Source organism: Motacilla alba, chromosome 13 (genome assembly GCF_015832195.1).
Source record: "Motacilla alba alba isolate MOTALB_02 chromosome 13, Motacilla_alba_V1.0_pri, whole genome shotgun sequence".
Classification (NCBI taxonomy): domain Eukaryota; kingdom Metazoa; phylum Chordata; class Aves; order Passeriformes; family Motacillidae; genus Motacilla; species Motacilla alba.
In genome coordinates this window covers 11,273,821-11,395,716 of record NC_052028.1, presented here as the reverse complement: position 1 = coordinate 11,395,716, position 121,896 = coordinate 11,273,821, and the positions used below count along the sequence as shown (strand labels likewise).

At 45.6% G+C, this 121,896-nt stretch overlaps 5 protein-coding genes across 10 annotated transcripts in view; 2 read left to right on the top strand and 3 right to left on the bottom strand.

Moving 5' to 3' along the window:
• Window positions 1–3,307: 3,307 nt before the first annotated feature.
• MGAT4B (alpha-1,3-mannosyl-glycoprotein 4-beta-N-acetylglucosaminyltransferase B) lies at window positions 3,308–54,320 on the top strand. The gene is made up of 15 exons (XM_038149853.1): window positions 3,308–3,545; window positions 38,685–38,864; window positions 39,542–39,682; window positions 40,516–40,649; window positions 43,103–43,149; window positions 45,260–45,373; window positions 45,812–45,887; window positions 46,270–46,384; window positions 47,147–47,277; window positions 50,070–50,177; window positions 51,109–51,302; window positions 51,687–51,765; window positions 52,218–52,305; window positions 53,178–53,290; window positions 53,365–54,320. Exons 1-15 carry the CDS (start codon window positions 3,449–3,451, stop codon window positions 53,386–53,388), a joined length of 1,641 nt encoding a protein of 546 aa, XP_038005781.1. The 5' UTR covers window positions 3,308–3,448; the 3' UTR covers window positions 53,389–54,320.
• On the bottom strand, window positions 54,094–64,842 carry LOC119706335 (leukotriene C4 synthase-like). 2 transcript variants are annotated; one of them, XM_038149855.1, is made up of 6 exons: window positions 62,130–64,842; window positions 57,998–58,097; window positions 56,174–56,244; window positions 55,890–56,025; window positions 55,427–55,508; window positions 54,094–55,172 (listed from the first exon to the last, which is right to left on the bottom strand). In XM_038149855.1, the coding sequence occupies exons 1-6, from the start codon at window positions 62,185–62,187 to the stop codon at window positions 54,804–54,806; spliced, it is 816 nt and encodes a 271-aa protein (XP_038005783.1). In that variant the 5' UTR covers window positions 62,188–64,842; the 3' UTR covers window positions 54,094–54,803. The 2 variants fall into 2 exon arrangements, with proteins under 2 accessions (XP_038005783.1, XP_038005784.1); XM_038149856.1 differs by lacking the exon at window positions 55,890–56,025 and having other exon boundaries at window positions 54,885–55,172.
• Window positions 64,843–66,790: 1,948 nt separating this feature from the next.
• Window positions 66,791–87,316, bottom strand: MAML1 (mastermind like transcriptional coactivator 1). Of its 2 annotated transcripts, none has more exons than XM_038149851.1 (5): window positions 86,555–86,923; window positions 76,453–77,853; window positions 74,237–74,497; window positions 71,190–71,304; window positions 66,791–69,178 (listed from the first exon to the last, which is right to left on the bottom strand). In XM_038149851.1, exons 1-5 carry the CDS (start codon window positions 86,921–86,923, stop codon window positions 68,187–68,189), a joined length of 3,138 nt encoding a protein of 1,045 aa, XP_038005779.1. In that variant the 3' UTR covers window positions 66,791–68,186. The 2 variants fall into 2 exon arrangements, with proteins under 2 accessions (XP_038005779.1, XP_038005780.1); XM_038149852.1 differs by having other exon boundaries at window positions 68,187–69,178; window positions 76,453–77,850; window positions 86,555–87,316.
• Window positions 87,317–88,573: 1,257 nt separating this feature from the next.
• Window positions 88,574–107,440, bottom strand: CANX (calnexin). 4 transcript variants are annotated; one of them, XM_038150275.1, is made up of 15 exons: window positions 107,375–107,440; window positions 99,460–99,648; window positions 98,930–99,003; window positions 98,331–98,389; window positions 97,961–98,102; window positions 96,572–96,653; window positions 95,250–95,442; window positions 94,170–94,359; window positions 93,775–93,888; window positions 93,144–93,300; window positions 92,616–92,831; window positions 92,078–92,197; window positions 91,836–91,974; window positions 91,588–91,676; window positions 88,574–90,993 (listed from the first exon to the last, which is right to left on the bottom strand). In XM_038150275.1, exons 2-15 carry the CDS (start codon window positions 99,643–99,645, stop codon window positions 90,940–90,942), a joined length of 1,815 nt encoding a protein of 604 aa, XP_038006203.1. In that variant the 5' UTR covers window positions 99,646–99,648; window positions 107,375–107,440; the 3' UTR covers window positions 88,574–90,939. The 4 variants fall into 4 exon arrangements, with proteins under 4 accessions (XP_038006203.1, XP_038006205.1, XP_038006201.1 ...); XM_038150277.1 differs by lacking the exon at window positions 107,375–107,440 and adding an exon at window positions 107,011–107,123; XM_038150273.1 differs by lacking the exon at window positions 107,375–107,440 and adding an exon at window positions 102,485–102,553.
• Window positions 107,441–119,418: 11,978 nt separating this feature from the next.
• LOC119706418 (leukotriene C4 synthase-like) overlaps window positions 119,419–121,896 on the top strand; it is a 6,392-nt gene continuing 3,914 nt past the window's right edge. The window contains exon 1 of the mRNA XM_038150103.1: window positions 119,419–119,706. The gene's annotated coding sequence lies outside the window, so the exon portion shown is untranslated. The remainder of the gene's footprint in view (window positions 119,707–121,896) is intronic.

The following is a 121,896-nucleotide window of genomic DNA, read 5'->3' as shown; positions in this document are numbered from 1 at the left end:
TACCTGGACCTAATAAACGTTTTCTCTTTCTAATTTTTGTAATAGCCTCAGGACCTGTGGATTGCTATGGGAGTGTTTCCCATGAAGGGCCCTCATTTCTGCAGCACGCTCAGCATTGCCAACATCAACTGTACAAGATCATGAGACCACCTTAAAAAAAAAAAAACCTTTTCTCTGTATTTGCCATTTGCTGGGGTGTCTGCATTTCACATTTTAATCTTTGCTCTGCAAAAGGACCAAAGCTCAAAACTTGCTCAAAATTTTCTCAAAATTTGCTCAAAATTTTAAAAACAGAATAAAAGACAAAACTGGGAAAAGAGGAATGGACATCAAGAATAAAAGACACCTTTGCAGGTCTGAGAGAAAAATGGCAGGTGCTACAATTTGGTTTAGTCCCTAATTTTTTCCAAGAGAACCCAAGGTTTTTATCATGAGAGGGTGGTATAAAGCTCATTAATTTCTTCAGACTTTTATGAAGACAAAGCATAACAGCAAAAATTGGATTAAACTTTATCCTTGGGAAAGAGTCTAATTAATTGTCTTGGAGAAATTATTAATGTTCCTCTCTTCCGCTGCAGACACACCAGCTATCCTGAGTGGTGGGAGCATTTTGCACCTCTGAAAATAAACAGCCAAGATTTAACGGGGTACAGTGTTTCCCCACCAGCAGTTCTTGTCTGACACCTTTGGGGTGGGCTGCCATTCATTCCCGTGGACCTGCTGCTGGTTCTGATGGGGGTTGCTCGGGCACTGCTTTGTAAAATCCAGTTAGGATGCACCAGGCACCTCCCGTGGGGTTTTTTCAGCGTTCCCGAGAGTTCTGCTCGGGCCATTCCCTGCTCAGGCCATTTCCCTGCTCAGGCCACTTCCCTGCTCAGGATATTTCCCTGCTCAGGCCATTTCCCTGCTCAGGATATATCCCTGCTCAGGCCATTTCCCTGCTCAGGATATTTCCCTGCTCAGGCCATTTCCTTGCTCAGGATATTCCCCTGCTCAGGATATTTCCCTGCTCAGGCCATTTCCCTGCTCAGGATATTTCCCTGCTCAGGCCATTTCCTTGCTCAGGATATTCCCCTGCTCAGGATATTTCCCTGCTCAGGCCATTTCCCTGCTCAGGATATTTCCCTGCTCAGGATATTTCCCTGCTCAGGCCATTTCCCTGCTCAGGGATGTGGTCTGTGCTCGGCCCTGTAGCTCCTCCCGGGCTCCTGGCGGAGGAGGGAGGCTGAAACTTTTGACGCCGTCCAAAGGGCTCCCTCTGCCGATTTCCCGCCCGGATTTTCCAACCACCGCGAGAGGCCATTTCAAGATTTGAAAAACGTGCTTTATTTCATGAACTGAAGGATATTCTAAGGGTGCAGTTAGGCAAGACTGCAGAAATGGGTGACCCGTGCTTTTCCCCGTAAACGAGGCGCCCAGAGCCCCTCCAGGCAGCCCCTGCACCTTCCTGAGCGCCGGGCTCCCTTCACCGCTCACCTTCCCAACAGGAAACAGGATGCCTGAGGCAGATCCCTCTTGGCGGATTTTCCTTTTCAGGAGAACCCCGTGTCTGTGGAGTGTTGCTGGGAGCAGCTGGCTCGCAGCTCCTCCCGCCTGCGCCCGGGAAGGCTCCGGGGCGGCATCCGAGCATCGCCGAGCGCCTGCACCGCCTCCCCCGCCTCTGGCACGGGCACACGCCTCGCTGTGCATGGCTCCCTAACCGATCCTAACGTTTCGAGCAGCAGACTTTGATCACTGGAAGCCAGTCCTGCAATATTGACATGTCAGAGAAATATTTACTCGCTAAAAGAGCTCTGGGGAATGGGAGATGACAGCTTTGGCTGGTTCAGGAATTATGTACCCATGTACGGGGCACCTGAGCTGCCTGACCTCAGGCCCGCTCACCAAAACAAGTGCAGATGATGAAGGCAAATAAATGCCCGTGGAGCCTGACCTCACAGTACAGTCTACAATTAAATAAGCTGAACCCATTAACAGAAGAAAACAGAAGCAAAATAATTTTGTAATCTGATTTGTTCTGTCCTTCACCCAGGCAAGCAGCTTGAGGTCATAACCCCCGAATGCCAGGTCCTTTGGAAGAGGGATAATGTCCTTCCAGGCAGCACCTTCCGTTTGTGATATTCTTCTGGCATTGATTTTCTCTCAATAAACATTGGATGCTGTTTCCTTAACCAAGATGAAACACTTCTGTGGGAATGGCAGCGAGGATGACTCCTCATCCTGTCCCCGCAGCTGTGCACAGCCCGTGGGGACATCCCTGTGCCCAGGGGCTGAGCACACACCTCCATCCAGGGACACCCACCCGTGACACCGCAGGGACCGGGCAATTCCTGGGGTCCACGTGCAAGGGTGTGCATCAGCCTGGCACAGCCACAGGTACGAGCACAGCCCCACACTCTGCAGACAGATGGACCTGGGTGCATGTTCACACACACAGGACAGACATATGGACACAGAGGGACACACATATGGACACAGCCATGCGCACACACACACACACACACACACACACACGTGTACAGCCCCACGCAGGCACCCACAGATACATCTGTGGCTTTGTAGGGACATATGGATGGGTATGAGGAGGCAGGCGTGCATCGATAGAAGTAAACCAAGGATACAGGTATGTACATTTATATGGGTAACTCATCAACGTGCACTCTTGCACACACATGTACATGTGCACACACATACACACACGTACATGGATGGACTTGGACAGATACACACTGAAACATGGGGCACACACGCTCATACACACACATAGAATCTCAGACACAATCTCACTCTCACAGAGTCACACGCTCAGACACACAGATACACACACACACACATACACAGACATGTGCAGACAAACAGATGTGCAGACACACACAGACACATGAACTTACACTCAAACACACACACGCATACACTCTCACTCACACACACACATACTCACACACCCACACACACTCTCACACTCACACTCACTCACTCACACTCTCACACTCACACACACTCACTCTCACACACACACTCACTCTCACTCTCACACTCACACACTCTCACACACACACTCACACACTCACACACTCTCACACTCACACACTCACACACTCTCACACTCTCACACACTCACACACTCACACACTCACTCTCACTCACACTCACACTCACACTCACCCCGCCCCTCTGCAGTCCCGCATTCCCCCGCACGAGGGCGCCCTTCCCTCGGTGCCGCCCCGCCCCTCGGCCCCGCCCCCGGCCCCGCCCGCCCCCGCCCGGCCCCGCCCCGCCCGCCCGGCGGGCCCGGCGCGGGCGCTGCGTGCGGGCGGTGCGGGCGGCGCGCCCCGCTCCGCTCCCGCTCCGCTCCCGCTCCCGGCTGCGCTCCCCGCTCCGCTCCGCCGGGGCCGCCGAGGCCGCGCCGCGCCCGGGACATGCGGCCGCCCCCGCCGGCGAGGAGGCGATGAGGCTCCGCAGCGGCACGGCGCTCACGCTGCTGCTCGGCTGCCTGTGCGCGCTGCTCTCGCTCTCCTGGTACGGCGCCTTCGGCGGGCACAAAGGTAAGGGGGGCTCGGCCGCCTCCGCGGGGACCCGGCACCGCCCCGCCGCCTGGGAGGGCGTGCGGGGACTCCGCGAGTCGGGCCCGGCTGGAGCCCGGGGGTGCGTTGGGATCCAGACCCGGTGAGCATCCTGCGGGACCTGGGGGATCCCTCGGGGCAGGATCCTGCTGGAGCCCCACGGGTGCGGGCTCGGCGGGATTCTGTGCGCCCCACGGGACCGTGACCTGTGGAGCCCCTGGAGCGACTGCCTGTGCCCAGCTGGGCGGGAGGTACCCCAGCCGGGGGTCTCTGCTCGCCCAGGGCTGCCCACGGAGGGTCGGGGGGCTGTGGGGTGATGGGCGGGCTCTTGTCCAAGCCTAGCACTTGGCTTGGGTTTGGTGATGTGCTTCTTTGCACCCCCGTGTTTATGGCGAAAACCTTCATGGGCGATGGGAGCCGGGTGAGTTAAATCTGCGAGGTAGTGCCAGCAACTGAGGGGAGCTCTCAAATGCTGGGGGTTCTTTGGGCAAACTGGTGGGGGGAGATCTGAGCATCTCTGCCTTCTCTGCGTGTGTCTCTTGCGGCTCGATGCTGAGTGCAGTAACTTCAGTGGATGTGGGACAGGTGTGACAGCTGTGGCTTCAGCACACGAGTATTGGTGCTGGCTTTGCACTGAGTAGGCAGCTGCAGAGCAGAGGTGCAGGGCCCTGTCCTGCCGAGGCTGCGGGGGAATCCTGTGCAGGTGTTACAGAGATGCTGGCTGCTGGTTTTTCCTGGCAACACAATAGTTGCTTTTCTCCACCCGGTCTCTCTCTCGAGCAGTGCACTGGACTTATTCTGGCCTACAGGACAATTCTGACAGTCGCTTCTGAATTGTGTCTCTGTACCGTGTGTGAGTGTGTAACCTCCTACACCCGTGGTAATCGCTCTGCTCTTTCAGTTACTGCACTTTTAGAGGTCATTAAAGGTGTGTGGTCTGGCCAGCCAGACCCTGATTCTCTCCTCCCACTTGCTATAGAAGCATCTCTCCCTGCTACAGGTGAGAAGCAGCTTTTGCTGAGCATAAGCTGTGACTTGATGGGTTTGCAGTCCTGTGGCACACCATGCACCATCACAAGGTGCAGCCTGCACGTAGTGCAAGGCTGGCATCAGGGCTGGGGCAGCTCTTGGGGAAGGTTTTTTGGCTCTGATGACATGACCCCACCCAGCCCCTTCCCTGGCAGCAGGCTTGGAGTGCCTGGGATGTGCCAGTTTGTCTTGGCAGCTGCAGGTGTCTGACAGGTGGCTGCTTGGAATCCTCTGCCTCATTCATCACTGAAGGCTTTCCTGTTGTGCTGCTAAGGTGATTTAAATCCCACCAGGGCTGCCTCCTGCAGAGGTTTGTGTGGTGGGCGTTTGCAATGCAGGGGTGCTGCTTCTGTACCAGTGGATTGCTTTGCTTCTGCTGGTGATATTTTTATCACCGCTGGCCAAAATGTTTATTTATCACTGGCCAAAATGTTTGCATACTCAGGTGTTGCTGTTGTGTGTTGTTTTCAGACAGAAGTACTAGACCACAGTAGTTGTGCAGGGGCAGAGGAATGCTCTGAGAACTGCCCTGTGGTTGCCACTGGGCAGTGGCTTTGCTTGCAGCTTCCTCTCATAAATAAAGCAAAGGCAGTGTGCAGTGCTGCGTGGGCTCCGAGCAGCCCCTGCTGCTTCCAGGAGCAGGGTGGCCAGCCCCACTAGGCAGTCTGTGCTGCCTGGACTGTGTTGTCCCTTGACACACTTTTATTTTTTAACGAGCAGCTTTTCCCTGTGTCTCGTGCAAGTGCCAGAACAGCACCCCTGGGTGCCACTGTCCCTGTCCCTCCTGGCAGGGCCCTCTCTGGGATGCGCGTGTTCCTCTGGCAGCAACAGATTGTCGGCTGCACACGGCAGTGGCCTCGGCAGGTCAGGGCCAGCTCGGGTGGCTGTGTCAGCACAGCAGGTTTCCAGCTATTGTGGACATTCACGTTTCAGGCTGTTGTTCAGTACAGAGCTGGAGAAGACCTTGAGAGGTCATTCAGTCCATCTCCTGCCCTCCGCAGGATCGCTGATAACCAACCCCTTCCTGACAGATGTTTGTTGTGTTTGTTCTTAAAAACCGTCAATGGCAGGGACTCCTAAGCTCCCCAGACAATCTGTTTGACATTTAGCAGCCCTCATATTAGACTTTTCTTATGATTTCTACAGAAATGTCTTTTTCTTCAGTTTACTTTCAGGATTGCTCTTCTTTTTTTTCCATCTGTTGGGAACAGGCAGAAAAGTTCCTTCTGTCCTTCTTTGTAGCAGGCCAGTAGATATTTGGAAGTTGCTACCATTTCCCTTACTGATACAGATTAAACCACACTGGTTCCTTTGATCACTCTTTTTTAGGTCACGCATTCTTGGTCTGCAGTTGCTCTTGTTACTCTCTTCTGGACCATCATCCTTAGTGAGGGGTGATGCTTAACCTGGGATAAAGGGCTGAAGTTGCTGCTGTATTTTTGCTCAGAAGACTAAGTGTTACTTTGTACCTTTTACAAACAATGATCCTGTTTATACATCCCACTGTGTGTGCTTTTCACTTTTGCCATAGGTGACTCATGTTTATTTTTTTATCCTATCAACCCTTCAACTGTTCCTCTCCAGATGTTGTCCTGCTTTTCATGCCTTATCTTGTGTTTGCCTGGTTAATTATTCTTACCAAATTGCATTACCTCATGCTTGTCTTTCTTGAACTGCCTCTTTTCTTTTTTTTTTTTTTCCAGGCTGCATCTTCTAAATTACCAGGATTGTTTTGAATTCTGATTTTGTCCTCCTGCATGCTTGCAGTCCCTCTCAGCTTGGTGTAGCCTTCCAGGGCAGTTAGCCTGTTTTCTCTGCTGTCAGCCAAGTTGTGGATGAGAACACCAATTGGTGTTGGATCTGGGATGGGTTCCACTGGAAAATGCTTCAGTAGAGCCCCCCCCCAGTCTGTGCTCAAAGAGCAGTGCCCATTCACAGGTGGTCTTCCCAGCAGTGGTGGTCCTACCTTTGGGCAGCTCAGGCCAGCCCCTGCATCCCTGGCTGTGTTATGGGCATGTGCCATCAGACATCATCAGAGGTCTCTGAAATCTTTGTTTCTTCTTCCCTTCCTGCAAGTCCTGACACCCTGTCACAGAAAGAAATATGACAGATTTGATGTGATTTGTTCTTGACGAACAGATGTTATCTCTTGCTGAAGTTCTCCTTGTCTTCTAAGCATTTCAACTGAAGTTAAGCTGATTGTTCTATAAATTCCTGCCTCCTTATTCCCATACCTGTATTTTTCAAAGATAGGCTTTGTGTTTGCCAGTCCTGTACATCAGTCATGCCCTGTGAGTGACTGGAGACAATTCCCAGTGCTCCTGAGTTGCTGATGTCGTTGAGTTCTGGGGAAGTCTGGCAAGGTGTCTGCATTGCCTCCAGTGGGGAATAATATGATATTAAAATGTAAGGCATTGCAGAGTCTGCTTGTCTTCCCACTCTGTGTTGGGAGGACAAAACAATTAATTGAAAGAAAAAAAAAACCAGAACAAACCATCTCTAGAGCTGCTTTTCCGAGACCAGCTCAGGGCTTGTTTACCTGCTAATGGTGTTCTGCTGTGCTGTGGTTATTAGTAAAGTTTTGACCTCATGGTCTGCAAAAACAGATGCTGCCTCTTTCCAATTATAAATGGGGTTTGAAATAGTCTGCTGGAGTGGGAAGAGAAGGGCAGCCTCAAATAGCACAGCCACTCACCCAGGCAGCAGGTGTCCAGCATCACGTCCTGTTCGGAGGTGGGCCACGTGCTGTGCGTCATGGTGGTGGCTGTCTTGGCCAAAGTCTGATATTCTCTCTTTGTTGATTTTAGATTTAAACATGGTTTCACTTCCCAAAACCTGCTAGGCAGAAAGCTCTTTTGTAACCTGGGGTCAGGTGTTGGGTGTGTAGGGCTGAACTGTGGAGGATCAGGCTTTGGGAAGGTGCAGGCAGGTGCGGGTGCCCAATGTGGGGACTCCAGGGGACTCGGGACTTACTGAGGGATTAGTAAAACCAAGAAGGTTTCAGATGGGATGAAGGCAAACAATTGAACCTACCAATTAAATTGTTGTGGTTGTTTTTCATTTCCAGTGGTGAAAACTGTTCGGTTCTCATCCATAATGTTTGTTCTTATCTTGACTGACTGACCAGCCGTGTGCTGTTTATGCAGCCCTTCTCTTTGCCCTTTGCAGCCTACGCCAGAGCCATAAATACTGTAGGATATTTTGGGTCTCAGTGTTGGGATTTGATTTTTAGTTGGACTGGAAGTTTTAAATCTTGTGTTGAACCATTTAGGAAACTCCCATTGGAAATGCTGTGTGTAGAGGCTGGCATGATACCTCCTCAGTATGGCTGTGTAGCTCAGGGCAGGCTCTGTACCCATGTTGCCTGTGCAGGCTTCCCCTGGCAAGTTTTTTCTCTGTCAGCTTTTAATGATTTCTGGTTGCTCACTGCCAGCCAGCTCCCGGCATCCATCGTAAAACCCCAACTGCAGCCAACTCTGCACCTGTAGGTTTGCCTGCAAAGTGGGGTTGCCGTTTGCGTGGTGGCTTCACACCCCTAAGATCAGGTGTGACTGTGGTATTTTGGACACACCTTGTGGGAATGGGGATGTTGTGGAAGTGCTTCAGGACAGGCGTGCAGAGCTCCTTGAAGGACTCGCCACACGCATCCTGGCTGGGCGTCTTGGTGCAGGTCTGAGCACAGGGTTTCTCCCTTGGTTTGTGGGTGTGGTGAGGAGCAGGATGCTGGGTTTGGGGGCTGCGGGGCACTGGCTGCAGCGTGGATGCTCTGGAGCAGCAGGGAGGGCTCGGGCAGCGGCTCTGTAAGGAAATATCGCTCGTGCAGTGCCGTGCACGGCAGGATGCTCTGCTCACTGGGGGTGTCCTTTGTGGGAAGCAAACTTTGTCCCGGAGGGATGTTCCTCTGAGTGTATTTACAAAGTCTTCTTCTATAGAGCATAAAAGCCATGAACACTAATCTGCTCTGGAAGCAGCAGAGTCAAAGCTTGATATTGTTAAATACGAGCCGTGTCCTGCGGCATGAGGGGTTCCCGCTGCTTTTTCATTTCTGTTGCCTGCACCAGCTTGACTTCAGGTTTTTGTAGTTTCTTTGAGGTCTTGGGCACTGCCTGCAGCAAAATGGATACGAGTGAAGGCCCTGGTTTGAGCTGGGATCACTTCACAACAACCCTTGCAAACGTTTCCCAGTAGGAGAGATGGCAGCAGGAGACCCAGCAAGTGCTTTTGGGGACTGAGGAGGTGCAGGCAAGGACCTGGCTAGGGAACCATGAGTTTGGAAATCTGGCATTAAAATGCATGATGAATAAAAAGTTGTGCAGGAGCATTTCTGAGAGACTTTCTGTGGCCTGGGTGGTGCTCAGCAGACATTGTGTGAAATTGGTGGCTGGAATGCAGCAGCATTTGCAGAATTACCTCACCTGTGACTTGAGCAAATTCATCCCAAGAGCGAGGGGCACTGTGCAATCTGTTGAAATGCATTTATTAAAATAAGTTGTTCATTGTCTGGAGTCACCTGTTTATCTGTTTTGATTTATTTGCAGTTTTTTAAAGGCCTTTAAACAGGGCTCTTGATCTGTATTGGGTGTGCAGTTGCTGTGTCCCATTGCTGCTCCCACACCAAGAGCTGTGGTTGTGTGATGGAGTTGAAGTTACAAGGGCTCTCTCCTGTGTTCTCCAGCACAGACTTGGATTCATGTCCTTGCTGTGCTGTGTCCCTCCCAGTCTTGGAACAATTGACTGCTTGGTTTCATGCCTCAGTTCCCATCTGCTCTCTGGGGACAGTGACATCTCTTGTCACTGGGGTTTGGAGGACACTGCCAGGCTTCTGTGACAGCAGGGTCTGTGTCAGCACAGGAGAGGAGGAGTCAGAGTAGGTTAACACTCACATCCCCAGTTACATCAAGTACTTCTCTTGGTTTACTTCTGTTGCAGAACAAAACTCATTTGCGATTCCCTTTGATTCATCTAAAACAAATCATTGATTTGTACTTATATCCTGAATGTTCATTGATTATTCACTTAGTGTTTAATGTAAAACACATCTGTAGCTGGCTAGTTTAAGTGAAGCTGCCAGTCATCTCCAGAAAGCCTTGAAGACACTAAGTGCTGGAGAAATTGCTTTAGCAAGGCTGCTGCAGGTAGGCTTGGATTATCCATAATTCTCCCTGTTCACAAAACCCAAACCAGTCACCAAAGGAGCAATTTTTCTGTTTGTGCTATAAAGAAACACAAACAAATATCCCTACTGAGGTGCCTGGCTCAGCACGGGCATCCACAGCCACCAGGACTTTGAAGGAGGCCCTTAAGGCTGAGCCACCTGCCTAAAAATACTTGGAGATGATCTTAATGTTCTAGGTGAAGATTTTCCATTATTGTGCCAATTCTAATGTTCAAGTTTTCTTTTTCGTGAGACAGAGATCAAGAGGTTGGGAGATTGGGTGGCTGAAGAGGGCTGCTGTGGTGGCAGAACTCACTGGGCAAATTAAAGGATTGTGGAAAGTATTAAAATAATCAAAGAGCTTCAGCAGGGGCGGGCAGGTTAGCATTGTTAGGAGGAGAGGCTTTTCAGGGAGGGCTGATCAAGTATCTGCTTAGCAGCTTCCTGATACAGGCAGAGGATTGTTGTCTTTGATGGAGGTAAAAAAAAAAAATTCTGCCTTTTCCATTTGAATTGCAGCATAGGGGGCTTTTTATTCAGCAGTGCCCTTTTTGGGTTTATTTTCGAGCTTATGTCAGGCTTCCCTTTCAAAGCAGGAAAGTCTGGGAGTGGCAGATTCTTGTATTAAATAATCTCTTTCTGCATTAATTGTGTCACTGGCCAATTCTCCCTCTGTTTTTGTCTCGGTGTCAAGTCACATTTGAGTCTCCAGGATCAGTGCATTAGCATGGATGCATCTCTGATGCACAGAGACAGCTCTGTAACTCTGTCTTCTCTCCTGCCTGCCCCTGCCTTGCCAGCATTTAAATATTCTATCCCTCCTGTGTTACATACAGGATAAGTGCTTACCTAAAGGTTAATCTGTATTTTGAAGTGACTAGACATGCCCATGAAAATGTCTTTGATGCAAGATATTTTAATTTCTGCTTATATTAAAGTGGACAGCAGTAGTGTTAAAATGTAAATCATTAGGCTTTAAAGAAGCTCCTGGGCAAAAATTAATCTCCACCTGTCTTTTATGTTCATAATGAGTTTTGTTGCTTTGCAGTGTCCATTTGCTTGTGGCTATAATTGTCACTCTGGTGGTTTAGGAGTTGGTGGTGGTGGGATGGATGCTGGACTGTGGGAAGAGCAAGGTGTTGGCTTATGTCAGTGCTGCTGTCTGGTCCGTACCTGTTCATCAATGTGTTTTTAGGCCATCCTGATCACATTTTCAAGTCTGCCTTAGAGCACTTAGGTTTTTCTTCTCTCCCTGCAATGCCAAGAGCTTTCTGGAAGGTTCAATCTGGAGACCCTTTTTTGTCACTCTCTGCTTGTACTTACGTGGCAGTAAGTCCTCTCTGTATTGTCAATGTTCTGAGGAATGTCATGGCTTAGGGAGAAGGCCTGTGGTACTAAAAGGCTGTGTAGCCTTTAGAAGCTCTTGTAAATAATCAAAGAAATGCTTCCAGTCCTGAGAAATTAGCTCCTTGAAGATCTCTGTATATATATTTTGTATAGTGAAAACATGTAATGGCTTAGTTAAAGTGCAGTAGTGAGGCCAGCCCTGCCAGTACCAAGAACTTCATACAGAAGCTGGAGAAGATTTCTGAGGGAGAACTAAATTTCTTTATTCCTTCCCAAAAGACAGCAGTCAGGGGAGCAGAGCTGCTGTGCAGTGTCCCCAGGGTGTGTCCCCACATAAAAAACAACAGCAGTGTTTGTCTGTGTCCTTTGCTGGGTGAATGGATGGATCTGGTGGTGGTTGAGCTCTCTCAGACTCAACCACAGACAAGTACCTGTCAGATGAATTATTCAGTTAATGCTGGCAGAAGTGTTGGGGTGGTCTCCCCTCCCTCTGCTCTGTGCCCAGACTGTGATCTTTTACTTCTGTTTGATCTCACCTTTCATGTTTTAACTATTCCTTTTTCGTGCCATCTCTCATTGAGCTCTCTGGAGCTGGCTTTGATATCATTTCTCTTTGTCTTCTATTTCCCTCAGTTTCCTCCCTTTCTTCTTCCTTTGATATTGTAGAAAATGACCGGGATGGAGATCTTCCCATGTCTTCCCTCTCTTAATCTTGACCAGTTCAAGTTACTCACTTTTTGAAGAACTTTACCAGGTACTCCCCTAATAGCATGGCTTCGTTAACGCCAAGCAATGATTTTGGGTAGAAGCTGGTTTAGGCTGCCTGGGAAGAAGATGGTGCTGGTCCTTGTACTGAGTTTCAGGGGCTGTTCTGAGTCCATCTGGGTCCCTGGAGTGGTGGTGAGGTCAGGCGCAGCCCCCGGGACAAACCATCCTGACCCCAGAGTGAGGATATGCCGTGGGGATGCTTCCACTGGCATCACATGTGGGGTGGCTGGTGCTGATGGGCAGCAGGAGCTCTTCCTGCACCTCACATACAGAGCTTCAACTAAATTGAAGGAAAAGCAAAAATTGTCTTTAAAAGGAGATTAATTTGCTAACTTTGAGGAGCGAGAAGTATTTAGGAAAAAAACTGGAAATGCAAATTCTGGCTGAGCACAAGCTTTGTCATTTGATGGCTGAAATTCTCCACTTTGTTGTGCCAGTGAATCCACATGAAACATGCATTTTCCCCGAGCTAAAGAGCTGACCTGGGTGGGGGAGGTAAGTACTCAGAGTGGTGGATGAGCATGATTAGGACATGGATTGTGGGTTGGCTCCGTATAGATCAGTTTGTGTTTCGTTAATGTCTGGTTCCACCCTGTCTGTCTGTTTTATTGGATTAATTTATTAGTTTCTGAAAGTGTCTCTCCAGTGAGCTAAAATATCTATTTACTGTAAGTATTTGGTTACCATGAAAAAGTGTATTTGGCATGTGTTTGGCAAATATTAAGTACTTTCTTCTGTTTCTTTTGCAATTTAATCTTCTATTTATCTTGGATATTGATTGCTGAAGGCCTTGGTAATTATTTGCTGATCTTGAAAACAATGATTTTGGAGGCTCGAATTACTTTAGTAATATTAATCATTACCTTGGTGTGTTTGCTTTAAAGGATGGGGTCCCTCTGACAGCTCCAGGGTGGACATTTACTGTCTGAAACGATGCCGCCATCTTAAAATAAGAAAATCATTACTGGTGTTTTGTTCCCAAAACTAAGCAGATACTTGCAGAGATGCAAACCTGGCAGTTGCAGTCAGCTCATGAATTCACTGTTCCTCTTCTCGGGAGAAGTGGCCGCATTCTGAAGTCAAATAAAAATATGGTTGTGTTCAGTTTCCCAATTAATTTCATGGTGTGTTGGTCCCAGCTCTGGTGCAGGGCTGGTGGGACGAGGGGCAGCCCCACTCTGGTGGCAGTGTAGCTCTGCTGGGGGGGAGAGAAGCCACACTCCAAAGGGTCTCACACTTGTAAGTGAATGTGGTGCCATACAGAGGCACATCTTGCTTTGGGGGAAGGTGAGAAATTGAAAAGTCTCTGCTGGGAGCTGAGTAATTGGCACCTGCTATTATTGTGTCCCTCCTCCCCCTTTTAATAACTTGTTTATAGAGATACCTCTCCTACAGATCTCATTACACAGCCATAAAGCACGATTCTTTAAAAAATACATGCATTCCTATTCATGTCAGGTCTGAATACCTACCCCCTTCACGTTCCTTGAGGAGAAGGAATGGTTTTTGTGGCATCCAGGTATCTTTGCTCGCTGCTGGTCAGAGTCACAGCTGCCTGTGAGGAGACGAGCTGTGTCCTTGCCATACCTGGATGGAGATGTAATTCTTCCGTTAATACAAAACCTGGCAGGCAGTTAGAGTGGCTGGGAGGGGAATTTTGTCTTCTTGTTATTTTAGGCCTTGAAGCAAGGGGTTGTGTTGGCTGTTTGAGTGACGTTGGCCTGATCTCCAGCAGAGCTTGCACAGTGACACAGATCGCTAGAGAGCACGAGAGGCGACGTTTGGCACACGCCCCTGGGATCTCTAGTGCACTGAATCCCACTTCCTGCTCATGCATCAAGTGATACGTTTAATTGGTTTTAACAGTTTCATCCTTGTTCTTTTATTAGTGGGTCGTGGTGCAAAAGGAAGCTAGGAGCGTTTTTGGATCCTGTCCTGGGTAATTTGATGAGTAAGTCTTGCTGAGCTTCATCTCTCTGCAGGTGCAGTGATGCATCTCCTGCAGGGGATGCAATGGGAAGAACGTCTCCTACTCCTCCTCCCAAACACATATGTGGGGAAGGAAGAGGAGGAGAGGGCAAAATCATGTCCATGACAATTATTTTCTAATTCTTTTCATCACCCTATAGAACAAGAATGGTAAGGGGAGCCTCAGAAAAGAGGGCATCCCAGCCAGCCCTGGCAGGGATGTAATCTCTTTTCTTCATACCGAGGTATAAAGATAATTCCAATCGGGTTTGAAGCAGCGGATGGCAAATAATTCTTGAGCAATCCGCTTATGGTGTTCCAGGATGCGAATGAAAACCACTAATGGGATAAAGAAGGATCTAGATAATTATCTCGACTGCATTAAATCCCATCCTTTCAGGAGAATACTCTTGTGTGGACACTGATTTCATGTGTATCAAATGCTAAAGCTGACTAGACATTTTCAGAAGCTGGTTGATTCCAGCACAGCCATCCTCTCTTGGTGATCATCTATATTTTATCTACCTGGTTGGTCATAATAAATCTGATTTCTGGTCTCTGCTGCCCTGTTTCCTTTTTTCCCCCTCCCTGCAGCAGGTTAGAGCTGTGATACACATTCTCTCCAGGGCAGGTTTGAAACCTCCTTCATCTTTTTCTCCTTTCATTTGGTCTGCTGTTTTGAGAGACTTCCTGGGGGTTTTTTCCCCTGTTTTACAGATGGTAATGCTGTTGTTTTAAGTCCAACAGAAGAGCTGCATGTAATATTTAGGCATGCCAGGTATTTTTTAAATTGATCCATTTTCCCCCCCCCTCAAGAACTCTGCCTTGCAGTGTGGGGGACAGCGCTGTGCTGCAAAACAAATCCAGTTGTACAGTCAGCTAATGAGGCTCTCGTGGTAGGCTCTTTGTGTTTGAATCTAATGGACACCCCATGGATGGAATGGAGGATGGCAGAAAGAGAAAGGAATAGTTTTGTAGTGACTGAGACCATGGCATTTAGCTGGGGCTGGCTCAGTTAGCAGCGTTCAAAGCTTTGCGTTACAGAAACTGTTCTCTGAGACCCCGTGGTCAGAGCAAAGGGTGACACAAACGCACCTCTAACAATGTGGGTGACAGAAAAGCACCTCTAGGAAGTGGCTGATTCTTCATTATCCCCCAGCAGCTTAGGCAACTGCATTTTCCAGCTGTCAGAGAGCCGTTTCTCTCCAGCCTCACATCAAGTGTTCCCCAAGTGAACTGAGGCACGTCTGAGCTGGCTGCAGCCTCTTTTGGTGAGCCAGGCTGTGTGTCCCACAATGGGAGCAATCTGGAGACTCTCAGCTGAAGACGGCTGCCCACGAGCTGTCCTCCAGCTGGAAGAGGAGGATTGGCAGTTGGCACCATTCCTTTGCACTCCAGAGGACAGATGCTGTTCATGGCTCTTTTGTCAGGGAAAGAGTCCCATCATTCATTTGGAGAGTGCCCAAATGCAGCTTCTCAGTAGCAGACCCTCTGAAACCACAAGGTTCCCATCTTTACTCGCTGGCATGGCAGCCTCGTTAAGGCTCGGTTGTCTTTAGAAGTACAGAAGGGCTTCCTTGTTCTTAGTGAGTGGTCAGAGGAGAAATTCTGTCCTGTCCAGGGTGGACTTGGGTTTCCAATCTCCCTCATGTGGCAGAGAGAGGTTACAAGGACCAGTTTTGTGCTGAAATCCAAGGGGTTGGTGTGTCTCTTTTTGCTGTGAACTGTAAGTTGCTCTTGACCCCAGAATTGCTGTTCACACCGTGAGCTGTCACTTGCCTGTCCCAGCTGGAGGATATCCTTAGAGGCACGTGAAGCTCGGTCCTTCCATACCAGGCTTGGATTTGGGACAGATAGGCTGCACAAGGGTGTGATGTGCAGCTGGGCACACCCTGATAAGGCACTTGCCAGGCAGGGCTGTGTGTAGAGAAAAGGACATGTGGGATCCTTGCAGCCTCTGGAAGGCTCTTTAGGCAACAAGTCAAGTTTAAAAACTGTGGTCATTTTTTGTTTTGGTGACATGCTTCTTGAACAGCAACTCTTAAATTTAAATGCTCACACAGAAGAGTCAGAATCAAGGTTTCTTCACCTTCTGATCAGAGTTGTGTGCCCTGTGGCTCTAGGAACAGGGCTGAACTTAACAATGATGCCTGGTGCAGGCTTTTATCTAAAAATACTGACACTCTGCAAGAGGAGTCTGGCAAGGTCCGACAGCTGATTCCTTAAAATCAATTGATTGCTGTTTAAAATAAGATATCCATCCTACACACTCGTGACTTGCACGGAGATCTTGATGAGCATTTTCACCTGGGTCTTGGTATCACTGCACACCCTTCAGATGAACCACTCATTAAGAAATCTCATTACTTGCTCCGTTAAAGGTGTCTGGTTAGCTGAGTTGCTAATTGAAGTGTCCTTTCTTCAACCCAGTGTTGTGATGGAGCTGTTCCTGGGGCTGTTATGCCAAGTGTTACCTCCACAGAGCATTATAAATGATCTCCTGCCATCTCCTGCTTGAGTGAGCGCTACCCAGAGAGGAGCTGTGGGTTTTTCCAGATGTCTGCACAGCTCTCAAGTGACTTGCACGATGCACACACACAGAAAGGCAGATATTTCATGTCTCTTTGGAAATCTGTCAAGACAGTGGCAGATCGCTTAGCCTGTGTTGTGCTGTCTGTTCATAACTTCTAAAATGCAGGTCAAGGAATATTGCTGTAATAGTTAAAGGTCAGGCAAAATTACAGCCTTTAGCCCTTTGTAGCAGCTGTGGTCATCAGAGGAGGTGTTTTCCTCCTGGGATTGAAACTTTCAGCACTTTTCTGTTGTTCCAGAGTGTTGGTTAGTTATTCTGCAAGGCTGCAAACCAAAGGTGGCCATTTCTGCAGATACCCCTGATGGTGACCTGATGGTGCTCAGAGGCCCCAGCTGAGACCAGGATCCTCTCTAAAGTGCCCTGAATGTCCTGGGTGCTCTGGGAACCCTCTCAGGGAGCTTCACCATGAAAGGCTGGGCCAGGAGGAGTGGGTCCCTGTGGGTGAGGTGCTTGTCAGTGGCAGAATTTGAAATCCACATTGACTCATCAGCATTGTTTGGTTACCAAGGTCACTGCAGTGCTGGGATGTACATGGGGATTATTTGCATCAGACTTGAGGATTTCATGGAGAGGAAGAAAGGGGAGATGTTGACAAGAGAGCTTGTAGGTGGGTAGAATTCAGATCACTGCCAGCCAGTGCAGAAAAGGTCAAGAAATTCTTTTGGCTGCTGGTGTGTGGCGTAGCACACCGGCAAGGAGGTGTGGATTTTGTACATGCACTCGTGTTCAGTTGGGCTCCCAGAAGCCCTTATCTCTTCTCCTGCTGCCAGCTCCTTTGGAGCTGCCCTCCTTCCCTCTGCTCTGCCTACATTTCTTGCTGCGATTTCAATTATTTATACCATTTCTCTTCTCCTTAAACTGCTCCACTGGCTGTGCACTATGGAAGCAGCTGTCCCTCCCCAGCCCGTTCCACTGATGTGTGAAGAGCCCATCCCTGAGCACACAACTCGTTAAGAGCATTTCAGGGCTCTTCAGTGTGGGCAACTATGTGGATGTAAAATTGCAATTGGATCTTACCTTGCAGAAGATTTTAAGTGCTGCTGGTGAAGTAATGATCTACTTATTGATGTCGAATAGCAGCAAGGAGCTGCTCAGGGTAACAAGGGGAGAGGAGGAAGAGTTTGCAGGGGAGTATGTCCCCTTCTGATGAAAATGAAGCAGCTTAAAACTAGAGGTTATTCTTCTCTTGGTTCCACCAGTGTGCATTCAGCAGAACCTCATTAAAATAACTTAATTTCTTTTTGACAGAGGCTGATGCCACAGAGGGGACAAGGAGGCACAGCCTCACCTCGCTGGTCTGGATCCAGAGCTGAGGCTGAGAGAGCAAATTCAGCCATTCAATTCAGTCCTCCCTCATTTTTACCTCTGCAGCATTAAGCTTGGAGAATGAGCAAAAAATGTTTCAATCCCTTTCTTCATTGCTGCCATGTTCAAACTGAATTAAATCTCATCCAAAGGCAGCCTGTGATGCTGGAAACATCTGCCATGGACCAAATTATGTTTCGAGGTCAGAATTAAAATGTATGTAACTGTTGAGCAGTGAGTAATGAATACTCAAATCCTGCTCCTTGCCAACAGTTGTTTTGCAAGATGTGATTTGTACACATCCTTTGTACCTATGCAGGTACATGAATGTGTTATTAGAAAGGAACCAGCACAACGTGTCACAGGAAAGAATGGTTATAAGGTGAAGTGGCTTGCTAGAAATTTAAATTATTTTTTATTTCAGACTTGCATTTATTTATTTGACTTCTACAAATGTAGCTCCTGGAGTGTAATCGATGTGAGGATGCAATTGTATTCACAGCACATCTGTGTCAGGGGCAATATTTATGTGCAATGGTTGCTCCATGAAATATCTGTTCTGTCCTCTTGCCTCCTCCATCCAATAAGTAGACATGAGCTCTCAGGGAAAGCACAAACAATTTTTAGAGCTGTTCTAGATACAGTCCTTAAGGAGTTTTTTTATTGTGTAACTGAAAAGAGTTTTTGAGAAGATAGAACAAGTCTCAGGTAGAGAATGGCCACAGAGAGGCTGGTGCCCTACTGTATTTGATGGGCTTTCAGTCTGCTGATGAAGAAAAACTAAAGCTCCCACTTCACAGCATGTCTGAGGACCGAGACTCTTGGGGTGTGCTTGAGAGCATGGGCTTCCTTCTGGCTTCTTTGGGTAGAGACCATTCAAGTTTGAAAAAATCATTCAAGTTCCTTAAATTGTGTCCTGTCTTTCAGTGGGAATTGCAGAGATAATTGCAAAGTAAACTGAGGAGAGACTGCAAAAATGAATGAGGCAGAAGTTTGGGCAGGTGTGCTGAAGTCATACTTGTGGTGCACAGTGCCCAGCGTTGGTACCACGTGTTTCAGAGGTTGCTTACGAGGTCCTGCCAGATTCCCCGTGGATGAATGGATGTCTCTGTTCAGAGCCAGGGCTCCTGAGGCCCCACAGCAGTAGGGTGAGGGTGGAGTAGGTGAGAGTAGGAGTCACCTGACTCCTGGACAGGGAGGTGGATTGAGGAAAAGCAAAGCCCTCTACAAGGCTGGCTGGGTGTCATTCAGCTCGTTTCACAGGTGGACAGTCAGGGCACAGGAGAGGCTCCCAATCTGCTGGGTGCATAAATCCCTTTGGAACCTCCTTCTGAGCACCCTTCCTGCAGCCCCTCAAACACAAAAGCCATGTCTACAGAAGGATGGATTTGCATTTCTCTTGCTACTGGAGGAATGGCATTTATTGAGTTTTTCCAGATCTGTCCTTGTTCTGGGCTGTGAAGTCTGTGGGACTCGGGGCAGGAACCTCGAGGTGTGCCAGGAGGACAGACAGAGAGAGCATCCTCCTGCAGCATCTCACCCTGCTCAGCCCTATGTTCTCCAGCAAGGCTCCAGTGCCAGACAAAATTCACATGTGGGGAGGCAGCTGGTGCCAGAGCTGCTCGAGGAGAGCAGCAGTTGCCCATTAGTGTGCTCAGAGCTTGGGTGGATTGATTGTGCTGCCGTGGAAACCCAGGGCCGGGGGACAGGGGTGGAAGCTCACACCACAGGCTGCTGTCGGCGCAGAGGAACGAAGGAGATTTTTTATGTTTTGTGGCGCCTCTTTTCCTACTTTGGAAAAAGCTTTTATTTTATGTGTCTGTGTAAATGCTTTATAACCCGAGTGCTGTGAGTACTTTGAGTAATTGTTCAAAAATTGATGGTGAATTTTGACCATGTACAGACAGTGCCTTCAAGTTCCAAGGATTCTTCTCTCAGATTGTGATGCATTTTTTTACTGCATTTAAATGAGTTATTTTATATAAATCCTGAGTGCTGGCAGGCTTACAATAACTGGGGTTTTTTTAAGCTTGTTTTTTCTAAGGGACTAAAACAATGTCCTTCTTCCCAACAGCTTTCAAAATCTTAGACTCACTTCAGCCCGGTTAGGCCATGGTATGGAAACCCCAGAGGTGATCTAAAGTCCTCTGGGTATTTTGAAGGTAGCCAGGAGGGCAGAAAAGAGATCTCTTGATGGTTCTGTCAGGCGTGGGTGAATCTGTACAGAAAGTGTTATCTTCACAGCCCAAGCCACAAGAAGTTGTTTAATCAAAGTTTTGGTTGAGTACAGGATGCCCAGATGTTGGGTTCCCCCCAGGGCTGGGTGTGCTGGGGTGGCTGCAGCCAGCAACGTTCTCTGTGCCTGGTCAGCAGCTCAGCCCATCCCTCATAAAGTCCTGCCAATGCAGAAAATAAACAAGACCGAGTTTTTTGTGCTTTCTCACACTTCTAGCGAGAGTTAGAAATAATCACAGAAAGAAAATATTCTGGGGGAGGGGGAAGGAGAGCAGCATTAATGGGCCTATCCATTTCAGTATTCCTGCCTGTGGCCAGAGCCTCATTCTCTAATTTTTGTTGCTCTGGCTGCTTTGTTTTTCCTTCATTGCAATCAAGATAATGCAGTACAATAGTGCACTAAGAATTCCAGCTATTCAATTACCTTTCAGAAGTTGACTTAATTGGCTCTTTAAGTGATAGCTCTCCATTGTGTGCAATCAGCACCGCTCAAGGAGGGAGCAGGAAGAGGAGAAGGACTTTTTTTCTAATCAATAAACAGAGGTCTTTGAAATAATGCTGCTTGCAATTTGTATCACTGGTTAAATTACAATGAAGATGATCATCTGCACCTTCCTGGAGGAGCACGGCTCTAGCAGAGTAATAAAGCTTTGCTATCCACAAACATGGACTGTTTTACTCTGTGTTTTAAAGTCAATCCAGTATTCTCCCCTTGAACTTTTATTTCCCCCCCAAGTATTAAAGAAACCAAAACCAAGCTGCTGCAGAGCCTGGCACAGATGGTTTAGGAAAGTCTAATATGGAATGACTAATCATTTGGTTTGCACCTCATAAAGTATGCAAATGAATGTGATACCTGATGATAAATAATTCAAAGTTGAGATGCAAGGCAAGGGGAGATTATAGAAGGAATAAATATATGTAAACTGACCTTAAGAAAAATAAGCAATCTCAAAAGCTTAAGCTCATCTTCCAAGCTGGTCCATAGAAACAGCTGCTTCTTGGTGCAGGTTTGCTTCCAGTGCTTGAATCCAGGGGATTTTAGGCCAGCAGAATTTCCAGTTTGTAGTCAGTGTTTGGCCAAAACTACAAATCCAAGGAGCTGCCCACCTTGCACAGCTCTGTTGCACTTTAGATCATCACCGATCCCTGGTTCAGGCAGCAGGAAAACTTTGCGAAGCAGACCAGATTGCTTTTAAATATATGGGGTTTTTTTGTTTATTTTTTCCTCGTTATTGGGTTAAAAATGATTGTCTGCTTCATAGTTTCATTTAAGCTAAAATTACTAGTCATAATTAACTATTTAGTCATAATTAAAAATATTTTGAATCCAGAAGGGTCTTCGTGAGACTGCAAGAGGCACAAGACTGGAAGTCGCACTCAGACCCCTGGTGCTAGCCCTGCCCGGGGTAATTCCAGCTCCCATCCCCTAATCCATCCCCTCCCATGGGGGTAGGTGAGAACTGCAGATGAAGACCTGTATGGAACCAATTTTTAATAATTAAACATCCAGCACACTCCTGGCTAGGGTGCATGCCTCTCTGCCCTCCATTTTCAACACCTCCTGTAGGGAATTTCATTTGCTTTGTGGGAGAAGCAGTGGGATGTTCTTTGCAGGGATTGGCTCGCTCAGACCAAGCTGGGATTTAATTGATTAAAGATGTTTCTTCCTTAGCTCCCTGCCCCATCCTGGTAAGAGATGGATAATTACCCCTCAGTGCAATGTTCTTGCAGCAGGAGGCAAGGTGGTGTGGATCCAGAGTTATAATCCTCCTCCAAAGAGCAGCTTTAAGATCATTTCGCGTGCCAGCTTTGTAGGAGTTTTCACTAAACGGTGGAGGTAGCTTGATTTTGCCCCTTTATCAGACAGAAATAGCCATGCTACAGTGTCCTGCTCCAGCTCAGCTTTTGGCAGCATTCCTGAAGTTGCCAGCAGCCCTCTCCTGGCATCGCTGGCCGCTGTCAGGCGCCTTCGTGCCCAGCCCCCCGACAAGGGCGCGTTTGTTCGCCAGGGCTGGTACGGTCCTGCCTGGCTGGAGGAGCAGAACTGGCTGGTCATTTTGTGATAATTGCAGCAGCCGTGCAGCTCCCCCATCCAAGTGTTTCGCTGATGATCCCAAGGGTTGGTTCCATACTGACTTTGCCGAGCGCCGTGGTGCGGGAGAGCGTGTGGCTTCTGCTACCAGATGAAGTAACTTGATTTGCTCGTAATTGTGTTTGTGTTGAGTTAAGCAATATAGGCCAAGGAGGGAAAGGAAACTAATTTTTTGTTGCACGTTTACTCTGTGGCTTCTTCAGCTCCTGGGAGGGGCTGTTATGATAAAGTCTGATATATTTTCACATCTGCCTACGAAAAATGTAGGATTTATCTTTCAAATGAAATTTGCTCTGCTGCGCTGCCAGCAGGGTTTTTTTGAGTAGCTATTTTTGTGAAATATAACCCGAGAATTTGTATTGGCTTAACACTTAAAATGTAGCCAGGGGAAGATGGAATATTCATCTTTATTGTATTTGTTTCTCCTGTAATGAGACGTTACTGTCTGTCATAAAGGAAGTGGTTCTCCAGCCCAGGGAGCATGCCCAGTGATTTTCTGTTTGCTCCATTAGCTCGTGTGCAGACCTCCTGATTTTTTATGTGCATGTGCTTTTCTACTTGCTTAATCCTGCCAACTGCTCTTCTGGTTGGAAATCCATTTCTATAATGCTGGGTATTACACAAATTTGTTGAAGCTCTTAATGCAGATAACAGGGAAGGGGGCTGAGCCTGCTTTGCCCGGTCAGCCTGAGTCAACTTTCTCCTTCCCATCAGTCATGCAGAGCTTTAGCTGCAGCTCACTGAGGGCACAAAATGCACGCAGCAAAGAAAAATAAAGTTTAAGGAACAGCTAGAGTGCTGTAAATGTCGCTTGGATTTTGATTTACGAAGTCCAAGCACAGCACAAATTGGCTGGCTCGCTGTGCCCTGTGGAAATCTCTTTGTCTGCCTTTTTTTGAAATATTTCCATAACTAGTAATCATGGTATTGTAGCAGAGAGCCCTTCTATAAAGAGCTTTTTGGTCACTGCTGCTGTTTACTGTGACTCTGTACCGCGTGTTAATTGCAGCTCCTCACTCATGGGAATATTCATCAGGAATTGCAGAGTGGGTGCCAGCAGTGATGCTCTGGATTTTGGGGTTCTTGTGTGCATGATGCTTTGGGGACCAGAGCTGGAGCAGTGAGAGGCATCCTCCCTCTGTGTGTGATTTGCAGTGTTTGTGGAGCTGTTTCCAGCAGGACTGAGCACATCCCTGCCTGTTGTACTGTTCTGGTTGTTTTAATCTGTTGAATTCATCCATGGCACTTTGCCTGGTGGAGAGTGGTGGGAATGTTGTCAGCAGTGGCAGAGAAGGATGCCAGGCTGCTTTTATTTTATTATTATTTGTAGTAAAGCCATACAAAGTCCATCCAGGGCCTCACGACAATGGTTTGAGTGGCTGTCAAGCATGCATGTACTTTTTGTTTAAGCAATGGAGCAGGCAGCCTGCTCAAAGTTTAGTGTGAGTTTATATCCTGGTGTTAACTTCTGACTTAACTATCCAGTTCTATTAAAAGTAAAAGGAGTAAAATCATTCTGGCATACTTTGGTAGCTACAGCATTTGGAAACTCTTCAGCTTCTCTCTCTTCTCTCTCCTGATTTCTTCCCAAGAATAGTCGCAACACTTTCTTTTTTAGGACTTTGCCCTAATAATTACATCTGCAAAGATCCGCTGGGATGGGTTATCCCACAAGCAGGATTATGCCCTTAAATGGAAAATAAGCCACCACAACAGCCAAAGTTTGGGGAAAAATATTATTGTGGGAAAACAAGGTTGCTAAATGTGTTATTGCATGTTGTGGAGCTGCACAGTCAGGAAATGCTTGTTTGTGCAGAGAGGAAATGGTCATGTCTTCTAAATGCTCCTTGCATTCCTTTTTAATTGTTGTTATAGTAGGAAAACATGGCTCTAATAAAATACCAACTACTCCCCCCTCTGTAAAAGGGACAGGAGGTGTGAGAAATTGGAGGGAGACAGGGAGGCCAGTTGCCTTTATGAGCTCTGTATTTGCTGGGTTCTGCTCCTCCCTGTCCCCCCCAAGCCCAGGGGGGTGCAGCTCCTCTCCAGGCTGCCTGTCCGGCTCTCCAGCCCCGCTGCCTCTTGGCCAAAGATTTGGGCTAAATAATCCAATTAAGCTTTGCAGCTTATATAACTGTCTTGGCTTGAGGCAGCAGCCGGAGTGACGGGGAGAGAGGCACATCTGGAAATAGTGTTCTAAACACGCTGCCGTGGCCAGAGCCAGAGCACTTTGGACAAATGTGCTCATACGCACAAGATGTCCTTTGAACAGCAAGATGAGTGTGCTCGGTCTCCTTGCTGAAGAAGTTGAAGCAAATGCTCCTATCCATAAATTGTTTCCCTGGCTGGGAAACTTCAGTGGCTTTTTTCCCTCCTCTCCCTTCTCTTTTGGAAGATCATCCAGCTTTTCCTTTTTAGCTCCAGAGGATCACCCAGGCCCTGTAGTACTCTGATCATAAATAACACATATGGGTCTTTTTATTTCAAAGGTGGGAAGGACCTCCTTCCTTCATTATTAGCATTATTTAGTCTGACTTCTTATCTGCTGCCTATCATAGGAGTTGCTTTTTATTTAATCTGAAATACAGCTTGGTGTATAACTGGAACACAGCTTGGAAGACACAAGTATTTTTTCTGAGAATTCATTATAACCCTGGTAATTTATCCTAATGCTTAATGACAGTATTAAAACATGGGCATTTTATGTCAGCTTGAGGGTTGGGGAGAAAATAGAATTCAGCCATTCTGTATTTCAAGTAGCATGCCCAACACAAGCTTAGGGAAAAAAAAAACCAACCCAGTGCATGTTTTGGCACTCTTGAATGTCTCTTCTTTTGCTGGCATCCATTACTGTCAGTAGGGAAGTTATGGGCATTAACAGCAGAATGCATTTTCCTTCATGTGCAGTGATATGTGCTTATAGCTTCATTCTATAGTCTGCTGTCTAACCTTAAAGAATTGATTTGTCAGGTGTGCAGGGCTGGCTTAGCACTCACGTCCTGCCTGTTTCTGAGTGCTTGGGTGGCTGCTTGTCCAACACCTTCCAAATCTGTGCTGGAAAAGGATTTTAGAAACATCACCTCCTTGAAATCTGATATCAAACACACACACACACACACACACACACACACACACACACACACACACACACACACACACACACGTGGAGTTCCTGGGCTTGTCCTCAGTAAAACATGCCCAGGGAGTTGGCTGCAGTGTGTGCACTGGCCAGGCTGCCAATGAGCGGTGCCAGAGCTGCAGAGGTACTGGAGGTGGTTTGGCAGAGGATGTGTTTTGGTCCCAAGAGGGGACACTGCTGGGGCACAGCAGTGCTGAGGCAGCGCTCTGTGGCATCCTGACCCCGCTGTGGCTTTTTAAGTGGTTTAGCCACTTCTGGGTGGTGCGCAAGGATATGTACCTTGGCAAAACCCTCCAAGCCAGGGAGGTGGTGCAGAGCACTGGGTGGCTCTGCTGGGGCTGTTCCAGTCTGCAGCAATGTAGGGCTAATATGATATTTTTTCCAGTGTATGGACTTATAAGGCTGTCAGAATGCCCCTGCTCTCACCAAGCTTTGGATATGGCCATGGGAACCTTATGGGATTGTCTTTGTAATCATGAATACCTACATGTGAAGTCCTGATGTTATAGTTTACACATTTTGGGGTTTTCCATGGTCATAAAACTAAATAATGAGTTCCCCAAAAGAGGCTGTGTGTCTTGAACCACTCCTCCCAGCCCATGCCAGCTCTGGAGCTCCCCCATCTCCGCTGCTCCCTCAGCCATGGGTTTGCTGGCAATGATAACACAGCTGTGCTGCCACACTTCCACACTGCTGCTGTATCTGACTGACTGCCCATGCTTGATGTTTTATTCCTAAAGAAGAAAGAAATTGGATTAGATTTTTCTCAGCCATGCACAGCGGTGATCCTGGGTAACAAAGCTGATCCGTGTGCAGGAAGCTTTGGGAAGCTGGGTGTGAGGATAGGTTATTAACTGGGGACTCACCCAGGGTGATTTGCTTGATGGATATACCAGCAAGGCATTCCAGGAGGTGCTGAGCAGCCTCCATGGCCCTTGAGAGATCCTTTCGAGTGCATTGGGGTACCTAAAGCACCTCAGTACAGAAATTACCTCCCTGGACACTGAAGTCCAATAAACCTCTTTGTAGAGAGGGAGCAAGGGCTCAGATGTTGCTCTCCATAGTGGTGCTCAGGTACCCCAGGGCAGGTTCTGTGGGGGTGAGTCCCACTGCTGTTTTCCCTGTGCCTGCTGAGCCTGGCTCCCCTGTGGTGGGATTTTCCCTGAGTTTTGATCTCCTGGCACCCCTGGGACAGGCGGATTTGGGTCAGCCCCTGCAGTCCCTCCTGGTGTAGTTTGCTGTGATTTCTGCACTTTAACTCCTTCAGTACCAACTGTGGCTTTGCTCACCTGTGCTCGGGGTGATTCTTGTGCAAAAGCCATCTCCCTTCCATGCCTTTGCTGGGCAGCCGTGGCCTCTCCAGCCCTCTGTGCCCTCTCTTGTCTTTCCCTCACGCCTCCTTGAGCTGACAGCCTGATCCGATGTCATCCCTGAGATGCTGCTGGGAGGATGTGCGGCTGCACTGCTGCTTTCTGGGCTGCATGAGATGCAACTGTTTAATCATGGAAAACTCTCCCTGTGGGCTCTTAGCGCTGTTTGCTGGGCACAGCTTCTGGCTGCCCATCTTGCATTCTCTTCCAACACCTAAACACGTCAAATTTCTGTAACAAAGTTTCCCTCGGGGTGGAAGGTCTGGAAAACTGATCCGCAGCAGCCCATAGCAATTAGGTTACCTTATAGGTGGCACCGGTGAAGGTAGTGGTGTGTGAAATACTGAAAAGCCAAATCCATTTAAATAGACGTGTTCAAAGGGAATGTGAGGTGTGAACAGTGTGCTTTTGCTCACAGGGAGTGTGAAGTGTCTTCTGCCAGGACTCAGCAGCACTTTAAGAACAGTTGTGAAATTAAACATAAATACCATGGTCCTGTGGTCCAGGCTCCCGGAATCACACCTATTTTTGGAGGTGGTGAGCAGCAGGCTGTAGGGCTCAGTGCACTGCCTTTAAGCCTTTAGGTAAACCTGACATTGCAAGAAAGCAAAACCTCCAGGGATGTGGTTTCACAGCCATTTAAACTGTTCTCCTTTCGGGCTGTTGTCCAAAAGGGCATCCTGGTTCCACTGTGCTTCCTTTGTATCACTGGCTCGGTCAGCAGGATGATCTGACCCAAAATTAAGCCTGCAGCAAGGATGCTAAATTTTCCATCTGGATCAGGCCATGGGACTGTGGGGCTGACTGGGTTTTGGTGCCCTCTGAGAAGGTTCAGGGAGCCCCCTGTGCATTTTGGCACTCCTGGCTCGCCGAAAGCCACTCGTGACACCTTGCCTGGAGCTCGGCGCAGGGGAGAGGGAGATGCCAGTAACATTTCAGAGCAGCAGCTTGTTGAGAAGCTTTCAGGCATCATTTAATAAGCAACCAAAGGTCTTAGCAGTAGGACACCCGCGTAGTCAGCATCCTCCTCCCCTCCAGCTGTTTATTTTCTACCCTTGAAATGTCCTGCAACCCCCACCTTGTGCTGTGCCATCACCAGCATCTGTGTTGCCTCTCAGCAGAGCTGATCTGCTGGAATAATGCTGCTGCTGCTGCTGGCACAGGCTGGCAGGCAGCTCTGCAGCTGGGCTGTTGTGGGGTGTGGAACCAAGGCTGCTTGGTACTGGGTTAGTCCCTGCACTCTGAAATAGCGAAAAGTTAATTTACTTCAGGCTGCTATTGGGGGAATTCTGTCTTTGTACTTCCAGCGATGTGTTTTCTGCAAGAGAAGAAATAAGGGCGGGTTTTATTCTTTCTAAAGCAGCTGGTCTGGCTTTGTGGAAGAGCATGTTGACATTATTTGATAACCCTCTCTCATGTTTTCTTGGCTGGTGAATGACAAAAGGGAGAAGTGGCTCCCACTCTTTTAGTGATATGTTTTTCTTCCCAGGAACTATGCTATCATATAAAATGAAACAAGAGCCCTCAGATAGCATCAACAGCTATAGTTGGCCTAAGTGTGCTATTTTATGGCAATGTCTTATTTTTTCTCTGGAGAAAAGAAAATGTACCCCATTAAGTGCTCATGTTACAAGTCTGCACCCCAGGGGATAAATATTTCAAATATTAATGCTGAGTAATTTTTAAAAGGTTCTGCATGCATTTTATTTTGAGCATTCTGCAAATTATTTAAGACTACTAAAACAAAATGCAATTTCGATCAGCTCATCCTGTGATCAGTATGTGGTGATTTTAAAATCTGCTCTACCCAACAGCATGGTTGTGCAGCTGATCAGGCGTTGGTACAATCAGGAAATTGGAATCTGGTGTTGGCTGTGGATATGCAGGTAGACAAGATGTACAATTTACATAAACAGCAGAGTGAGGGGAGTGCTCTCAATATCCTTTCACTCCACTACAGTCACATGCATTGCAAATGAGTTACTCTTTTGGAAAAAGAACTCAAACCTGACTTGCATTGAAGTTCTCAGCTATTAACATCAGCAGAACCAGGGCCTCCAGCCAGAACTTCTGTGATTTCCTTGATATCCCTCTTAGTACATCACGCTAACTTTTCCATATGTGTTCTCTGATTTATAACACAGCAATACTTTATTTCACTGTTGTAAAATTCTTTCATACACTCAGCCCTGCCAAAAGCTTCATATGTTATTGATTAAACAAATTCCCACTGTTCCAGGATCTCGGCTGCTCTGAGTCTGGTGGTAACTTTAGTGGAATGATGAGTGCACTGGTCGATTGTACAGGAGGTGGGGAAATACAAGGCACCAGCACTTACTGCTGCTGATCAATAAACTCACCTTCAATTGGCAAAGTGGAGCTGCTTTTTCCACCGGCCAGTGCCACATCTCTCCTGAGATGGGCTGAGCTTGTCCATCAGCTGCTAAGTGCTGGTGGCTCAGGGTCATTTGTGGGGGAGATAATGATGATGTTTGATTTTAGTAATGTTGGGAGAAGGATTAACAAGAGTTTCATTTCGACTCCTTCACAGGCAATTACCAACAGCTGCTGCTAGAGAAGGGGTGTGATGATTAACACAGTGACCTTTGCAAGGATTGACTTCCCTTCTTGGAGGGATTCCTTTTGGATGGACTTGTGAGCCATTAGCACTAAGCACAGAGCAGGATGCGTGGGGGCTATGGGTTTTTGTGGAACAAGGTCTCTGTTTCACCATTAACTTAATTAGGTTGTAATAGAAAGGGTTTTCCTGTTGGACTGCGAGGCATTTGCTCGTCTTCAGGGTTTTCTGCTTCTGTAAAGCTTTAGAGCTGGGCCTTGCCAGCACCCGTGGGGACATGATCCTGCAGCTCCAGCCATCAGCTATTCCTTTGGGGTTGTTTTGGTTCATGAGATTTTACTCACTGGCTTTGCTGCTTGTTGTGAGAACGAGGTGAAAGGGAGAGAAATGCAGTCTGGAGGGTTTGGTGAGAACCAAGCAAATCCAATTTGGGCTTTTCCTGCATAGTGATGGTTCACAGTTCAGCATGGCAAGTGACAAGTGACATGGCCCATGGCATGGTAAGTGCCCAGAGCCGTGCCTGGACCCCAGGGATGCACAGACAAGGCTGCTGCAGGTTCCTGTGTGTTCATGTTCAGAGCAGGAGCACAACACCCTCTCCACTGCCAGGCTGTTCCTGCTGCCCTTAGGTGCATCCAAGAGCATTTTCCATGCCCATGCCATGTAAGGAAAGTGCATCAGGCAAATGCATCTCCTTTTAAACCATACACAGGTTTGCTTGGTAGGATTGACCACAGGTACAAGCTCCCAGCTTTTCCCATTCCCCTTTTCCCCCCTTCCTTTCCACCCCTCGCCCAGGTTTGGCTGTGTAATGTCCTCACTTAAAAATCCTGTCGAGCTGCAATTATTTCGAGGTTTAATGACTCATGATTTCTATAATGCTTTATTTTGTTCACTTTCAGCATGTTTTGATTCCCCAGTCAAATAAAGGCTATTAAAAAACCCACCAAGTACAAAGCCTTCACTTTCCATTTGAGAGAAAAAATGCTTCGAAAGCTGTATTGGTGCTACACAGGTAAATAATTAGATTGCTAATGAGTTAGCTTTGCTTTGAAGACAAAAGCTTCAGTGTTCCTAATTAGGTTGTGAGGAGAGACATATAAATGCATGGTCTTTCTCCCAAGGAAAAGGGGAGAAAAGGGGGCTTCCAACCCAGCTGAGACCAGGGACCACTGATGGGACAATGTTTTACCTGACCTTGGGCTCAGCACCTTCCAGCTCTTTGATATTGTTTAAATTCCTCAGTGAATTCAGAGAAATAATACACTTTGTCTGTGCAACACATTTCCTTTTCAGTTGCAAATTAATATTTGAATGAAATGGCTACTTGGTGCTAGGTTTTGAAACAGGGAGAATGGAAGCCTGTGGTATATTTTCATTATATCACTCTATTATTTATACTTTTCATCATAAGCCCTATTACCATGCCCATCCTAAGATGAATTATGTCATATATTTTTTCCTTCCTCACAGAGCAGGATTTTTTTCCGGGCCTTTGATCATTCTTATCACCCTCTCAAAAGCCCCTTTTAAGTCTGTATTAATATTCTTCTTCAGATGAGGGGAAAACTATTGTGGGATTAGGCAGCATCATTTTAATAATGGTATAATCTTCATACTATTATTCCCCATCCTGTTCACTAACCACACTAACATCTTGTTTGCCTCCCTCCCTATCCCCCCCTTTTTTCCCTGGATTGCTGCAGATTGGGCTGCAGACACTGATGCTGTGGTTTCCTCCCTAGTTAATACTGCTAATTAAGAACCATGTGAAAAATACCTTGATTCTCCCCCCCAGTTAAATTGCATGTATCAGTTTTGGTGTCACTTTGCCATTTGGTTGACTTCTGATAATTTGCTCCTTTTCTGGCTTTGATGAGCTTATCTCCATGTCCACTCTGTATTTGGCTACTTCACAAATTCATCTCCTTCCCCAGATCCTCACTAAATCTATTAGCTGGTGAGTTTAATACCAATCCTTATGGCTTCCTCTGGATAGTTAACCTTTTGTTATGATGAAAATCCACTGTTTAATCCCATCTTTTTTCTCTTTAGATCAATGGCAGCATTTGCCCTCTTCCCCTTTCCTCCTTAGCTTTTTTTGCAGCAAAATGAATTGCCATCTGATTTCTTCATCTTGTAAATCCCTTGAATGGGTTGATAAAACCCCAGGACAAATCAGAAGGACTGGTTCCTTTGTCAGAAGCTGATGGTGGTTTATACCTGCAGGGAATTTCCTCTCCTGCCAATGCTTTTGTTTGGCAGGTGAAGCCCAGGGGATTCAGGAGCCCTTTGTATCCTTCTCTGTGATTGACCCACAGAGCTGCGCTGCAGAAAGAGATCCCAAACCTGCTCTGCAGGTACCCAAGAGCAGTCTGACGGCTTCTGCTGCCTCCTCTGCCCTGATCCAAGGCATTTAGGCAGAGGTGATGGGCATTGCTGTTTACGTTCCTAATTTCTGAGTTTCTACATCCGTGCTTTGGCGCCTGCAGCCCCCCTGGGGAGCCTTTGGATTTGGGCACAGGCGCCCCTCTGACTTGCTCTCTTCCTTGGAATGGGGAATTGGAATGTTCACCATCTGTGTTGTGTTTCAGCATCCCCATAATGGGAAATCTACTCATCCCCATCTCTGAAAACTTACCACTTAGGACTTTAGAAGCAAAACAAAAAGCTTATTTTTTGAAATATCCATGTGCATGTTGTCTGAACTGACTCTCCAATGCAAACAGTAGCTCATACTTTGGAATAACAAGGCACAGGGGATATGAATTTTCCTCTCTCCTGCTGATGACGTATGTGCTGAGACAACATTAAACTCCAGCGAGGAGATGTGCAACAGAAATATGATCAACACCTACTGCTGCAAAAAGAAATAGTGACTTAAAGGTGCCTGTGTTCCCTGGGGAGGGACCGTCGGTGGAGAGATGCATTGCATTTCTGTCTCATTACACGGAGCTGCTGAAGGTTGAAATGCTGTTAAATATACCACAGGCCCTTATTAAATGGCCGTATTAAAGAAAACACCAGACTGGAGCTGGGGAAAGCTCTTGCTTTATTTGAGGATCATTTTTTCAGACAGGCTGACTTTTAATAAGCCTCTTGCCCTGGCTGATGAGTTCTCTCAGCGTGACGCTGGTGCCGTGGGATGCTCAAACCCAGCAGCCAACCCAGGGGCAGCACAGGAGCCTCCACTGACTGTGGGGGGATCTTTCCTGCTGCCATCACCCACCTGGGCAGCCAGTGCCTTTTGCTGGGTGTGGAGGGTGGGTACTGATTTTTCTAAGATGCTGTGGACTCTGGTGCTCCTGAACAGCTCTGCATCTGCTCAGGACAGTTCTTGAGCACAGGCTCCCAGTTGGAGCATAGTGGTGGCACTGAGGGATGCATTGGGGTGGTGGGGGCATCAAAATACATTATTCAGCCTCAGTTCAGGATAGCACATGCTGTAGGTACTGACTGAAATAAAGAGTAAATAAAGGGCAGAGGATGAACACAAGGAGCTAAACCACAGCTGGTTTTTGACAGCTCTTTTGACCACCAGTGCCCATTATGCCCCATCCCTGGCAGTGTCTGAGGCCAGTTTGGATGGCCTTGGAGCAGCCTGGTCTAGTGGAAAGTGTCCATGCCCATGGCAGGGGAGTGGAATGAGATCAGCTTTAAAGTTCCTTCCAACCCAAACCATTCCATGACTCTGCTGACTGGGCCTCCCTGTAAGTGCCAGTGCCAGCACCACCTAACCCAGCCCATTGCTTTGAGCTGGGAAACCTACATGCCACCCCTCTCCTCCCCTAGTCCCTGTCCTGCCTGAAGCTCTTCCCACCTGTAGCTATTTTCCCAGTAATCATCAGCTTTCTAGTGGTACTCAAGATTCTACTTTCCATGTTACTTTTTGCCTTGGTGGTAACCGCAAATTACAACATAATATAATTTTATAAACTTTAAAAAGTTCCTTTAAAAACTTTTTTGCTTTAATTTTTTTTCTTTAAAAAATTATGTAAAAACCTTATAATTAAGATTCTTGGGGTGTACTTATAAGCAGCAGCTAGAAAATGTCTGCTTTGACTGAGTATCCAGGTGGTTTGGGACACAGTGGAGAATTAAATGTCGCATCATGTTTACTGAATAGAGCATCCGTGTTTGCTGTGTGGTGATGGCACTGCTGAAACACACTTTCTGTGCAGATGAATCAGCCCCCAACAGGGTAATTGCAGCTGCTGGAGCCTTTTGGGAGTCCACCCTGCCAGATACCACCTACTCCCCAAACTCTACCCTTGACAGTGTTTGAATTGTTGCTCGGCGTGTCTTGGTGTTCAGTTCCTTAATGCAAATCAGGTTCTCAGTGGCTGCATATATCCCACTCTGCCAAAATATTTATGATTTTAAAAGATGAATCTGAAACTGGGAGCAATGACCTGCTGGCTCACAGAAGGTAAGGCGATGTGTCTCTCAGATTTCTCATCTCACAGGAGCACTGTTCTTGTTTCTTTAGATCTGAAGGAAAAGACCTCGATCATCATCCTTCCTTTGGTGGGTGGGTGAGGAGGGGCTGATATTTGGGTATTTTGGATGCTAAGCTATCCTTTCTTACTGCTACTTAAGAGTCCCTTTGCAGTGGTTTTTTGAGGGATGATTTGGGGATTTGTTTATGGTGAGTCTCTAGAGCTGGTTTCTACTTTTAAAAGCCAGATAAGCAAAGGACAACATTTTGCTTTTAGTGGTATAAATAGGTTATTGTGGAGTTGCTGCAATCTCTGTGTACCTGTGTGCAAAGTGCCTCACACCTGTGTGCTGCACCAGATTTCCATGTAAAGCAGGACTGTTCCTTTTGTGCATCTCAGGAGCAGAATTTAATTCACTGATACGGCACAGTGACTCCTTCTATCCATTTTAATGGTCCAGTGAAATTCTGTTAGCAAAAGACCTAATGAATGTTGCGATTCAATCAGGGCAATCTAGAGTGTAATGCGTGGAGCCGTGCCAGCATTATATAAATCATTAAACATCAAAACGTAAAATAAAATTAAAATAAAATTCCCTAATCATCATCTAACTCCAGGAGCTGCTGGGAATGGCTGGGGCTGGAGGCAGCTGGGGCCAGCATGGGTGCCTGGCTGGGGTGGGGACAGTGGCTCAACATCCTGGTTCCTGTTCTTGCTTGTTAGCATTTTTGGATAACACAGATGCTTTAGCATGGAGAGGGTTGTTTGTGTGCTCTGCAGTCCCCCCAGGCCCTTGCAAGTCCTAGAGGGGGAAGCATTTATTTCTTAAAGGGGTGTTTTAAATAAAATGAGGGAGAACAGTCATTACAGAAATGTTTTCTGTAGGCAGATGAATTTCCTACTCCAACTTCATTTACATTGTGAGGGAGCTGCACTTTTTCTTGCTCTTTTGGCTTTGGGAATTTGTGCAACAGCGGTCAAAAGGTGCAGTTATGCTCTAGAAGCCAAGATTTTGTAGAGATAAACAGTTTAGAGGTTTGAGGGTTGTTTTTAGTTTTTAAACCAAGTCTCTTGAAAGTCTTCCTAATGAGAAGCAAGTCCAGCTAGCAAAGACTGTGTGTTTGCTTTTGAAGAGATTGAATTGGAGGGAAATCTCTGGCGTTAGCCATGGGTCCCCTCTGCTGGGAGAGGTTATCAGCAGAGAACAAAACCAAAAGTAATTGGAACTGAAATATGGACGTGTTTAAAATGCACTGCAGACTCTCTGGGAGGTTGGAGTGTGATTGGAAAGATGAATGCAAAATATGGAATTATAACATTCCTGACTCTGTGTGTGATAGTATGTATGTGTGTGTCTGTGTGTATGAATGACTGTGTGAGATTTCAGGGTGGGGGTTTTATTGGCACTGGTCTGATTTTGTTTCTGTCTTCTGACATAGGATCAGATTATTTTGCTTTCACTCAGAAACTGAAAATGGATGTGGATGCAGTTGTCCCAGCCCTCACCTCTGCTGGCAAACATAGTTTGCACTTAAGAGTCACTTGAATTAGAATGAAGACACAGAATTCTCCATAATGGAGAAATAATTTTTATTGAAGGGTTGCTGTCTCAGATGGGTAAATCCTTTGGGGAGGCTGCAGGAGCTCAGCTCTGTGGGACACCCACAGGCTCCGGGGAGCAGCCCATGAGCCCCACCAGCCTGTGCCCATCCCTTGCACGCTGCTGCATCCCAGCTGCTGAGAAGTCACAGAAAGTTCTGGCTTGGAAGGCACCCGCTAGGATCATCGAAGTCCAACTCCTGAAAGAGCCTGTTCATGCCATCCCTGCCTTTTGCTTCCCCAGTGGTTTGTGTTGCTCGGCAAACCCAGCCCAGGTTTCTCAGCTAAAACACAAAGCCTGGCAGCTGTGTCTGGGCACAGCCGTGCAGGAGAGGGATGTGGGGAAACATTGGTCACTGAGTGATGCTCAGCCAGACACTTCCTGTGGCCACTGTCCCTCAGCCTGGGGCTGCTCCCCCTCCAGGGATCCCCTCTCAGAGCTGCTGCAGTGGGCATGGCATGGACAGATGGTGACTGGCACTCAGCTGTGCCCAGCTGCTTCTCTGCCCTGCTGAGCACTGACTTGTATGAGGATGCCTGATTCCCACTTGGAGCCTCACAGCCGGCCTGCTTCTAAAAACAGATTGTGAGAAACCATTGAGTGCAAATATGGGCCCTGGCAAGGTGAGAAATGAGTTCTTTGCACATGCGTGCTGCAAGTTTGAGAGGGTTTTGGTCTCCAGGTCAGTCCTGCAGCCTGTCACCTAAGGCTGACTTTCTTTCTTTCTTAAACCAGTATATTTTAAGCCCAAAGCAATGTGTTATCTCGCAAGAAAAAATAAAAGAAAAAATAAGCTAAATATTTTTTTTTTAGATATAGCTAGGAGTTTTTGTCCTGCAGTGCTTGAGTCTAGAGATATTTTAAGAGCTCTGTTATCTTGTGCTGGGAGGGAACACAATAAATATGTAGATAGGGAGTGCTGCTGGTTTGAAAGGTATGTAAAGGGTCTGTGCTGAACTGACACTAGCTGAAAAATTTGTTCAGCCTAATTAGCAGCAAATCACTTCTGTGTCCAACCTTGCTTGTAGAGTTGGGAGCCAATCCCCCCTCCTTATCCTCTGCTGCCCTTGGTGGTTTTTCAGAGCCCTCCCTGGCTGAGAGGTGGGGGTTTTTGTGAGGACACAGATCTGCAGCCACGTGTCATTGCAGGCCGACAAGTGCAAAATTACTGGAAATTCATGGGAAACTGTACACCCATCTCGGGCTTTGTCTAGGATTGTTCAGGCTGTCATCAGAACCAGTCACGATCGATCAGCTTTTAAATTTAATGAAATTTTAATTAAAGAATAGAGAGCCTACGAAGACATCATATGACAAGAGCTGGAAGCAAATACAATTTCACTTCCAACCATTAACCAGAAAAGCAGCAAATGGTTGACTGCACATCGCCATTGCAGTCTAAGGAAAGTACGGCTCTTGGCTTCGGCGGGCAGGTCATTAGTGACTGAATAATCAGTGACATTTCCCTTCTAAATCTGACACAAATGAAGTGCAGTGCTCTGGAAAAAGCCATTAAGTGCAAAGCCTCGCCTTTACTCTGCTCCAGGTATTGCAGAACAAGATCTAATGGCAGCCTTTAGCTGTGATTTGGCTTTGATGGCATCCACAGGATAGTAACCCCCCAGGCTGCCAAGAGCCAAATGCTTCCAGCCTTGCACAAGCCATCGTGTTGTGCAAAAGCAGAAAGTGAGGCTTGTTCCTTGCTGGTGTTCCCAGATGCAGCCAGTAAAAGATACAAGTAGGAAAACCTATAACGTGGAGTATTGGGAAGCTGAGTGTAGCTGTATTCTTATGTCTGAGAGGCAGCAGCAGGTAAAGGTCTCACTCATCGTGAGACGAGTTTTTAGAGCCTGACATCCTCCTGAGAATTCCTGTAGCAGCTCTCAAAGCTGGGTGTTAACTTGTTTTTCTGCATATTTGAAAATGTTTTTTCGATGGGAGTGGAAAGCGAGCAGCACCACACAGGAAAAAGGAAGGACTGGTCTTGTTTATGTCTCTCCCTTGAATTTCTCTGAATAACGTGTTGTCAGATGGACGGAGTCATCAAATGGGTGTAACTTCCTCTGCTCCCTCCCCGTGTGCCATGGCTTTGAAAATAATGTCAAAAGGTTAATAGGAGCCAGACTGCCTTGGGGGGGTCCCTTGTGCTGAAGCAGTGAGTCTTTAAGGAGGTTTTTCTTGGGGGAAAGACTGAATAGGGGAAACTTTTTCTAGGCAAAAGCATCACCAGTACCCGGCCTGGGAAGCACTGTTGTCTTGGAAACTCTGTGCACTGAAGCTGGATATGTCTGATTTTCAAAATTCCTTTTGCTTTTTCTTCATGGACCCCAAAATAGAAGTTTTTTTATGCAGTCAATGTATCTTTTTCAATTGCTTTGATTTATATTTAGCCCTGTGTTGTGAAGTTCCAGTGCAGTATTTTTGATCATTAACTCTCCTAGTCGTGTTTGGGTTAAGAGTCTACTAGTCAGTGGATAAATCTGCTTTGACTATAGTCTTGTGAGTTATAATCTTACTGAAAACAAATTAATAACCACAGATAAAAGTGTTTTTTTAATGAGCAGTTTCACTAATAATGGGAAAAAATGTCCCGGGAAGCTTCATTAGTGGCTCACTGATTCCACTCCCGGCTGTTGTACAGTTAGTTCTGACTGAAAGCTCTTGATAGTTTTATTGCCCTGTTTACAGAGCATGGGATAAGGTGTTGTTTCAAAACAAAAAGCTTTGTTACCCTATCAGAAGGGGTTTTTTATACATTTATGATGCATCCTAAAGGTGTGTGTCAAATACTTGAATTCATATACACATCCAGGCAGCTGTTGCCATGTGATTTTCTTTATCCTGATGTGTTTTGGAGAGGTTAGAGTCCCAAAATCTCTTTTGACTGTTAAAATTTGGGGTTCTCTTCCAAAGCTGCAGGAGGTGCTGTCTGCACCCTTGTCTCACTGCAGGGCAGTATTCCCCCTTGCCAGCATCTCTCTTTCCATCACTCGGGCTCCTCCAGCAGGTGGTTGTATTTGTGTGTCCAAAGAAGGACAAACAAGCTGGAGAAGGTTCAACCTGTAGAAAAGGATGGATTGGATATTAGGAAAAAATCCTTCAGGAGAAATCTGCCAATCATTCACATAAGCTGCCCAGGGAAGTGGTGGAATCACCATCCCTGAAGAGATGTAAAAGATGTGTAGATGTGGCACTTGGGAACGTGGTTTAGTGGTGGTCATGGCATTGCTGGGTTAATGGTTGGACTCAATGATCTTAGAGGTTTTTTCCCAGCCCAAACTGTTCTGTGATTCTATTTCAACATGACCCAGAAACCCAAGCTGAAAGAGGAAAAATGGAAGCAGCTTTATTATTGTAGTTCTGAACTTAAACTGCCCTCCCGTGACCCTTTCACCACAGCTCCCTAAATGCATAATTTAAGGACTGGGGAGGCAAGGGAGGTATGAGTGAAACCCTTCTGAGCACAGAGGACTAAGCTTCTCTCTCTTCTGCATCCTCAGGTGACGTTGTGGACATCTACCAGCGGGAGTTCCTCGCGCTCAGGGACCGGCTGCACACGGCCGAGCAGGAGAGCCTGAAACGCTCCAAGGAGCTCAACCTGGTCCTGGAGGAGATCAAGAGAGCCCTGTCGGAGAAGCAGGCCCTGCGGGACATAAACCGGACCTGGAGCAGCTTATCTGGTGAATAAACAGGCCTTGAGGATCTGGGGCTGTGTTGGAGCTGTTTCTGATGAGGAGGTAGAGAGGTGTGTGCGTGCAGGGCTGCGGACAGGACCTGCTCTCCTCTCCCCCAGCGCGAGCAAATTGTGGAGTTCAGAGAGACTTGGGAGCTCTTAAACTCCTGTTTAATTAGAGGTGCATAAGCATCATTAAACACGGATTTGCCTCTGCTGAGGATATTTGCCAATTTGCTTGCTTACAAGCTTTTTTTCTCCCTTGCAAGTCATACACTCTGTTTCCTATGGCTGTATTCAACCCATATGGAAAATGGGTATCCAAAGAGAGGGGGGAGGAAGGAGTTAGGCTGCCTGAGCACCCCTCACCAATTTATTTGTTGGTTTGTTTTTTTTTTTAAGTTGCTCGGTTGAAGAAAATTGGATCTCAACAGAAAGATCTGATTTGACCTTCATTTTATCTTCATTCTCCCCTCTCCTTCCCAAATATTTTGGGACTTCTTAAAGGCCCTCCTGGCTCCTGCTGAACTTTAATTGGGTTTGTGGTAGCATGTTAAAGGTTGGCCTGATTTTGTATAACCCAGCAGTAGTCTCGGGTGGCCAGGCTGCTGTAAAAAGGCTTTTTGCCTTGCAGTCTCTTCCTACCTACCGTGCCTTGCAATTGATTCCCTTTTCCTTTTTAAGACGAAACCAAGTTAAAACTGTGGAATATCACCAACAAGAATGTGCTGCACCTTCCCACCATCTTCCATCATTTGCCACATTTGCTGTCAAAGGAGAACAGTCTGCAGCCAGCCGTGCATGTGGGACAGGGGCGCACTGGAGGTAAATGGGAATTAGTGCTGCTTCTGGTGCTCTTCCTCACCTTGGTGCCTGTCCCTCCCCTTTCCTCCGGGCCTGGCTGTGGCACAGATGCAAGCAGGACTGGAGGAAGGGCTGCATGCCATCATGCAAGCTTCCTTAGTTATGGTGACATGTGGGGTGGGTGAGCCATGTCACACCTGCGAGTCTACAGGGGAGTGCTGTCTGTGCTCTTGACTGGCCCTAAAATGTTCTTGATGCTTCTGCCAGATGTTGTTTGCTGCTTTCCATATCCAGAGTGCTCTAGACATTGCCTGGAAGGGCTTCAGATGAAAGTATAGTTTGTAGGGTGCTTCATGGAGACTGTACTCAAACTAAGGAGACAAATCCCATTGGTAACAGGACTTTGGTTACTTGATGATTCCCCCTGCTCCCAAATCCCAACCCAACGCCAAAGACCTGATCTGCACCTACTAAACTGGAGTGCTTCTGGCCATGGGAGGGGTTTGGAGAACAAGAGGTGGTCTTCAAGTTGCTGTTCACAAGTTGAAAAGGCCCCTGGGAGGGGGAGGGATTTGTGGTGTTTCCTTAGAGATCATCCTTTCAGGGAGAAAAAGCAGAGCATATCTGACTGCCCATGGGTGCCCTGCCAGCCCAGCACGCTGGGGTGCTGCTGGCTGGCACTGGGCTGAGGACAGGAGTGTGGGAACCCTGCATAGCCCAGGAACCCACCAACCTGCTGCTCACTGCTGGTTTTCAATGGCAGAGCCTGGCACTGACCAGGTGAACTGTCATGGGAGCAGAGCAAAGTGTCCAACACAGCCCCTTCTCTAAAATCTCTCCGTGGCCCTGGACAGTGTCCGTCGTGATGGGAATCCCCAGCGTGAAGCGGGAGGTGCATTCCTACCTCACCGACACCCTCAACTCCCTCATCTCAGAGCTCACTCAGCAGGAGAAGGAGGACTCTGTCATCGTTGTCCTCATTGCCGAGGTAAGACAGAGCTTTGCCAGTTTGCCCCATTTCCCTGGCCCCCATCCCACTCTCTGCCAGACTGGGTGCCAAACAGGATGCTGCCCACCCGGACACCAGCTCTGCCACTTGCTGGGTAGATAAGCCTGGCCTTGGGCTGCCATCCAGCAGGATCAGCGGGTGTGTCTTGCCCAAAATGAAATGCTGGTTGGGCCAGAGAGGATCAGGATGTGAACGGGCAAACGTGTCCCATTAGCAGCTGCAGGTGTGGCACAGCCCACCCTAAACCTGATGCTTCCTGCAGGGTGCTTGAATGGGTATCCACAGAATGAGCAGCCCCATGACCAGGAGAGCTCTCAGACCTGCTCCTGCAGCAGCTTCGTTTCTCCACATACCTGTAACACAGCATTAAACCCCTCTTGAAACCAAGAGTTGGTAATTTGGGGTTGAGACTGATATGCCTCTTGGTATCGGTGCCTGGAGCCCGGAGTCACTTGCTGAATCCAAGGGCTAAAAAGCCTTGATACATTAATCCGCAAGAGCTGCTTTTATCTATGGGTTTAGGTGGTTATTTTTCTCCATGGCTTTCCTCTCAGGATTATTTTCTTGAGCCTGAAGTGCATTTGTCTTAATTTCCAGAAATCCGGTGAGAAAGATAAACCTCAGTAGCCTGTTACTGGGAGCGGAACAAAGATGAATGTCCGGGTTTGCTGCCTGTTTACCCATAATTTGACATTTTGAGACGCTTTTGGCCTTCAGGGCTCTGGCTGGTACTTTGTACAGGGAGAAGGTGTGCACAGATGGGTGCAGCCCAAGGGGCTCAGGACAGGGTTTGGTCCTGGCTGTCATTTGTCTCCCTTGGAGCCAGGACAAGTTTGGTGGCTGTTTTTGCAGTGGGTAAGTTGAAGCCTGAGAGGTTTTAAGCAAGGTGACCCAGACCAGCTCCTATTTTGGACTGCAGTAATACTACTTTAGTTGACTTAAAAATAAGGTGCATGCTGTGATGGCAGCTCCTGATTTTCAGGATGTAGCTATGATGAGGAAAGTGAACAACAAATAAAGTTGTTGCAAATTCCTTTGACCAAGTTTGGTCTTGGAGCTGCACAACATCCTTCTGTGCAAGTGTCTGCCACTCCTGTGCCTGCTCTGCCCCTTTCCAATGTGTTTCTCCAGGTACCTGCACTTGTAAGAGCTCCTTGGGCATGGGGTAAAGAGTAAGTAGTGGAGAGGGTGGTATGAACCTGAAGCAAATGCTGAGTAATTTGGAGACTCAGAACAAGTGCAGCAAGTGAGTGTCCTTTCTGGGATAGGGACTTCTCATTCCCAAGTGTCACTGCTGGCCACTGCAGGTGTCACCCACAGTGGCTGGGCTGCCTGGGGGAGCAGGGGCTTCCTTGGCTGCCCTGTGGGGAGCCCTGGGGTGAGACGGCTGGCTCGGCTACCTCCAACCCACTGTTTCAGACACTTGGAGTAGAGCTGCATGGTTCCTGCCAAGGCCAGGAGCATCTTTCCTGCTTTTGTTTTTCCCATCGCTGTTTTCTTGGCACGCTGAGGCAAGAAATCAGTCCAGCACTGGGACTCCGAGCCCTGTTTAGGAAAGGGACATTTTCCTCTCGAGAAAACCCTCCCTTGTCTCGGTGCCAGCACAGAAGTGCTGTGCTCAGCCTGTGACACACATCCCGGTGTCTCATTCTCACCTCGCCCGGCGCCGCGTGCAGCAGCAGCTGGTCCCGCGTCTGCGGTGCTGCATCGGCAGATCCACCCAGGACCTGCGGCCTCCTGATCCGTGTGGCTGCCCAAACCAGTGCCACCAGCAGGAAACAGGAACAGATTTTGCTCGAGGGTCCCTGCCCTTTGTTCTGGGGTTTTGTTTCCCCATCACTGTGCAGACGGTTTCTGTCCAGTGCCTGTCCCTGTGCTCACTTACCTCACCCGCACACAGCAGCGACCTTTGTCTCCCAAATGTTATGGGTTTTCACATTGATTGTGGGAACAAACTGGGGCTTTAGGAAGAAAAGTGTCAAAATTAACCTGAAATGAAAAACTTATAAATAGACCCCTCTTTTTCACCAAAGGGTACAGAGTATTCGCTGCCAAGAATATTCTCTTGGATGCAAGCCAGCGTGTGTAGGGAAAAAATAAAATAGCCCAGAGGTTAAAACTTGTGCAAACACTCGGTGCTGGCAGGGGCAGAAGTGCCAGCAGAGCACATGGGAAAGATGTGCAGGATTTTGTGTCCTTTGAGATGGATTTTGGTGTGTGATGCCTTTAGTTAACACTGACCACAGAGGAGGGCTCCTGGGAGCCTGTCAGCATGTGAGACCAGTAAAGGTGGATAAAAGGAGACATGAAGGTGAATAAAGATGATACAGATGTGCTGACAGTACCCTGGGGTGTGCTGAAGGAGATTTCTGACCCATGGGGGACGCAGGCTGAGGCTGAAGGGTCTAACACTGCTTTTCTTTTGTTTTCAGACGGATCCACAGTACACAGCCGGAGTGGCAGAAAATATCAAAAACTTGTAAGCACTTCCAAGTGGCTTCAGTGTACAGCCTGTGCCTGCAGCAAGGCCAGGGAACAGCTTCATTAAGGAAAAACACACTTTTCTGCTCCCCGTTTGTATTTTGTTGTTATTGCTTGGGGTTGTTTCCTCTTTTTAGACTTTGTGCTGTCTTTGCTAACGCTGCTTCCACTTTCTGCTTGTTCTAAAATGCATCCCATACGTAGCTTCCAGGAGGCTGCTTTGTGCTCCGAGTATTTAACACACATGGTCATTTCGTTCTGTTTTGCTCCTTCTGCCCTAGGGCATGGTGAGGAGATGGATTGTTTAGATTTGCACGGATTGTTTAGATTTACAGCTATCCTGGCAGTTGTTTCAGTGTCCACTGCAGCTCTGTACTTGCTCTGTGCAGTCTGGGCAGTGTAGTAAGCACAAGCGAATGCTCCTGCCTTATTTTGCTTTAAAATCCGCGATCCATCTTTCTTCCCCCTCCGGCCTGTTTGTTTTCCCCTTGTTCCAGGCTCTAGTCACATTTGTCTCTGCTGCTGGCTGCTATTTATGTCCTGCAGCCTCAGTGGCTTTTGCAGCTTCGGCCGGGGCTGTTTGAGCAGAAGCCGGTGATGGATTCCGAGCCGTGAGCCGGTGCAGGCGCTGACGGCACCGGAGCTCGGAGCCAAGGGGAGGCGAGGTGCTGAGAGGAGGGGCGGCGATCCCCGGCTGCTCCTTGCCAGAGGATCGCGGTCGCCGCACGGAGGAGAAGAGAAAGGGCAGCGCATCCTGCCAGCGCCCCTTGTCCCCGAGCCAATGATGGCAGAGGGGCTGGGACCGGCGTGGGGAGGGTTGTGCTCCCGGGCACTTGCAGAAGAGCTGAAACAGAGCCCTCCATCTTGCGGTGCCGGAGCTGGCGGGGCTCCCTGCCCTGTGCCTGCCGGCAGGAGGACGCGCTGACCGGGGATAATGGACCGATTGTCCGATGCGTGCTGATGGAATTACCGGGCGCTGCTGCAGAGAGTGCCTCTGCGTAGAAGTCCTGAAACTTTAATTGACTTAATGATTTGATTTCTCATCATCCCCCTCTCCAGTGCCTCCTGCCCCTCCCTGAGTCGCTGAAATTATTTTTCTTCCTAATAGAATTGAGGCGGTGTGGGGCCAGGGCAGGCCGGGCTTCTCTCGCAGGAGGGAGGAAGCTGTTGCTGCTTTACTGCAATGTTTTCTCAGCTCAGTGAGAAGCTGCTGTTTCACTGCTGCCTGAAGAAGGGAAGATTTGAAAATGTTAGCTGTAAGACCTGCCAGTCCCAAGGAAGGAATAAGGAAGGGAAAGAGAAGTGAGAAGTTTTTGGCAGTGTCGCTGCTCTGTCTCCCTTTGCCCCATCTCCCGTCCTCCAGGCTCTGCACAAACAAAGGAAATCAGCCTTGCACCAAATGTTCTCAAAAAGGCAGCATAAAAATAACTGGTTTTCCTGCTTATCTCTCACAGTTAGAGCAGTCCCAGGTTATTGCTTGCAAGGCTGATGTAGGTGCCTGCTTTTCAGATGGGTGACATTATTTTCTGTTGGAGTTTGGCTCTTTAAAGGTTTCTTAGCCACATTATAAGAAAAGTAGATGCTGATTTTATCAGCGTAAGAGAGCTAGGTAGACTTCCTGCTGGCTCTCTGAACTACAGCACAGCAGTGTTTTAAGGAACTTAGCAGAAATATACAGCACAACCTCGGCAAAATTAATTTTAATTACTGATGCATTTGGAAAATCTCTAAATGCCTGTAGTGCCAAGTCCTTTCTTTGTTGAACCAGTTTGCAGGTCATTTAATCCTGTAAAGAATACATGATGCTCAGGGCTAGTCTTTAAAGCTGACCAGTGTGTGTGTGCAGGAGGGAGGAGGATGCTGGTGGGGAGCATATGCACGTGGAGCTATTAGAGACTGTGGGAGTGAGAAGATAACTTAAAAAGTTCATCAGGCCCTGCTGATGTCTTCTGATGAGGCCTGGAAGTGCACTGGATCCCAGGGAAGTTATACCTTAGAGGCAGTGTTTTTTGTTTGGTTCTGTGGCTCAGTGTTTACCCAGCGATTTGGTCTAGGAAATGTTGTGTCAGACGTGGAGGTATTTGTTTACTGCTGCTTTTCTCCCTCAGATTCCCGAAGGAAATACACTCAGGTCTCCTGGAGGTAATTTCCCCATCTCCACATTTCTATCCTGATTTCTCCCACCTGCGGGAATCCTTTGGAGACCCCAAGGAAAGAGTCAGGTAAGAATGAGTGAGCTTATAAATAATCAAGCCCTGAATTAAGGAACTACAGCAAGTTCCTCTCTGTCTCCAGCAGGGAAAGCTCTTCTGCAGGGCCAGGCGAGGACTTTAAACTTGAATTATCCAAGATCTGGAAGGACACGATTTGGTGACAGGGGGATGAACTGGCACCAGCTTTGCCAGGCTTGGCAAAAGCCTTGTAGTGTTTCCATCACAAAGCGAGGAGCTCATTTTAACCCAAATTATCATCATATCAGAAGTCTTTGAGATTTCCAGTAACTCTTAGCTGACCAGGGACCAAAGGGAGATGCCATGTGCCCTCCCCTCTGCCTCCCAGGGCTGTGCCACCTTCCCATCTCCAGCCCAGCCTGGGCAGGCTCCCTGGAGCAGCCACTATCCCAGCAGAGGCTGATGCTCCCACTGTCTTTGTCTTTGCAGGTGGAGGACAAAGCAGAACCTGGACTACTGCTTTTTAATGATGTATGCCCAGTCCAAAGGCATTTATTATGTGCAGGTGGGTTTGGTGCTGGTGCTGGAGGGAAGATGGATGTACCTGCAAGTTCACTGTACTGCCTTGTACCACGGAGAGAGTGCAAAGAGCATATCCAATTCTGTGATGCAGCAGAGTGGGAGCAGGTTTTAACCACATAGGTTCAAAAGCTGAGTTTTTAAAATACTTTTAGATTTGGAAACCTCCCACTTAGGAAAGGCAGAAGTCCTTGTTTCTATTACCTGTTAGACTGAGTGAAAAAAAAAAAAAGTGCTTGGAGCATATTCCAGAATAATCTGGGTCTGTGCCAAAGCTTTCCTCTGGTCTATGGTGTGATTGCTCTGCATAGAGACACTGTTGCTGGGACCTGCATGGGACATTGGCACTGTGCCCTTTTGTCTTGCAGCTGGAGGATGACATTGTGGCCAAACCAAACTATCTCAGCACGATGAAGAACTTTGCCTTGCAGCAGCCCTCTGAAGAGTGGATGATCCTGGAGTTCTCTCAGCTGGGGTTCATTGGTAACATTCTCCCCCACTCACCCCAGTCCTATCAGGCGCAAGGCACAAGAGCCTGCTGGCTCTTGCCAGCACTGCATTCTTGGCCCAAGAAATTGTCCCCACAAGACGGTAAAATACTTGGACTTGATCCCCTCCTATTTTTGCAGTGACCCTTGTGTTTGCACAGGGGAGAAAGATCCTCACAGCTGGTACTGCTGATGCTCACTTTAAGTAAAAATAAACCTGGTGAGTGGCCCAGCCGACAGCCAAACAGCTTAGATATGGCCAGTAGCTTTTAGGCTGGATGGGATCTGGATTTGCCTAAGAGTGTGCAAAAGGAAGTTTGCATCAGCCCAGAACTATTTTGGGAACGGCAGTACACGGTTGCAGTAGCAGCTTGATCTGTTATTTTGGATACTGGTTTGATTGGCTTAAAACTTGTAGTTCTTGGGGCAGGAAATGGTCTGTCCTGCAGCTGGCTGCATTTTTCATCCTTGTTTCTCTTTACTGAATGGGAGAGTTTTAGACCTTTTGATACTGTTATGACCTGTGAGACTCTAATGCTTTCTAATTCTGCGACAAATATTAAATCCGGAACTGTATTAGCAATGTCAGCAGTGCTGGTACATAAACAGGAGCCACATGTTGTTTCCTTTCCGCAGATAGACACAGCTAACCTCCACAGCCCAGTCTCCCAATTTTTTCTTTCCCAGCTCTGATTCTAGACCATTTCATGCCATAGCTCCTCTCTCTCTCTCTCTTCGCTCTCTCTTTGTGCTCTAGGAAAAATGTTCAAGTCTCTGGATCTGAGCTTGATTGTGGAGTTCATCCTGATGTTCTATAAGGACAAACCCATTGACTGGCTGCTGGATCACATCCTCTGGGTGAAAGTCTGCAACCCTGAGAAAGATGCAGTACGTAAACAACCTCTCTTGAAGGGAAATGTTCTGTTGTGTGTGGGCAAATGTTCGCTTGGCTGTGCCTCCAGAGGATCTTTCCTGTGAGCTCTGGTGCTAACTGACTTTGCACCGAGCCGTGCCATCCCTGTGGAGCGTGCCGCAGGGTGTCCTTGTGGATTGTGTAAGTGGAGACCTGGGAGTTCAGGCTTTTGTAGTCTGCAGCTGCCAGGAAAGGCATTATTTCTGCATCTAAGCACTAATAGGGTATTCCTCCTGCAGCCCTCGAGGACAGGAGTCGTTCCCCATTCTTCTGTGTTGTTTTGCATTCCGGTGTGCTTCTCTCCCTGAAGCTGTTTTCCACTCGCTGACTGCAACCCCAGAATAACCCTTTGATGCTGGATCCCTGGGCCATACCCACCTGGAGCCACATGGACACTGCCCAGAGAGCTCACCCCAGGCAACCCAGAGCAAGCCCTCCTTGCACAGTCTGCCAGCATGAAGCCAGATCACACCAAGCTCTTGTCAGGGTTTCTAGGAGGGTGCAGAGAGGTGAAATGGGCTCTACTTTTGTGCTGCCATTCCTTTTGCAGAACCATAAGCCCCTGTGCCCTGTGGAGGTTGTGTTTGAACTCCAGCAGCAAGGGGCTAAAGCGAGTGGGAAGGGCAGAGGAGGAGTGTCTGTGGCAGCAGATGTAAGATGAGCTCAGCACCAGATACTCTCCTGCCTTCTCTCTGAACATACTGTATTTACTCAAACGCTCCTCCCCGGTGGAGAACGAGCAGCAGAGTCGCTGTGCAGAGCTCAGAGCCAGTGGCTTAGAACAGACCTCATGGTGACAACTGTGTTGTGGTGATAAATGCCAGAGCAAGTGGTCGCTCTGGAAATTTGTATTGTATTTATGTGCTGGGGGGTTGGACCATCCTCAGAGCTCTGCAGAAGTGGGGCAAGGATGTGGTTTAATTTGGCCTGATCCCTGGCAGAGGCCATGGCACTGGCTCCAGTACCCCTTGTGCAGCAGGACCAGTCTCAGATGATGCCCACTGAATCCTCCTGGCAGTTCAGACCATGTGCTCAGCTGTGACAGGGCAGTTCCCAGGACTGTCTGACAACCCCACAGTCTGCACAGCTGTGGGTAAAGCTGGATGGGTGGGATGCTGGGATGGAGCTGGGAATGATGCTGCTGTCTGTGCCCCCACCTTCAAAATCCTCAGCCTGAGCACTGATTAAATGCAGATCCTGCTGTGCTGGATCATCTTCTCATCTGTGCTCATCTTTTCCTACCTGATGGAACCAAGGTTTTCTCAGGGGAAATTGCAAACCTCTTAAACATGTTGCCTTTTTAAAAATTAACCTACTTTCCATGTGGATTTCTGGCTCCTTTCCCCCACTGTTTGCATGATTAACTCTGCACAGCGCCCTTTCAAACATGACTTTCTCTTGTAAATCCCACTGTGCAAAATCAAATTGGTAGCGGGGAGGATTTGTCTTTTTGATTGAAAGTTTGTTTGACCTGAGCTTTTGGTAAGTGCTTTGCCTGCTCTGGGTATATTCTGCTCTTTCTTTTTTAACTAATTTTAGGTTTACCTGGGGTAGACCTGTGTGAAAGGATGACCTTCTTACCACCAACTGAGCTGTTCCCCCTCCTGGCTTGTCTGTGACAAGACTGCTTTCAGGAAACGTTTCTTTAGCAGTGCAGGAAAAGGGGAGAAAGATAAATCAGGAGATGCTGTAGCTGCCTCCATTCCCCTTCCTCTATCTCTCCCCATCCAGAGTGAGATAGCCATGATGGAGCTGCATCCCGAGTTGCTGGCAGTGAGTAGGGTCCGTCCCATTAGCACAGCTAGTTTTAATTTCCTAATGTAACGTGAGCTGGATTAGGGGATTATCTCTTTTGCAGCTCGCAGGGGTCATGCCTGGAATTTCCCAGCTCCTGGCCTGTGGTGGGGGCTTGGTGTGGCACCCTGTCTGTTCCAGGCACCCGCCGCGGGATTTCTGCCGGGTGGGAGGCTGCAAGAGCAGATGGCATTAGGGATGTGCATGCATTTCTTTTCTTGGAAAAAGCCAAAGTTGGATAACAAATACCCTCTCCATAAAGCTTTTAACCTGTATTTTTGTCCTGCTCCCCCAAACTGAGAAATGAGCTATTTTAAAATGTGAGTTCTCACTCCCCACGCTCTCAGTGATTTTCCCTTTTGTCCTTTATTCCCTCCCCATCGTCTCTCTCCCTCCACTCCATGGTAAATCACTGCCAGGATCACAGTTGCATCTCCAAGTTTATTTATGTGGTGGATAGGCGTGAAACAGCCCAGCAGCTCTGATGATGGCATGTGCTGTACATCTGCTCACAACTCCTGCCAGCAAACTGGGAGCTGCCCATCCAGAGAGAGCCCACACTTGGTACCTGTTCACCTGGCTCTGAGTTATCCTGGATTATTGTACCTTCAGACATCAGGGATCCCAAGCTCTGAGTTGTAGGAAAAAGGCTTTCCCAATAAGCCAAAGGGCAAAGGAAGCTCATTCTCTGGCTGTTCCTCCCTGGCAGCACAGAGGGGATTTGCTCAGCGTTCTTAGCTATGCTTGGCAAGGAGAAATTTGGCGCTTAAACCTGGACCCTGCCCAGCAGAGCCTGGGGGCCGAGGGGCTGAGAGTCATAGTCCGATTTCTCCAGAACGTGGTTAAAAGCTCTCTTGCCAGATTAGAGCCTAAATACCACAGAAGGGCATAGAAATGGTGTCGCTCCTTGTCCATCACTCTTGTGGGCCTCAGTGGCCTGCAGAGGTTGGAGCCTGGGGCTGTCTCGTTTCAGAAACACTGCGACAGGCAGAAGGCAAACCTGAGGATCCGCTTCAAGCCCTCGCTCTTCCAGCACGTGGGAACCCACTCCTCCTTGGCTGGGAAGATACAGAAGCTGAAGGTGGGTGCCAGCTCTCTGTCCAAGCTACAGGTGGCCTGGCCTACAGACACCCAGGAACTGGCTGCTTCTGGGTGGGGACATCAGTGACAGCGGCTGGTGGCAGCAGGATTTCTGTGAAGTGGTTGTGTTGTAGTCTGTATTACAGTGAGCTCAGGTAGCTCCTGCTCCTCAGAATGGCAGTGACATGCACCAAGAGTCACTGCAAGATTATAAGCCTTGGCACCAGTCCTGGCCACCCATCCTGAGTGCTAGGCCATGGTCCAGGCAAGTGACTTCGTAGAATCTACTAAAAATCCTTGGAGAGATGACTCCTGGGTTGGTCTGACTTCCTTCCCACTCCACTTCATGTTACTGGGATTCAGGGATAGGCAAATTATAACTCACTGTATAAGAGCTGGAGTTGTTGAGGTGTGTTTAAACATGAACAAAATGCAGCTTCCCACGACTACAAGTGCAGAATCCAAGGACAGACGTCCCTGGGCTGTGCTGTCTGTGTGATCCTCGGGGCAATGGATGGTATAATCCAGTTTGTATCACAGTGCAGTGCTGTCAGGCCACGTAATCCAGTCATTTTATGCTATTGTCAGCCTCCCAGCTGCTTTCTCCTCAAGTGTAAAGACTGTTTCCAGAGCTCCTGGGGCATGGACAGGCGTTCAGGGACATTTGGACAATGAAAGGCTCCTTGGTGTGCTGGATCAGAGCACAGAGCAGGGATGTTTCTCTGAGCTGCCTCTCCTGAAGCAGTGTCCTGGGATCCAGTCACACATTCCCCTGCCTGGTGCCTTGCCCAAATTACTTCCATCTCTCATCCTTCTGTGCCCTGCAAATCACAAAATTTTAATTTGCAGTGCCTTGTAGCTGGGACCCTGGTTCCTCACGGGCCAGAGCAGCTCACGGCCCTTCTCTGCCCTTTTACTTTGTGCCCACCAAGGACAAGGACTTTGGAAAACAGGCACTGCGGAAAGAGCACGTCAACCCTCCTGCCGAGGTGAGCACCAGCCTGAAAACCTACCAGCACTTCACCTTGGAGAAAGCTTACCTGAGGGAGGACTTCTTCTGGGCCTTCACTCCCACTGCCGGAGACTTCATCCGATTCAGATTCTTCAAACCACTCCGTATTGAAAGGCCAGTGCTTGAGGGGTCAGCGGGGTGTGGGGGCAGCCCAGAGCATGTGGAGACACTTGGCTCTTGCTCTTCTGGCAATTTAAATCAAATTTCTTGCCCATCTCCTGCTTGGCTGCCCAGGAGGAGGGAACAGTGCTCTTCCAGGGGAAGATAATTTGCCCCTTTCTCAGTGGGGCCACCTTTGCCAGAGCCCTTTGCTTTCTGTCTCTTGTGAGCAGTCCATGGTTTAGCTGATCTGGCACAGAAAGTCCCGTGCCAAATCGTGCTGTGGGCTCTTTGGGAAGGTGCCTGTTAGGTTGAGCTGTTTGATGATTCAGAGGGGTGAAAGCCATCGTGTGCCCCCTCGCTCAGTGTGCCTTTCTGTGGGTTTGGTCTCTGTCACAGGTTCTTCTTCCGCAGCGGGAACATCGAGCACCCAGAGGACAAACTCTTCAACACGACCGTGGAGGTTCTGCCGTTTGACGTAAGTGTTTGATTGAGATTTGAGGTGAGGGTGGAGTGGGAAGCAAAAGAAGTTTGAGAGGAGGGAACTGCTTAAAGCCGTCAGGAAAATCTGTACAAGATTCGAGTGCCTCTTACAGGTGCTGGCAGGGAGCCAGCGGGTCGTGCCTGGTGTGATGCCACCTCGGGAGCAGGGTACTTTGCTGAGCAGGGCTGTGTGAGCCATCCTGCCTGGGGATGCTCCAGTGGGTGGGATGGCTGCAGGGGAGGGGATGAAGCCAGAATGGTGCAGTGGAAACAGCAGCGTGAGGACTGCAACTGTCCTCTTGTTTTGGGCATGTGTCTCTGGGTGCCAGGTATGGGACGAGGTGCCAGGGTTTGCTGACAAGGACAGCTCCGGGGTTGCTGCTTTTCCTTGGGGCTTTTGGGTGTCTCTTGCCTCTGGTCTTGCACAAAACTCCTCTCCTTCTGCAGAGTCTACAGTCAGATAAGGAAGCCTTGCAGGAAGGAAGAGGCACAGTCGTCAAATACCGCAGGACGGCGGATGGCTACGTCCAGATAGGTACAGGGAGTGTGGGGTGGGAAAGGGCCTGCTGGCTTTGATAACACAGCCCATGTCCACACCTGCATGTCAGTCAAGAGCCTTAGAGCTGTTTGCTTGGCAAACAGTAATTTCTGCTTGCCAGGAGCCAGGTTGGAACAGGATTTGTCATTGTCTCCTCTCCTCCGCTGCCCTCGCTCTCAGACCAGGTTGTCCTCAGATGATTTTCAGTCCTGTGTTTCTGCCAGTCTCTGCTCAGAGCCGGGACCAAATGATGGTGATTATTTGTTTGCTTACCCTGGGGTTAAAAACCTCCACCACGGGCAGTTTTGCCATCTCTGTACTCATCCACTTGCAGGTCAGTCTTTGTCTCTAGCCACCTGAGCTTGTTTTAGTGCTTGCCCTGCCCTTGGACAGGAACAAGCAATTGCAGCCTCCAGAGAGCTGCCAGTGTGTGATACGGCCCTGGTGTCCCTGCTAAGATTTCATTTTTTTTTTAAGTAGACAAATAAAAGAAAGATTTCTTGACACATGCAGTGTTTTGCCGTTTTCTCATTCCTGTACATTCTGGCTGGTTTCTCCCAGTTGAATTTTCAAAAAAAGAATAATCAAAACCAAAAAGCATGTCAGGCCACTCTGTCCCCTTTTGCACAGCAGTGATATGTCACCAGATACTCCCAATACATTTTGTTTTGTTTACCTGATTGGTGTTCTCCAAAGTGTGGCATTTTGCACTGTATTGCCATCCACACTGCTGGCTTTCAGCCTTTTTTGTGCTGGGGAGCTGCAGGCAGGGGCTGCTGGGGCTGTTGGTGGTGCCCAGGGGGAGAGGGGACATGGAGGGGCAACGCGAGAGGACCATCCCTGTGTCAGCCACGTGCTCTCCCCACCAGGCTCGTTCTCCAAGGGCGTCGCAGAGGGTGAGGTGGACCCATCTTTTGGGCCACTGGAGGCCATCAGGCTGTCCATCCAGACCGACTCCCCGGTGTGGATCATCCTGAGCGAGGTAAGCTGAGCTCCCTCAGCACCTCCTCACCCCTGCCCCGCTCCTCGCTCTGATCCATCCCGCTCTTCTTTCAGATTTTTATCAAAAAAGCCGAGTGAAACAGGCACGAGGCCGAACGGACACCCTCGTGGATGGATCCCTGGTCCTGCTCCCTGCCTCCCACTCCCTGCTCCCCGCGGCGCCTTGCCCGGAGCAGGGCTGGCCGCGGAGGCGGCGCTCGCCCGCGGCAGAGCTGCTGCTGCGCCAGCCCCAGCGGGGCCAGCACGGGCATTGACTTCTCCTGGAGAGGAGCAGACAGCAGAACCTGACCCCTGTGCAGGGGTGGCTTTGCTCCGCTCCCTCGGGGTGCTGCTGCTGCTCGGGACACACGGACACAGGACAGTTTGGGGTCGGGGTGAGCTTTAGCCAGCGTGGGGACAAAAAGCACCTTCAGCCCCAGACAGGGCAGTCTTTGGCTGTGTTTGGGGACAGAGCAGGTCACACTCAGTCCTGCCAGCTGACCCCACTGGCACACTGGGATGGAGCGGCAGGGCCCGAGCTCTGCCTTGCCCTCTCCCAGGCAGCACTCCTGGCCGCAGCTGAGGATTAAGTGAGGGCAAAGACTGACCCTCCTTCAGCAGAGGAGGAACGAATCCAAAGGGGTTGGAGCTATGATTATGGCAGGGAAAACAAAAAAATAAAATATGCCACACTGTGCCTGCCAGCATTGAACACAGCCCCTTAACTCACGGTGAAGTCTCCAATGTCTTCATGCCTTGATTGAGTGCAGAAACTGTCTTTTAAATAACTAATTCAGTTATTGATTGATGTGGGTTTTTTGGGGATGGAAAAAAAAAAAAGCAGAGGTAGCCCAGTTCAAAAATAGTAGGGATTAGTGTAAATCCCAATGTCCTTTCAGCTATACACTGGAATGCATTATACTACTTTAATGTTCTGTATTTTTTATTATTGGATACATTTGATTTTTCAAGTACATCTCTCTATATAAATATATAAAACAATGTGCACTGTAATAAAAGCTAAATTTAAACCTTTGGTGCAGTAGTGAGAGTCACTTGCAGCAGGGCTGCTTTAGGCACCTGTGAACCCCAAGTTCACAGTGGAGGGTGGAATCTAGGGAGGGCAAAGTCCTTTTGCAGAGGTGGTGATCAGTGAAGCTGGGGTAAAGTAAAGGTCATTTAATCAATGCCAAACAGACTTTAGTACTTGGGCTAGGGTCAGGCTTTTCTCCCAATGTTTGGATGTGGTTTTAGGCAAGCTTACCCATCATTTTCAGTTAATCACAGCAGCTTTTTCTATGAAACCCAGTCCCCAACTCAGATGTTCTCACACCAGTCTCTGAGCACCTTTGACAATCACAGGTGATTTCTAGTGAGAAAAAGAATTTATTTTTTATATCCATGGTGTGATTCTTCAGCACAGATCATTACAGCAGTAAGGAGGAGAGACGACAGCATGTGGGTCAATCTGTGCTCCATGAGGCAGAGCCAGAGGCATTTTAGAGCAGACAGTGCTACAAAGCCCAGCAGTGAAGCTCCTCAGCAGGGGCAGAGGCTGGAAAGCATTTGCTTTCTAGAAGGGAAATTATCTCTGAAGAGCAGAGGAGTGCCAGCATCCATCTCCCTTCAGCAGGGAATGCAGAGCCAGGGAAATATTCTCTCTCTGATGGTGCCACATGACTGGCTCCCCTGTGCAGGGGGCAGACAGTGGGTTTTGGGGGAGCTGTGGCCCCTCTCACCAGGCACCACGGAGCTGGAGAGGCCACAGCAGTGCTGCCATCCATGTGGAGGAGCTGGGCCTCAGGAAGTGTGCCAGGAGCCCAGCCACTGCCAGCCCCAGCAGCCCCCAGAGCAGCCAGGCACTGGCATACAGCGGTCCCAACCTGGGTGGGAGAAAACACCATCAGGCACGGCCAGCCCAGGCGGGGCACAGGGCACTCTGGCAGGGCTGTGAGTCCCCACCCCCTTGGGGACAGCCAGGGAAGAGGTGACACAGCCGTGAGCACATGGGGGCAGGAGGGGAGGAGGAGGTGGTGAAAATCTGCCTGCAGTCCCCCCATAGGGAGGAAGCCTGTTCCAGGGGCCAGGTCCTGCCCCCAGGCTCCCTGGGCTGGTTTGGGTCCCGTCAGGTCCTTACCGTCCCCGGGCAGCCCCGGCGTAGCCCTGGAAGTACCGGAGGCGGCTGTAGAGGTACAGCAGCCCACACGCTGCAGCCACACCTGGGGGGACAGGAGAGCTGAGCTCTGCTGGGGTCAGCACCCCTGACACTGCATTCCAGCTCAGTGTCCCCAGCAGGTGGGACCAGAAAACCAAACACAGAATGATTTGGCTTTAAACCACTGGGAGTTATAAATGAGTTTTCTTCCTTCCCTTTCTGCGAGGGATGAACTTCTCTGCCCCACAGAGTTGCCCTGGGACTTGGGTTGGCAGTGCTTCCTTATGTGGTTTCTCCTCACGACTAAATGGAGGCAGCAACCAAATCCCCTGAGCTCACTCGGTAGGGATAGGCAGTGGATGAGTAAACGTTGGGGTTATGGTTTCTTGTTCTGACATAGCTCTGCCTCAGCTGCTGACACCTTGGCACCCTGGGACAGCCTGACCTTGTCCAGCAGAAGCAGCACAGGGGGGACAGCCAGGCTCCAGCAAAGGAGCAAGGGCTGCCAGTGCTTCCTCCTCCAGGCAGGAGTGGGCTCAGCTGTTCCCAGCTGGAGTTGAGGCCCTTCTCAGTCGATCCAGCTAAAGGGGAAATTTGCTTTCCATGAACAAGAGCCTCACAGGCATAGAGAGAATGCCTGAGTTACAATGGGATTCAAATTGGGGCTGGGGTTTTTTGGTTTGTTCACATGGTTTGGGTTGGAGTTCCGCCCTGCCACATCCCTCTTACCTTGATGGAAGAAGATTCCAGCAACCCAGAGGAGGGAAATGAAGATTGGGAAGTACTCTGAGCAGTTGGCCCTGGTGAGAACCAGAGATGAGAGTTAAAATTACCTCCTTGTACATCTGAGCCTGGATAACCAAGACTGGAGAAAGGAATTGGAAACTCAAGCTGCAGCGAAGTAAAAGAGCTGATGAGAACCATTGCTGTGCTGTGGGAAAGGAGCACACCCAATACCTGTACTGTAGAGAAAAAAGCAGCCAAACACCACACAGCATTCACCTTCCTGCATTCACATGGACCTGGCATGACAAGCTGTGGCTGAGATGGAGATTTGGCTCTGCTGGACCCTCGACAGGCTCCATCCCACACACAGCACCACCCCAGAGAGCTGCTGCACCCCAGCTGCTGGGGGAGAGCCTTGTCAGTATTTAAGGAGCTTTCTCTTTCCCCTTGGGTGAGCACAGCTCAAATTTGGGAGTCACACAAGTCACACACCAAGAAGGAGCCTTCCCTCAGATAAAATTCAGCAGGAGGTGATCAGATTTACAGCCAGCTTTTCCTCCTTTTTCCTTTAGTGACAAAAATACAGATTTTTCTGCGAGAGTAGGAGCTGTGCTATTAAAGACATTGGTTTTGCTTCTCCCACATTTTACCACTCCCTAGGCAATTTAATCTTAATGTTGGCCAAAAATATACAAACCTTTGGAGAATGGAGCCAGACTGGGAGCTGGAAAAAGTCTGAAGAACCTTATTCTGTAAATGCAGTTTGAGCCACAGTGAGGGGAGGCTGCCAGGTTTCAAGTGAGTAATGCATCAATACCACTTTTTCCCATATTTTTTTTTCAATATATCAAATTATCCATTTGTATACTCTTCCATAGGGAAAAGAGAAGAAAAACCCACAGAGAAGCAGTAACTTCTCAAGCTCCCCGAGGTCACCTTCCCTGCCACAGCCCATGGCGTGACTTGGGTAACACACATTTAATAGTTAAGTATTTAATTAAAAGCCACATCAGCAGCTCCCCAGCTCGCAGAGGCTGATGTCTCCAGGCAGGCTGGCTTTCCATGGTGCCACAGAAGGACTGAAGCTGGTGTTTTTGTCACTCCACAAACGTTTCCTGTGTGCTGGCAAGGGAACGCAGCTGCTTTGTTCAGGATTCAGTGCCGGGCTGGAATTACCCTTCACACCAGCTCCAGCCAATTCCTTTCAATTGCTCACAAAACAGAACCACTGAGATGAAAGGTGGAATCTGGTGCTTGCTGGAAGCTGAAGGGATCTGTGAACGTTTCCAGTTTAGCTCCAGCATTGCTCTCTCCATAGGAACAGAGCAAAAAGAAACTGCCCTCAGCAGGGGCCCACGAGTGCTGATTCTCACAGTACAATGGCTTCTGAAAGGGAAAAAATGAAAATGCCCTTGTAGCTGGTTCTGCCAGCAAGGCCCTTTGCTTCAATTCAACAGCAAAACATTACAAGAAAATATCAGGTTATTAATAAAGCTTTGGCTGCTCTCAGCATTTGGAGCCAATGGTAATATTAAATTTAATGATTCTAATTGTGAATGCTCTGCACCTCCTCCATACGGCCACTAATTTGTAATTTGGCTGCCTCACAATGCCAGAAGGAGAATTATCATGGATGGACAGAATCACCCCAGCCAAAGTGCTCCAAATCAAAATGCAGACCTTTGCACACAAAGCATTGGGAAAAAAAAAAAATAATAACAGTAGCAGTAAGTGGAAAGGTGATTGAGGGAGACCAGTCTCTCCCAACAGTGACAGTTGACTCAAGTCTTATCTAGATAAAGTCAGCACAAAAAGTCAAAATCTTACTGAGCTCTGAAGGTCCGCTCAAATTCAGGGTGACCTGTTGTTTCGGGAGGGGAAACCTTGTACTTCCGACGGGCGTAGATCACCTGCATTGCAAAATAGGCTGAAAACAGAACACAGGAATGGTAACAGACCTGCAGTGTTTATTTAGCAAAGTGTTATCTGGCTTGGAATCGAGCAAGTGGTTAGAATGAAAGAGCTGATATGATCTAGGTCCATAGTCCAGGGCTGTCACACATGACCTGTAATAAATGTGCCATTTGTTTCACTGCCATGCTTTAAATTCAGGTTTGGTTATCCCAGCCGAGTGCCAGTGCTGGATGACACTGCATCACCTCACACCCAACAGAGCCCTCAGTGCTGCTCCCAAGCAAAAAATAAAACCTTACCAAGCCCACACTGAGTCACAGAATTACTTCTTAATCTTGCACTTTGTATTTAGAGTACATGTGCACCCTCAGCCAGTCCGATGGGCATGATGTGCAACACTTTCTGCTATTCCCAGTGGGTGCAAAGTATGGCCCATGTCACAGAGCAGTATCCAAACTGTCAAGCACTGGGATACCATTAAGTCAATTGGAGATGCTCCTAATCATGGCAAGAAAAGGAAATGGGGAAATGGTGATTATTTCTTGCTCTTCACTCCTGCAGGACAGCCCCAGTTCTGTCAAGGAGCAGAGGTGCTGCCCGTGCCTGCTATCAGTCTGTGCCACATTTGAGCCAAGGCAGTGACTGACTCAGTGTCTGCTACATCAGTCCTTTGTACATTTGTAAAGGACATGGAAAGTCATTTCAAAACAATGAAAACTTGCTCATATGAAGATTTGGAGTGTTTCCCTACTTATTGAAAGCTCCTACTCCCACGGGCAATTCATGATGCTCTGTTTTATTTAGGTGCACTACTACACTGCTGCCTTTATTGAAAACTCCTATTTTCACATAGGAGAAAACTAAATTATAAAAACAATTACTTTGGTGGCTGTGGTGGTGTCACTGAGACAGTTGAGTGAGCTAAGTCCTCATGTAGCAACATTTCCAGAGCATTCCAGAGAGACAAGGAGCCAGGGTGCAAGGCCTGCCTTGGGAACTCTCCTATTGTAACAGAGATAAAAGCAGAACAGCAGGATAGAGAAGGGGAAGTAGGGACAGATGTTCCAAGATTAAAGACAAGACATGTGCCTGCAGAAAAGCATTAGAACATATGTAGAAGGGAATTAGAAATGTAAATAATCTGATGCTATGTGACTTGTGTATCACAAGGATTTAGTAACATAAATACAAACAGTCATTCCTTTCAGAACACATATAAGAACAATTAAGCATGTTCTAGCACCTTCCACAGAGACCCAGCCCTAAACGAGAGGTGCTGACAGAGCAAAGTGGGGGGAAATAAGAATGTTCCCCCCTCTTTGATTCACTTGTAGCAGGCTGATCACGGGTGAGGGTGTCACCCTTCTGCAGAGGTCCAGCAGGACAGGATAGCGTTCCCTCTGTGAACCCAGAGAGGTGTAACACACAACTGGAACTCAGCAGCTGCTGGAGAGCTCTGGGAATAAGATGAAACCATGACCCATCCTGTTACCCCTCCTCCCTGATGCTCTCAGGGTTTCATCCCAGTCTCCTCTCCAGAAATGGACTGAGCTGAAGATACAGCAGCATCAGCAGATCTGGCTTGTGGCATTAGCCCGACTGCACCGGGCAATGCTCTTCATCCTGCTTTGTACCATCTGCACCTTTCCCCAGGTAGGATTCTTGTGACTGATGAGTGAGGTAAGGGTCATTTCACATCAAACCTCTCCATCAGCTCTACACTTAGCATCTTGCTTCTACACAGGACCTAATATTCAGACAAGTCCTACACAGATCCTTGACACTTAGGAATGGGTGACATACAAAACAACCACCCAAGAGGAGCAGCAGCCTTTTGGAGAACAGCTGGCTGTTCCCCAAACCTGGTGTAAGGGTGAAGAGCTAAGGATGAAGAACCAGTCCACAAAAGCACTTCCTAGAATGAGGTGTTGAAAAAACCCACATTGCATGAGCCTTCTTAGCACAGACTCTTACAGAAAAAGAGTTCAATCTACTCTGCAGAACCTTTCAAAGCATTGTCTTTTGTGATTCATGTCTTGAGGTTAATCACCTGTGTGGATTCCCATGTGGCTGAGGGGCTCAGCTCTCCCTGAACTTTGCTCCTCAGTGGAAATATTCTTCATTCTCTATTTGATTATGTCCACAAACTTGTCAAATCATATCATAGTTGCTATCTGCCACATTTGAGTGAACCTGGCAAACAAGCCCTCTGGGGCCTGACAGTGACATTGCATAAGTTTTCTTTCCTTTGAAGCTGTAAAATAAGGGAGTGGGGGAAAAAACTGGAGTAGAATAATTTTGTTCAGTGGTACAATATTCACCACAAGGCTGGGGCACACATCTACAGAGTGCTACACTCAGAGTTTCACTAAAATGAGAATGACTAAATTAAAAAGGGGAAAGTTACTTTAAAGAATGTAGAAACTGCAGGCTCCCAGAAAATTCAAAAGGAAACATAAAAATCAACCAATGCTGTACCAAGGTCAGCCATTAAATTACATCTCCTGCACCAGGATGTGATGGAGCAGTGTCTGTAGGGATAGCCCACGTCTGTGCTTCAGTTCTCCACTGCTCAGAGCAAATCCCAGACCTCTAACTCACCTACAGAATGTCCTTTCAACACATGCAGAGAAAGCCACTGCACAGCTCTGAACCCCACTGACACGGGCACATGGATTTCACAGGACTAGGTGGAAAGGAAGCACACAGTGTCTTGCAATTGCTCCTTGGCTTCCCACACAGAGATCATAAAACCAGGATACCTCTGTGATCAAACAGATAGGAGGGTGCCAATGCCAGCTACCTATCTGCTGGCTTCACACCTGGCTTGCATGCCATCAAAGTAAAATGCTTAATGATGCAACCTTTAAAAAGTACTTGAAATTCTCATTAAACAAAAATATTTGAGACAAAACTGCTATCTAGGGATTTGGTACTGAGAGTTTCCAAAAGGAAAGGGGCTCAGCAGCATTTCTGTAACTCATTTTCAAGCTTTCTTTATGTCTGGTCTTTGCACACTAAACACTCGCTCCACTCCCACTTAGTTTAATAACAAAAAAATTCACAGTACAAAAGTTTCTTCCGTTTGTAGTTGTATGTCTCTGTAAATTGAGTGGAAATTACCGGAAATTCAGAAGTCTTCAGCTCTGTTTTTAAAGTGGCATATTTTGTTTTAGATAACACTTATATTAAGAGATTTATCTGACAGCTAAAAGCACATGATGCCGCTCAGGGATTCACATCCATTTTTAAGCAGAGGGGTGATAACTGTATGGTGAATTAATACAGTAATAATAAACCCCACAAACCTTTCCTTATAGAATGGTGAAGATTTTAATAAAATGGGGGCTCTGTCCCCATCCCAGGCAGAGGAGTGACTGTCCTGAAGCTCAAGGGGGAGAAATTTTGCCCAAACGACCCACAAATAAACAGAGCTTGTCAACAATGCTGCTCCTTCTAAATGGTCTAAACACAATGCATCTATTTAAATTAGAAGTCACTGAGTTCCTTTGAAGAGCTCTGTGTCTATTTCTGACCAGAACTTGCATTAGTTTCCAAATTACTGTGCTCTCAGCCCATCTTGTCATCTGCTCCATGCCATATGAACACGGATACTGGTCACAGAGAAACACCAATTTGCACGGGTCTCTTTCCTATATCCACACCAGGTCTGTCTGTACACTGACTTCCTCACCAGCACATTCACTAACCTGCCTTTATTTTGGCTACCTCCAGCCACTGCAAGTTACAAATTACCTGCTAAAATTCAATCACAAACTAGTTTACTTTAATAACATCACGTTGAAATTGCTTTAAGTCTAAAAGTTTTACCTGCTGGCCTTGAGGATCATTTTAGTCCCTGTTAAACAATGACCACCCTCAGGCAAGACATTTCTACCATTAACAGCCAAAAATTTGAATCATTTTACCATGTTGGAAAACAGTGACTTTCACTCCACACATGCTCCAAGAAAAACACAGGAACCACATCCCGCAAAGTTTAACATAATTAGCTGAATAATGGCATTGTACAAAGGACATTTACCTTGCTCCAGGACCCCCAGAACTGTGACTGTGGCCAGCAGGTTGATTTGATCTCTCATGCTGCTGACTGTGGAGCAAAGCCCAGCCTGATGTGCTGAGTACAGCTGTCCCAACACTCTCCCACCACCACCCCCTTCCACAGAGCTGCCTCTGAGCACAGGTGTTTCCTCCACCACACCTTAACTCACCTTAACTCTCTCCACACCACGTGGTTTTCCAAAGCAGCCACCCACCAGAAAATGTCTATTCCATTCAGCCAAGTGCCTTTTGCTGAACAACAGAGCAGGGAAGAATTTTACGTGAGCAAACTGTGAAATTCTTCTAATTACATTTACAGACTTTATTCCATTATTGAATTATATGTTGCAGGCAATGGAAAGATGATGAAATTCTTTCCAGCCCTTTTGTTGCTAGTTTTAATGACCTTTGAAGCATCTCAATTATGTGCAAGGTTGTAAAAATTATTAGCAAACATTTACAAATTAATAACTTGACCTTCTGCTCTTATTTCAAGTAGTGGAGTTGACCACATGAAAGATTCGATACACTCCAGCTGGAATAACTTAACTCTGTTACCAAATTCTGTGATTTAACAGAACATTCAGATACTTTATCCAACTAATTACTAGTCTTCAGTTTACCAAAGAGGAGTACAGTTCTTTTCTAGCACTCACTCACCCTTAGTAGTTTTCCGAAGTTTTTAAGCAATACAAACCTTTCCCTGGCTAACATACAAAATAAAAGTTGTCAGTTCTGAAGGCAGCAGAGGATGTAGAAACATAGACCCTGAGAAATGTTACACTGACATCAGAGTCATAATTGTAAAATGTAAAATTTGAAAACAAGCAATGCTTTAGCCCTGAATAACTTTTCTCCCCACTCCACAAATGTAAAATTGCCATCAGTTCAAAAAGTTACCTTATGTTCTTGAGCAACTTTAAATGGATGACTACTCTGACTTTAAAATTTTTTAAATCAAAGAGGAGGAAGGTTTTCCCTTAATGTCGGTGGTTGAGGCATCGCATTTCTCTCTGCTGAGTCACACACACAAACCCTCACTACAGAATTTGTACATGTACCAGACCTACAGTTTCTCCCAAGAGCAACACAGCAATATTTTTTTCTAGTTTGGCTCTTCATTGCTTCAAAACCCCATTGTGACAGCTCATCAAGTTGAAAATTCAGTTAATCAATCAAATATTCAATATTACACTTTTTATATATAACCACACGTGTGGAATAGTAAAACCACTCCCTTTCTCTATAAAACACTCATATGATGTGACTTCAGACTCTCCAAGGTACAGCAGACTCAGACTAAATAGAACTAAAACATAAAAGTTAACTAAAACATAAAAGTTAACCTTAACTGAACCTATTGGTGACCAAAGATTTCATCTGTGGTCTCCAATGTAAAGGTCAGAGGGGAAATGCCACCAGGGTCTCCTTACAACGTATTTCAACAAACAATGAAGGTTTGAGAAAACTTTCATTCCAATTTCCATTACTGTCAGGAAAAACACTGGCATCAAGAAAATAAAAATCAGTTTCTGAGCAAAGGTTTGTGACAAGCTGCCACCGACTCCTTAAAATCTTTTGAAAAGCACAATGTCATTTCAGTGGGGGATGGCTTGGGAAATTTCTGTTTCACTGAACAATGGCCAAAATGCAGCATTTTAATGAGACAACAAAGCAAAAATTAATGTAGCTTCATGGTTCCCCATGGGCTGAAAGCAGCTGATTCTGGTACTGCTGGATTGTTACATTTGGTTCTTTATAAACTTCTGAAGTTACAGGTCTCCTCCTCTCCCAAACAGAACACAAAACTTGTAGAGCAGGAATACACAAAAAATGCACTCCAGTAAGTCAGGATGCTGTGAGGAAACCTGGAGGCTGAGCCGGGGCTGCAAACGCAGCTGCACAATGACACCAACTGCAAAGCCTGCAGAATGAGCCAGCGATGGCTGAAGCTGGGCAGGGGCTATGGGACTGCAGCAGCCTTAAGCCAAGACCTCCAGACACACTGCTGCCAGTACTTTGCTCCTGGTTCAGAAATATCAGCTCCTGCTTGCAGCACGTGACCCACATCTCAGCTGGATTCTCGTGTGTGCCATGTGCCTGCATCAGACAAGTCTTGAGGAAATCAGTTTGAACTTCTAAAGGCTGTTATTCCAGGGAATTGGCATATTTTGGAACTCTACAATTTTGCATATGTGAGGTCATTATTAACATCTTTTTCACTATAAACAACCACCTCTGCAGTTGAATTTCCCAGCTTAAGGCCTACAATGCATTCCAGCAAAACAAACAAACAAACAAACAAAAAAAACCCAAACCAAAACAAAACAAAAAACCAAACCAACAACAAACCAAAAAAAACCAAAAAAAAAAACCAAACCCCAACACAAAAAACCAAAGCCTGGAAGCAGTGGGAGTAGCATAAAGTGGGAGTAGCATAAAGCCTGATTTTCAAAGTTACATTTTCTAAGGCCCCTTTATCCCGTTCTGGCCTGTTTAAATGGACTTTCTGAAACCATAAGAATTGTAAGACACAGCAGCAGAATTTTAGCCTTAGTAATAAATAGGCTGAGTAAAAACTGTATGTTGGGATGAAGGGAAGAAACCAGCTCACTAGGAATGACAATGCTGAACTCTGCTAGGCTCATGCAAATGTATAAAGTCACACCATGTATATTTAAGACACTAGCAAAATATTTATTTTATAATGATAAAACAGAAGTGAAGGATTTCTTTTTGGTGTGCACCAGTAATTGTAGTAAAAGAATAAGGGGATTAATGGACTCTTTATACATTTCAATGACAAAAATTCATAAAGGTTAGCATCAAATTCAACTGTTCTCCATTTACAAGCATAAAACTTACCATAATACCCCCCAAACACATATATAAAGAATTATAGTTTTAAAATCTATAAAAAGTAAAAAATATACAGTCAGAAGATCTAACTCTTATTCAAATCTTTAATATAAAATTGTAAACATTTATTTACACAAAGGAAATGTGTATAACAAAATTTTGAGCACCCTTTTCAATTGGATCGTGGTTTTTGGAAGGCAGTGGATGTTGCACAGTGACACTCTCACCTTGCCTGCCCAACCAAAACCGCAGTTTATAAATAAAGCCATGGGCGGCCGGCTGGGTTCAGTTCAGGGGAGATTGGTTTTATTGCTCTGAAGCTGCAGCAAATGGAAAGCCCGAGTGCAGACACAGCCAGTGACACGTTACAGGGCAGCAGGGCAGAGCCCAGCCCTGCCCAAGCACCCATGTACATCAAAACCGTATTTTCATTTCCATTGAACTGTTCCAAGCTCGTTCCAGCGGCACCGTGTTCTGTGCACAGGGACCAAAGCCAGAGCCGGGGGCTGTTGGATCCTGTTCACACACGGAGACCAATGGGCATTATAAGCCAGTTTGTCTAGAATCACACCTAATTTTACTCCAACAGTACCATGAAAAGGCCCTGTCATCAAACCCAGATACCTTCCTGAACAAACCCTCTGGTCAAGCAGAGCAATATCCACCTTAGCTTCCAGAAACAGTGGAGGAAAGAGCACACCTGCCTTTTCCTGGACATTTCGCTGGATTGCCTTTTTGGTAGTAATAATGCAAACAGCAGATGTTCTTTTCCTCCAATTAAGAAATCACAACTGGATAGATTGTATTTTAACTTATTCAGAACCAAGTCTGTGTGCAAAATCTACTGGAAAACAGAGCAGATTTCACCACAACCTAAACAGGGAGAAAGAAAAGCTGAATCCTACTCCCCTGTTATTTCTGTTAAGTGTTTGTAAGGGGGAGAAAGAAACAGTGACATGGAAGGATGTCACTTGAAATTGAGGTCCCAAGCACCCCCGACAGGAAGGGAAGGCACACTGGTGCAAAGTTAACCCTTAAAAGTAAAAATACAGCAAACACTCCTTCCCCTGACATTGCTAATTTATATCTATACTCTTCTAATGACACTTACCTTGGACCAGTTTTTGGTTTAACTTAACAGTAAACCAAGTTCACTAGCTCTTTTCTTAGATTGCCAGTATGAGAAAAGCTAGCATCAGTTATTTGCATCTCAACTACTTATTCTAGAAAATATCCGAAGTGTCAACAACCAAAGTCACCAACACCTTCGTCTTCCCATCCAAAGACAATCTTTATGTTCTCTTTTCAAAAGCTCTATGAGGGATTAAGCCTGCTTCAGTGAAGTTTTATTCACTGTTCAAAGGTGGGATCCACTGATCAATGCACATCTTTCATCAACAGTTCAACATGATAAAACAGCAAATCTGATCAACAGAGCGGAATTCATCCACACTAGCTAAGTGTGCTGGACAAACCATGTTCCATGCATATTTGGAAAGGGTTAAAGTATTAGTGTTAAAAAAGCAGTTTTTAAAAGTGCAAATTGTCTCATAAAGGAGCTGCAGATACAGTAAAATATTTTCCTTCTTTGAAACCAATGATATCTTTCCCTTCCCTTCACCCCCTCTGCAAAAAACCTTCTCTCACAATTCTGCAATGCAGAAAACTCCTGGAGAAGCCAGTCTGTGTTGAAGGAAATTGCTTTTAAATCACAATGCTGAGTTTGGTTAGAAAGTTTAGAGGAGTTTTCCAAGAAAGTGGATTCAGAAAGGGAAGAGGTATTTGTGCATTTAAAACAAAAGCTTTCAACTTTATTTTCATTTTAAAATAAACGTTAAGGCAAGGTGGTTTGTTGGTGGATAAGGGATTTTTTTGGTAGAGTGTAAGGACTTTGGAACATTGACTGCTCCCATTGTGGTTTTTGTCCTTTCTGGGACCAACCCCAACATATGGATAAGAGGTCTCCTTGGGCTGAGCTGAAGAACAGCATCTGCTTCAAGGGATATTAAAAAAGTAAATCCACCAGTCTATAGAAAGATTATCAAACTTGTAAGCCAGTATTAAAATAACCAAAGCATTTAAAGGGGGAGACTTCCACATAGGAGCAACCCTGATACAAGTATTCTCCCAGGCTGCCTGTGCTATTATTGCTAATCAGGACTTTCCATCTCCCAACCAAATTCTTTTTTCCTCACTTTTATCCTGAAGTGACAAAATCTTGTGCTCATTGCTAACTTCGGGGGATGAACTGATCTCAAAGGTTAGTTTTACTTTTTACAACAAAGAAAACTAGATGAGCTGTCATGAAGCAAAGCCTTCATTTAAATACAACTACCTTTGGAAATAAGTTATGAAGAAACAGGTGCAAAGTAAATGGCTTTACAATTCATGTTAAACCTACTATAGTTTAAAAGTTCTCCCATAAGAAATTCCCCCTTTAAACACAGCAAGGTACAAGCCAAGAACTGTGCCTCTCTACAACAGAGTGCAAACTGCAGCTTAAAAGACTACAATCTATGAAGATGACTATCTAGACTAACTGGCCAGGTTTTAATACTTTTTCTCCTCTATTACCAGCATCTAGAAATATTTACTGTGAAATATCACTTGCTTACTGAGAGTACAGGCACATGCTTCAGCAATGGGGAAAAGAAACAATTCCAAACATTTTGCAAGCATACTCAGGTGCATACAGCCTCTTCTCAAACAAAAATCAGAAGTCTGATGGACAGTACTATAACAGCATGTCAAGCTATGAACAAATAATTATTGCAAGTAATAGCTGCAGACTAAGCCCTAAACACAATTTGTGCAACTATTTGCGTTCTTTCTGCACTAGTTCTGTGGAATTTTTGTTTTGTTTTTAAATAATTAAAATATTTAGTCTTAGAACACTGCAAGTGAGATTTCTGGAAGGCTGGCTAGGACACAGTATTTTTTGACCTGTTCAAGTGTGCGACTCCTCCGAGACCGCAGCCAAAGCGCACTCCTCCTGCAGACCTGCTTGGTGCGCCGTGACCACGTGTCAACACTCAGTGAGAAGCAGCTCCAGTCTTTTTCCCAACCATTTACCTCTAATGCCTGCAAGTCTCCTCAATGCCACAGGTTTTTTTGGTCCAAGAGTTGTTTATATCTCGTGAAATAATTAAAAAAAAGTAGAACCCCCGCCCCCGGCCCCATTTTAATGAGTTCCTAACAACTCATCCAAATCGTTCATCCACTCCTCTGAAGTCCTGTTTTTCAGCAAAGAGTCTATCAGATCTGTGTCACCAGTTAAGTTCTGAAGTCCATTATTGCCCGACTGGCCGCTGTAGGCGAAAGGCAGCTCCTGACTGGTTGTCCTCACAGGGTACCCTTGGCTACAGTGCAGGTTTCCTCTGTTGGGAATTTGCTGATTTGGGTTCTGGTTGAAAGCATTCAGGTCTGGAACAGTCTGGTTGATGCCAGGCAAGACTTGCTGCGAGGGTACCTGCTGCTGTGCGGGTGCGTTTGTCCGCGGCTGTGCTCCCAAAGAGGACGACAGCATCTGCCCAGAGACGGCAGCGTTCATCGAGGTCATGGGCCTGCTGGTGCTTAGGCTTACCTGAGGCATTCCCTGGGCAAACTGCTGGTTGGACATCTTTAGATGTGTCTGCTGCATGTGGAAAGAGGAGTTGGCAGTAAATGGTCCTAAGCCACTGTTTGCTTGTGTCTGGTTGTTAATATTAGGGATACCTTGGTGTTGCCAAGATGGATTTTGAGTCCCCATAGCAGCCGGTACTCTCGCCATCTGTGGCTTAGATAAGGTTGCATTCAGCGCACCTTTATTGTGCTGCTGAGAAATATTTGAGTTTGGTAAGGTGTTCTGCCCGTAGGCAGCAGGAACGGCAGCGCCCTGGCCCAAGCTGCCCTGTCTCTGCATCGGGGTCTGTCCGTTGGCACTCGGAGTCGCGTGCTGGGGAACCATCTGGCTCATGCCAGGTGCCAGGTTGTACAACCCCCCACGCTGCATGTTCTGCATGCTGGGGTACTGAGACACCCCCCGCTCCTGCTGGCTGGAGCCCGACTGCAGTGGAGCAACAGGAGCGTGTCCAGGTCCCATCTGAATCATGTTCTGGCTCTGAGGAAACAGCCGAGGACTGCCGGAGCTGGACTGTCCTAAATTACTGACCCCGGGCATGGCTGAAGATGACCCTGAAATACAAAGAAATATTTTGTTCATTAAATACCTCGGGTTCAACCAGAGTCAAGCCAGGCTTGTAGGCACAATAACCCACAAGAGAGATGCAGCTGCATTTGTATAAATTGACCTCTGCAAGCAACACACAGAGAGCAGGAGTTTAATTAAAGAGTGTCAGCTGTGGCTCCAGTTAGCACCTCCACCTTGATCTCAAACACAGATATGCCAATGTCCTAAAAAAATCTGAATACCACTTCTAAGAGTTCAGCATCACTAATTTTAAAAAGATTATGACTTTAAAGGCAGGACTCTGATATTTCTTTGTGAACAAAGGTAAACACATATACTTTGAAGTGCATGCACAATTTACTAAGCTGTTAAAAAATACCTCTTACTGCACACACACACACTGTCAGTCATTCCATGCATACACAAGAGTGCATCTCTTATCATAAAACTGTAGGGTTGCCAGTTCTGCATTTTCCCAATTCCAGGAATATCTTCTATTTATCTAATATAGAAATATCTAATTCAGAAATTTTTGGTCAAGTATCTTTTGGATTTTCACAGTCAAGTATTCACTATGTTAATATGCAGTGCTGACAGACAAGCAAGGTGATTTAGGAAAAATGCCTTCTCAGCAAACCAAATATGGTCCTTTGTTATTGCAAATTCTGAGTTCAAAATTTCTTCTAGCAGAAGAAACAGCCCCCTATTTGAAGCAAAAAAAGCAGAAAAACTCTGTAAAGTGTAGTGCATGTAACACCCCCTACAATCCTTGCAGTCAACCAGGGGAAACCTACCTACACTAACAATTTCTCTGCTTTCAAAACTAAAAGTAAGCTGCAGAATTTTTTCATATTTTATGATAGCTGAGGGATACTGGATCTCCATTATTACTCACATTCTATCTGAATAAAAACAGAATTATCAAAAATAAATTCAAATTATATTGAATTATTTATCAACAAAGTAGATAATAAAAACATCAGTGTCAAGGGAATGGATGGGTGGGGGAAGAGCCTTACTGTGACAATATTTACAGTGAAGAGATAGCACACATATCAGGATTTAAGATGGAAAAAATAGTTGCAATCATCATCACAAAGAAAAAATATTTTTAATAGTACTGATATTCATTATAGCAAAACCTACTCTGTTTCTAACAGCTGTATGCCTATCTTTCTGTAGAAAGCTGGCAAGATAAAAAATATATTCAGTGCAATAGTTGAAGGATGCTACTGATGCCTGTGTTAGCACACAATCCTTTTGTATTGGCATTGAGTTTTTACAGTTAAGTAACAAAACCCAGTTGGAGCTGCACTTGACACTGCACAGGCACGAACACTGTCAGGGTGAGGGTATTACATTTCCATTTGCATCTTGCCCCTTCAGTGTTTATTTCTGCAGGAACATGGAGAGTAAGAAAACAAAATGAAGGGAAATTTAACAGAATTAATACACTACAGACATACTAAGCTGCTTCTCATAAAAAAACCCCACATAGGACACTTCACATGTAATGAAGAGAATTCAAATTACATTCCCTTTTAAAGGTAGCAGGGATAAAAATGTTAAGAGACTTTTAAGATCATCCTAGAGATGAGAGAAATAACACACCACTTATCTTTCTTTAATGAGGGCCTGTGATAGATACAGGCAGTAGTGATGTCAGGCTTCAGAAAAAAAGCCCTCTGAATCTTAATATACCAAAGACAGAGAGAATTTCCAACCTGCACAATGAAACAGTAGTATAAAAAAGGCCTGTAGAACAATGAAGGTACTTAAAATTTTTACTCATTTCCCAAACAACATTAAGAATCAGAAGGTTAAGTTGTCCTAGATACCTGCAACCAGGGAAGCTGTTAATCTGCAACTGAATCAGAGTATAGGTCAAGAGCCTTTAAGGCACAGTGACATGTAATAAATTAATTAAAAGCTATCCAATCCAGGAAATTTGAAGACACCTTGTTTTTCACTCCTGGTATTTTTTCTGCTATTGTTTCAACTGCCATGTTTACTCACCTGTGAACTGCCCAACCTGCTGCTGGTACGGGTTCTGGGGCTGGTCCTGGTACTGGGGAGGAGGCCGCGTCAGGTGCCGCTGCAGCTGCTGCTCCTGCTGCTGCCGCTGCTTCTCCTGAAAATGTCCAATGCAAGATAGTTTGGCAACAGATCAAGCTTTTTCCAAGGGCCATCTTGGAGAAAAACTAGTTGTCTGCATACTTTTATGCACAGCTGGTAATCAAAGGGGCTTCTGCAGCCCTACAGTCACTTCAGACTTTGTTCTGAAGGCTCAAACACAATCAGTTTAATCTGATGAGTGACAAGACCAGGATCTCAGAGACAACAGCATGCACTACAAGAGTTACTGCAGTGCACGTCTGAAGCCTTTCAGAGACTGAAAATCAGAGATGTTAGTTCCTAATCAGTAACATAATCAACAGGCATTTTTAGCAATACTCTAAAGACAAAAAGAGATACAGGTACAAAAAGAGCAGAAGTGAGTGTATTAAAAAAAAAAAACACCTTTACTTTTTTGGTCTTTATTTCCAAACCAACGTATTTTAGGTCCCTCTTTAGAAATCAATAAAAGTTCAAGTCAGAAATATCAAAAACTGAACACATAAATATTTTCTAGTCTTTGTCTGCAAACATGAAAAGATACACACAAATCCATATTCTCATATATTACAGGTTTTCCTAGAGGATCATGGAAAACTGCAGAACTAAGTCCACAATAGAAGTCTACAAGTTTCGCAACCATTGTTTCAAACCACTTTCTCATCAACTGAAACAAACCCTACTCATGACACAAAATAATTGTACCTCTTTAAAATAAAAGCAGATTCAACCCACACGTATTTTATGATCAAACAATTTGAAAAATAAACCAAGTAAATTTTCTATTAGGAAACTTTGGGGGAAAAAGAAACTTAAACTCTTGAGGGGAATGTAGATGTAATGACAGTAGGCTCAGATTTTGACAGTGTTAACAGCCATCTGGTTGCTTTTACAATATGAAATGTATCAGGCACAGCATTTCTGTCTCTTTTTCCACAGATACCTTCAGCCAGACTGAAATTCTGACATAACCAAGCAGTGATACAATGCACAACCACCTATTTATCCAAAAAGTTACACAGAGCACAGCAGGGGACAGAAATTCCCTTCCAAAAGTATTGGGGTAAAGACACAAGGCAGAAGCCTTTACAGAAGAGACTGGTGCAATGTAACAAACAGCAGATACACATCACTACCACCCTTCCCAAATGTCTCCAGCTGAGAAGCTGTTGAGACATGCACAGGAATGAAGAGGGCAGGCTGCTTGACAGAGGACCTGCTGCTTGCAGGACCAGTCAGACCTGAAAGAGGCTGACCACAGAAGCCAACAAGAGATGCCATAGCTCTGAGAGAAACCAAGAACTGCAGAACCCGGCCTGGAGAAGAAAATTAAAAAATACACAGAATGCCAAGTGAAAACACAAATTTATAGTGGCAGGGAATGGCGTTGGAGCTACCTGAAACTACAAGCTTCCTGCAAAGCAGACATCAGCAGATTCAGAAATCTTTTTGTAAAACTACATCCAGTATCATGTGTATCCAAAGGAACAAATATCAAATCAGAATGCTAACAAGATCTAGCTTGACTAGGCAGCACAAGGCCAATAAATATGGCAAATGCAGTGTCTAAAGCTGTTCAGCTCCAAGGCAAAGCCACTCCTTATTTGGGACCAGAGTCCCAGCATCACTATAAAAAATGGAAATTACACAAGTTAACTGTAGTTACCATAACTAGGACATGAACGAAGTATTTTCATAATACTGATATTTACTGCAGCAACATGTGCTGGCAAAGCAGAAGCAAATAGATAGGAAAATAATATTTTAATGCTATGTTTGAGATATGCTACTTATCACCTCCCCACTGTTCAGAGAGGTCTGACACCTGTTATGTCCATTATTGTCCTAAGGAAACCTACTGGGCCACAGCTCTAAGAGCTCTAACAAAGCTCTAATAATCACCATGCACCATACATGCAAAAGCACAAACAGGAGGTCACACCCCGTACTTCCTTTCTCCCCACCTGCTCTCAAAGAATACCTGCTTGTTAACATTCTGGAGAGTAATGATTGCTCATCTTTGATATTTGATATTAACATATAAGTCACCAAAGACTGATTAATTTACTGAAGTATTCCAAGCTTCCAGATCGCATAACGCATAGAGAAGATGTGATTTTATTGTTGATTTGGGCATTTTCTTTCAGTCTTTAGTAACATAATTCTCCCACAGTATTCCCTTAATCCAAATTGTTTTAACTGAAATACCAAAATCATATCTTTACCAGCACTCATACACTGCCAACCACATTACTATATTTTGCCTACACTGGCTTCAGAACTGAGGGGGTTTTTCTGTCACCTCTATTGAGACCTCAATTTCATCAGGATGTCTCCGGGTGATAAAAGAGCCATTGGCTAGGACTTGGCACAGCCATAGCTCCACAATCCTGCATATTCTACTACAACCTTGCCCACAAAATGGGCTGTCATACATTTTCAGTTCAGAGGAGACTATAACTTCCTTCTTCCTTAAAGCTTCCTTCTTCCTTAAAGCTTCTGATGGGCAGATGATTCAAGGAGACCTTAGAGAACTTTTCAGTATCTAAAGGAGGCTTATAAGAAGGCTGGAGGGGGAAGTTGTCTCAAAAGGGCATGAAGTGATAGAGCAAGGGGGAATCCAAGACCTCCCTCTGGAGGAGGTTAGGTTCAGATTAGATATTAGGAAGAAATGATTTACTGTGAGTGTGGTGAGGCATTGGAACAGGTTGTGCAGAGAAGCTGTGGCTGCCCCATCCCTGGAAATGTTTCAAGGCCAGGTTGGCTGGAGCTTGGAGCAACCCGGTCTAGCGGAAGGTGTCCCTGCCCATGACAGAGGAGCTGGAACTGAGATGATTTTTAAGGTCCTTCTCAACCAAACTGTTCTCTGACTCTAAAACATCAAATGCCATTTCATGCACCAAAGCAAAGCAGCACAAATTAGAAAACAGATAGCTGGCCTCTCTCACCTGTTCTGCCAGCAAATGCTGCTGCCTCTGTTCCATAAGGAATTGCTGCTTCTGTTGCTCCATGAGCAGATGCTTTTGCTGCTGCTCTCTCTGCTTTTGCTGGTCCATCAGCATTTGGTGTTGCTTCATCACTGCTGCTTGCTGCTGATAAGCTGAGCTGCTGTGGTTACCAGCCATGGAGACATTTGGAGCCTGGGCACCCACCCCAGGGCCCGGGACAGAAACAGGAACACGAGGAACAGTAGGAGTGGGGTTCTGATCCTGCAGAACACAGGAGAAGTGACAAAAGTTACAGAAATGCAGTAACTTCTTCACATCTATTCAGCACCAGACACAGAACTGCCAGTTTGGAGTTAGGGTCAGAAGCTCCACAACATTTAGGAACAGATGCTTTAACTCCAGTCTCAAAGTTCTTCCCAATTTCCAGCTCAAACAGGTCAGTATAGCTCTCTGTGTGCTTTTTTTCAGGCACTTACAAACTGCTCTTCAAACACCCCAGCTTCAGTTTATTTTGGTAACAGTTTTTCAAACACTACATTTTATATTTTTGTTATTCAAAGCATTTATTAAAATCCTGCCTTTTCTGTCAACATTTCATTCTGCAAGTGTTTATGTCTCCCATCCTAAAGTTGCTTTTTTTTAATATCAGAGAATTTACTATTTGCAGGTGAAGGGGCTTCTCCTGGTCAAAATGGGTCTTAAAGTATTTTTCCAGCAATCCAACCATCACCATACACCACAGACAAAAATACTACTAGAGATAAGCCTGATATTATTAGTTTTTCTTAAGTCTGCATTTTTTGTCTTTTTTTTTGAGACTGGAACTTTGGGATAAGCAAAAATAACATGAAACATTCAAGAGCTGATACTGTCCTCTTAGTACCAGCAAATCCCTTTGAAATTTGACAGTTTTCATCATTTTAAAGCACAGTTCAACCTCATCTCTAATTACACAAACAAACGTTATGTTTAATTTAAGCATTCAGCTAATGGGTTTGGCTGTTAGTTCTCACTTTGCAGTTTCATAAGGAATCACGAGCCAAATACAAGGAATGCTGCACTAAGTTGTTCTGTGTGCAAGCTTTAGAGAAATTCTCCCAAAGCTTTCATCAGTATTTCTGTTAGTTCAGTGCAAGTGTGGCAGTGCAGACACAAGGTCACACTCATGTTTTTCAGTGAGGGGGAGATGTGACACACACAATCGTCTCTGCCCTTCTTCCATCAAAATGCTGTTAGACTGTTACTTCTGCCAGCTTTCAAAGAGATTAATTTTTTTTATGAAGCACACATTGATCTCAAATTTCTATTTGTACACCGCTGTGGTCTTTATCACAGACTAATCAGAGCTTTTTCACAGGTTTTCTGTTTTGCTGAGGGAACATATGACTAGAGTTGGATCTCAAACAGTTTTTGCTGGAGGAACTTTAATCAAATACCTTTTCTTTTCAACAAGCTCTCTTGTATGTGCATTGCAGGTACATGTTACAGAATCCAGTGAGTCTATACTTCCACCCACTACTACAGAAATTTTCACCTGCAGCATACCTGTAGTAACAGCTCTATACCAGGCAAAGGAGCACCATCTGGAATTTTCTGTTACAGAAAAACCTGAAGCATATGCTTCAAGCAAACAAACATTACCATTATTCATTCTTCATGATACATTTCTCTCCTATGCCATGCTTCCCCAATGCCCAGAGACTTAACCAATAAAAATCCATAGAACTGAAAGGCTCCACGGAACACCCAAGAAATCAGGAATGCAGCCCCCACTTTCACCTCTCTGCAAAAGTAGGTCTTTTAATAGTAAGCCAACTCTGACACAAGTAGGGACTAAAAACAAGGTAAAGAAATCAAAGCTTCTTTGAGAACACTGTGTAACACTACAGTTTTATACAAGCTATTTTAGTCAAAAGTTTACAAAGCATCTATTTATCTTTGTAAGTAGAAGCTTCTGTGAAGCACGACATAATTTGTTGCCCACAAAGTATATTAAGCTGGAAATCACACGTTACATGACCTAGAACCCAGTATTAAAAACTGCCCCCAGCGGAAAAAAGACCTCATGATTCTTGTTTAAGATTCTTGTATATAGGATTTTTCTCTTTAAAATCAATGAAAACATTTGAAAACCATACCAAGGAATCTGTACTCCAGCCTTACCTACCCAACAACCTTAAATCTGCTACTGAGGAAAGGTAACTCAGGACATTCACCTGACCATGTGGCAGTCGGTAGGCGATGTTTCCAGGCTTGGATTTCAACAGGATCATCCCATTTTGGTCGTCACCTACATGGGACAATGGCGGCTGCTGGCGCTGCTGGATGTACGCCAGCATGGGAGTCTTGTTCTGCCCAGGCACTGCCACCCCCTGCTCACACTCTGCTTTGTAATGGGAAAGAGGTTTGGTGTTCCCATAGTCCAGCATAGAGCTTTGACTGTTCACAGGGTTCTGGTTCAAGCTGTTTTGCTGATGACCCAAAATGTTCACATGATAATTGCCTCCAGCTCTTGGTGAGCTTTTATTTCCCAAATTAGGCATCATGAGTTTCTGATTGTTGAAGTCTGGCTGATAAACCGATGGGCTAGTAGGATTTTCCATGGTATATGGGACAGCCAGTGGACTATGGGAAGGCCCAGGCTGCTGCCACGTTGACATCTGATTTGTTTGGTGGACTTGTGAAGCTTGTTGCTGGTTCTGCAACATCTGATCTCTCTTCTGCTTGGCAGCAATCTGCTGAAGTTGATGAGCAGAAGACATTTCTTTGGCATTTCCTGCACACTTCCCAGGTAACAATACAGGCCTCTGGATGTTCTGAGAGTGGTTTGATGCCTGCATCATGGGCTGATTAGGATTTTCAGTCATTGACTGACTGGAAGGCTGGAACATAGGCTGAGAACTAACAACCGCTGTAGAAGCGGCACTTACAGGTACAGAAGCAGCACCAATAAATGCTGAACCTGAAGAAGTAGGTCTAACCTGGGGAGATCCCAGCTGTTCTTGTTCAAAGGGTGCTGGGGAAAACTCAGTCTTTATGTTAATATCTTGTGGTAATGGAGTCTGTGCAGCTGAATTTGAAGAATCTGCATCCTTTTTGTCTTCAAAGTCATCATTAAAGAGATCCTTCATGTCTTCATCGGGCACTGATCTATTGAGCTCCTCAATAAGCTCCTTCCATTCTTGTTCATTTAGGTTAAGATCAGGCATCAGGTTATTCTGAGATATAGAACCTCCTGCTACAGGATTCATACAGGGAAGCTCATCTACAGGCTCCTGCTTCAGCTCTTTGTTCAAACTCAGAGGGAATGAATCATCAGCATCACCACCTCCATTCATCTGCAGGCTGGAATCTGGAAGACACTTCTTGCTGATGCCATCGAGCCCCATTGGATGTTTCCCATTAAGTTGTAAGGTATCACCAGTACCAGATTTCTTGTCAAGATGATGGAGTGGAGACACAGGAGGCATTCCATTGGAAGAACCACTCACTCCCAGACCATCCTCACGACGCAGTTTCTTGGACACAGAAAACACATCACCATAGCCGTTCTGCTGGTCTCCATTCTGAGGGGAAGCAGCACTATCAAGCTTTCTTTTCACAGTCTCATGGAGCTGCTGAAAAAGAAAAGGAATATTTTAGTTATGTAATTCTATATTATACAGATCTGGATTTTTATTTCTTACCAGAACATTGTCTTGCTCGGAACAAAACATTTCAGAAAAAAAATCAAAGATAGCATCTTTGTTTTGGTAACATTTTGTTTTACAAGTCAGCACATGAGATTACTTCCTCACTATAATCTGTTACAGGAATTTTTCAAAATACATGTACTACTTTAAACAGACACCCCCTCCTTCAGACAAAATTAGAAGCTGCCATATACTCTGACAACAACAAAAAGTTGAAAAATGGCTGTGAACTGGAATATGTTATGATTTTTCCTATTCAAAAGGAGAAAAACATTAAATAATGTTAAGAATCAAATTTCAGATGAGAATAAAAACCTGTATTCTATTTGATCTATGTATACATACAGTATAATTGTTCCATGAGACTCTTTCATAAAAGTCTCACATTTAAATATTTATAAAGCACTCCCACATTTAAATATTTAGAAAAAAACCAGTAGTTCTCTTGTGATAATATCTTTTTAGAGAACAACTGTGTATATAAATTTTGTACACAATCACACTTTTGGCACTGAAGCAAAACCAATTTGTCACTTAGCGACCATTGCTTCGCACTTGGGGAAAATGCAATTCGGAGTTCAGCCAGTTCTATCACAGCAGAGCAAGTTCATTCCTTTCCTCTTTTCTCCTGAAGTATTTGCCAGCTGCTCTGACCACCAGAGCCCCAAGCAGCTCCACAGTTGGCCTCTCACAGATGGTGAAGGCACAGATTCTCTTTCTCGTGGTGCCACCTAGAAGCGACCAGCGGCTACAGCAGCAGCTTCACAGCCAGAGCCTGAGACCTTTGTTCAACTTCTCCTTCTTGCCAGCATTCTTGCAAATATAAAGTTCTTTCTATTGACCTCAAAAGCATCTGAAAACAGAATTCCTGCACACATCAAAGATGACTATAAACTTTTCCTTCCCTCAGGTGCATTCTGTAAAAAAATCTGAGCTCTGCTGGTGCTGGAACGCTCCACCAACGCAGACAAACCTGCAGGGCAGAGACGCTGCTCCAACAGCGCAGGGAGCTTGAAGAGGGAACTGCCACCAGCTCCCAGCCTGGCTGAGACACCCTGGTACATCTCAGCAGGACACTCGACAGGAATCTCCACCAAGAGCCACTCATCTGAGGTGTGGGGTCACTGAAGAACAGCCCTCGCAGATGGCAGGAAAGCAGCTCAAACAACCTCAAGACAAGTATGGTTCTTCTCATACTACCTGCAGGGCTCACAAGGCAGTCCACTAACCCCTGGGGAAAACTCTCATCCAAGGAAAAATGGGAAACCTCAAGATCTCAGCATTCAAGCAAGAGGCTGGATGCAGGGCCAGCATAAATTAGCAGAAGAATTTTACTCACTTGCCCGAGCAACAGCATTCTTTGATTTACAGACAGAAGGACTGATTCACAGTTAATTGTTTCTATTTTTTTTTTTAAACCGTCTACAGTGAGCTGATCTTTGGGGGCAAAGAAACCCCAGACCATCTGTTTAATTCCTGCACAGGTAACAGCAAAAAAACCCCCACTATTTGTTTAATGCTTGCATAGGTAACAGCAAAGCCTTATTTTTATCTGTGGGACAGACTCCAGCTTCCCTGGAGACTGTGATCTTCTAGATGGCTCATGGAAATTGCAGCAGAATAGCAAGATCAGCAGAAGACTGAGTAGGATGAGACAAGGTGTACATCTGGAGAGGAGGCTGGAACTTGAAATCTCTTAATTTGAACATCAGGTCCTTAGCTTGGAGTAGCAGGTCTCTGCTGAATTTTTCAAATACCAACTCGAAAGAATGATGGAAATTTACTTTTTTGTAAAAAGACATAACAACAGAGAGCAAAAGACCTCAACTCCATCACATTTGGCTTTCAGCATCTCCCATTGTTTACTTCATACTCCCACCAGGAAAACTGAAGCTCAAGGTGGATGAGTAACTTGCCCAAGGTTATATGATGAGTCAAATTACTCAAAGTTTGGGAATGGGTCCTCCTTAATTCTAAATAGTCAGGGGAAAACCCCACTCCCTGAAAACTTACATCAAAATAATGATTTCGTTTTGTGAGCTACACTCACTGCAGTCCAGAAAAAGACACAGACCCCTAATATCCAGCTCAGGAACTCTGAGATCTCTACGGATTTTAACAGTCATAACACTCAGATATCTGATCCTTGGAGGCTTTTTGACTGTAAGTTGCTTGGGACAAAATCCTCCTTTCACCTAAAACTGTATTCCTTTGGTGAAAAAAGGGAGATTAAGTTCCTCCCCAGTTTGTCTGTGTCTATCCAAATAATCTGGTCTGAGGGGAAAAATAACAAGCTGCATGTGAGATACAAGTCAGACTGCAAGCTATCTACATATCAAGCTGCTCCAACAGAGTTCTCAAGGCAAGAAAAACCTGTTCTCTTCTGCCAAAACTCATGGAAAAAACCAACCAACACATGGATGAAGTAAAGCATAGCTTGCTACTCACTAAGAAAACCCCTTCAGCTTTAATTTTTTTGTTCATTACCACCCTGTAAGGCACAGTGTTCCTCCAGTATGCTGTCCATGGTTTCCTTAGCAGAATCAATCAATTTTATCTGTAACACTGAGCCAATCATTTCCACTGTCACAAGATCAGATACAGAAGTGTCCTCTCATTTTCTCAGCCTATTCAATTTTCCAACAAAAGATGAACTTTCTAGATCACTGCTATCTAGCTATGCCTAAAAATATTACCCCAAAAGCATTTATCTGAAGTATTTATACCAATATAAGAACAATGCAAGGCAGGGGATGTGAACTGGCCTCGGTCCTTTGCCCAGGACAGGACAGAGTTTGTCAAAGAGCCACTGAGGGGCCACAGGCTGCACCTCCTGCATCACCTGAGCTGCATTTTATTCACGTGAGCAGAACACACAGTCCTGAACTGGCCATAAACACTTCCTTGGCAGGAGCACACATGCTCAGCTGTGCATTCCTCATGCACAGAACACAAGCTGACAAAACCCAGGTGGCATCCACGACAACAAAAGGTGTCCAGCACAGCAGCCTCTGGCCATGTCACTCACACACTGACAAGGACGCAGGCCCGCAATGCCAGAGGTGGACGCGTGCCCGGGCAAACGGCAAAGCTTCCAGCAGAAACCGAGAGCACACAAAGCATTTTGATATATTCAATCTCTGTCTTAAACCCACCAGTTTTACCACAATGGTGCTCAGCCCTACTGAGGGCTCACGGCAGGGGCAAATTGACTGACTTTATAAAAGCTGTCCAAGAACTACAAAGGAAGCCCAACAAGAAACCAGAAAAGTTTGAAAACTTAATCTATTGCTTGTTAGCACTGGCAGAACTCAAAACTTCAGAGGCCAGGGTAGTGCCTTCTTACTGCCTCAGTGGAAAGGGGCATGAATCACTGACCAAAACAGTGGTACAAAGTTGTTCTGATTGGTTTTGTTGGGGTTTTTTGTTCAGGTTTTTTTGTTTCTTTGTTTGGTGTTGACTATTTTGGTGTGGACTTAATACCTGAAACTAGATTTAGATAATAATCTGAAACCAATGACATTTCAATGCATTAGAACTTAACAGGCATGAAAGTTTAGATCACATTATTTGCTTGAAGCAAAAAACCCTTTACCATTCAGAATAGCTAAACTGAGGACAGTCAGCTGAAGTTCTTTTGCAAAAATACAGTACTTTGCTATACTTTGAGGCCTGTAACTGAGGATGGTCAATACATATATATATATATATATATATATATATATATACACACAAACTGTATGCAGGTTTCATTTAAAAAAAACCAAACCACCTCATGAACATGGCAGAAAAGAAATATCTTAAAAATCTGGTACTCATACTGCACCTCTCAGGCTCTGTAATGTTATTGTTTAGCTTTTTAAAGCATCTGTTACAGAGATTTAAATATTCTTACAGGATTTAGCAGAGCTTTAATCTTTTGTACTTTATTTCAAATTAGTTTACCATTTCAATATCAGAATTAAGTCTACAAAAATTTGTTCTGATATATGAGCAAGAGAAACATAACGCTGGGCATTTTCAAACAAGAAATGCTATAATAGACTACATCCATAATAAAAAACTAGCTCAAATATGGCTCCTAGCATTCTCAGCTAGAAGGGGAAACTAAATCAGAATACATACATTTTTCTGCCATGGAAGTGCCAGTACTGCAACACAGATAAGCTCCCATGTACCAGAGTTCACAGTAGGTGCTCTACAGACACTGCTTCTCCTCTCCTGCCTCACTGAGGACAAAAGCAACAAAGCTGACAATTCCTTAAGCTGGAATAACAATGCAAATACCAGACATTGTAGTGCATGAATTTTGGATAGAAAACATGACATTCTGACTACACACCATAGTAAGAACTGCCCCTTTACTGCGCTTCTACCCTCAGCTTCCAAAGTAGCATTCCCCCTGCAAGGAAAGCATTCTATTACCCAATGTGTTCCTGCATTCCACTGTGCTGTCAGAACCAAACTGCTGGACTCATTTTAATTTTTACTTTAATTCCAGCAGACTTTTGTATTTGGGTGACTGCCTGCTGGAGTGAAGAAGGGCTGTGGATAGGCATGTCTATAAATATCCCAAGCCTGCATTAGTCACAAGGGGCAGCTTCTGCTACAGGAATTGTTCTGCTGAATCAAAAAAACTCCTGTGCCTTCAGCTGCAGTGCCGGATCCTCCACCTCACTTGAACTTAAACAGCAGCAGCAGCAGCCCAGTCACTCCCAGATCCTTACAACTTAGGAAACATCACTGCATATCTAACTAATCTGGTAAGGGAAATGTTTCAAACATAAAACAATACCTCACAGAGAATTAAAAGGAGACAAAGAAAAACCTGTCTGAGTTGTTGGGCAACAAACTATCAGACTTGTCAGCAAAAACAAACAATGGTGGCAAGACTACACTGCACCATGGCTATATATAAATAACATGTAAATAATTTGCTATCTTTGTGGTGAAACATAATTTCACAATTTAACACCCCTATACCACAGCTTACACAAAAATGAGGTCTTCTGAACTGTTAGAGTGCCAGCCTGAGCTTCGTTAGAGGAACGTCATTAACACTTGTCAGTACACTATGGGCAATCTATTCCCTTTTAATTTATTACTTTTAGGTCTTTCAACCAAGAAACACTGCATTGCTCTCCTTGGACTTCAATTTCATTTAAAACTGTTTACTTGGTGCCTTTGCTTAATTTAGTATTTAAGTAATATTAATGCAAAACATCTATCACTCCCAAATAAATGCTACTCTTCAGCTTTAACACAAAGCCTTCTCAAGACAGGCCACTGACTCGACTTCTGTGCTCATTCCAGAAATACTGTTTGTGGTTTTGTGGCAGTCCTAGACAAAGCAAGCTCTCTGCACAACAACTGCTCTCAGGTGGGGAAAAAAAACCCCATAAGAAACAGGGAGCAGCTCTCCTTCCAAGACACCACATCATAAAACAAGGAGTGGAGATGAAAATCCAGATCTTTGCCATTCTCCTCATTCACATGTCAGTGAAACGCCTTCTGTTCAGCTCAGCCATACACTGCCTTATTGTCTACCACAGAAATGTAAGGAAGCCAACCCTTCTCTTGCAGAGAATTTAAACACCATTATTCGATGAACTTTCAAGTATCAGAATCAGGCAGAGAAAAAAAAATGTTCCAGGAGATAAGCCCCATCTCTTCCCAACGTCCCTGTTTCTCAAAAATGGAAGATTAACACAGAAAACGTATTATCCAAACATCAAGCATCTTCTACTTTGAACACAGACTTAATAATGTCATGTTAAACAACAAAAATGGGAAGTAGATGTCAACATTTGGATTTCCCATTAAATAATGGTCTGGAGGTTTTTTCGAAGTAGGAAGCTAGAAGGTTTTTCAATATTTTTCTCAAATGAAGGACAGGCCTACACAACGCACAAATAATCCAAGGTATTTCTGCATCAATGCTGTATTCTCTCAGTTTCTGTAGCTCAAATTTTACAGCTGCTTAGTAAGAAAACAAGGAAGAATCTACCCCTTACTTCTGCCTGTAAGCAAGATCCATCTAACTTCAGGATCTAAACCAGAGAAAAGACTAATGGAAGAGAAAATACCTGATTTTGTTCACGTGACAAATCATACAAGACACTAGGGAGGAAGTGGTGGCGCCACCCTGTTCCCTGTGACTGTTGTGGATTTACAGAAGGTGCTCTGCAGCACAGCACCTGGCAGTGCCCACACTGTCCACACCTGGGGCAATGCAGCTTCATGTCCTGCTGCTACAAGACCTCACAAAAGCCTTCACCTTTACATGAACTGCTCTCTCCTTCAGGGACCAAAACAAATGTTTCATTAACAGTCAACACAGAGTACCAATTTCCAAGAGCAGATTCATATGCAGCTCCACAGAAAAATCTAGAGTGTTACAGCAGCAACAGCTGATACAATGCATGTTGCACTGAGCTAGCAGCATTCTTTGGAAAGGATGTGTCCAGGACGTTTTAAAAAAGATAGTTCTGGTGTTCACCCAAACTTTATTGAACACTGGAAATCAAGCACATATCTTTCCCATTCAAAGCATATGCTTGGTCTTGATAATGGCAACATGATGGGTAGAGGTAAAATACCAACCTAGAGAGGGATCTTCTGGGCCAGATGAATTAAATTAGCAGCAGAGGTGGTGTTGTTGTTGTGTTTTTTTCCAAGACTTGAATTACTAAGCAAACCAACTTTATACCCCAGTAACGAGGTGATGAATCAGCAGCTGCAATTAAGCTCACAGTCATGGATCCTAGGAAGGAAACAGCAGGCCAGCCCGAGGAAGAGTCATTCATACACTAAACCCCTCTTCTGTTGTGTAAATTGGCCACTGGCAGCAGCTTCCTGTACAAGGGCTTCCCCCAAGATGTGCAGTGCACTTCAGAACCTAGTGCTGCTGAGAGCCCTCCTTATAATGGATGCTAATTAGATCAAATCCACATCCAAAGTGATTTAAGAGAAACAACACCAATGAATTAGAGACATCTTTCTTTTAGAAGATCAATATGAAGTCGTGTGGTGGCAGTTTAAACAACAGGATTTGACATGCTAAAGAGCCCTGAGTGTAATGAAAATACACATTATTAAGGGGTAGAGCCCCATATGCAAAAAGCCCAAGAGCCCAGCAGGAAATCAACAGAACCTCCACCAAGGTTTTAGATAATAAAAACCAAGTTTGAGTAATTTTTGTTTTGACACAAGTTCACATTCAAGATCAGTCTGCTAAACAACAGCTAACTGTAAAGTTTTGTAGAATCAGTGTCAGGAATGCACAAGGTTTCCTCTCTTCCTCAAGTGCCCTTCTGTAGCAGCCCTCTGAAGTGCTCTAACTGTGTCACAAGGAACTCAGTCTTCTCAACAGTCAGCCAGTCCTCGAGTCTCATAGGTGTATTAGCAAGAACAGAAACAATTCAGTCAAGTAACACTTTCAGTTCATCTTGTAACTACTACAAACTGCGCCCAGGCTGCCTAGCGCTGGTCACAGTAAAGATGACATGGATAAACCCCATGTTTCAGAATTTCACATTATGTCTCAGACACTCAAGATACATAAAAGCTCTATCGTGATTCTACTTTAAAAACAGTAAATGAGGTCCAAGACAGAAATAAGTATATCCTCCTTCCTTTCAAATCCAATCAAATACACAGAGCACCCTAAAAATATTATTTATTCTATTTATTAACCTGGAAATATCTTCATTTAACCCAGTGTCCCCTTTTAAAGACACTCAGAGTGCTACTGAATAATTTTCATGCAGGCCACCATTTAAAAATACCTGATTTTAAGGCAGCCAGGTATTAGAACAGGCAGCCTTTAAGAGGTTATCCTACTAACCTACATTACTGACACATTAGCACACAGCAGTATATTTAAAGGGCCCAGAATAAGTTAAGCAATAGCTATCTTGATATACAAACAGGGCTATGTGAATATGTCCCGACAACCAGAAATGCTAGAGAAGCCAGAGAAACATTAAGATTTTGAGCTAAGCCAGTTTTTAATGGGTGGAGTGGGATTCTCATAGTGTTCACACCCACTAGAGTGAGCGGCAAACAAGCAGCTGCCTTTCCACTGAAATTCTTTCCAATATGAACCAGAATTAACAGACACATTGTCTTAAAACTCCCTCCCAGTAACAAGCATATCCTTATCAAATGACTCCACAAAACCCTGACACCCCAAACCGAAGACTTAAGCACGCAAACAAAAATCCAAAGGCACCGCAGTATTAATACCCCTCTGACAGTTTCTGCAGGGGCCTTTTAGGTGAATTAGCCAGAAATATGATGCACAAAATGCTCTGAATTATTTAAGCATCACAGAAATCCTGCCACTACCCCAACCCCACCATGCCACAGTTTTTATATACTCTTCCAGCGTGCAGAGGTGACGAGCGAAAACAAAACAGCCCTTATCGTCTGCGAAGTTGTAACACAGCGGACAGGGCGCTCCGCAGAGCAGCCCCAAGCCAGCCCTCGCACCGCAGGCCAGCACGCCAGCCGCGAGAGCTTCTTTTCCTTCCCCCATCCAGCTGCAGACGAGAGGACCCGGTGCCAGCCGGGCACGACCGCCGCTCCCTCCCCGGCCCCAGCACCCGACCCGGGCGGCGCTTACCGCGATCAGGGCGCTGCTGCGGCCGTGCTGCTGCTCTCCGCTCGCCGCCTCGCCGTCCAGCCCGTTGGCTCCGCTCCTCTCGGCGCTCCCCGCGGCGGCGGCGGGCGGAGGGGGCGCGGGCGGCGGCGGCGCCGGGGGCGGCTGCCGGTGTTTGCCGGCCCGCTTGGCCTTGGCCTGCAGGCAGCGCTGGTGCAGGGCGAAGGTTTGCTGGCGCTCCAGCTCCAGGCGCTCCGGGGACACGGCCTGGTAGCGGGACTCGCAGGCGCTGTGGTGCCGCCGGCAGAGCTCGATGCGCCGGCGGAGCCGCTCCATCACCGCGCTGTGCCGCGGCACCACGAACTCCGCCATGGGGCAGGGGGGCAGCACCATGGGCCGGACGGCGAAGGGGCGGCCGCCGCCGCTCACCGGCTGCTCGCTTCGGCGCCCGACATAGCGGAGCCTCCGCCGCCCCTCCCGCCGGCCTTACCTGCGCTCCCCGCCGGGATCGTCCCGGGTCTTTCCCCCCGCCCGGCCCGGCGCCCGCTCCTCTCCCCCCCCGCCCCACTTCCTCCTTCTGCCTCGAGCCCGGCGCCGCTCCGCTGCGCCGCTCTCCCTCAGCCCTGCCCGCCTCGCGGGGCCCAGCGGAACCCGCCGCGCTCCCCCGCCGCCGCCCTCAGGCGCGGGCCGGCCCGGACCCCCGGCCCCCCATTGTTGTCCGCGCCGCCGCCATCTTGAAATTGTTTTTCCCCTCCAGAGCCGAGTTGAGAATAAGTGGGCGGAGCTTCCTGGGTGGGGGATACGTCACGGCGCGCGGCGCGTCACGAGCCGTGACCGACGCCCCTCCCAGCCAATAGGAGGGCGAGGAGGCGCGAATTAAGCGGCGAGGGCGAGCTGGGGGCGGGGCTCCGCGCGGTTTAAAGGAACAGGTAGGGAGGGGCGGGGCGACGGCGGCCCGGCCAATCAGGAGCGGGGAGGCGGGGCCGCGGGTGATTGACAGGAGGGGCGGGCTGCCAGCCCCGTGTCCCGGGCACCGCTGCGGACCCCGCTCGGCCCCGCGGCGGCCAAACACCGCGAGAGGCACGAGCCGCGCACCCGCGCCCTGCTGCGGGCCGAGCCCACTTCGCCAATCAGACAAAGAAAGCCAAGCCGATTTCACTTTCTTTATTGATTAGTTTTTACATTTTTTTTTTCAAGTTGCTTCTACAAGTACCTGTTTGAAATGGACATGAAATCACAGTAGTTGTGTCCAGCAACACTAAAAAAACAAAAAAAAGAAAACCAAACCAAAACCCCAATCAACCAAAAACCCCCTTCACAAACCATGAGGCAAGAGGGGGATTAACCAGCAGTTACAAGCCCCACGTCTGTAGCCACAGCCTCAGTGGAGGAGCTGAGGGTGTGAGGGAGTAAGGAAGGAGCAAGAGAAAACCATGGACAGGTACAAGCAGTCATTACTTGCAAGAAACCCTGCTCAGGCGCAGGAGTCAATCTCAAAACCAGACATCCATAACACAGTAGAGAGGTGACAGCCTCCAGCTGTGACAACTGAGTACTGAGCAGAGCCAGCGAGGGGAGATAGATCCAGGGACACTGCTGGAAGGGGTTAGTAGGTTAGATGCACCCTGACCTAACAACTGCCCCCACCAACCACTGGCTGCAGGAGAAAAGCTGCTCTCGGCACCTCTGCCTTGTGTGTCAGAGCCCGCGGGTTTTGTTTTGATTCACCATGTCAGCCTAACACCCCCTCTTGTCAGGCACAGCAGCTCAAGCTCAGCATCCTAGTCAAGAGCTGCCACCCTTGGCCGCACAGACACAAAAGGCCCAAATACACCTTCCAGGATCTGTACCAGTTCCAAACACGGTTCACAGGTTACAGCCAGGTGGAGTTTCACTACTCTAAAAAACACAGCTATGCTTTATGCACTGAGGATAAGCAGGTAGCTGTATTTTTCCTCCAAGACTTTAAAAATAAGGGCAATTCTAAGGTCAAACTGAGGCACCCAAGCCAGAAAGCAGGATAAAAAGTAACTTGTCTATCCATTTTGGAAAGTCTTCATTTATTGTAGTGATTATTTAAAGCATACACTATGGTATCAAAAAAAGCCATAACATGCAGACAGGACTTTTTCAGGAGATTTAGCATAAGCAAATGTAGATTTACAATTAGCTTTAATATAATGCTATTTAAAAGCTGATAGCAGATCTCAAGTTCACTTCTGATGCTTTGAAAGATGTATGCACAGGGATTGTTTGGGAGTTTAAGGCAATTTGCATATTAAGATAAAAAAACCCATTAGATTAATTAGATTTTTATGTTGTGCTCAAAACATTAGCTGAATTGAAACCATTTACATATACTTCATCTCAAAGGACTGAGAGTCATAAATAGCAGCTGCTCCTTGATAAAAATACAGTCCTGAGAACAAGCTAGTAGCAATGCTTAAGCTATGACATCTTCCATGTCAGAGTATAAGCTATTTTTGCAATAAGGAGCAGTATTGACCAGGTGTTCAACAGGCAAAGGCATTCTAAACATGCAATAGCTCCCAACAGAAGTCTGAAATTACTTCCAGTATCTTGCTTACAATAGTTTATTTGTACACTGCAGAGAGATCAAGAAATCCTGCTATGCATTTGTGATCACTAATATTTCAAACACAACAACCAAGGGATACAACATAAGGACAGGCAGCAAAAGGTGTTTTACAAAAAAACCCCAAAAAACCCAAAAAACAACCAAACCCAAAACAAGAGTCTTTTAGTAATTGGTTAGATTGTTTGCAAGGTAATTGGAACACTCTTCCCCCCACAACCCCTGGGAACTATTCCACACACTATACCTATCATAGGACCAAACAACACTGGAGTGTTTAAGTTCAGTGCAAGAAGAATAATTTCATGACATTTAATTTCATTCTAAACAAAGGCAAAAGTTTATCTACATAGACATCCAAATGCAGACATATTTGGTACAGTGTAATGAATTACATCCCTCTCACCCTCAGAGGTAATGGTCTTGTAGTGCTCACCTGCATTCCACAAAAAAAAAGTGTTTGAAACAGTGTAGTATGGTAGACTCAACACTTTAAAAAAAATTTATTCAGCTGGAATTGGAATTTCCTAACATTCACAATATAATTTAGAATGCACTTGTTACATGAAGAGCAGATAAAAAGACTTAAAACAGTTTCACATACCAGTAAGAGATTCCACATGCTCCTTCCCCACCTACAATACTGACATCTTGGTTGTGTTTTTTTTCCTTAACAAATACTCAGTTCAACTTGTCTACCTGCCTACCTCCCCCATTTCTACAGCAGACATACAGTGACAACAGTGAGAGGATATGGGACACTGTCTTATTCAGTGTTTGGACCCTGGAAAGGAGCAGGCCTAGCTATGAAATCGTGTTTGACAATGAGCTGAACATGAAGTGCTTCAGCAACTGAGGCAAAGCTGCTCTCAGGAAGAGCTGTATCGTCACAGAGAGGAAAACACCGGTGGCTGAACAGAGGGCAAAGGGGGAAGTAGCCTAGCCACACCTCCCCAGCAACCCTCAGCTTTACAGAAAGAGTTCAAGAACAAATAAACTTGGTTGTCTGCAAGCTCTGCAGGATTAAATGCCACATTAGGATGACCCACTCCAAATCCTAGATCGTTTGTCAACATTTAACAGGGCTTTAGCCATGCACAATATGCATATATTTTATAGACTGCCTAACCCCTTCCTTCCACCCCTTCTTCCTCTTTCCCCTCCCCCCAAAAGAATGCAGTTGATTGATTAGAGAGTTTCACTACTGGTTTCCCCATACATCTCCCCCAGCTGTCTTTTCTTTTGGGGGCAGGGGTGCTGTCAAATGCATTGACAACTTTTCTTCAAACAATTACCAAATTTTCGGGGTATAAAGACATTGGTGCATTTAGGAATTTACATATTTGTAAAAAAAACTAGTTATAAAACTGCATTTTTATCACCTAGCACTTTCAAGATTCATTGTTATATTTCACTAATTAATATATTAAATTAAGCCAAGGTTTGAGACTGGAAAAATTCTACCAATCTACTTAAGAACAGAAAAGAATATTTAAAACCAAAAATGAAAAGGTTAGTTATGTTACATTCCAAAATCCACAGCCCATTATATTAAATGCTTTCTTTCTACAGGAATGATGCTCTTTAAAACAGATGATTGCAAATATTTTACTGCTAGACACTCCATTACATTGGATCGTGTGACTCGAACCTGTGGATGGTGAAATCTTGAGGTTTGTCCAAGTTTCAATGTAAGGTGTCCAAGGTCCTCTCCCAGAACCATGTTTGAAAACAACAACAAAAAAACAAAAAAAAAACAAAAAAAAAAACCAAAAAAAAAAAGAAATCACAGAACAAGTTCTTATGACTTTTTTCAATCTTTCCTTGGCTTTCTGTTTCTGGGTGATCTATTCACAGTTTCCTCCTCCTGCAAGAAAGTAATTTGTGTAAACATCAATAAAATAAAACCTAAATATACCCTTCACAGCCATTTTAAGAAAATCTATGAAAAACAATCGACTTTCACTTCTACATTAGAATTCGGTTTTTGAAAGGACCTACTGCTGAACGTACTTTGTGGCAAATAGACAAATTCTTTGTTTTCACAGTGGATGTACACCATTTTTTGGGAGTGCTCAACAGCTTCTGCTGCTGGGAGAATCCTTTAACTTCAAACAACACTCCACCCATTTTTGAGTCACTGTGTCAGTGTAGAGCACTTAAGGTCACATCCTGACTGCACTTGAGGCTGAGTAAGCCTTCTGCCTCAAGAAGCTGCCTTCCCACAGTCCCACTCCCCTCTCAAGGCAGGGTCTACAGCAGTGCCTTTAGCAAGGTGCCCAAGCTTGCTCAAGTCAGCCACAGCAATTCCTATTCTTCAGGGGGATTAAGTTTTCTAAAGTTCTGAACTGGAAGGGAGAGTCACACGAGCCAGGTTAACTTTTAACACTGTATAAGGCCTGTTCTACACAACCTATGAAAGAAAATGCATAAGCTTCCTTCAAAGATTAGGCACTCTTACCTCTGATGCAGGTTTCCTGTCTTCCTCCTCCTCCTCCTCTTCCTCCTCTTGACTAGCACTTCCTAGATCAGCATCACTTTTCTGCTTCTCTTCAAGGGAAAATGGAAAAAAAAAATTTAAAAAAACCCCAAAAACATTCTCGTTCCTGACTTATCTTCAGTTCACCATTGGCTTTATTCCATATCTGCCAGTCCTGCTGGTTTATTCTATCAGGAAGAACATCATTCAAGATTATCTAGTTTACCTACCAGGCTTTTCCTCATTTGTGTCCTCCTCTTCCTCCTCCTCTTCTTTTTCCCCTTTATCTTTTTCTTCTTCTTTCTCATCATCCGCCACATCAGGCTGAGGAGCATCAGTCTTCTTGTATTCTGCAGCACTTGGCTGTTTCTGAAAGGCAATGACAAACCCAGGCAATTATTTGTGACATTCAGGCACATTTTACTGAACATCCTTTTAATCGTGAGGTTAATTATCAGAGGAAATGCATTACCTTCCCAGAGCAGCAGAAAAGGACAACAAGGAACACTGGCAAAGCCACAGTGAGGATGTAGACTACCCAAAGCCAGGGACGCTCTTCAGCAGCTGCCATCATCTGGCCCACAACACCAGGCTGTAAGACCAAAAGAACTGTCAAATTCCACCTCATACAGCAAGCTAACAGCTAAGTTTAAGCTACAAAATTTTCAAATAGGCTTTTTGCAGCTTTAAACATTGTATTTCAAACCTAAAAAAAAAAAAAAAAAATCAAGCTAACCTGCAGAAGTACTTTTCTCATAGCTTACAAATTAACAATTAGGCTAAACAGTCCAAATATCAGAGCAGAAACTCAGAAGAGAGCAGTGAGTACTCTAAGTTACTTACAGCAACCACTAACATACTGTAATTATGAATTGAGGCTCCCACCTGGTTTAGCAAAACCCTCAGCCTTAGCACATACAGGTATATATTGACAAAGGCTGAGCGAGAGAGCAGCAGAGGTGCTTCTACTGTTCCACTCCACATCACACAATTAAACCTTCCTCTCTCACCTCTGCAGCACCATCAGCTGCTTTTTTCAGTCCCCATCCATCACTGGCCCAATCATCAGCCACAGCTCTATCAGTACAGATGATGAAGTTGTCAAAAAAGATGTCAGATGTCATGGACCACAACTCAAGTCCCACAGCACTGACAGGAGTCATCTTGAAAGGCTCCAAGTCTTCAAAAAAATCTGGGTTTGGGATCTTTCTAGGTTTCCATATACCCTAGAAAAGACAAAAGACATTCAGCCTCATCTACTAGAAGACAAATTTTAGTTTTCAGCCCTTTATGAATGGAGAGATATAACAATCCATTGCACTTAATTACAACATCTACAGGCGCAACTCATCAGTCTTTGGGAATCAATACAATGAAGTGATGCCTGGTAAGAAAGCACTTTGAATCTCTCCACTTGAAACACAGCACAATCATGACTACACTTGAATTTCTAATTACATCTGCTGAATCTAAATCATTCTGCTTTTTGTGAGAGAGATGCTTTATTGAGCACCAGCTTAAGCAATGAAAACACAAACCTGATAGTTGACGTTATCAATCATAGGAGGCTTCCATTTGCCTTTGTAGTTTGGATTGTCAATCATTGGGCGCTGCCAGGTGCCACAGCCAGGAGCTGCCTCACATTTCGGATTTGCAATCTGAGGTGCCTCCCATTCACCATCCATATCTTCATCCCTGAAAAGGCAAACTCAATTTTGAAGTCCACCCCTTGCCTTCACACAGAATAAGGCTTAGACAACGTCTGATTTCTGGCAAAATCTAAATTCCTACCACTAAATGAAGATACTGAAACTTTGTATAGCTTAAGACTGTAGATAAATATACTGCAGAAGGAACAAGGATTTCAAAGACTAACTGTGAAGCACAGAAGATCAACAAAAGCCAGTCCCTGAGCACAGCCTCCACCACTGCCCCTTCCAAGTAGGTTCTACTTCAAGGTAAACATTGCTGCCCTGTTCTGCTTACAGTCACAGAAGAGTTGAAAAATGTGGAGGTGAATGCTGAACATGAGTCCTCAGACCACTGCCTTCTACTTTTGGAGAAAAACAGCCTGAACAGCAACTTTGTCAGCAAGCAACAATGAACTGCAAATATCAGTACCAAAGTTATGAAATAATCGCTGCCATTTGCAAGAGGTAGCAAACTTACCAATCTTCAGGTTTCTCAGCATCAGGGTCTGCTACATATTCTGGCTCATCATCCAGCCAGCCCTCAGGTTTCACAGCGTTTTCATCTGGGATCTTTGCAGGAGCATCCTCATCCCTTGAGGGCAGAGCATTATGTGTTAACATAGACAACACGTAAGTTCTTAAGCCCAAGGCATGATTCTACAGACTCTGAACAAGACCACTGCTCTACACAGCCAGCCACCTTCCCTTCTGTCAGGGTCACTCCATGATTTCAGAAAGGAATTGCCTTGCAATCCTAACACATGTGCCTCATGGCATATCAAGGTGTCAATTGCAAAGTACTACTACTAATTTTGATCAGGACAAAATTATAGGGCTAAGGATTCCCTCAATTCCACCCTTCCAACACCTTACCAGTCATCTGGTTTAACAGCATCTGGGTCTGGGATTTTTGGTCTCTCATCCCAGTCCTCAGGCTTCTGGTCATTTGGGTCCTCAATCTCTCGGGGTGGATTCACAGGAGGTGACATATCATTCAGCAAATTCCCGCTGTTGACAACCGTTTGATCGACCAGTATCTCAAAACTATTGTCAGGATTCAAGACTGTAAGGAAAAAAGTTTATGGAATCATTGCATGTACTATACAAAGCATGAGTCATAAAGCATCACTCATCCCCACCGTACAACCCAAGCTACCACCTACCCATCAACTGCTTTAAAGAACTGCTAAGAACCTTTCTCCTTACACCAAAGTGCAACTAGTGATGATGCACCACATCTCACCCTGTGAGAAGGCAGAATCCTGGCAGAAGTCCTACGTGTGTTAAAAGCATGGAGGTTTGTAAAGTGATTTAGCAGTTACCACAACAAGTTGACTTTGGCACAGGAAGTATTGCTTTAGTAGTAAGAATGTATATACTCATATTCTACTCCAGACTAAGACTTCCTACTACTGACTTACAGGATTTTAATCTCACTACTTTATCTACTGCTGCCTCTGTAGTAGGAAAAGGCAGAGACACTCCTAAGTACTTCCTGAAAGATTTTGATCATAGCTAATATACCAGACACTATTTCAAGAACTCCTGAGTTTGTCTGGTACATGAAAGCAGAAAAATATACAAACAAAACTAAAACAAACGGTGATGCCTCTACATCTACAGCTTAGTGTACCCCATGTTACCCAGAGGCAGCATTCAGGCAGTGTATACACGCTGATAATTATTTCAAATATACTTAGTTCAAGTCACTTACAACTGCCCTGAAATTCAGTTCTCCTTTAAGTATTAAGTTCCAGTTGCATGCCCTTTCTTACATGAATCAAGACTTCCTGGAAGGATGAAATAAGCCTTTGCACAGACAATCAGTTTTTGCACTTGAAGCTTTCAAGTAGTTTTTAGTTGTACGGTGTCACCTGTTCATCTGGCTCAGTTTGAACTTCTGGTGAAGAAGATGTAGTAATTATTAACATGCATAGTTAGCAGCCACCATACCTAGAGTATAAAGATGAGTCTTCTTATCAGTAAAGTAACTCTTCAGATCTGCATCTGGACGCTTTGCGTGCTTTTCCTCGTATTTGCCAGTCTTTGGGTTTTTGTGCCGGAAGATGAAGTGCAATTTATAGTCCTCTCCACATTTGTCAGGGCCAAACATTATTGTATATGGAGTTTTGTCATGGAACTGATCCTATAAAACACCACAAGACCTCACTCCATTATCTTGAAATACAACTTAAGTCATTGTCTGGCTTAAGAACTCCTAATTCTTTAAAAACGATTCTGCAACTTGAATATCAAACCCACGAAGTCTCCACACTAAAGCTTATGTTCCTCATATAAGCCTCCAGAAAAAATCATGTGCTAAGACCTATCCCAGCTATTTAATTTTGCACCTTTGGGCTCCACTTTCCATATGGAAAACACCAGCTATTCAGGTGTGATCCAAAATATTAGTGTGACTCCCACAACGTTTGAGTATATCTCTACATTACAACAAAGCCTTTTAAAAGCTATCAATTACAAGTATCAGCTACTGGCAATAATGAAAGGCTAGCAAGGCCACTGAGCTCCTTTCACACAAAGTGATAAGCAGCACTAAAAGCGAAGCCAAGCTGCATTTAGTCTACACTTATGAACTGGGGTATGCCTCAATCTATGCTCTAACTGGATATAATCATCATTGAACTCTGTCTGTTCTTGCTAATGTTATCTGAAAATTCAATGCCCATATGAAACTGATTAGGCAGCCAAGTTGTGATCTGGGTGCTTGTGGTGGTTTTGGAGTTTTTTTAATAGTTTAGAAATTGTATTAATAATAAAACTCCAATGAGACTGCAGAAAAAAAGAAGGATGGATAACAAGTCATAAAAGGTACATCTTATAAAGTCTAGGAAGATGGCTAAAGAAAACCCATAAGCTACAAGAGCCCACAAGGTTACCCAGCAGTTCAGCTTCATCTGAACAGGCTAAACCACTTCAACGAGAGGACAAAATGCAGTTCTTACGCCTTAGGAGCTGGCCACTCTCCTAAGCACCTCATGTTTTGTTCTAGAACCCAAGAAAATCTGAAGTACTGCAGAGTTTGGCAAAGGTCTACAAGTGCTCAGCTATTAGGGAACTTCAGTTTCCACTCAAGTGGCCGTCACATTTCAGTACTTATCCTCTCCAACTGAAAGCACTGGGAAAATGCTGAGTGCAAAGTACTTGGGCAATCAGGCCCCACTGCCTTCACTAAAAAGGTTTCTTCAGAAAGAAGCAAAGTAAAAAAACTTCAAGTTCTTTCCCAGCTAATACCCAAAAGTAGGAGCATTACTCACCAGGTTCAACTCAGGGGTTTTTGAAAGCAATTTCACATAGGCCCCACCACACTCTATTCCATTTTGGAAGTTTACTTCATACCTAATTTTAGTTTTGGATAGAAGAGGGGAGAGCACATGTTATACATGAGGAAAAATTATTTTTGTAATACACAATTACAATTTTGTCAGAACAAATTAACAGTAACACTTATTTATTGTTGTTTGCTTCAAATCACTTACCCAGTGAATATTAAAGATACCATCATATAGATACATATAGATAAAAGAATTAAGAAAATATTCACAAGAGCCTGAGAAACAGTTTAAAATTTGAAGATTTAGAAGAATTAACGTGACAGAAGAGATTAAAGAAATTGAGTGCTGGCCTAGACGATAATAACCTAGAAGTAGAGAGGAAGAAGAAAAAGCTTTCCAGTATATAACACTTCAACAGGGATTGAGACAAACTAATTATTTTCCCCACAGCTACTATGGTAGACAGACAACTCAATTTTGCAAGACTACAAAGCAAAACCAACTGGATTTTAGGAGAAGCCCCTTTAGGGTTATAAGCATACAACAGTATTTAGAGATGTCAAGGAGCCTGAAAAAGGCAAAACATCTCTGTCAGGAATAAGCTGAGTATGCTTGATCCTCTCATAATGCCAGCAGCTGGAGTGGATGACCACTGGGCTTTATTTTTAGCCTTGTATTTTGAGCCAAAACTAAACAGTGCAAAGCAAAGTGACCAATTCATTATCTTGTGCAAATACAAATTAATTTACTCTTTGTTTAAAATTGATAACACCACTAATAGTGCACAATTCAACTGTTCTCACTGAATTATGTTTTTCCTCTGACTTGTTAGTCTAACACACATGCAAGTAGATTCTTCTACAACAGCTGTGACCTAGGTAAGGTGGTGATCCTCCATGGCAAATGAACTAAGACACAGGAAGGAGGAAACAAATGCATCTTTACCCTTCTGTCCTCTTCCCCTCAGAAACAGGGGGCAGTTCACTGTATAAGAAATTGTCCTGACCTACTTACAGACCAGCATTCTTTCAAAAGGACAAGGACCTCCACAATTAGCAGTACAAAAGTCAGTTGCCTGACCTTGTTACCACAATTAAATCAAGTGAACTGAAGCCACAAGACAGGTTACCAAGACTAGTTTGCAGAGACTTCTTCCTTTTGCAGACTTCAGAAGGACCCACCCTGTTACTAACTCCCCACTTTGGGAATCTGGGTTACTATTTTACTCTTACTCAAAACAGTGTTACATATATTACAGTATCTTGTGCCATCTAGACCCCCCAGGCAACAAAAGCTCAGTTATGGAATTAACCTCAGCTTGCCATAGTTGCATCCTGAAATCAACAGAACATCAAATGATTCTTTACTTACTGTATAATAAGGGGTTTGGTATCAAACACGAATGGCTTGGAAAGTTTGGACGAAATTGCATGATGCTTGGCTCGGGTTACCATTACGAGCCCTTTGTCTCCTGGAAGCTTTGTTTCCTTCATGTCTTGGACTTCCCACTTACCTGGGGAGGAAATCGACCAAACACTCATTTATCTTAAAATCTGAGTGGATATTTTGTTTAATCAGAACTACATTTTATATTATTAGCCAGGTACATAAACATCTTTCTCATTTTCTTCAGTGAATATAATTTTAGCTGAGAAACAGAAAAGAAAGACTTGCACCTCTTTTTCATACATGTCAAACAGCATCAGAAACATTTATCATCCAAAACCTGGGTTGGACTCACCATCATATTTGGCAATCTCATCATCTGTATCATCTTTCTTGGCTCTGGAAAGGACCCACCTAGAAAACAGACACCCAATGGTTGGAAAACCATATTTTGCCCCCACCACACACACACTAAAAATCCTGCCCTTAAGATAAGGTAGGCCTTGCTGTCTCATGACTACACCCCACAATCCTGATCCACTGAGGAGTTCTGTTCCCAAGCCCACAAACTTTTCTGTGTTTGCTACTTCCCACCCCAAGGTAGGGACATGGCCTCATGAGCATGTACCTCACTCTTGTGAAAAAGAACAAAACAAAACAAAACCACAAAAAAACCCCAAAAGTAGCACCATACCATCCTCACATCACCTGAGGAAAGTAAAAAAGCCACATGTAATGGCCTCATCTCCCCTTTATTACTAGAACTTAAGGAAATACTGGTTTAACTCAGCATCTGAACACCCAGCCTCAAGAAGTCATTACTGTAATCCCAACTGAACAGGGACCCTTTGATTCAGTTTTGAATAATACAGGTTCTGCAGGGAGGGTTTCATTGCCTTTCACCAAGATTTTACATTATTTGCTGTACCAAACCATCCTTCAGATTATACTCACCCATCCAGAGTTCCTTTATCAAAAGATTCCGCAAAATACACTTCACCAGTTGGGACAGGGGGCCTGTAAGTAACCTGTTGGAAAAGGGGGGCATTTATGCACCTTTCAAGACACATTCTTTATTCTACAGAAATAGAGGCATGGAAAGCTCACACTGCCTCCCACATTCAAGTACAGCTCACCTAGACATCCTTGAAGCATAAACACAGAAATTACATAAATATTGCTGCTTGTGCCAAGTTGTTGCTCTTGTCTGCAACTAAAACTCAAGTATATACCTAACTGTAAATATTAGCAGCAACTCTGATACTCACATCACAGATTTCAAGGATAGATCTAAGTCTTCTGGAAGAACATGGGGGACATGAAAACAGGAACAAAGCAGCCAACCTTAATTCCAAGCCCTACTCCCAGATAACATCTTTTATAACATTACAATAGGTTAAGAAAATAAAGACAGCTCTGATCAGACTCACATTAACCAAAGCACAAGCAGTAATTCAATTGTTAAAAGAAATTCTATGTCAAACCTTTGGAGCTGGAGGAGCACTGCTTGTTTCAGACTTTGACTCTTCTACATCTTCAATACCATCATCCAAGTCATCCTCAATATCAACTACATCATCAGCATCATTATCTTCATCCGTATCATGTGCCTGGACAGCAAGGATCCCAAGGGCTAGCAGGGTCACACACAGTAGCCATTTCAGCTCCATGGCCTGAATAAATAGGACAAGGCAAAGTGGTCAAGGCAGCACTGCACGCAGAGCAGCACACGACGCTTCTCGGTACAAATCCGAGCATCCAAGGCAACAGGTGAAGTGCAAACTTATCTCTCCAGCTCTGTTATTTACAGCATCTGCCTGAGACAGCTCTAAAAGCTGGGAAGGAACACAACATAAAGCTAAGCATTTAATATCAAACAGACATTAACTGAGTGGAGAACCACATGTACACGTTCTGCAGATCATGCAGAAGTGTCATCATTTTGCTCTTACACTGCCTCAGCCCACAAGCAAGACAGCAGACATATCCATGACACCACAACATATGTGGCTGTAAAAGCCTAAAAAGAAAACCTATTTCATGCTTGTGAAGGACTTTAAATATGCCATGCAGAAACTCAAACTTCCATTCAGTCCAGAAATTGAAATAAAATTTTCTATTTTACTCAAAACCAGTAATTTTTGTAGAGTGCTCAATCCTCATCTCCTGTTCAATATATTTTTTGTCCTTTCAAATGCAGGGCTCTGGTGTTTTCAATAATCAAGCTCCTTCCCCAGGTTTTATTGTAGAATTACTGCCAACAGTCATTGCTACTACTGGCAGATGCCCATAAGCAGTTGAAGCTCCTGGAAACTGCCACTTGATTCAATTCCCTTCTTTCAATCTCTAATTTAACAAGATGACCAAGGAAAGAGGAGCTGTTAACTGAAGGCTTACCAAATTAAAATATCATACCTAAACTAATTCATAAGGTGCTCAGCACATTGTCACACCTAAAACACGATAGATATTGGCAAGCTGTAGCTTAAAATATCTTGTAAGTAAAATGGTTTTCAATTTGACTTTCCTCCTAGAAAAACAACAAGATCACTGCATCTTTAGGTTGATACAGACGGCAACACTTCCAGAACTCTGCTCAGTTTTATCTGCCCAAAACCCTCACAAACAACCTGCGCCTTGCTCATCTTTTCTTCTTTGAATCCCACCCCAAATTTTCCTCCCAAAACCAGAGGTATAACCGAGACTGAATTTTTTGAAAACAAGTATAAATCTAAACATGTCCTCCCTCCTTCCCTTACACTCCTACCTCACACTGCAGCCTTGCAGACTTTCAAACATAACTCAAGCAGAGTTAACAGTGCCTGTAGGGGTTTAAGATCATGCCAGGAAACAAACTTTCAGCTTTCCAAAGCATGCTTAGGCAACTAAAAGAGTTTACTCTCAAAAGCTTATCAGCATTATCCAATTTTCCAAGACTACGCTGCATACTAGATCTACCATTCTTAGATTATTCTTTAACTTACTTCTAATGACAGAGAGGATTTTAAAACTTTATAGCTGTAGTTTTATAACTACAACAAAACTGTATTTTAAAGACTCGAGCTGAGGTCATGTCCAGTTTGCCACTACAGGAACATGCAATTGCAGCCAGTTTTCCAACAATAGTGATGGCCTTGAGGATTATAGTCCAAATGCATGTGCACAGACCTCCCCCACTCAGTTCAGGCAACTGCACCCAAACACCTCCGAGCCAAAAGGACAAGCATTCCAGAAGGAATAGCTGACAAAAACTTCCAAGGGCTGTTATATATGAGCAAAGCTTGTTTGTTTAATGCACAGTGTGCAGCCAAAACTGAAAATAGTTTCAGACCTCAAAACAGCTCTTATTAGTGTGAGAGCCACAACACAAAACCAAGGCCTGAAAAGGGTTGAGCAGACATCAGTACCCTTGGAGCTGCAAATTCTTCTTGCACAGATAATGTGTTCCTTGGATAAACTCATACCCAGCAGCATAAAAGCAATACAGAAACAAGAGCCTGAAACTTCATCTGAAAAAGCGATCTTTAGAATTCTGGATGTGCCCTGTGTGACTGAAGCAACCATGGATGAAACGGCACAAAACCACCTTTGCATGGAAAGGGTTTCATTTTGTCTTACCTTCCCAATAGGGCTTCACTAAATATTTTTTAAATAGAGCTAAATTCTAGAAGATAATACAGATTTCGAACTGCTTTCAAATTATACTATGCAGATAGAATGAGCATGTCATGATTTGGAAAGCGATACGACAAAGTTAATCTTAAAAATATACCAAGGTTAAAAATTAGCCAATTCTCTCCTTTCCTAAAAGGAAGGAGTTTCTGCACCCCTCCTCCCAACCTTGTGCAAAGGGTATTAACGGTTTAGCATGCAAGTAATCCTTTAAGTAATCTCACCAGTAGCCAACCAGCACGAAAGTTTTGGTGGAAGAATTAAATCATCCCCCACAACTTTCCTGCCAGTACTGATTCCATATGTAATAATTACCTACTTCACAATCCCACCTCAACTACAACCCTTTGAAAATATTTGTCAGCAGCAAATGGACTTTGGTGCATGCTCACACCCAAGCGGCAATGGCGCGTGGCCTCAAATTCTTCTGTCAAAGCATCCAAGTGAAACCAGACAATTCTGGCAGGGACCACACAGCAGGGACAGAAGTCTGCTGCTGCTGCATGTCTGTGCTCCTGATACAGCCACAGGTATCTTCCCTGCTACACTTATCATTTAATGCTCTGTCTGAATTTGAGGCCTTGCTGAACCTCATTTCAAGGGAGAAGGATTTCATGGTCAAGTTACCAAGCAATCTTCATCACCCCCAACCAAAAAAAAAAAAAAAAAAAAAAAAGCTACAAGTCTGAAGAGAAGCTAATCCAGTTTCATGTCCTTACCTCTTTACAGTCATTGGCAAGCAGTTGTCACAAGTTTATATCCCTGCAGAAAGCTGCTTAGGACACTTCCTACATATTAAATTAGTCCCAAATTCAACATAAGCTACCATTCATATACCTTGAGTACGGGCTGGTAGCTTCTTCTGCAACTGCCAGTTATCATGCCAAACTCCTTATTCTGTTTAACCTGAAACAATATAAAAAGCTGACTAAATTATAGAAAAAAGGCACTATGTTCTCAGAAGAGCAATTTCAGTGAAGCACACATTTTCGATATTTAAAAAGCTACTTCTATCCATAATGGATGTACTGCTACAGGAAAAAATTTCAAATTCTCTTTACACAATCCTTAGGGACACAACATAAACACAATTATGCCCTAGTAAATTAGGTTATTCCTAAACAGAAGAGGAGGGGAGGGGGAGAGAGATACAACTCAGGTTTTATACAAAACAGGCATAAATCAGTTTTTCAGTAGAACTTTAAGTTGCTGGCAACTACAGTTCAGTTAGCCACCTCAAACGTAGTCTAACCTTCAGACACTCTCACCTACTCTATTAGGATCTGACTTCTTCCTGAAAAAGTGTTCAATTTCCAAGCATCCTTGGCCATTTTTTACTCTGCCTGCACCTCCCTTCTCCAGGTTAAACTGTGCAGTATTTCAGAAGGTTGGTGTATTTCTGATCATGCAATTGCCAAAAGCCATTACCAAAGGAACACTTTCATAATAGGTGAGAGCTTCTGACATCTCCATTCTACTTCAGTCTAACCATCACTTTCACCATAACAACGTTTCAAGCCGGAGATAACAACTCCATGTACTTTTCCATTTAAATAAAGTCTTCAGTCACTTATAGACATTGGCACACCACTCAGATTGAAAGGAAAACTACTGCAACCCCAAAGTTTGAGACTGTCAGTGCTACAGATTACTTGTTCTCTCTGCACACACCCATGGCCAGCTTCTACCCCAGAAAACTTCAGAGCTGACATCTGAGCACTGTGCACCAGATTGCCAAAAGGGTGAAACATTTTACCCCAATATTTGTAAGATCTATAGCAGAGTGCTGGAAACAGTCTCCTGGAACATCTGCACTACAGACTTTATTTTTTCACAAAGTAAAATCAAAACCAAATTGGAGTGGGATTCAGAAACAGAATCAGGATCTTACCCCAAAAGCACAACTCCTACCATGTAGGACTAAGTGCTACCTTTGGAGTTCAAGGCTTTCAGGAAAGTCATGCATCTTCAAAGATTCATTTTTATTTAGAATTCCCCTTTTTCTGGGCATAAAGGAGAAAGTTCTCCTTTATTATTGGTACAACACTGGAAGCACTCATACAACAGACAGTTGTCACTATTCTCCCTAACATACATGTCCCCTGGAAGAGAGTGAAATTGCCCACAGAAAGGATCTTCAAGTCCTCTGCTATCATTCTTCTAGAACATACTGTTTAGTAACTCCCCTGTCAGGTCAAACAGAGCCTGCAAAACCAGTTTAATCATCTCCTTGGTTACTAATCTATTTCAGTGGTTCATCAAGCCAGTTCTTAATACAGCATATTTCAGAATGTATAACTACATTTGAATGGCTACTGGCTATCTGGTTTACTACTTTCTCATGTTAAAAAATAATTAAAGAGTCAGACTAAATAGATCCTATGAAAATAAGACACTTCCTACAAACACCACCTATGCAATTTAACTGGATGAGCATCCATGGTTTCCCTTTCAGCAGCACCTGAGGTCTCAGCTGAGTGACTAAAGCAAAGGAAGAGCAAATCCCGCTAGCAAAGTCCTGCGCTCCCAACACTGGGTTTCAGTGTGGTAGTCACAGCAGAAGCACACCAGTGAAAACAACCACAACGCCTCATGCAAGGCAAGAATTAGGGAAGAAAAATTTAAAGTCAAACATAAAGATGATTCATCACAACACAAAAAAAATTGCAAGGAGACAACAACAGAAAGGCTGAAACACAGATAAACATTTTCCCTCTCAAATGAAAGTTCTGTGGGTTTTGAGCAAAGGCTCAGTTACCCTACTTGGCAGTGCACTAATCTCCTAAAGTCAGAACTACTGAAGAGCAGAGGAAATCTCTTTTACATCTCACAATCCCTCTGCCTTCCACATCCTGCCTCCTCTGCGGTGCCAGGGTAACTGTTTACACAGCCTCATGATGAACCAGCCGCTGGTTTAAGATGGCTCGAAGTCCTTCTGCCATGTTATTTTAACCCTGAATCAATACCCCAGGCCAACCCAGCAGCAAAAGCAGAAAGAGTTGCAGCAGTACGAGTGAAAGTAAGTAGCCAAGCACAGAGGAAATAAAGCTGCTGCCAGCAGAGCCAGCTCAATACCACAGTTTCAAGTGCAGGTCTGTCACCTGCACCTGCCTGATCTATCCTTAGGCAGATTTGGGGGATGGACACCATGGTGTAGCTGAAAACTGTGTGGCCAAATATTGTAATTTCAACAACCAGCACAGTGGCTCAGTACCCCTCGAAAGGGGATATAATAAAACTATGTTCATGTATATACAACAACTCATATCATGCAGATGACACTTCTTCTCTGAAATACTGTTTTTCAGCTGGACAGCTTTCAGTATTGTGAAGATTTAACATCATAACTCAATGAATAGCAACAAGGCTAAAGAAAACCATCTTACTAACAAGAGAAGAGAGGCAAGAACTCTCCATGGTGGTGGTTTACCCTCCTACACCCTTTTTTTTTTTTTTTTCCTTCAGTAAGGAGTGGCTGGGATATACTTCTACATGAGGAAGAAGTCTCCAGGAAAGGATTAGCCAAACCTCTCTTGGGGAGCCCCACAAAAAAGCTGCCTCCTGTTTGGGCTGTAGAGAGCACAAACCAGGCAAGGGATTAGGTGTGAAAAGGGACAGCAACAAAGCTTGCTTTTAATAGGCATTTCAAATATGCCAGTTTCTAAAAATAATGTACAACAGTGCAGATACAGTACAGAAGCAAAAAGCAGATACTGTTTGTCAGCACAGATATCCTTCCTGCAGAACTGGAAGTCCTTGGAGGGTAAGACAGAACCATGAGGCTTTTTGACCTCATAAAACAGATGGGCTGCTAGGAAAATTATATTAGTGGGGGCAGATCTGGAGAGACCCCAAGATCTTTGAGACCATCACACCTAGAAATCAATTCAAGTTTGCCCTGCTACAGAACTGATTCCAGCAAGAACAGGCTGCCACCATGATTACTACCAGAAGCAGAAAATCAAAGGCCAGAAAGGAAGTAAAAGAAGTAAAAGACAGAGCTAAGTACAAATCTCAGTGCAATCTCTATAAAGGATTTATTCATTTACTCAGGGGGAAGGGCTACAGCACACCAAATGAGAGGGTAATCTGATGAAAATTCAAAACTTTCTTACTATTTTACACTAGATTCCCTTCCTGGGAGGGAAGTTGATATCAAAAAGCAGTTTAAGTATCATACACAGCTTGTGATGCTGCCTGTAAATTGTACAAGTATCTTCTTCATAATGTTTTTTTAAACTAGAAATACTAGAAGTTAATACAAACACAAACTTTTACTCAGACCTTTTCTAATTTAAATAAGTGTTTTGCATAAGCCCATCAAGTACAGTCAAATTAAGAATAAAGTGGTCTTTGAAGTCAGGTACGTCAGTGTGAACCTAGAGTAATATATATACCAACCTATATTTAACCATTATTTTATCTGCATTAGCTCATACATTATTATAGTTCTGCTATCTCTTTGCAGTACTTTAGCAACAACCAAAATCACAACGTGCAAGACTGTCCCATAAAACCCATGTGATAACTATGCTTACTTGACGACGTGAAGTCAACACACTGCATTTAGAAATACATTACATGCCTGGAGACCAGTTTTCAGACATCTAACATACTCTAAATAAGTTCCAGAAAGAGTTTTCCACGATGATCTGCAGAAGCTCTGCAGCATGAATTATGTTAACACTGATTATCTTGAGGTCTGGACCTTTACCCTTACTACTGCCTTTAATACATGTCCATTTCCCTTCACAACCAAATCACCTGCAGCGTTTCTCTTTCTGTAGCCTAGAAAGTTCTGAACCACAAATCTGCATATGAAAGTTCACACTTTAGAATCAGTACAGATAAGAAAGCAGTGTGCTGTACATGCTTTAATTCAAAGGCATGGGCTTTTTTTCTTTTAAAAGCACACAATACAACCCTCAGCCAGAAATGAGAAATGAGATGTCATTTATACACTATTTTAAAGACACCCAATGTAAACGATATTTGGGGGGACAAAAATCAAAGCAGGCATTTCAATTCCTTTAAATTCTCAGGTGTTCCTGCTGCAGATTCCTCGCCTGCACTTCACCTGTTGGGACTCCAGCTCCGCGCCAAGAGCTCCCCCCTTCCAGAGGCTTCTCCTTCCCCTCGCACAGCCCCAGCCGGGCCCACGCCATGCTCTGCACCCACCCCCGACCTCCCTTTGCGGGGCTTCATGGGGAGCACGTTCAAGATTATTACCGACACGGAACGCGTAGCCAGATAAAACCTAAACCACGCACTACCTCATCTACGTGCGACCCTCGCCTCCCACCCGGTTCCACCACGCGGCCCTAGCGACAGCCGCTGCCCGGAGCGGCGCTCCCAGAACTTACCAGAAGAGCCGCCGCTCCCCCCAGGCCGCTCCGAGCCCTGCGGGTGCCGGGCGGGACCCGGCACCGCCGCCGCAGCCCCGCGCCCGCCCCCGGCCTCAGGGGCCTCCCCGGGCCGTCCCTCCCGCCCCGACTCCGGAGGGGGGTCCCCGCCTCCTCCCACCCCCGGGATGGGGCCGGGACCGCGCACGGGCCGCCCACCCCTCAGGGCCCAGCAGCGCTCCGCCGCACGCCCCACGACAGGCCGGGCTCCTCCACCGCCTCACGCCGCGGGCGAGTCCGTTCCCCGTTCCCCCGCCCCGGTGCTCCGGAGCCACAGCGGCTGTGGAGGGAAGGCACGGACGGACAGACCGACGGACACACTCACCCTCCGCCGCCCCGGCCGCCACCGCCGCCGGGCTCCCCTCACCTCCGTCACGTGCCCGCGCGCCCGCCGCCGCCCGCCTATCTGCCGCGCGCCAGCCCCACCCCCGCCTCACGGTACTCAGCCTCTCCCATTGGCGAACAGCGCGCCCGTCCGCCCGCCCAGCCGTCGGTTTTGCCCTCTGATTGGCTGATGTCACCGCCGCTCAACAGCCGGCCCGCCTCTAAACACGCCCCCAACGGCGCTGCCCTTCGTGGAGCGCTGTCATTGGTTGGCGGGGTTGCAGGAAGTGCCGGCTGATTGGGTGGTTGCGAGCAGGCCGTTGGGATGTGGGCGGGGTCCCAACGGGTCTCGGTCCAGGGGCGCTGCGGAGGCTGACGGGGCGTTGCGGGCGGTAGGGGGCGGTAAGGGGCGGCAGGGGGCGGGGCCACCCCTCACGCCCTCCCCGCGCCCCCCCCATCCCCTCACGCCCCTCACCCTCTGGCCCATGACATACCGCGGTGTTAAACTGCAGAACCCTCTATATGTCTTCTCGTTCCTTAGAAAGGGTGTTCAGCTTTTCTTGCCTATTCAGCAAATTCAGCGTATCCCGTGGTTATTTTCCTCAATTACAAGCCGAGGGTTTAATAAAATAGTGAACAGTGACACGGACTCCAGCATGTTCAGAACATGGCAGTGCTGCTCAGCAGCTGCCTGCTCAAAGGCCTTGTGCAATTCCGGAACCTTTAACCTGTGCAGTATTTTGAAAATGAAAGTAACGTAGTTTTGTAGAGGTGAAATACTGTGTAAATGTAGAATATTTGTACATCGAACCATTAAAGAAACACGGGGAAATACAGAAAGAAGTGTCATTGGTGGGCCGATGGGACACAGGCTGAAGGAGATGCTGGGTTTGATGGGACCATGCGAGCAAGGTCAAGATTAAACTTGAGGAGTCTCCGTGACCTGCCACACGCACAGCCGCGTGGGAAGGCAGGGAACACAGCCCCATGGTGAGAAATACAGGCTCTGGTAGCCTGGAAGGTACAGCACCTTTGCGTTGTCTCTGAGCTGCACCATCTGAGAGCAGTTCCATAGAAAGCTGTGTCTGAACCACCCAGCTCAAAGCGAGCTCCTGTGTGGTCTGTGGGCTGCAGCCTGTTCCGGGAGATAGGAGGTATTCTGTAGGAATAACAATCCAATATTACTAGGGAAATGTAAGAAAGAAAAAGGTGGTGGTTTTTTTCTCCTTTGTAAACATAAATCTGTTTTGAGTTGATGCAATGAGTCAGCAGTATAAGTTTCCCCACAGAGAAAATTCCACCGTGTTAGGACAAAGCAAGCAGGGCCCCAACATTCAGAAATAAGGCTCAGCGTAAATTAAATCAGCAAATCCCTGCTTGCACTGAAGTTTGGAATCAAACACATTTTTCCAGAAAGACACCAAGCTGGCTCCTAAACTGCTCTGTTGAGCTATACCCAGACTAAAAAGAAGATGCAGGCAGGCAGGGAAACAGTCACAAACAGGCAGCACAGGAGATATCAAATGCTTAAAGAAGAACCTAAAAACACTATGGAAAAATACTTTAAAGAGTAACAAAGCAGTATATTTTAGCAAGTGCCCTCCTCAATCTAGGCAAACCCATTTTTCCACCAAATATCTTTCAAGCCTTTCTTTTGAGTCAGGTTATTAACTGCAGCATGACTGCAGGACAGCCTAATACTGTTGCTGAAATCACAGAAGCACCAGGAAGTCAAATATACACACACACACACACGCGTGATTCCCCTTTCTCTCCCACCCTTTCCCAAAAAAGAAAACATTCCTTCCTTTTACAACCTGCTGAATCATGGCACAGGCAGGCAGCCCTGGAGCTGGCTCTTGCCTGTGCTGCTTTGTCATTGAGGAGAACAGAGCACTGTAAGTTACAAAAAAAAAAAAAAAAAATCTGCTAAAAGCATATCCTGTGCGGGGATTTTCGAGATGTTTGAACTTAGATAAAAGAAATACAGAATGAACACATGAGAGAGATAATCCAAAAGGAAAGCAAAAGGGATGAGTAAAGGAAACAGAAGAAACATGCACAGAGATTTGACTGCTTTGGCAGCTGAGAAGGTGGTATTTTTAGACTCCAGAGTGCCAGGGCAGGGAAGATGAAAGAAAGAGAATGGCAGATACCACATGGCAAACATGACATTGTCAAGGAAAAACATTTCTGTGTGTTCAGGCTTTATTGCCGCAGATTTGCTTTGTCCCACTGACAAACACTCAGGAAGTGTGCTGCTCTCTGACTTTGGCGGTGCAGTTGGAAGGCAGGAATCAGGCAGTGTGGTGAGACTGGCAGAGCCTGAACATGCACACCTCAGAGGTGAGAGGCAACAGTCTACTAGTACACTAGAACTTTGAGAAATTCCATTTTGGGGAACTTTCTTGTCGTGAGTGTTATCAGACAGAAACCTCATGTGATTTCCACTGGTATTTTCATAATTCCCTCTAACTTAATCTCCAAAGTCTTCCTCCTTCCTTAATCCCTTCAGGGCATTGTCACATTGCTAGAGTTCTTGCATTTCAAGCACTAGTAGTACATCTTTTCAAACTCATCTCCTCTGGAAAACTGGCAAGAAGTGAGTGGAAAATCCAGCAGGTCAGCGTGACAGGAGGGACACCACACTGGCAGAGAGCAGGCAGTCAAGGCAGACAACCAGTGAGAGAACACTGACTTTTGCTCTTTCAAACTTTGAACTGCAGGAGGGAAGGCAAGCTCACATCACTGTACGGAGCAATGTCCATGTGCCCTGGAATGCTTTCCATGGAAAACACATTTTGTTACAAAGATATCTCTGGAGACAATGCTTGAGAGAAGGATGGGAAAAGATGCATGAACATTATCACAATGGGGGGAGGATAATCATCTTAAAGGGAAATAATGAAGGCCTGCCATTTTCAGAGCTAATAAACATGAGTGTAAAAAGTGTTATAAATTAATTGTAATAAGATGAAGCAGGTAAATAGAAGAAAAAAATCAACAGAGAAGTAGTAATAGAACACTCACAGATGGATGGAAAGAGACAGGCAGACACAGTACTGAGGTGGAAGAAGACAGTCTATCCACCTGATACCATTTGCACAAGCTGGGAAGTGTCCCTGAGAACAGGAACTTTACAGACAACTTCTGGGACCCAGAAATTCACCCAAGACAAGATAGTAGGTGCAGACTTAGTCTGGACATAAGGTAGGGAAACCCTGATGATTGTACACACCTTTCCTGGCTCCCATAAGCATTGCACCAGTTTGCTGAGCACCATTTGGTTTTCACTGTGCCCCTTTCTGCCAGTTCTTTCATGGACCTGGTGTAGGTTTGCTTGAGAGTGGCCCTCGTACATCCCCAGAATTGTGTCCTCCCTGAGGGTCTCACACTTGAGGCATTTGTATGCAAGCATGGTTGCAACACGTGGACAGGAATTATTCCCTCACTAGGGAAATGCAGGCTCTCCTTTGGATTTAAACACAGCTGAAGGCTTGCCAGCAACAGCAAGAGGCTGACAACACCTTGGTGTCCTGAGAGCATCAGCAATGCCCAAAGCCTTTTGCAAAGAAGAAAATGCTCAATCCCCACAGTTCTCTGAGAGCCAGGGCACAGAGAGGGACTGTGAGTGTGATTAGCAGCAAGGCCAAAAGAGAAACACTGTGCTAGAACAGAGTCTTTTCACTTTAGCTCACACAGTTCAGATTCACCAGATCAGAGACTGACTGCCAATAGCTGCTCTCCCCCCGCTGCTCATGGCTCTGTGATAATTCCTCTATGATAACCTCAAGTCGGTTCCACCTTGCATGGTACCACTGGGGGCTGTCTGGCTCAGGGCTTGGGCTTTGTGTGTTTAGAGTTGTTTGCTTTGAGGAACAAAAAAAAAAAAACATAACAACCAAAAAACTACCACAACCAAGAAACCCCCAAGAAAAACCACAAAAAAAAAAAAAAACAAAAAAAAACCAACCAAAAACCAAAAAAAAAAAAAAAAAAAAAACTCAAAAACCCACAACGAACAAACAAACAAACATCAATTTCCCCCCTCCAACCAAAAATCAGTAATTTTTCAATGGTCAAGTTTCTGAATGTCTTAAGTTTTGATGGATTCATTGGATGTGATTTGTGGCAACTGAAATTCCATTAAAACACAGAATATCCCAGGGAGAAAGGAAAGAAGTAAATGGATTTATTATGTAGGGGGAGGGAGGGAGGGAGGGAGGGAGGGAGGGAGGAAGGAAGGAAGGAAGGAAGGAAGGAAGGAAGGAAGGAAGGAAGGAAGGAAGGAAGGAAGGAAGGAAGGAAGGAAGGAAGGAAGGAAGGAAGGAAGGAAGGAAGGAAGGAAGGAAGGAAGGAAGGAAGGAAGGAAGGAAGGAAGGAAGGAAGGAAGGGTCTTCTCCCATAACATGTGATTGCTCTGGGGCACAGCAAGGTCCTATGGCCAGGATTGCCCAGGAGCCCCCCACACACATCCCACTTGCCCTTTGGCTCCAGAGGACAAGAACTCTTCCAGCCCTGTACAAGAAGCCTGGCATCTGGGGCCAGATGCAACCCTGGGTTAACTGACCTGGCCTCAGCACAGTGCTCCTCCTCAGCTCTCTGCTTTCCCCACCACATCCTCTTAAAAAACAAGCAAAATCATGGCAGAGTTGCTGCATTCCTGACATGCCATGTTAACAGCACAAGGCCACCACCTCGAACCCCTGGCCCATCCTAATCCCAGTTTACTGAAGTCAATAAACAAGGAATTAGTAGCACTTAACTCAGTAACCTCTCCAGACTGGCCACTCTCCCACTTGCAATCAGCAGCTGCTGGAGCTGAAGAGGCTGGTTAACAGAAAACATACATTTCAGCCATTTTATAGGTCTTTGTCTGTGTCTAAGAAACCCTCACCACTCTCTTCTTTTAAGGAAGACAGAAATCCAGATGTGGTCAGTACCCTGCACGCTGTCTTTTGATCCCTATTTTTTATAATTCCCTACTGCTTTCACTTAAATCTTGCCTGTGGTTTTACACTGAGCCTCTTTCTGTTACCAGTGTGCCGCCCTCCATGTGGCTTCCTCCTGCATGCTCGTGTGGCTGTTCCATGGCTAGTCTTGGGCACCTGCCCCAGCTGAAAGCAAATCAAGTAAAAGACACATGGTTTGATCTCTGCTGGATTAGCAGAATTGGCTTTTTGAGGAGCAGCACAGATGTAGACGTGCCTGAACAACTTGAGAAATTGAACCTCTGACATCCAGTGCAACTGCTGATGGAGGCAGGTTGGTGCTGAAACACTCCACTGCCAGAATGGCCCAGGTGGGACATACATCCTATTCAGTTGTCCGTGCTATGGAGCATCATCTTCTGGTGGATGGCCCCCATGGAAAACTGAGACAACCTATTAAATTGCCATCAAGAGCCCTGTAAGTTAGAGAGCTCTGTAATGTGCAGGAGGGACTTGCTTCTGAGAAACAACTTCCCCAAGGAAAACCTCTTCCCAGTAACAGCTCCTTCCCCATCGTGTATGAGATGTGCGGAGGAGCAAGCGCCCACAGGGATGGTCACGGTCACGGCACAGCTGCTCTGTGGCCACGGTGGCTGCAACCAGCCAGCAAGGATTTCACTGTATCCCTAATAACCACTGGGTCACAGGTTGGAGATGCAGGGCAGAGGGGCTTTGCGCGTTTAGCTCCCTCTTCAAAAACAACAGCAGTACCGCAGCTGCTCAAGGGGGGTGGTCCATGCTGGGGCAGGTCCACGTCTATGCGCACCCCAGGAGGGTTTCAGCAGACCGGAGAGCAAGGCAAGTCTGATGCATATCTATTTTCCAAAGAAAATCGTTAAGAAAATTGCTTTCTCTCCACACTGTAGCCCTGTGCTTTCCTAAGGACAGCGAAGGGGGCTGCCCTAGGGAAGTGCAACAAGGCAGGTTATAGTCAGCAGAGGGAGAAGCTCCTTCTGCTGTTTCTCCCTGGAGCAGGTCCTGCGAACACCAGCTGTTCCCAGCCGCAGCTCCCCGCTGCCTTCTGGTGGCAAAAATGCATTATGGATCTTTCTGCCGGCCCGGGATTCTCCTCCCAAGCCGGCGCCAAGGCACTTGCTCAGGGCGTGTGGTTTGGGGCCCCGTCTCACACTCTTCCTGGCCTCGCCTGCCCTCCCGTCCCTGCAGAGCCGTACTGAAGTTCCGCCTCTTTTCTGCAGAAAAAGTCTCCATTCTGTACCAGGAAGGAAGGGGATAAACAAACCCTGTGTTTTGAAGGATCCAACTCTGCCTCCAGAAATGAGACGTGTCTCCAACGCTTCTCTCCCACGCAGGAGCTCCACGATCCTGGCAGCCCTTTGCCAACATCCTCGGAAAGTGCAGGCACCGCCGAGGCTTCGGATGCCCAGGGTTAGCCGGTCAGAAATGGTGAACGGATTTCCATTCCTGGTTGCTGGGAGCAAACCAGCCAGCAGTGAAGGGCTTATAGGATTTGCTGCTGCTTGTATTTGTGATAGACATCTCCTAGGAAAGGATTAGCTGCGGGATCCGGAGGTGGTCCCGCGCCCGCCGGGCCTCCGAAGCCCAGCAGGAACAAAGAGTGTGCCGGGGACTTTGTCACTGCCGGAGTGCCCGGCTGCCGAGCTGCGCTGTGCCCAGGGGCCGCAGTGAGTCGGCACAGATGTGGCAGCACGATGAAGAGGAGGACCACGGCAAGCCCCTGCTTCCAGCCCGCTGCATGAGGCTGTTTGCGGTGAAAGTGACCTTGGCGGGTCCAACCTGGTGTTCCTCCAGAATTTTCTGTGGGAATATACTGTGTTTTCTTGCATTGCTGTGGCTGGCAAAACCAAAATAACATTACAGTGAGGTGTGCCTTCCCTCCCTTGGTTACAGAGGAAAATTTACTGTCAATCACTTCTTGTCAGTCTGAACTCTTGTCCAAAAAGTGTCTAGAAACGGGCAAAAAGTGTGCACTGTGGAGATGTACTGGAGGTTTCTTTTGTGGGAGTGTCTGTGTTTTTATTGTATCTCACCCAGGAGGCCCTTGAAGTGTAGAGTGAATCTGAGACACAGCCTGTGGTGTCCTTATTATCTTTGTAGAGAACTGAAAACCCTTTGGGTGGGAAGCTGAGGCTGTCCACATCATCAGCAATCACCCTGAGAGCCCTGCAGTCCTGCTCTGCACCACAGGGCTCTGCTTTGGAGCTGCTTGTTCATGACAAAGTAGAGACAAGGGCCCTGATGACTGTATTAACACCGAATGTTTCTGCTCATTCTAACTCATTCCAAGGCAATAGCAGAGCCTGTCCCGCAGGCTCACCCACCGAGTTTGAGCCTTGCTGCCACTGCTATTTGATTATGGGAGAATGAAAGAAAATTATGCTTACTGTTATTTCAGACATCAAAGAACCTTTTTTAAAAGCAGATGAAGCATGTCAACCAAAGAAGACAATAAGTGGGAATCTGGGATCCACAGGATTTTCTTCCAGTTCAGAGTAAGGAGAGTGACAGCATAGCCCTAAGGGTGTGATGCTCTTGCTGTTCTTTACTGTCCTGATCTTAGCTTCACCCCAGTCTTCAGTGCAGCTGACTGGAAAGCTGGAGATTGTTAAAACCCCTGAAACATGGCCATTCTAACAGTGTTTCCAGGGAAAATGGTGAGTCAGAGATTATGAAGCAGCACTGTGGCTGTGTGCAAGTGCAACAAGTGGTGCAGTATTCTCTGCAGAGTTAGGAGGTGCAGAAATCCAAGGGAATGCGGAGGTGGGGATTTATTTCAGAACTGGCTGGCTATTAAAGCAGGCAGAAGTAGAGGATGAGAGGCTTCCTTTGCTACTTGGACAGATAGGGAAATGAAGGTGGTTTAGTCAGTCACAGAAAATGCTTGGCACGAGAGGGAAAGGAATGGTTAAGGTTACACAAGCGAAAAATGTCAACCTTTGCTTTCATTTTCAAGTCAAATAGCTCAGAATTAGATCTTATCACTCAAGACTTGAATTAATCATGGAGCAAGTATTTTAACTGAAAGAAATAGATCAATTATAAAGGCAAGATTCTACCAAGCTCAGTGGAAACTCAAAAGAATGAGGAGAAATGAAGAGAGAGATCTGATTAAGATTAATAAAAGTATCATCTGCGCCTTAGGGAACGTTGGTATTCTCAAACACAAATTCCGAAGTCAAGAATATGGTGCTTTAGTTTTCCATCAAGACACTGGGCTGGGTAAGAGCTTGAATTCTTTCAGAGTGGGCTACATCCCCCAAGATGAAGAGGCTGAGCTGAGCTGCCCCCTCATTTGACTTTGTAGAAACTGTGGGTTATAACTACTGGGTGCATATCAAATAAGTTCACTATTTTGATTTTACATTTCCAGTTCATTTCTTTCATTGATTCTGTATGTCTCCCCCATTAGACTCTCCTTTTTGCAAGTGCATAAATGTGGAACTGGAATCAGTCACTGACTTTGTAGAAGCTCAACATTCTATTCATTATTTTGGGTTATATTAATCTAAGACTTTGTCTTGGGAATTATACATTTTTAATCTGTCCATCAACTCAGTGTCAAGGGCCTTTCCTTTTGTTTTGCTGGACAAGCCCCATCCAAGGTAAAAGCAGTCTGAGCTGTGAGCTTTCTGCAGTCCTAGACAGACCTTTGTTAGAGGATGTTTTCTGATGCCTTTTTACCAGGCAGCAAAAAGAATCAGAGATCCTTCTCCCTTTATGAATATACAGATGTAAATCAGGCAAACTCAAAAATCCCCAAATTAAATTTGACATTAAATTTGTTTCTAATTGTTTAGTAATTTTTTAACCAATTACAAGCTAGGGTCTGCTTTCAACCTCTTCATATATATGTTGTATATACATATAACAAAAATCTATATGTAATAAAAATATACCTAATAAAAAGTCTACTTGTATGAGTCTGGTTAAGGAACCCTGTATTACGGATGAAGAAAATCACTGGTTCAATAAATGATAAATTCTGTAATTGTTGATCATTTGAGGACTTTGGGAGTGATTTTAACAAATTTTCACAGGAGTGAAAGAAGTGTTCTGCAGATAATAGCTGACTGTGTTAATCTATTGTAAATATTGAACCTTTGGAAATTATAGGTGGAGATTTTTCTGTTTGCTTTAGTAATAACTTAAACACTGGCCCTGATAAGTGCTGTGCCAACAGACTGAATTCGTTTTGGATCTCAGCAAGTGCTGAACAAAAGCACTAAACTGTGATGTAAAACAGCGAATACCAGCAGTCAGGCAGGGCTTTCAAATAGCACAGCCCAAGCTCCTGTGTGCTGTGCTGAACCTGCTTTGCCTCCCCAGGCCCTGGATAAACACTGCTCCAATCCTGCAGCCTGGGAGGCAGGGAATGGCTGCTGTCCTGCAGACTGAAGCTGGCATAGTCAGGAGGCATCAAGCTCTGATTGGCACTAAGAATTCTCCTAACAGGAGTGGCCACCATCAGGACATGTCAAGTTAGGCAGCATCCCAGTCCTGCACATTACGGAGCAGATAGGTGGATGTGGCAGAATGGCCACAAGAAATGGTGGCCAGTAACCAAAAACCTGTCTCTCCCACACTCACATCTTGCTCCCATGATCTGTAGTTGCTGGTCTCTCCCTGGTCTTGAGCCAGCAGGAGATGTGGAGGCTGGCTTTGTTTAATTTCTGCTTTGGAGATGGGAGAAGAAACAGAGCCTGTTTATGTTCCTCTGTGCTCAGTGCTATGTGACCCAGGCAGCCTCTTCACTCTGCTTCCAGGGCACTTGCAGCCTCCCAGCTGCAGCAGGGTGTGTGTGCCCCTCGCTGGAGATGTCCCACCCTCTACCTGGGCTCCACTCCCTGCCCAGCACATCCCTTGGGGCATCTTCTGGGGGCATGACAGTGAATGAGTTCAAAGAACACTCCAAACAATGCTCTGCTCTCACCCACATAGTTTGCCTTTGATTCATTCTGAAGATATATTTCAAAACTTTTTGACGCTGCTGACATCACTGGAGCTCTGCAGAAATATCTGTCAGTTTCCTGCCCTCAGTGCCTTCTGCTCTTGCACAAGTTTGCCCATGGGTCTCTGTGGTCACTGAACACTCTGTAGTCTCACGCTCTGTATTTGTCTGGGCTGTGCCCCAGTGTTCTGGACAGGGTGACACAGGGCAGGACGCTCAGCGGGACTCAGGTTTGGGCACAGTCCCGCAGCACTAAGCAAGGAGAGAAGAGCATCTTCAGCAAGGACCTATGGCAGACCTCCCCCCAGACCATCTCCTTTCCCTCAACCCCATGTGGGACAGAACTTTGGTGTGAAAAGTCAGCATAAAGCAGAGGGACCAGTGTCATTCTGATTGCCCCACCCCTGAAGATATGACTTTGCACAGCAACACCTCCCCACTTCAGGTGATTTCCCTGACTTTCCCTGTTTCTTACAAGCCAAGAAACAGGAGACCTTTTCTTTGGAGGAGACCTTTTAGGAGTTCCAGCCTTTCCCCAGGAGAATGTCTCCTTAGAGCTGTCCTCACTCTGCCCCTCTCCAATGCCTTGCCCAGCTTCATCTCATAACCAGCTAGGGCCAGGCAGCATCTGGATGTGCTGGTCTAAACAAGATAGAAATGCTGAACAGCTCTGTTTCTTCACCTCTGTAATTTAGGAAAAGCAAAGCTGCACTTCATGACCACTTTTCAGCCTTTGATGTATTCTGATGTACCCTGTATACTTGCAATTTTTTCCCCACATCATTATAGGATAATACTAAGTGTATGTTAACATAAGAGTTTCCAAAGATGTTTGAAAGGCTTGTTTGTCCCTCCGCAAAGGGAAATTCTCCCCCTCCCTGACATATGCACTTATCACTCAAGAGATTTATTCTTCAAGCCAGCCACTTTCTGGCATTGTTCCTCTTTGTTTATTAGCTATTCCTGATTTTCTGTTGAATAGGAGGTAGGAAAATTGGCAAAACACATGGAAAAGGCTTTCCTTGTGTTACAGTAACACAAGACAAGGCACGGCAAGAGAGACATTTAATTAATACTTTTAACAGATGTTGGTCATAAATGAAGGGGTATAATTCATTTACATGTAGCAGTGCCTTCGTATGATGAATTAAGGGGAGAGTTTTGGCATTGCTTTTATACTGATGTGCCCTCCAGTCAGACTTAATGTGCATATGGATAAAGCTCACTAAACTCCATTAGAAGAAAGCTTAAAAAAATTCTCCAAACTATCCCTAAATAAATGACTATATAGATTAATTTCTGTGGTTTTCCAAAGACTCAGCTTTCCATCTTGCTTTCTAGAAAATTACTTTTTATGTTTTGCCTGTTTGAAGTGAAGCCCTTCACCTTTACTGAGATGAGAAGTGCTGTCAATAGGTGCTTGGCTGTGGTCCTGCTCCATGCAGAAGCATTCCAGCAGCCCAGAGATTGGTTTGGCCTCTAGAAATTTTGCTATAACTAAATATTTGTGAACATTTATGTGACTCTTTGATCTACCATAGGTATATAAATGCCAGGAATATGGTCTGAAATTGACCTGGACAAACAGGCTTAGGCACATCTCCAATATACACTGAGTTTGTACTCCAAGAGATGAGTTGCATAATGCCAATCTGGATGTTGCTGACAAAACCAACCACCTGCTCTTTTACTTTGTGAAAGAAGGAACCTCTGGATAGATGCTCATTTTAGGAAGACATGGTAATTCTTGTAATGCAAAGTTCTTTTTTTTTTTTTTTCAAAATGCAGAACCCAGAACACATTTCAATGTGCTCAGGAGATCTGATCCAGCTTATGTATTGCTCTGAGTCCTGTTGGGAATCACAGAGCAGAAATTGTCTGCAGCTGTCTCCACTTCCTGGGGACATGTGGCCAGTTTTGCCTTCCTAAGGAGTAAGAGAATGAATTCTTTTTTTCTCTTGCCATATTTTTAGCGTGTACTTCCTTACAGAGACGGAAAATCCAAGAATTCCAGGAAAATCTCAGCACATGTAGATCTGAGTTTAGGAGAAGCCTCCATGGGAATGGGAGGTCAGGAGGGCGTAGCTCCACCACCCCACCCCAAGTTGTACTTGAACAGACTGCATTGCTCGGGGCTGAGGTCTCTGTCTTTCTCTCGAACTAGAAAAATTCTTTCTTCTCTGTGGGAAAAAATTCTTTTTGATGAACCCTCCCCTCTTTTTTTCTTTCTGGCTGTTACAAAGACAGTAACTGTTCTCACAAACAGTCCCACAGTCACGGGTTTGGACGTACATAGTGGCTGCAAAAGGATTTGGAAGGAAAGGAAGCACAAGTAGGACCTGCATTAGAAAATATTTCCATATTTGTGCAATAGGACTGGAAGAACGAGGCACCTCCACACTTCACAGCTGAAGGGTGAGTTGCTCATCTGCAAAATGTTCTCCCTTCCACTGAGAGAAAGCTCTTGAGCCATTGTACACTCCTGAAACACATTTCCAGGGGATGTTACTGCATGTGCTGCAGGTAACGGGGCTGGACCCAGTCAGCACTGCTGGCTTCTCCTTGCCCTGCTGGTCTGGACAAGTAACAGGTGCTGTAAGCCCTATGGATGCTTAAAAACTCCTCCAAGGCATTGTGTTGATCATTATTCTTCCCAATATTATTTTTAATTTTTAATTGGTGTTGCAGTCCAGCTAAGAGTGTATCTCTACAGCGAAAATTAGGAGGCAGAGAGGATTATTGGCTGCAGGAAGAGGTGGCAGAAGTAACCATGGGCACAGAGAAATGCCTGCAGTGCTGACTCAGTGGGAGATGTGAGGACTTTGGTCTGTGCCCTCTGACGTGGGGCCACATTCACACAGTTACCCTGGAATGCAGAGCCAGGGAGTGGGAGAGGGGTACAGCATTTCAGTAGCTCCTGCTCAGCAAATCCACCCCGAGGTGCACTGGGACTGCAGGACTTGTCTTTGCCTAGAAGGGAACTTGTCTGTGTCAGCCTCGGAGGATGAGGTATCGCAATATGCTGCGGTCCATGGGTGCAGAGGCTGCCCACCCATGACAAGTCTGTCACCCAGGGGCATTTGGTGCTGGGACCAGGGTACTTGTGCCTGTTCCTTGTAAGCACTGAGGGAGAATGGAAAATAAAGTGAGTTCTGATGATGAGAAACAGGGACAAAAAAAAAGGTTGTGCTCTTCAGTTTAAAAACAACTTGAAAAATTATGCTTATGGAGGAGGGAGGAGGAGGGGGGAGACATCTGTGCTTGTTTATTCATTCATATTTCTATTGGCCTTTATTGTATTTAGATCATGCTAGATGATGACAGAAAATGATGCTAGAAGTATTTTGTGTTTAGTGATGATCTGGAGAACAGGAATGCTCTGTAGCAGCCTGTGCAGCTCCTCCTGGCCCAGATTCCATTGCACACATTTGACACTGTTGATACAGCTCACAGTATGGAGGTGTAAGCTCAAATCTTTTCTGCTCAGTTGTTTTCTTTATTTTCTGTCACTAGCAGGCTGTTATCAGACAGGAGCAAAGGGAAATCAAACATCATTAAGCACTGCAAGACCTCTGCCCTTCTTGAGGTGACACAGGGGAGTTCTTAATTTCTTTGACAACTAAATAGACACAATGTTCCTCATATTTCTAAACAGTCACTGCAATGAAAAAGGTTCAATTCTGAAATAAAGGAATTTATCTTAGAGCTGGTGCTTGAAAAACAATGGGGTGTGTATTTGATATTTGGAAAAACACCAAGCTGGGACATTGTTACAGCCATTTTAGGTGCCTTAATAGCTTGTAGAGAGGCAGAAAACCAGAACCAGCATATTGCTTCTTAGAAAGCCTATCAAAGACATCAGGTGTACAATGTAATTTCTGTAAACTGCTTTAATATAACTTTCTATAACTGTGGTGTTCAACGATCACTTTGTCTTAACCTGCTTTCCTTTTACCCTGGTCTGATGGGAGAATTCATTGATTGAAGAGAGAGGAAGGAAACAAAGCTGGTGGTCCCAGCAGCTTCTGTCTGTGCCAGCTGTTGTGCTGTTAGATGGGAACTAGACAAATGGGTCTCTTCTGACACGTGAAAATGTAATTTTCTTTTTGCTATGTCCTGATGAATTCTGCAGGTTTTTCCCCACAAAGAGCTCACTCTGGTGTTTATGGTGAGAATTGATTGGGCTGAGGATTGATCAGAAGCCTTAAATGCACATCTCCCAGCCTTTCTGGGTTCAGGGATGGCTCTGAAACCCCCTTGGTGTCTGACAGTCATTCTGCAGGACCCATCCTCAGATAAAGTATCAGTGTGCAGGACAGCTCTAGAGACCTTTTATACTTTAACGTATCCTGTCTTACCCTCTCAGAGTGTTTTTCATACAGGGTCTCAGTGTTGTGGCCATTAGTCATTCTCTGTGCCCAACACATGCTAACCAGAGCCTACGTAGGATTATGTACACAGGGATATGTACTTTGGAGTGTTGCCTGTGCTCTGGTGTGATACAACAGCCCAAGCAGAGCTTTGGTTTCTCCTGCAACATGGGCAGAGGGGATGTGCCCTGGCCTAAAGCAGATGCCCTGGGGGGAGTGGATTAGTGGGCTATTG

What these genes read in the sequence shown, in the direction of transcription:
- CANX (XM_038150273.1), bottom strand. Translation starts at nt 102,529, where the DNA reads ATGATAACTGGCAGTTGCAGAAGAAGCTACCAGCCCGTACTCAAG. An exon ending in GCTGTTAAACCAGATGACTG is followed by an intron (nt 93,889 to 94,169) that starts GTAAGGTGTTGG and finishes TCTGCCCTCAAG; the next exon opens with GGATGAGGATGCTCCTGCAA. An exon ending in CACAAATGAGGAAAAGCCTG is followed by an intron (nt 91,677 to 91,835) that starts GTAGGTAAACTA and finishes TTTCCCTTGAAG; the next exon opens with AGAAGCAGAAAAGTGATGCT.
- LOC119706335 (XM_038149855.1), bottom strand. Translation starts at nt 62,187, where the DNA reads ATGAGAGATCAAATCAACCTGCTGGCCACAGTCACAGTTCTGGGGGTC. An exon ending in TCTGGGGGTCCTGGAGCAAG is followed by an intron (nt 58,098 to 62,129) that starts GTAAATGTCCTT and finishes TTCTGTTTTCAG; the next exon opens with CCTATTTTGCAATGCAGGTG. An exon ending in GCCGGGGCTGCCCGGGGACG is followed by an intron (nt 55,173 to 55,426) that starts GTAAGGACCTGA and finishes TCTCCCACCCAG; the next exon opens with GTTGGGACCGCTGTATGCCA.
- MAML1 (XM_038149851.1), bottom strand. Translation starts at nt 86,923, where the DNA reads ATGGTGCTGCCCCCCTGCCCCATGGCGGAGTTCGTGGTGCCGCGGCAC. An exon ending in GCAGCAGCGCCCTGATCGCG is followed by an intron (nt 77,854 to 86,554) that starts GTAAGCGCCGCC and finishes TTTCTTTTTCAG; the next exon opens with CAGCTCCATGAGACTGTGAA. An exon ending in GCAGGTTGGGCAGTTCACAG is followed by an intron (nt 69,179 to 71,189) that starts GTGAGTAAACAT and finishes TTTGTATTTCAG; the next exon opens with GGTCATCTTCAGCCATGCCC.
- MGAT4B (XM_038149853.1), top strand. Translation starts at nt 3,449, where the DNA reads ATGAGGCTCCGCAGCGGCACGGCGCTCACGCTGCTGCTCGGCTGCCTG. An exon ending in TCGTTGTCCTCATTGCCGAG is followed by an intron (nt 40,650 to 43,102) that starts GTAAGACAGAGC and finishes TTTTGTTTTCAG; the next exon opens with ACGGATCCACAGTACACAGC. An exon ending in GCAGAAAATATCAAAAACTT is followed by an intron (nt 43,150 to 45,259) that starts GTAAGCACTTCC and finishes TTTCTCCCTCAG; the next exon opens with ATTCCCGAAGGAAATACACT.